The sequence below is a fragment of the Ixodes scapularis genome, unplaced genomic scaffold (assembly GCF_016920785.2).
Source record: "Ixodes scapularis isolate PalLabHiFi unplaced genomic scaffold, ASM1692078v2 PGA_scaffold5__190_contigs__length_132052651, whole genome shotgun sequence".
Taxonomy (NCBI): domain Eukaryota; kingdom Metazoa; phylum Arthropoda; class Arachnida; order Ixodida; family Ixodidae; genus Ixodes; species Ixodes scapularis.
In genome coordinates, this window is record NW_024609880.1 from 54,816,679 (window position 1) to 54,960,857 (window position 144,179).

The 144,179-nt window shown below is 46.2% G+C and overlaps 5 protein-coding genes across 6 annotated transcripts; 4 read left to right on the forward strand and 1 right to left on the reverse strand.

Moving 5' to 3' along the window:
* Positions 1-14,675: 14,675 nt before the first annotated feature.
* Positions 14,676-38,075, forward strand: LOC8026600 (polypeptide N-acetylgalactosaminyltransferase 1). Its single transcript, XM_029987517.3, has 11 exons — positions 14,676-15,033; positions 16,543-16,723; positions 23,216-23,385; positions 25,755-25,962; positions 27,211-27,381; positions 29,591-29,708; positions 32,116-32,302; positions 34,827-34,969; positions 35,368-35,481; positions 36,773-36,913; positions 37,836-38,075. Exons 1-11 carry the CDS (start codon positions 14,778-14,780, stop codon positions 37,980-37,982), a joined length of 1,836 nt encoding a protein of 611 aa, XP_029843377.2. The 5' UTR covers positions 14,676-14,777; the 3' UTR covers positions 37,983-38,075.
* A 2,700-nt stretch (positions 38,076-40,775) lies between these two features.
* Positions 40,776-77,863, reverse strand: LOC121832898 (activating signal cointegrator 1 complex subunit 2-like). 2 transcript variants are annotated; one of them, XM_042293852.1, is made up of 19 exons: positions 77,725-77,863; positions 77,318-77,398; positions 76,478-76,680; positions 74,193-74,264; positions 72,766-72,880; positions 72,043-72,240; positions 71,018-71,250; positions 68,217-68,297; positions 68,042-68,149; positions 65,956-66,036; positions 61,900-61,974; positions 61,064-61,157; positions 60,449-60,646; positions 54,546-54,649; positions 52,891-52,989; positions 50,559-50,747; positions 49,539-49,629; positions 44,820-44,949; positions 40,776-41,089 (listed from the first exon to the last, which is right to left on the reverse strand). In XM_042293852.1, exons 1-19 carry the CDS (start codon positions 77,764-77,766, stop codon positions 40,959-40,961), a joined length of 2,325 nt encoding a protein of 774 aa, XP_042149786.1. In that variant the 5' UTR covers positions 77,767-77,863; the 3' UTR covers positions 40,776-40,958. The 2 variants fall into 2 exon arrangements, with proteins under 2 accessions (XP_042149786.1, XP_042149787.1); XM_042293853.1 differs by lacking the exon at positions 77,725-77,863 and adding an exon at positions 77,593-77,647.
* On the forward strand, positions 77,784-82,276 carry LOC8026599. The gene is made up of 2 exons (XM_042294208.1): positions 77,784-77,944; positions 79,143-82,276. Exons 1-2 carry the CDS (start codon positions 77,784-77,786, stop codon positions 79,888-79,890), a joined length of 909 nt encoding a protein of 302 aa, XP_042150142.1. The 3' UTR covers positions 79,891-82,276.
* Positions 82,277-84,446: 2,170 nt separating this feature from the next.
* LOC121837990 (tudor domain-containing protein 1-like) lies at positions 84,447-89,287 on the forward strand. Its single transcript, XM_042293939.1, has one exon. It carries the CDS (start codon positions 84,761-84,763, stop codon positions 87,092-87,094), a length of 2,334 nt encoding a protein of 777 aa, XP_042149873.1. The 5' UTR covers positions 84,447-84,760; the 3' UTR covers positions 87,095-89,287.
* Positions 89,288-140,923: 51,636 nt separating this feature from the next.
* Positions 140,924-141,457, forward strand: LOC121838134 (histone-lysine N-methyltransferase SETMAR-like; the record flags this gene model as incomplete). The annotated part of the gene is made up of 1 exon (XM_042294209.1): positions 140,924-141,457. A coding segment is annotated over exon 1 (534 nt), but the record flags the coding sequence as incomplete, so codon positions are not given.
* Positions 141,458-144,179: the final 2,722 nt, after the last annotated feature.

Below are 144,179 nucleotides of genomic sequence, written 5' to 3' on the forward strand. Positions count from 1 at the left end.
TGCCGAGAGGTGCAGCTAGCACCCAACTGGTTTTTAGAAAAGAATACTGCGGCCCTTTTCTTGGCACTGTTCAGCTGGCCGATTCTGGTGAATTTCAGCAAAAAGTGGCGCATATGTCGCTCTTTGTAGCGGGATCTAGACTAACATAAATATTGAGTGGGCTACAAGACCTATAAGGTCCCATAATTCAGTTCCCCGGCGTGAATATCGATGGAGGGGATACGATTCTGACCCCCTTCCCCAGTTCCGCGGAGGGGCTGTGCCGTTTTCCGCGACCCCAGAGACGTATAGACTCGTCGAGACGACAAAGTGACCCTTAATGGCTCAAGGACGATTGCTCTGCCGCCAGTTCATCGCTCACCTAATGGCCGCCGATGGGAGGAGGAGTGCGGGGGCAGCCAGCGTAGCGTAACGACGACGTCGCCATTGTCTTCGCCGATTACGAAAGTGAAAGCCTTTCAGCGGGGAGATGGCCGCGCGGGCGTCGAGGCGTTTCTTCACTGCCGCAGCAGGGGCAACTCTCATCATCTGTTCGCACAATGAAGCACCGAGGTTCACAATTGGGGCGCCACTCATCGAGGAGGTCCTGCACCCGCTGAAGATGTGCGTATACCACTCCAATAATGGCCTTTTGCGCGCCGTCATCTTTGTCTAGTGGACGGCATAACGAGGTACGACTTACGAGCATGCGCGTCAGCTCTATAGTCTGCGGAATAGACTCAGTCGCCGCGCATGCGCCCACCTCCCAGTGACTTACGCCTCGGTGATGATGACGATGATCCGTCTGCAATGAGACTGACAGGAAGAGAATATGAACCACTGAGAATCGACCGAGGGGAAGTGAATTGCTCCTTGAGGCGCCAAGTACACGAGAGTTCTGTCCCCAATGTCGCTCCAGATCGCGCGAATGCAACTTGAAGTTAGCAACTTGAAGTTGGCTCTCAAGTCTTAAACTCACGAGAAAACATCGAGAGCTTTAGCTCCCTTTATAGTGTTACAGTAAAATCTCACTGCGCCGGCATTACTTTGCTCTCTACGCCATAAGAGGCAATTCCTCACAAAGAAAAAAATCTCCGTTTTACATATGTTTGCAGAACAATCACGGGCGCGTTCATTGGAGGCGCTTTCAAAAAGCACGGGGTCATGCCCCTGCCTTTGTCAGCACTACAGCTATTTGTGAGGTAGTGTATAGATATAGAGAGGTCGGTCTACCTTTTGAGGAATGGCGACATTGGTTCACAGTGTAGATGAGTGATTTAACGTAAGCAAAGAGGGTTAGACGTGAGTATTATTTAGACAGCCGAAGGTTGGTGTGTCTTTGACATGGCGACACTGGTTCACGCTGTAGGTGAGAAAGCTATAGTTAGCAAAGCACAACGGATATACCCTTGGTCTTTAATATGTATCTCACAGTGGTGAGTACACGACCACACGCCGGTACGACACTCGCCCAGACTGAAATGGTAAGCAAAGAGAATTCGAATCCGGGACTGCTCCCTGGATTCTGCGCACAGCGAATATTATAAATTCCCCGCGCCACATCGCACGGACGTTACATCAGCTGCCATTGTGGTGGTCTTGCTGCGCCGAGCACATAGACCTTCTGCATGCAGCATATTTCGCACGACCGAACGTACGTTCTTGGTAGGAACAAGTATAGGAATGACCATAAACGCGGGTATATACAAGGACACCACATGCAAGCCATATTTTGTGGCGTCACAAAGAGGCACCGGATCTGCGCCCTCTGTCAGCTCGTCTCACCATCAATCATCAGCGATGAGGGCACTGACGTTCGGTTCCCGTACGCATGCAGTACGCCTATATGAATACAAGGGAATGAAGCGCGATAGTGCACGTGTGGATGCGTGAGCGACGCCGGCGTCCGCCCGCTGCGTAAAGGCCACGTGGCTGAATCGGAGGCTTCCTTTGTGATTCTGGTGGAGCGTGTGCATATGACGGAAGAATCTGCGACGGCTTCAGTTGACGGCACACACCGCGCGGTGTGGCGTTTCACGGGTTTCAAAAGTACGTCAAGCACCACTCCTGCTTTTCGTATACAGCGAGGCGTACTGAAGCGTGCACAAATGGAAATGCATGGATCTCTTTTTGATGCCCATGCCTCAAGCACGCGCACGCGTTGCCTTTCGTTATGCTTGGAGTGCGCGTGCACGTTAGAGGCTTACGAAACACTGAAGTGTTATCGGAGGTATCGGACAGGAGATCAAACTAAAGGGGGCGCTTTATCGGGCTTATTGTACACACAGCCCGGTGTTTACTAACATAGCAAAACAAAGAACTTGAACCCCGCCTAGTGCGATCTTGGCACGAGCGCTTCGCTTTGACCAATGCTTTTGACGCACGAGGACCGGCCTTCGTATCGTCATCATAGATTTCTCTGATCAACAACAAACAACAAAATTCAGTTTGTTCGCCACACAGTTGAAGCACGCCGCTAGAGGCGTGACTGTTCGATCTCCTCCCCGATATACTCCATCTCACAAATGTCTGCAGTACATAGAAAGGCACGGGCGCTTGAGAATGGCTCAGCAGAATGCTTTTGTTTGTATACGAAAACTCGTGCATAGGAGGCACTTTCCAAAGCCACGCGCACGTGCTTGTGCCTTTGTCTGCACGGCAGATGTTTGTGCGATGGAGAATAGCAAGCTCGTCCCGGAGGCGGGACAACTAACGCTACTTCCGGTTCGAAAATCTCGTCGGAACTCATTATGCTATATTTCGTGTGCTTTGGGACGGTGTTCGCGCAGTAGTTTGTCCGCTCACTCGAGGTTTAAAATGGTCAGTTGAGCCGTTATTCATGATTGGGAAAACAGCTCAGAAAACACGAAGGGGAACAAACACGAGCCGTTATTAATCGTTCCAGGCGTAAATGTCGGCGGCAAGATAAACTTACAATTAACAATTATTTTTTTTTTTAATTCCGGCAATTATTAGGAACCAGGACAAGGCGACAGTCGAGCAGTCGGTTCGCCGGCGTCATTAATGAAGACGACGGCTACGCCGGCACAATCTCGACAGAAAAGCCTCGTACCTACTAAGTCATGTGAACTGCACTTGTCAGGACTTGTGTAACACCTCCAGTCTTCATCTGCATAGCCAGTCAAAAAGTTGGAGGACCTGCTACAGTGCTGACAAGTTCTGCACAACATCCCCCAATGATTCCACGTATCGGTGGCGGCGCTAATTTTCTTGTCAGTCACCGCAAATGATTAACTAATGACGCGTTTTTTTTGCCGTCCGACGGGACTCTTGCGAGGCGTTCAAGTGCCGAGCGACGGCACTCCAGGCGCGCATTCGAGTGCTCGCGTGGAGTGCTGTTCTGTGTGTTCCATCGGCTGCTCGCCCCCAATCTGTTTTATCATCGAACGCGAGCGAGGCAAACGCCAGGGCACGCGCCACTACTGCTGCCGCAATATCCCTATTGCTATATTACCCAAGCATCAAGGAGAATGCAGGGATTGGTGTTCCACGCGCCGCACGTGCTGGCCTCAGCAGTTGTAACTTTTCTAAAGCAAATACCTAAAGCAAATAGCATCATGCACGCGCGTTCGTCAACGCCTCATTTTGGTTATTTGCATCTTTTATACGGGAAAGGCGCAAGTGGTCTATAAGACGCCGGAAGCCTACAACATGGCGCCAAGGCACCGATGGAAGACGACAGTGTTGGTTTCGATCTCGAGGCTAATCGGAAGTGACGTCAGGTGCGAGAAACCTATCCGCGACGATATGTTTCGGTGGCGCCCTCTAAAGGTTCGTATCCCTAACGTCACGACAAATATTATTAGTAGTGAGCGACAAGTTTGATGGTGCATAAAAAGCGTGGTGGAAGCCTCATCACGTTCCTAAATGAACACCTCCAGAGTTGAAAGTTTGACTTTGCTCATATTTCCATCAATGAGAGAAGAAATAATCCTACCCAAGACGTCGTGGTGAGTGCTTCACCAATTCTGAAAAGTCAATCACATGTGACTCTCTTTAGACTGCTTCAAGTTCCTAATACGGTGACAAATTTTGTTATGGCGCATATCGTGCTCTCTCTTTTTTTTTTTTTTTTTTTTTTTGTTTCCATTTTTTTTAAAGCGCAATTTTTCAGGCGCTTGTTTCCGGCTTGAGCGGCGTTGGCGTCGGCGTAACCGCGCGGTGCGTTATGGGACGTTTCCCATGATGACGTCACACGTTACGTCACGTAGGACGTCACGGGGGTCACCAGGGACGTCACTCGTGATGTCCCCGCACGTTACATTATGGGTGAATTTCCCCGCTGAATTTAGCGGAAAAAAATCCCCGCAAAATTTAGCGAAAAAATTTCCCCGCTATATTTAGCAGAAAAAATTCCACGCTAAATTTAGCAGAAAAAGTACTCCGCTAAATTTAGGGGGAAAATTTCACCGCTAAAAAATTTCCCGCTAAATGGGACGCGAGCGGGTGAGGAGGGGGGATGGGAACGGATGAGGAGGAGGGGCATGCCCTCCTCTCCGTACCTTCCCCTCCTCCTCCTCAAGAGCTGCACTCTAATTCGGCGATACAGGAGATTGTAAACATCTTTCATTTTTTTGATCAACTTTTGCGGTTTTTCTTTTTTTTTACATAGGATGTACGATGTTACACTGCTTATAGTATAACTGATTAAGGCTAGCTGTTACTGGACGCTGATGTAAAGATCCTGCTTCGACCCCGGAATGCGAGTATGCAAATCCTTGGTCGTCCTTTCCTCGGGGTATCTCTGCTTGCCGTAATAAGCAATTGTGCGTTTACCACCATTCCACCCCCCCCCCCCCCCCACACACACGCACACCTTCAACCCCCAAGTTTTCTGTTGTTGTTTCTTTGTATTATCTTGTTTGGTGCTTACACATGCAATTCAATTTATCAAATACTAACATAGTCAATTACCCGCGTATGTACTGCAGAGAGCAATTTGCCTCACACGAGTCGAATGCATCGTTTATATGATAGAAGTCGTCGAAATAGGCATCATTACATACCACAGAATATTAAACCAACGAAGGATCCTGCTTCGACCCCGGAATGCGAGTATGCAAATCCTTGGTCGTCCTTTCCTCGGGGTATCTCTGCTTGCCGTAATAAGCAATTGTGCGTTTACCACCATTCCACCCCCCCCCCCCCCCCACACACACACACGCACACCTTCAACCCCCAAGTTTTCTGTTGTTGTTTCTTTGTATTATCTTGTTTGGTGCTTACACATGCAATTCAATTTATCAAATACTAACATAGTCAATTACCCGCGTATGTACTGCAGAGAGCAATTTGCCTCACACGAGTCGAATGCATCGTTTATATGATAGAAGTCGTCGAAATAGGCATCATTACATACCACAGAATATTAAACCAACGAAGGGCGGTGCCTATATTCATTACGTTTGTCGATTGTTGATTGAATCCCGGTTATTCATATTTCGACAATTTAAAACACGACTCGGTGCTTCTATGGCGTTCAGAGGCAGGATATAGAGCTAACATAAGAGTTGTGACTGCTTGGCATATTGTTCAGTATTAAACGAATCCGACTTCCTGCGGTGCTACGATAAAAACCTAAAATGCGTCTTGGTCGCGCAGTTCACGAGCACTCACTCGACACGAGCACTTCAAAGTCAGTTTAAAAAAACGCGGGGCGGGGCCTATAATGATCACGCCCCTTGCTTCCTGGTTGGCTCTTCCGAGATGCTTGGGAATCACCTTACGTCTCTTAAGCCGTCAGGTACTGTAAATACATAATTACTTGCGGCACGCGTCGAGGGCGTCTCACGTCGACAGGTCCTCAACGGGTGCATTAAATGAGCGCACATAAAAATATAATTGCTTTTTCATTAATATAGGACCGTATATTCCGAAAGGCGAAAGGGATATCATATCAGCCCGTGGTGTGCGACGCACTGCAACAGCGGTCGAGTTCCATACGTGAGGATGGCACAAAGCGCCCTGTAACGCCGCGAAAGTCCGCTGTATACGTGTATGTGGCAAGGTTACACGCACGAGCTGACCTCATTGAATCTGGTGCGCGTGCCGATGCTATCTCTTTCGTGGCGCGACGATGGAACGACCCATGCGGAGCAAGGACGCATGCAAAGCAGTCTTGAGGACTTTGTGTATACACCCGGGCAGGATTAACTATGCGGAAGGAAGCAGCGCGTTGTGGAGAGACACAGCTTCCCAAGGCGGCCATTTTATCGGAACAATGCTTCGTTAAGAGCAGCCTGACCTTGAAGGGACTCGAGATCCGCGGGCGGAGATTTCCTTAAAAGTTTTCAGCTTTAAAGATTCACGCGGATACAGCGGTCGATACCTTTCCATAATCTTTTATTCTTTTCTTAAACAGAACGTTTTAAGAAAGATGTAAAGTTTACAAACAGGGAACACCCTTCATCTTTGAAGGGTGTAAAAGGAGCGTGGAAGAGAGTGTTGCGGTTGCTGTGCGGGGACAGCTTTATCGAAGGTTTTGTAGCGACAACGTCAAACAATTGTTGCCTGTACCAATACTTTCTTCTTGAAGATACATTCCTCGAACTATGCGTGCTATTATGAAAATAGATATTGTATTTTGCGTCCGTTTCGACAGCGTGAAGTGGGCCTCTAGTGTCTCTGCTGCGGACGAGAAATTTAGCCAGTGCATGGTATACTCATCCTGGAATCTTTAAACGGGCGATGCGACAATTTTTGTGCTTTCAATAAATACCGTTCAGAATCATTCCCTGACATCCATAGCATATGAAGGAGGCGTTAGTGCTTTTCTTGTACAAGGACTATGCTTGCTGACAAATTTAATGCCCACTGTTTTCGTGCCTGGTGCTTCCAATATTAATGTCATCGGCAGTTATGATTAAGAGTCCTACGTCACATCGGGCATTGAAAGTTCAGTGTTTGTACTTCCCATAACTGAATCACAAATATACAGCATAATACACAAACTTAGGAATAACAGTGCTTGCGGTAAGCAAACTCAGTTGCCCACTTCATTAGCGGGTCACTTTCACATATATGTAATCTAATTTCGAGTACCAGCATATTTCCTGAGTAAAAATTGCAAGAGCGTCCGTGATTCACAAAGTAGGTGATCGAAATTACATAACAATTACCGACCTATTTCGGTTCTACTGATCCAATCTCCTTGGGCAAGTAATTAATGCAATGACTCTGTATTTATTTTTTTCTAGCGAAATAATGTCATAGTGCAGCAACAGTAGGGCTTTCGGAAGCAAAAGTCGTCTGAACTGACGCTTTTAAACGTCAAAAGTAAAATAATTGGCAATTTCGAGCGCAGGTAGTATACTGCATTTTGTTTTTTTAATTTTGTTTATTTATACTACTGGTTCTTATTCAGGACCATTGTAGGAATGGTTACATTCATGAGGTTACAAAATCACAATAAAAAAACAAACAAACACAAGAACTAACTGACACTAATATGTCACGAAAGGAAAAACATACAAGCAAGTAAAAACGAAATCTTCACTCAACATTGAAATGTTTTCGTACAGAATCAAGAAATGAAATTAGGGAACCAGAGCTCGTCATTTCAGCGGGTAAGTCATTCCAATCTTTGAGAGTGCGAGGAAAAAATGAATATTGGAGAACATTATTTCACGGCAATATGGCTCAATGATATAATACGGGCGTTGGCTACGTCTATTGGAACGTGCAGAAAATGATATGTGCTTGTCCCGACTGATGTTGATCATGTCATGAATTACCTGGAATAGCACTTTCAATTATTTAATAGTATTTATCATACTAGGGGTTGATAATTGTGTTTGATTAAGTAACTTACTAACTGAAGCATGCCTGTTACATACCCCGTAGATGAATCTAACCGCTTTTCTTTGTACCATTTCCAGCCTATTGATGTCTTTTTCTGTGTGTGTAAAGGTCCCATATTACACTAGCGTATTCCAAGATAGGAACAACAAAAGTTTTGTACGCCAATAGTTACGTATCCGGAGCTTCCTGCCATAATTTGCGTCTCATAGCCTATAGTTTTCTAGATGCTTTACCAATAACCGCGCTGATGTGTTTATCCCATTTTAAATTGTGTGCTATATCATGGTGTGCATTTTCCGGTTTTAACCGAAAAACATCGATAAACATCCGTCGGTGACTAAAATATTAAATCGGTTAAAACCGAAAAACACCGGTGGTTTGATATTTTCGCCCCGGTTAAAACCGAAAAACACCTGTCGTTGCTAGTTTCCGACCTAGCGAAACCCTTTCCCCGTAGAGGTTCGTCAAACGTGTTATCTCGTGGATCCTGCATTCTTCCAGTGTTTATACATGGCTTGCAGGTGGCGTCAGTCCGCCCTCCTTTCTGGGGGTCAAAAGCGTCTAGTGAACGCAGTGGAAGCTAAGCTCTCAATGCCTTTCCCCTATTGTGTCTCCCATGGCCCCCTTTTGTGGAAAAATTAACGCAGTGGAGGATAGGCTCTCACGTGCCTTTTCCTCATTGTGTCTGGCCAAGTGATGTCGGTTCAAGCCACGTATTCAGAGGTTGCTGTTGTTCCTGGAAGACACTGCCAACGTCCGTGTCGTACAGGACCGTGCGTTTTCATAATTGCGGGTTGCAAACCGCAAGGAACGTGCTGCCATGAGGGCAGCACGTTCCTTGCGTGTAGATGCAAGCATGAAAGTATGCTTGCATCGACTATAATAACCAAGTGTGAGAAATAGTTGCTTCCTAGAGAAGAAGTGTATGAACTATGTGAATAAAATTGGAACTCTCTGTCTCTGATCAATCGCCTTTTTTTCACCGATAATCACCGATTTTAGCCTCGTCGTGAGACGTTCCACCGAAATACACCGGTGTTTTAAAAATAAATAAACACCGAAAAACATCCGCCGATTTTTCTCACAAATAAACACCGGAAAGTACACACCCTAGTTATATGTAGTCCTAAATAAGTATATTCATTAACCCGGATCCGTGTTTGGTTACCTATGTGGTATGTGAAAAGTGAGGGGTGCTTTTTATGGGTGATAGACATAAATACAGCTTCCTCTTTGTTAAGTAGCATTTGCCAATCTTCGCATCATTTTGATATTTCCTGAAGGTTATTATATAGGATGTGGTGATCATCGGGACTTTTGATTTCATGATACAAGATGCAGTCATCAGCATACGATCCTATGTTTACTTTGATATTAGTAGCTATATCACTGATAAATATCAAGAAAAGCAGTGGCCCCAAAATTTATCCTTGTGGTACCCCGGATTCTACATTTGCTATAAAACATGCAGTTTGGTAAAGCGTTACATATTGTCCCCCCCCCCCCCCCCCCCCCCCCCCCCGAAAGGAAATCCTGAATCCAGCTTACGATCTGATCGTTTTCTAACATCGCACGTAATTTTAATAAAATCTTTGGGTGGGAAACCTGTCAAAGGCCTTTGAAAAGTCAAGGTAGATTACATCAACTTGGTCTCGGCGATTAATAACTGAACTAAAATTATGCACTTTTCCAACTAATTGAGATATTGTCGAGTATCCGGTTCTAAGACCGTGTTGTACATTCGATAGAAGATTATGCTTCGTGACGTAGGCAACTATATGTTTAGCAATAATTATGTTCGAGTAATTTACAACTGATACACGTCAAAGAAATGGGGTGATAGTTAACTGCTATGGGTTTAACGATTGCTAGCTTCCAATCTGCAGGAAATCTCGAAGAGGCCAGTGACGTTTTAAAAACGACAAACAAATATTTTGAAACCCAAACCGCATAGCGTTTAAGGAACATGTTGGGGATGTCATCCGGGCCGCTGCTTTTCCTACGTCATAGTTTAGTAATAATGACAAGATATCTGCCTCATTGTTAGTAATGTTCTGGAGACCGGGTATCTGCAGGATCGGACGTCGTAATTAGGAGCAATGTTGTTATCTTTTGTAAACAGAATAAAATTGACCACTAAAAATGGTAGCGATTTTAAATTCGTGATCAATTACATGTGCACAACCGTCAACAACAAGGGATGAACATTTTTTTGCCTTGAAAGTACTTATAAACTGCCAAAAATTTTGTGGTGCTGTTTTTGTGAATGACAAAAGACAGACATTTTAATACCATTGTTTTGATTCGCGTACTGCTTGATATATAAGTCTCTTGCTACAACAAAGATAGCTTTCTCTGGCGGATAGAAGGCCGGGTCACTTTCAAGATTTCTGCAGTCTGTTCACTTTCCTGTTCATATGTATCACGCTTCTCGTGACCCATGGGTTATGTTTGCTTTTTTTTTTCGGTAAAGGGGTATCCACACGAAGGAGAACTCCGCGGACGGATGTCGTGACGTCAACAACCCATTAAACTCCGTCCCCGGCTCCGCCGCGTGCACCTGCGGAGCTCTCATGCTAAAAGTACGAGGCCTCCGCGCCTCCGCCACGGAGGAGAACGACGGCGCGAGGCCGCGAGGCGTCAAAAAGAGACGACGTATGTCTCACGTGATACGCGATCCGCGGAGGAACGTGGCGGATTTCTCCTTCGTGTGGATCCCCCTTATAGCCGATTCACACGACGGACCAAATCGCGATTTTCGTCCGCGGACCGTGTACCACGTGACCGGCACGTCACCGATTCCTGCGATCCGCGCCTCCTCCGCGGAGGCGCGGACTGATAAAGTCGAGCGCCTTTTTCACTCGCGGACGTTTGGCGGCAGACTGACTTGGAAAGCATTTAGTCTGGCAACGGTACATGGTTTTCTTGGTATTTTGCTTCTGTGCGTTCCAAACGAAAATGGTGCGTCGTTGCGTTTTGTGCGTTTGTTGGTTCATTTTGTCGTACGATTCTTGGTTCCACGCGTGAGAGAAACTCCAGAAACTTTGTCCGGCTGACGCGAGGCAGGTTCCGGTGCTCCTCCGTGTCCGTGTCAAGAAGCTGCCGTCAAAACTAGCCTAGCACGCCGCGATAATTCTTGCTCGTCCAATCAGGATTTCACCGAGCAAGCCCTCTCTTGTGGATGTGGTGTGCTTGAGTGTTGTGCCCGAGCGCGGAGTGTGTGAAGGCATCTCCAAACGCCCCTCAGCGAGCCCAGAAGTTCGTCGCGTCTACGCCGAAGCTTTCTCGGGCAGGATCATGTCTGTGTCACTGTCATGCTTTGGGTTAGTAAAGTTAGTGGCGCTTCGCGCGAAGCCTGTCCCGGTGTTTTGTTCTCAATCTGTAGGTAGCAGCGGCGTACTATTCTTTATCGCGGTAGCAACCGTCGATTTCTCTCTTGGACAATTACGGTGCTACTGTGCGATGTTGGAGTTTCGCGGCACTGCGGGGTGCGTACAGGTTCGGTCCGTCCTCACTGGCGTCTGCTCGTCGTTTCCCTCGTGTGGATGCGCTTGGGAGACGGACGAACCGCGGATATGTCGTCACGTGATCAATCCGTCCGCGGATCAGTCCGTCGTGTGAATCGGCTATTAATAGCCGATTCGCACGACGGACTGATCCGCGGACGGATTGATCACGTGACGACATGTCCGCGGTTCGTCCGTCTCCCAAGCGCATCCACACGAGGGAGACGACGAGCAGACGCCAGTGAGGACGGACTGAACCTGTTCGCACCCCACAGTGCCGCGAAACTCCAACATCGCACAGTAGCACCGTTGTCCAAGAGAAAAATCGACGGTTGCTACCGCGATAAAGAATCGTACGCCGCTGCTACGTACAGATCGAGAACAAAACACCGGGACAGGCTTCGCGCGAAGCGCCACTAACTTTACTAACCCAAAGCATGACAGTGACACAGGCATGATCCTGCCCGAGAAAGCTTCGGCGTAGACGCGACGAACTTCTGGGCTCGCGGAGAGGCGTTTGGAGATGCCTTCACACACTCCGCGCTCGTGCACAACACTCAAGCACGCTGCACACCACATGCACAAGAGAGGGCTTGCTCGGTGAAATCCTGATTGGACGTGAAATAATTATCGCGGCGTGCTAGACGAGTTTCGACGGGAGCTTGTTGACACGGACCCGGAGGAGCACCGGAACCTGCGTCGCGTCAGCCGGACAAAGTTTCTGGCGTTTCTCTCAAGCGTGGAACCAAGAATCGTACGACAAAATGAACCAACAAACGCACAAAACGCAACGACGCGCCATTTTTGTTTTGAACGACCAGAAGCAAAATACCAAGAAAACCATGTACCGTTGCCAGACTGAATGCTTTCCAAGTCAGTCTGCCGCCAAACGTCCGCGAGTGAAAAAGGCGCTCGACTTTATCAGTCCGCGCCTCCGCGGAGGAGGCGCGGATCGCAGGAATCGGTGACGTGCCGGTCACGTGGTACACGGTCTGCGGACGAAAATCGCGATTTGGTCCGTCGTGTGAATCGGCTATAAAGGGGTATCCACACGAAGGAGAACTCCGCGGACGGATGTCGTGACGTCAACAACCCGGGAAACTCCGTCCCCGGCTCCGCCGCGCGCACTTGCGGAGTTCTCATGCTAAAAGTACGAAGCCTCCGCGCCTCCGCCACGGAGGAGAACGAGAGAACGGCGCCACGAGGCGTCAAAAAGGGATGACGTATGTCTCACGTGATGCGCGCTCCGTGGAGGAAAGGAGCGGATTTCTCCTTCGTGTGGATACCCCTTATGGGGTATCCACACGAAGGAGAACTCCGCGGACGGATGTCGTGACGTCAACATCCCGGGAAACTCCGTCCCCGGCTCCGCCGCGTGCACTTGCGGAGGTTTTGTGCTGTCAGCACAAAGCCTCCGCGCCTCCGCCACGGAGAACGTGCCGCGAGGCGTCAAAAAGGGATGACGTATGTCTCTCGTGATGCGCGATCCGCGGAGGAAAGTGGCGGATTTCTCCTTCGTGTGGATACCCCATTAAGGGACATATTTTGAAACGCATTGAGTAACAATAGCAAAGAAAAGGTTCTATAACTGATCCAGACATTCCGGTGTTGCTGATTAGGATACAAACTCATCGTACTCAAAAGCCAGTTCGTCCATGATAGCGTTATCGTCGGCATTACCGAAGTTCAATATGTTAATCTTCTTCCCCGGGGGGCGCAATATTATTAAATAAAGTAAGTAATACTGCCGTGTGATCCAGACAGCCCTTCAAAAACTTCACATTCATAGCCGTCAGCACTAGCACCAGCAGACAAAAAGATCAGGTCTAGGATTGACCTGCAATCTCCCACTACTCTCGTGTCACTGTCAACAATCTAATATAAATTGAAAGAAAAACCAATATCTGTTGGTTCAGCGCAGTTTTCAGCATCAGTACTTCCATGCGTTAGGCAGGCCCAATTAATATCTGGCAAATTAACCTGGACCAAGAAGGAGGCATCGCAATAAACACAAATATAACGCTAAGCTGGGGACTGCACGACGTTTGCACCCTAAGATTGAGCAGCACCTCTGTACAGCCTTTGTCGGTTCCAGAAAATGTCTGTTTGGAGCCGACGTGGTGCGGCAAAACCCCTAAAACAAAGACAAGCTAGATAGATCTATTTGAGTGAAGAATTTGTTATGGTTATTCTATTTTCGAGGTCACATGCTACTGAATCTTTTGCCATCATAAATTAGTTCAAGACACTACAGACAATCAAGGAGAGTATAAAAGAAAGAAAATAGCTTCATTATAGTTTGACGTGCAATTTTGCCATATTTAGAGAAATTGGCTCAGTTTCTACGCTAATAACACAACTGAAATAATGCCTAAGGGTATCTTTTTTACATCTTCGTAAATTGAATTTAAAGGAGCTCAATTTTATACATTTTGCGCAATTTTATATAAAGTAGTTTGTTGGTAAATAATTTGTGAATGTTTATTTGACGTCTTTCATAACTCTTTTTGCATATCATAACTATTTAAGTCTTTAATAGTCTGTGTGCATGTTGTAAACCTTACATAAAATAAGTAGGAAACATTATTACCACATGCATGCTTCGGTGTGAAATTTACGGCTGGGCAAAATACCACAATGACACCTTGACAATCCCCAGGCCTGGGGTTTGGAAATTTTATATCTCCTGTCATCTAGAGCTGAATATGACGCCCAAGAACACGGCTCGGCAACGGCTGGGATTTAACCCAGGGTCCCATGAGTTTCGCAGCGCGAGCTTTCATTCCACGTGCTCCGAGCTGCTATATGTCAACACACTCGGCCAACCATCCCCTCAATCCTGCCAGTCTCGAAATTATCCCGAGCAATCGCCCACTCAAAATTTGGAGATAATCATGTAAAACTGGGGGACGGGCACTCCTTAGGTCAACAACATATGTAAAGACACGTCCTTTGTTTATTTGGCGAATGTTATAAAATTCAGGAGTAGGCGCTTAATGGGCGGATGCTCCGTATTTTAAGGTAATCAGTAAAGCAGTTGTGAGGTCTACAGACCTCGCGAGCCATAAGGCACATATGAAGTGTCTGGTTCGTGGTGTTGCATCAGTGGATGACCTAAAAAAAGACACAAATTTACTGAGGGGCAAGGACGGTCGAAGAAATTTCGAGGCTCGGGAACCCATCAGTGTACTCCGGGGACGCCTCTCGGTACCTAAAAACCCATGATCTACAAATCTAACCCAATTCCCTCCCACCCCACCCCCCATAAAAAAATAATGCACGTTTTAGTTTTGACAGTGTAGGGCCGGTCTGTTTTTGAGGTTACTATACCGCTAGTCCGCTACCATGGGGTCTTAGATGGGTGTCGTTCTGCGCAGGATCTGTCGTCTTCGCTCAAGGCCACGAACGAAAGCAGGCTGAAGACGCCCCTCATTGCGTGGATGGTCGACGCGCGGATCGGGCCTCCTCAGCATGCGTCTTCGTCCGTGGGGGCGCCGACTCCGGAGGTGCCCTGCCCTGGTGGTGCTGGTCGTCACGTCGTCGGCGCTCCTGCTCGTGCTGGCGCTGCACACCACGGTCGAGGACGACGACGACCCAGACGTGCGCCTCTGGATCCGCAAGGACGCGCACCAGAAGGAGTACATCAACCGCCGGGGCATCCACGTCATCGTCGGGCACTACATGGGCAAGGGCCTGCCCTGGGAGGTCACCCCGAACCTCACCGATGGTACGGACGTGTGCCTTTTGTCTGGTCGGCTCTCCACGATTGGTCAAACGACTGGCATAGCAGCCTTGGCAGACCGTCAACTTCGACGGCGTTGGTTTAGGAACGCGACGGTTCTTATAGCTTTCACCGTGCTTTTTACCCTCACCATCGTACCGGTCCTCGCAACTGATGATAAGATAGCAGCCAAAATCACAACTCGTGACGTCACGGAGTGACAAATCCCTGTCGTAACGGCACATCTCGGCGCCAATAGTAAGGGACAGAATGAGACCAGCAGGGCGTGTCTTTGGAACGCCCTGCCTCCATGCACTCGTTCCACGCCTTCCGCCATGCTTTGACTGCGCGCGCGAGCACGAGACGCCGAAGCGTTGTCGAATATAGAAAACTCGCGCTGGAAGCGGTACAACTGAAGCACTTTCTTGCCGTCCTCACCTTGTCAGTGTCTTGGTGGAAGGCATTTTAAGAGGAAAGGCGAACCAAGATAGCTTGACTATACTCATCTGGCGTGAATGGGAGAGATAATGTTGGATGGGCTGGAGCGCGAGATTGGCTGTGTTGTATCAGGTTCGCTAGCGGATCTGAGATACTAGTCATTGAGCGAGTCCATGATCTGCTTTCTTGTTTTGTGGTTCTTGTTAGCGGTCAACCAGTCTTCATACCGTAGGGGTGGTAGAGCTTGTCTGTCTCGTGGTTGCCCTTTTCGAAAGTGCGCGTCATGCTGCTGCGCCAAATATCCGCATCCGCCATTGTCTGCTCATTCGTATTCTGAGCACGTATTGGACACGAGGGCTGAGTCAGCGTTCGGCGACGACTCGGATTCAAGGACAAGTTTCGTGTCCAGAAATGGCGACCGCCAATGTTGCCTCATGGCTTCTTGAAAAGGTCTCTTACCGCCTGTCGCTAATCAGGATATACTGTATTGCTTCGGGTACACATCTTCTCAAAGATAGTTGCAAATTAAATATAAAAAAAAATAGGTACTGTCACTTACAAGCTAGAACGTTTTACAGTCCCAAAGATGCTTCTCGTTTTTCTTTTTTTCAGGGCTAACACTCTAAGGGTGCTCCAGTAACACCCCTGAGATGGCAGGCTAGAGCCTAGCGATGTCACAGAAACGTAGGAACATCCTAATCAGACCATGCGATCTCGGGGAGGAGGGGGAGGGGGAGGACTATAGGTTTATATGCTCCCCAACTAATTACCCCCCTGATATCGTGGAGTGAGATTCACGCTCCCTCGTTCATGGATGGTAGGTTTCACAATGAAGGTGCTTTCTTACACACTCTCGTGACATACAACAAAATTGAAATATGCTCTAACGCCGCTCGTATTGAACAAAATTGCAATTACATGTCGCACACCCAAACTCGTACTGCTGCTCAAAGTCGACCACCCAGATGACAGTCACCTCGATGAAAGTTGAGAATTCTGCTAACAACCTGAGCGTGCCACTTATCGGACTGTGGCGGAAGGTTTCCAGCGATGCGGACTATTCTTCTTTTCCCGCAGAGATTCTCAATGCCAACGACTTCGCCCCGGTGAAGAATGCCGGGGAACGCGGGCAGCCCGTCGTGGCACTGCCGCACGAGGACGCTAGGATGAAGCTGCTCTTCCACATCAACAAATTTAATCTTCTAGTCAGCGACAAGATAGCTCTCAACCGATCTCTGCCCGATGCCAGGAAACAGGGGTAAGTACATAAGCTCAAGTCAAAGGAAAGTCTATGATACTTTCTATTATTATTATTATTATTACTTAGCTGGACCGAATTTGCGGATCGAATCCTAGAGAAAAGCTCACCGGAGAAAAGCTCACAGGAGAAAAGTTCATCGGAGAAAAGCTCACCGGAAAAAAACTCGCCGCGAAACCAGCGGATGCGGAAGAAAGCTCACCGGCCATTGAGCGTATGCGGTGAAAAACTCCCCGATTTGTTTTATTAATTTCGTATGGAGGCTGTCGGATTGTTCGTAACACACATCGACTTATTATCACTAAAATTCGTCAGTTTCGTAAAAAAGAAAATGTCCTTTTTTTTGTAATATTTGTTAAGCTTACCGGGTATGTTGCTCCCGAATTAATAATTGCGGGCGAGTCCTTTCTGTGGTTTACTCTCTAGGCAACGAAAGCCTAACTGAAAACTTTATGAACCTGAAACAAGGGAAAAGTTCGAAAACCTAATAATGTCTGCCTAAAACCTAAACGTCAATACTGTAAATACCGAAAATCCCAAAGTGCGTGCGCAACAATCCGATGCCTGAAATTCTCTTTGAAGCTTTTGTTAACCTTTGAAAACAGGTTTGAACGGTTAGTAGGATAGCGAGGTTTCTATCTTCCACGGACACGTACGTTTTCTAGCCGTTCCTGCTCGTTTTCCCACACGTCTTTGTGTGATATTGTTCTTCTCCCGCCAACCACCCATAACCTTCAGAGCTGCACACTGTCACCGTTGTTAGTTGTGACCTATATACGAACTAGTCTTTTGTAAGATAGCGAATTGGGCGGGTTGGGAAACGTTATATATGAAGAAAACCGCTCAAACGACGGAGACGGAGTGAAGACAGCAAACACGACAGGACGAAGCTGTTCTCGCGACTAAAGCTTTATTAATGAAACAAAACAGAAAGAAAACAGCGTAACCGACACTGATTACATCAACAGACACCTACTTATCTATCGGGCACCACACAATCTTCGTAGCCGAAACGCTTCACCACACCGGTATTCATATTAGCTCGCAAAAAAATAAACCTCTTCATCTGACAGAGCTACCGACAGGGCACTGTCAAGCTGTCAATATACAGGGAGTTTTAGAATAGCGCACGCCAAAGCTTTGCGTGCACAAAGAATAGCGTCGTCGCCACTGCGCATGCTCCGAACGCAAACCAAGTTTCGCGCTTTGCGTGCGAAATTTTAGCGTGCGCTATTTCTCGGAAATAGCGTGCGTACGCAAAGAGTCTTTGCACTTCTCCAAGGAGAATTCGTGATGAGAAGTTGGCTTAAGCCAAGACGAGCAGAGTTAAAAAAATGGCGGCTCCCAGGGTTATGTCGGCGGCTGCTTTGGCGGTGTCGTGAGTGCGACGTCGGCGGCATCCTCGCGACCGCGATTTTCAATACGGGACGATATTGTACTCGGTTTGGCAACGGTCACCGACAGCTTGATACTTGCGACGCGCGAACATTTCTCGGCGAAGGTACGATGTGCGAAGGTCAGTACACAAGACCTCTCTTGCCGAGGCGACGCAAGCGGACACGACCGGTCAACCGCTCGCGTCGCATTCTCATGTTTAAACAAATCTAAAATGGTACTCTGGACCAAAAAACTTTTTTTTTCTAAAGTTACAGCATTTTGTGTGTTGAATAAAAATTGTGAACTGTGCATGGTGGCGTTGCAAGCGCGAGATGCTTGGGCTTTTGCGTCGCGACGGAGAAACGCTATTCTAAAACTCTCTCGCGTCGCGTGCGCTAATACAAGCCCTAAATTTAGCGCTAGCGTTCGCTAAAATTACGTACGTTATTCTAAAACTCCCTATTATTGTTGTCTTTTTTTGCGGGTGTCCCATGTTCTGATTTTATACTTGCGGCGTCATTAATATGCATAATGGGTGATTAATAATTTCTGAGGAATTAGTAAATATGCCCAATAAACTTCAAGAATATTAAAAAAAGGACAATTATTTTTAATAATGTCACGAATGACGAGGTGACGAACAAAGAATAACTGAGCAAACTGAAATGTTTAGTGCGGCGAACTTGTGCCCAAAACAAAAAGGAAACAGAAAATAATAACGGAGCGACGCGAGCGTCGAAGTCGGCGTAACAGCAGGGTCGAACGCTGGGGCGAGACTGACTCCGGCTTGCTACGAAAAGCCCCTTTTGTACACGCGTGGGCTTCTGGAATAATCGACGTAGAAGGCTTGCGCATAGAACTTTCTAACCTAAAATCAAAAACACGGTATTCGAATTTACCAGAACATCACATTATAGAGTCAACAACAATGTGTATCCGCGGCCAAGAATCGAACCTTGCGTAGGAGGCAAGCCCGATAACCGTTAGGCCACGAGCGCGCTGACTGCTTGGTCAGCTGCTTGCGCGGCAATAATACGACGAATTCTAATTGTGTTAAATTGCCACGTGTGGCGCACAATCCGCTAATCTACGAAGAAAAAAAAAAGAAATCGGTGGGTTTTTCTCTTCATCTGCCGGTTGTCCGGTGAGCTTTTCTCCGGTGAGCTATTCTCCAGTGAGCTTTTCTCCGCCGCCCTCACGGTTCCCGTAGTTCTATTAATTTTTTTTAGAATAACCTACAATAATGTCCTCCAAAAAAAAAATCTACACTTTTTTTTTGCAGCGGTGTTGTTTAGGGCTAATTTTCCCAGTTTCGTGTCCGTGGACAAATAAATCTCGACACAACCCTCTGGACAGCTACCGACCGCCATCTATGAGCGAAGGCGGCAACCAGACGATTGGCTTGCCTGTTGTCTGGTTGCCGCCGTCGCTCATAGATGGGGGCACATAGTACAGCTCCGTTGCTCTCCCTCCTTCACCAAAGTAAAAAGGCTGAAAGTTTTTTTCTTTGTTTCATCGCAAAAATAAATTACGCATTGCCGATTTTAACACTGAACGAATGTGCAGCTTGTATTTTTTATATTGTTTACTTCGGCATAAGTAAGAGAAAAAGTGCCACCATACCCCAAAATACCTCTATTTCGCTCCGTAATCGTAAAATAAAAAAAAACGTTTTTTTTTCCCAGTCTGCGGCCACATGGTGGCCGCAAATAGAACCTGTGGTGTGACGTCATTCGGAGTGGTTTTTGTAAGTGATAGTGTTAGGCAATTGTAAGCTTGATTTAAGGTAAAGTTTAAAAAATCTTGTTGTTTAGGCATGCAGAAACGCTTCAAAAGCCTAATATTGCCGCTAAAAGGGTATGAATTATTTGTGGCGCCATCTACCGCAAGTCAACAAAACCTGCCGTCGCCGACATATCCGTCGACGCCCGAGGCGCCTACGGCGGCTACACGAGCAACCCGGACGTTTTGTCTTTCCCTCGCTCGACGGAGTGCGTTGGTCGTGGTATCGTTATTGTTCCTGGTGTCTCGACCTCGACTTCGACTTCGACTGCCCGCCGCGTCGCAAGCATCTTGCGCTCGAAGTCGCTCAGGCCGTCCGCCCATGCCGCCATGTTGGTCGGGAATCGGCGGGAGAGCGGGAGAGCGGTGAGGCCTGGCGAGCCGGCGAGCGCTGGGGAAACGGGAGCCAGAAGAACCCAACCGGAAACCAACGCCACTCCGAATGACGTCACAGGCGAAGCTGGTGCCGCTTCAATGTTGAGTTGAGGGGTGCCAGAGATACCAATTTCTTTTATTTTTTTAATGAAAACTAGGGCAGGCAGGAAAGAATAGTTTTCGGTCCTTCGTTTTATATGTGGTCGGGATCAATTCCCGCAATTAATTAGCCAAAGTCCGCAAATTGTTGCATCGCCCCTTTAACGCAAGTCGTGGGAATTTCATGCACGACCGAGAAGGCACAGTCTACGAACTGCTTTGAGCGTTTCTTTTTGCACACGTCACCCTCCCCTTTTTGTTGTTGATTTTTCGGCAAAGGCCAGACAGCTTTTCTGCAGCCGAAAACACTACTGGCACACCAAAATGCGACGCAACCTTTTTTAAGTAGTGTTAAAATTTTGTGTACATAGGGTATGACGACGGGTCTCACTTTCTTCCTGGACCTGAGTGTATGCTTCCTCATCATTATTTTTCCTCTTAATTTGAGAAACAAGTGTTTCGGCCACCCTCTGAAGAAAACGATCAGGGTAGCCCGACAATCTCAAGCGCCTGGTTGAAAAAGCTACTGTTCATGGTGTGTTGGCACGATTTGGCAAGGAATGCGTTCATTAGGGAGGAAGCGACCCGATTTTTTTTTTTATCAACCTAGAGTGGGCCGAATTGAAGGGCAATACCTAGGGTGCCTTCATGTGCGCTTTGCGTAGAGTGGAGACATCTGGCCATTTTGTCCCGCACTTTTATTATTCTGTTTTGTTCAGAAGCGCGTGAAAGAGCGCGTCCCTGCACGCGTTTGTAGCGTTGACTGTGCCATGGCGACATTTTGTTTTAGTCGATTTCTTTGTATTTCTCCCGTGAGCGCGTGCTGTCGGCATCGGGTACTTCAAAGGGTGGCATCACCCTAAACAGAAGGACATTGAGGCACCCTAGCAATACCCATTTCTTTGAACGTGATCTATACTCCCCCAGCACACGGACTCTTCTTGAAAATATAATCTTAAATCCAGAAATTGCAGTTCCCCTGACGTCAATAAAACGCTTGTGTTGTTTCTCTTACTTTCTCCATGTCCTTGTCTTTTGGCGCTTTTGTCAAAACAAACGATGTACCAACTATTTCCCACGACTAGCCCCGTTGAGCGTGCTTCTTATCGAGCACAGGTGCACTGCGGAGAAGCAATACCCACGAAAGTCAGATCCGCGGTTGTTGCTTCTCCGCGGCGCACCCATGCTCGGTAAGAAGCGCGCTCAACGGGGTAAAACGCCGCGATTAACTCTCGAAAAACTGTGATCATTGCAATGGACAATCAATACGCAAAACCGAGGTGCCCCTAGCGACTCAGGTGCATTCTGGGAAACATTTTTCGACGAAGGATTTAGTTTCGCTTTCCTCCATCGGACCGCTGCCAGCCGCGGTCCGGTGGAGAAAACCGAAACTACATCCTTCGTCGACAAATAGAGGTTGAGGTCCGATGGAGGAAACCGAAACCAAATCCTTCGTCGAAAAATGGAGGTGGAGGTGCGATGGAGGAAACCGAAACTAAATCCTTCTCCAGGGATTATTTTCATCAATTGGAAGATGGAGGTGTCCGTTTGCGGACAGCCGCAAGCGGACACGGCGAACCTACAGCACGCCTCTCAACGCAGCGTACCTCGCCCAGTCTTCGTAGGCTGATCTACGTGTGCATGTCATGCAGTAAGCATACTTCTTGTGACTTTGTCAGATGGTAACTGATTCAAGACAAATGCAAGCCACGTTGCTTCAGCGACACTAAACGCAATGTAAATCGGCGTACACTGCTCTACGCACCGACTCCTTGTGGGTGTTTGCTTTCGACTTCGATGGACTTCAAGCAGGACCAGGATCAAGATCAGCATCGGGCTTTCATAATGTCATTATGTCATGTTTCATCCTTCGTTCCTAAGCTATTTTAATTTTTCACTTTCATTAAACCGATTCATTTGACCACAAGCTTGCTCCGTCTTCTGCTTTCCGAAACTTGCCTTCGCCTTGAATTAGTTACCGCCTGATAAAGTCACGAGAAGTATGCTATACTGCATGACATGCACAGGATAGTGAACCTGCAAAGACTTGGCGAGGTATGCGCTGCGTTGAGGGGTATAGTGCAGGTTCGCGGTGTCCGATTGCGGCTGGCCACGGTCTGACGGAGGGAACCGATACTAAAATCCTCGTTGACAAAGGTTTTCCAGAATGCACCTGAGCAGGGGTGGATTCAGAGGGAGAGGGGGGGGGGGGGGGGTCCGGATTTCCTGACCCCATTCTCGAATTCTGTATGTGTAAAATTTTAGGGCGTGGAAACAGGGTGGGCGGGGCGGGGAGGGGGGGGGGGGGGTGGTTTAAACATGTGATACGCTGACCCACACCTGACTTCCCCCCCCCCCTCCCCCAGAAATACCTGCGTCATGCCCCTACACCTGAGCCGCTAGGGGCGCCTCGGTTTTGGACATTGTCCATTGCATTCTCGGGAGAAAAGCATACTTTCAAAAGAGGATGGTGCACGCGCGAGCCTGGTGCATATAAAAAAAAACGGAAAGTGTAAATGTTGATATCTACATTGCAGTAATTTCTTTTTTTTTTTTTTCAAAATAAAATTGTGGCTGTTATGCACGAGTAACTGTTAGGCAGAGACGCCTTGACAACTTGCATTCATCATTCGTGGTTCATTGTTTTCTATCAAAATCGAGGTTGAAGAAAGAATCTTTCTGTATAGCAAGATTTGTAAATCCGCTCACGAGCGCACGGCAAAGCCACGCGCACGTGCCCATGCCTTTGTCTGCACTGCAGATGTTTGTGAGATGGAGTGTAGTGAGATCGCCCTAGTGCTTTTGTCATTTATTCTAGAATCTGTCCTCATAAAAAAAACTCTCTCTTTCTGGTGATAGCTGCAAGAAGTTGAAGTACAACACGGAGGGCTATCCAGATACAAGCATAATCATTGTCTTTCACAACGAAGCTTGGTCCACTCTGCTGAGGACCGTGCACTCGGCCATCAATCGCTCGCCGCGCCACCTCCTGCGAGAAATACTGCTCGTGGATGACGCTAGCGAACGAAGTAAGTTTACAGCGCCATATTCGTACTTCTTACAGAAAACGCTACATATCTTTAGTATACAGGGAGATACTTCCAGCTATTTTTAAGTGAGCTGAAGTTTCCATTCGTGCGACAAGGCTGGAAGTGCGAACAGGCTCGTCATCGTTTTCGCGCGGCCAGCCGTGCACCTGTTGCACAAATTGCAGCTTTAGCGTACTATCGCGCTCCCCACGCATGTTCAAAGCTGCTTTTTCATTTTTATTTACAGACTTGTTTTTGTTGACGCTTAGCGAGTTTCCGATTGGGACAATGTTTCTCTTCACCAATTAAAAAGTTAATTACCAGACTGTAAGCACAATTATCCAACTTATATCGAGACGATTAGATCCTTATATTATGTCCCCGTATAACTCACCTGCATAGACCACGCTAGTGTATCTTTCACAGATCTTTTTAAAACAAATCTGTAAAGCCTAAAAAAGAAAAGAAAAACACCTTGCATATGCACACTGCTACACGGAACACTGGCCAAATCGCTCCTACGAAAAGACGCATCACATAGAAAAGAGTTGGAGTCATATATCGGTATCTGCCAAAGGGTCAATTTAGGAAGATTAATAACGTTCGATATAATATTTAACTTTTGAATCAGTAAAGTTATAGGCATGATTTTAGTTAGAAAATTTCTTGACACGCTCGAGAACCACTAAATTAGTGCACTTCACAAAAATATAAGGCCCGCCGAAAAATTTGTACTCGTTTTTAAGTTTCGGTTTCCTATCGAAAACGCATCGCAATGCCAACGGTCCTGCTCGTACGTAGCCAAAGCGCCAATGTGTGACGCCACGCACTCTTCGCAAGACAGGAGTGAGCCCTGCAATCAAAGTTTATTCCTGCAATATCATTAGAACAGCACATCGTTTTGCCGGTTCGTGCCACAGTTCCTTCTCTGCTATGAGTTTTGAAAGAATAATTGTTTTCTTTAAAAATGTTCTCAGTCATTGGTGAAGCACCCATTTCTTTCTATCATGGTGCGTTTTCATTAAAAATGTTATGTTATTTTCTTTAGAAATGCCATGTTAAATGATATAAAGAAATTATTCTTTCGGGGGTAAGGGAGCGTGCCAAAAGATGCGGGCTGGTCGCAAACCGAAACCTCGATCTTGCATCAGCCAATCGGCGATTTCGTCGAAACGTCATAAAACGCTCCACGCGCCTGAAATCTTTCTAAAATTGTACGACTGAGTGGTTTTCAGTGCTTCCCAGCAAGTCACTAAGTGAAACAATATCGTCATATTAAAAAAATAAAAGTTTAATTCTGCAGACCTAAGTAAACATTTAGTTATTCGTAACTCTGTGCACTTGATTACCATTTTTCTGCAATGCGCTACGCATTGCACACAAAAAGCTTGGCCAGTGTATGGCCATTGTAATTTGAGCATATTAAAAAAGAAAAACGGAGTTCGTTGATGTAAGCTGATAGGCACTGCGTGTTTAGATGAGGGAATAGCCATCACAACCACCCGGATAATTAACTTAAATCGGTTAATAGATAATTTAATGTGTCATGTCGGAATTGTTTTGAAAGCAATCATTAGAATTGCGAAAAAACAACAGGCTTCAAGATCTTCATAAACGGGCCAAGGCTTCGCGCTATTCGCGCGCGGAGAGATACGTGGTGGCTGTCAGAATACGCGTATCTCCTCTGCGTTCCTTCCAACAAATAGAAGGCCCTCAAAATGACTTCAATTTTGTTGCAACTGCGACGTAGAGCGGGCGCGCGCGAACAGACAAAATTGTTCAGAACTTAAAATGAATGTCGCAGCGTAGATATTGCGTTACTACACTCGTGTTTTTTTAATGCATTTTACATTGGTTTCTTACCCTGCAAGCTAAAGAAAGATTTTCGCAAGTGCAGTGTTTCATCAAAATCGTTCCCTCCTATCTGTATTTGTCAGTGGTAGAGAGGACACAGTTTCTTTATTGCAAACTTCAGATCCCAAGGCAATCCACAATGTGGGGTACCTTGTACTTCTCCCCCTTCCACCCCTTGGTCTAAAACTCCTCCCCCTTGAAGAAAAAAAAAACAAAAAAAAAAAAACAACCTCATAATATTTGGTTTATGTATGTTGGCCAATGTTTCGTGTGGTAACACATACAGACGAATTAGAGCAAAAACACGTGACTGCTGCATTTCCTTGTTTCTCTCTCCCGGTTGAAAAGCTGTAATCAGAACTGCAAATGCATATGAATGTTTATATAAAGCACTAGCATGGAATACCAAAATTTGTTGTTGGACAGTAAATAATTTGCAGATGCGCCAATGGCATATGTTCACTCTGCCAAGGAGCCTGCAATGTGACCTTTGCGACATTTACTCTTGCATGCAGCCTTCCTGAAAGCACCACTCGATGAGTATGTTTCCAAGCTGCCTGTGCCAACTAAGGTAGTGAGGGCACACAACCGGACCGGACTCATCAGGGCACGGCTGCTTGGGGCGGCACAGGCTAAGGGGAAAGTACTGACATTCCTCGATGCTCACTGCGAGTGTACCAGGGGCTGGCTAGAGCCCCTCCTAGCCAGGATAGCAGAAGACAGGTGAGAACGGCTTCGTCGCAGCAACGCTTTGTAACAACGCGTTTGCAATGTTTCTCTGAAAGATGCTTTTACAAGTATCTTTAGATAAATACAGGAAAGCACCATCAGGAGACTTAAACACTGAATAAGCACATCGGATCTTCTTACAATATTCATTATATGGTTAGAAACCAGTGGTATGGCATAAACAGAGAGGAGTCTTCCCCTTTATAGCACCTTGTAGTTGCAATAAGAGACCTTCACAGTTCAGTTGACTTTCAAAAACATTTAAACACCTTTCATGCTTCATACTTAATTCCTGGCTAGCTTTCATGTGGGTGTTTCAAAAATTACGTTTACACACTGATGATGGTATACGAGACAGAACAGAGGCTTAGTAACTAAATAATGAAAAAAATGAAAGCCGTTTACAACTCCCTGTAACGCCGAATTAGAGCGCAGCTCTTGGGGAGGAGAAGGGAAGGGTACTGGGGGTGGGTCAAGTGACCGCGGGGGGGGGGGGGGGGGTCACGTGACCTTGTGAGAGTCACGTGACTTGGGGCGTCACGTGACGTCGGGGGGTTACGTGACCTGGGGCCACATGCCGATGCCGATGACGTCATCAGTGACGTCACTGATGACGCCAGCAGTGATGATGACGATGCGGATGCCGGTGACGTCATCGGTAACGTCACTGATGACGTCATCAGTGGCGATGACGTCAACGGGGTCACGTGACCTGGGTAACCATCGTGACCCTCGTGAGGGTAACCCTAGTAACCTTTGTGAGGGCAACTCTCGTGACCCTCGTGAGGGTAACTCTCGTGACCCTCGTGAGGGTAACCCTCGTGAAGGTAACCCTTTTGAGGGTAATTAACCCTCGTAGCCCTCGTGATCCTCGTGAGGGTAACCCTCATGAGATTAACCCTCGTAACCCTTGTAACCCTCACGAGGGTTACGAGGGTTGCGGTTACGCCGACGGCGACGCCGACGCCGCTCAAGCCGGGAACGGGCGCCTAAGAGCTGCGCTCTAAAAGCTGGTCGCCAATACCACCCGACTCTTTGGTTCAAGTTTGCCAGGCCAAATATATTATTAGTGGTGGCACATACGCTTGGTTTGCATATATAAATAGTTTGTGCATAATTTTCAAAAGTTGAATTCGTATGTTACTTGTCAGAGAAGAAATGTTCTCACGTTATTGTGGCATCTTTTTGAATCAGTTGAAAGCCTATTAAGCACGAATGATATCAAGCTTTCTGCTTACTTAGGACGAGAGTTGTCTGTCCTGTCATCGACATCATCAATGATGAAACCTTTGCCTACGTCCGGAGTTTCGAGATGCACTGGGGAGCATTTAACTGGGAGCTTCACTTCCGCTGGTTCCCCGTGGGAGAGAGAGAACACAAACGAAGAAGCGGGAATGCAACTGCTCCTTTCAGGTTGGTCAACGTCTTGCAAACCCCAGCATACAAGATTATACATGCCTTGCACCTACGTCATTAAAATTGCATGCTGGGAGGGCCGTCGCCATAACGCCGTACCAAATCGTCATCGCTGCATAGGAAGTTCCCTGGAGTTGCCGTCAGTTTGCCTCGCTGAGCGAAGGTTTTGCTACGTAGAATGGTTGCGTGTGCGGTTATTAGGGAGTTGTAGTAGATCGTTTTTCTCCTCCGCTACGCTATCCCCGAAGAAAACGCCGCAGCTGCGCATGCGCGCCGCCAGCCTTGTCTGCATAGTTCAAGGTCTTGTGGCGGATTACGGAGCGCTATCCGGGTGCTTAGCGGGCTTCGGAAACGGTCTACTACAATTCCCTATTAATTGTGCAAACAGGACTAAGAGCAACAAGCGCCGTGATCGTAACACCGTCAGTGAAGCGAGATTTTTCAAACTACCGAAGGTGATCCCCGCTCAGTGTCGGCGGACACACGAACTGTCAAAGAAGCTAAGGAGCATGTGGTTTGTGAAGATTAACAGGGCCGACCTGGTCGCGAACGTGAACACACAGGTGTGCAGCGAGCACTTTGTTACAGGTAGGAAATGCTTCTTGTCGTTCTCCGTTTTCGGGACGCGTTCACCCCATTGCTGTCGCAAAATCGAATGTAAAACTCGGCGCAGCATTGTCTGCTGCGCCGAGTTTCGCGAACGTGAGCGCGTCAGCGAATGGCGTGTTTTCTTTGCTTTACTGGAGCTCCTTCTAAGTTGTTCGATGACACGAACCCTGACTGGGCGCCGAGTTTGAAGCTCGGTTACACGGACGAAGGAGATCGCTCAGCCTCGAGTCGCAGCGCTCGAGGCTGAGCGAGCTACGTTAGGGAAAAAGGCGGCGTCGAATGTTGTGTCCACGCCGACGCGAAGTTTGTAGAGATCCTCGCCGTCGCAAAGTTCCATCTTCTTCGCGTATCTCGCTCTCGTAGGCCCAACGAGCTCGTCCTAGTAATCTCCGCAGAGCGGCAACGTCCGCTCCTCCGGCGACGGCATATTTAGCCCGTAGGCGCTGGTAAAAATAGATTAAAACGATTTGTTTACAAATTGTGCGAAGAACAACAAACACACACAAAAAACAAAAGGCGCTACGCTCTCAAACTGCGTAAACGCGTCACGGTCGGACGAAACACGCCGTCGACTACGTTTTGTAGGTTCTCCGGTCCTCCGTTGGTACGGAGCAATGGCGATCGGGGGCGGGGCATCGCGGCGTGACGTCAGGCGCAAGGCATGTATAGGTAGGATTCCGTGCTTTTGGAATTTATTTTTCACTCAAAAATCTGAATTTATTTTTGTTAGATTCCCAATTCTCCGAAGTTCGGAGCCTAATTTTACTCTGTTCTTATTTTCTTTGAAAATAAAAATAATGTGTGAACAAAAACATACACTAAATTTATTTTAAAAAATCACTGGTATTGAAAAATATTTTGCAGCTGCATGTGACATTGACACCCTTTCAATCAACACTACTAAGTGTCCCGCGACAACTCTTGAAAACAAGTGTTATGCAATAAACCTTGGTAGTTTGAAAGAGCCAAACCCCTGGTTGCATAAAACCTTCAGCTTTCCTCCCCGTCCATGAAATCAACAGGCTCACATCTTTCACTGCTATAAAAACACAACCTCTCTTCCCTCTAACAAGCACAATAGTATGGTTCAAACTGGAAACTGGAACAGAAGCTTTTTTCGGGGTCCAGAAAAAGTACATCGGCCCATTGTCATGACTAAACCCTGACGATATAAATGGGAAATTCCCTTTTGTCAATAATCAGATTAAAAAAAAACTGGATAAGTTTTTTTTAGGACCAACACTGTGCAGTGACAAACTTTACTCGTAAAATATTGTCTTTTCCGGCTTTTCATTTTATCAGCATGACCTTGGAATTCGAAAGTTTTCGGATAAATCCAAAATGTCAAAAATTTAACTGGCGGGTGTCTTTCGGAGTTCATCGGATTTACCTGAAAACACGGAACCCTAGTTATAGGCAGAGTTGCTAATGGCAGCTACAATCCCCAACACGAGACAGGATCTATAGGATGTCGTGATGTCCCGTGGACTTGCACAAGACCACGCGTGAACTTCGATATGCTATCTGGAATGATACCACCTATATGTAATAAAGTGACAACAGGAGTGCAAAAGCTTTGACAAGTGCTTTGTTGCAGAACCCCGGTGATGGCTGGCGGCCTGTTCTCGATAGACAGGGGCTACTTCTATGAAATGGGGGCCTACGACGACCAGATGGATATCTGGGGAGGGGAGAACATGGAGATATCGTTTAGGGTATGTGCCACACGTACCAAGCACACTTGAGATGTGGGAACGTTATAAACCTTACTTAAAGGGACACTGACACCCCCCCATTTTTTTTTGCCAGGCGATTTATAATGGTGTCAGAAGACTACCCACTAAATATTTTGCTACAGCGTCACATATATTTTTAATAAAGTAAAAAAAAAAAATGCAAATGCTCGAAACCGAAACCGAAACTGAACTCGTGAGGAAGAAGAAATATAGAGGAGAGCGGTGGCCAAAAATCGCGTAGCTGTACAACTTTTTTCTTTTTTTAATTAACGTAATTGCAACTTTTTAGGAACCGCAACAAATGGATATCATATTTTTTTTTTCATTTTTAATATTGAGTGTGTGCCTTTTATGGCCTACGGCTTTGATTATATTTGGTGGTTGTCTTGTACCTAAACCATTGAAAATGGCACGTGACCTCGGAGAAGAGAGTGAGTGCGACTCAAACCGGCCAGTCCTCGATCGACGGTTTTCGAGCGGAAAGAAAATAAATTTCGAGCCGCAAATTATGTTCCGTGTAGTTGGGCTCTCATGTGTCATGTACAAATGAAAACCTTGCGGGCATGAATACCCTGTCAGTGTCCCTTTAAAGCATTTTTTTTACTAATCGGATGGAAGATGGACCTGGGTGATCCTCAATGACCCACATATATTTCAAACAAAAAAATACTATACGCTGTTGCAAGATCAGCCATACATCCTCCATCTCCCCCAGCAAGCTTTCCACTTTTCATACCACTGCGGCGCATGGGAAGCAAAACGGGCGAAGCAACCAGCGCATGCTGGAGGCAGAGCATCAACTGTTGATCTTATGTTGCAACAAAATATGATGTGCAACGAAGGCAATAAGATAAAGCCCCATGATGACTAGCTTCCTGCCGCCATGTTGTGAGCCAGACAAGTATCGAAATTAACTACAAAAAGTTAATGTTTTGCGACGAAACATTCACATATTTAAGCCTCCTTAAACACAACAAGGTTGATCAGTTCTTGTTAAAGAACAAATTGGTGGCTTTACCGCAGTTGTAGCATTGTGCAAATATTCGAATAATAGTTTAGAATAATAGGCTGTTCGATTTTCGCTGTGAGGTGAGCTGCAATATTTATACTTTTTCTAAGTGTTGATCATGGAAGATTAAAGCCTCTCGAGCGCACTTCTCACCGAGCACCTGCGCACTACGGGGAAGCAACACCCACGGAGCTCCCGGGCATTGCTTCCCTGCAGTGCGCAGGCGCTCGGTGAGAAGCTCACTCAATGCGGCTAACCTGCTGCGGTTATGCGAGAGTTAGGCAGCGATGTCTTGAGAAGCCCGTGTTTATCAATCATATTTTTTTAATTTTTTTTTATCAAATTCGAAATGTAAGATAAAATATTTGCATAAGCTAAGACAAACCCCCGAGACTGGAGAAACGACGAAGGAGGGCAACACAACATACAGTCTCAAACACAGCTGCGTTTGAGACTGCTTACTGTGTTGTCTTTCGTCGTTTCCCCAGTCTCGCGGGTTTGTCTTAAATCATGTCAAACCTTCACCAGCTCGTTCGCGCCCTAACGTTTTGTCCAATATTTCCATATAGCGAGCACATTAATAAATCCCCTCGATTTGGATAGCTGCGACAAACATGTTGTTTACATGCCACAGTTCATTTATAGGGTTCTTCGTTTTTGAGTAAAAAGCTGATATTACCCCATTTTTTGTCCCCCGATTCGGTTTTATAAAAATCAAGTTCAACCCAATTTTCTTCGAAAACCAGCTTTGAAATCAGCTGTATTTACGGAAAATAGAAACGATTCTGGATCTCTGAAATGTATTTCCTCGGTCACTCGTTTGAATGTCAAGATCTTCTTCGACTCACGTAACCTCGGCATAGATTCGCTTCAGAATGGGCCAGAAGGTGAAAAGATTATGCGCTCTCGAGAATCATTCCTATCATAGACTTTGTCGACGCTAGGACCAAATAAAACCCAAATTCCGGACTGGTTTGTGAGAAAAATAAACAAAACAAAAAAAAAAAACGGATTTTTTCCCGATTATGGGCCTGGAAAATAGCAAACGATTTTTTATTCCTTATTTTTGAACAGTATAAAACCCGGAAACGAAGAACCCTATTCATATAGTTACATTAAAGTTAACTGAGCTTAGAAGTGGAAGGTTGGAAACAACCTTCACAAGTTCAGCTGAATTTTCGTGCACGGTAGTGAAAAGCCTGGAAGAAGTATTCAATATCAGATTAGAAAATATCAGGTCAAAATCGCTATATTCGCTTCAAACTCGCAAAATCCACCGTTCGCACGTGTCTAAGAAGCAGTCATCACAGTGCATGCTCACCAAAGCCTTTGCGTTGGTTGTCACTCTGGCTCATGGGCCAACCGTTTCTTTGGCAGATCTGGCAGTGCGGAGGTTCCGTCGAGGTGGTGCCGTGCTCCCACGTGGGTCACCTGTTCCGCCGTACGTCGCCTTACACATTTCCGAACCCCGGAGGTGTCGGAAGCGTCCTTTTCTCAAATCTGGCACGAGTCGCCGCCGTCTGGATGGACGAGTGGGCTGCATTCTACTTCAACATGAACCGTGGTGAGAAAGTCATTGAAAAGCGTTCCGACAGGAAGACCCCTTTCAAAAAGTTTGACAACAGTGAAATAAAAAGCTCGATCCGGCTGGATACACTGGGCAGAAGACGCCATCTTGATGGATGCTCCCAGTTCGTTTATGTCGCCCCGGTACGAGCTTCGTTGTGTGGTAACGAGGTCGTGAGTTGAATGCGACTGCTGTTTCTTTATCACGCGCTAATAAATTCTTTATTTTAATGCTCTGACTAAGAACAAAAGACCGAGGGGTACCATTAATTATTAAAAGTGAGAGTGGATTAGTTCCTTGTACGTTTTTTGTGTGTTTCGGTGATGCGCTCGCAGTCACCTTGTTAAGAAAGATAAGTCTGTGTTCGTGGCCATGCGAGTTGAAAGGCTTGCGGTTGCATCATCCTGTTATTCTGGAGTTTATTCGTGATCAGTCGCAAGCTTATGTAACACGCATCGCGCAGTTATTGTTTTTTTTTTTATATATATAAAATTTAAAAGCGCTAACAAAGACGGAGACATAAAAGGAAGGCGAGCCGCGAACAGGACGAGCGCTTACTATCAACTGAACATTTATTTAAAAACAGCTGAAGCAAACAACCTCCGATTAAAATACACTGAATCGCTCGGTGGCGTCACTCATCACCACGCGTCAATAAAATCACTCTTTTGATGCAGAAAAATTGACGGCTGGCTCACGCAGCCTTCAGTGCCCTCTTTCTTTATAGCATGCGCTTCAAGCACTTCCCTCGCAGCTGTTCACGAGCCCTCCCCACGATCGTGGTATTTTGAAAGTTGGGCTGGCACAAACAGTCTCTGCAATGAAGAGGCAAGTGCACTCCAGTTGTTGAATCAACAACTGGAGGGTGGAGGGCAGTACATCCAGACCGGAAGTGAGGTAGTGAATGGAGCCTTATCTCCTCCAGACTTGTCTACATCCCCGCGCGTAGGATGTAGACACTCTTCCGAGAAATTTTTGACGTGTTTCTACAGTAAGCGAAAAGACAGTGAGTGTGCAGGCGAGCTGGTGATAGCTAATCCTGTCTTATAACACCCGAGACTGTGGTGGAAGAAATTGGAAATTTTTTAGTAGAAGGAACCTTTCCCTTTCTGTGTCTATTCCTTCTACTAAAAAGTTTCCAATTTCTTCCACCAGTCTCTTTAACGCTTTGCGTTACGCCGCCAGCAGTTCAGCTGGCTCCTTAGCAACGATGACACCGTTGCTATGGAGCCACATGACGCGTCGCAGCCAATAGGAACTTATGTGCCGTTTTCCGGCTTCACTCCATGGGACAGTAAATGCTTTCGCATTAATAGGTAACTTTTGGAGCCCACAGAAAACTCCCGGAAGAGCGCAAGCACCACGTGACTATAGCGGCCAGTCACGTGACTTTAGCGGCCACGGGCGCCAACTACAAATTCATTTCGCGCAATTTTTTTCATTGTAAATTCGTTTTATGACATTTTTTTCTCAATTAAGTCTGTTTATTTCCTTTGCCTGGGAAATAAAGTGCGATCGTTGAGAATCATTCAGGAGATATTAAATTGTTGTTTTGAGTGCAGAAAAACCTTTATTTTTATCAATTTCCCCGTTACATTAAGCAAGGAAACTGGGGTGCGTAGGTCATGTAGCGTCAATTTTCCCGCTATATTTAGCGGGGAAACTGAATTGACATATGTTACTTGACATAAGGTCACGTGAGGCCAATTTCCCCGTTTAGAGGGAAACTCAATTGGCGTTTGGGCCGCGTGACATCACGTCACGTGACGTAAATTCTTCAGCCTAATTTAGAGGGGAACTAGATTGTTGTAGTCTCGTAACGTCAGATCACGCGACATTGAATTTCCTGCTAGATTTAGCGGGGAGAGTGAGTTGGTGTATGGGTCACGTGATGTCAAGCCACGTGACATCAACTGATGTCATGGGACTTAAATACCGATTCAGTTCACCCACTAAATTTAGCAGGAAATGCACGGATGGACGGACAAACGGGCAAAATTGGGATTGGGGCCAGTTCCGTTAAGAAGCATTTCACATTACTTTGAAAGAGGAGCAGTCAAAGATATTGTGGAGTTCGAGGAACATCTGAGGGTACTTGGAGGAACCCAGTCTGAGAAACCATGCTGTAAGCTACCCTCAAGGGCTCCTCGAGCTCCCAAATGTCCTTGGTCGTTCCTTCCCCAAAAGTACAGTGGTCTTCGAGCTTAACATTAAGGCGACCAGATCAGTCATTGATGTATAGTTAGATACCCTATGTGACCAACAAGCTCTATCATGTGCGTTACTGTTAACACCCCCCAGTCTGTACTCTTTTTTGCCGCTTTATTGCATGAATGCCAATACCGCGAAAAATGCTCCTCAGCTGTCAATCGAGAGAAACAGGCGTTCCTTGTGATAAAAAAGTTTGAGAACCACTGGGCAAATAGAAGCGGAACATGATGTCACATGTTCTTTTGTTCTCATGAAGGGATTGCTGTGGGAAAAATTCAAGTTAAGAAAAATCGAAACTTTTTCCAAACAGATGTGAAGAAGAGGCACATGCTGCAAGATGTCACTGCCCGAAAGAAGCTTCGCGAAAAGCTTCAGTGCAAGAGTTTTAAGTGGTACCTCAAACACATATGGCCAGAGAATTTTCTACCCAACGATAACAGATTCTTTGGCAAGGTGAGCCGCTTCAAACATGCTGCCTTTAATCACTTAACATAGTAAACCAATCATGACACTGTGGTAATTAAACACTTAATTCAATGATAAAAAATACAGGCATAACTAGACACTCTAATATGACAACACCTTAAGCAAAGCTTAGCCTTTGGTCATAACAGAAAGAGGAAAACATATTGTGCAACATAGACAGAATCTACAGATTCTACCATTCAACAAGAGTTTACAACAAACTCCAAAATTCTGCATTAAACGAAAAATTGGTGACCATGATAAAAAAAGTACTTTGTCAACCTCTTTTAGACAAAATATACGATTTTGCTAATGAACAGCAAAATTCACAAGGTGTACATTACAACCAAAACCTTCAGACTATATGACAATTGTGATTATTGCAGGTGAGAAATAAAAAGAGTGGGAAGTGCTTTGTGAGGCCAAGTTCCAAGAATTATCACCAGCCAGTGGGGAGAGTGGTCCTGGAGGAATGTGCATTAACATACTATGCAATGCAGGTATGAAGTACAATGGTAAAAGACATCTTCTGATGTCAACTTGCCTAAATGCTTGTGTATGAACAAGGTGCTAACAATATTTCCAGCTTTCGTTATTTAGGATATCTTCCTTTGGGCAGACTGACTAATATACAGGGTGTTTTTTTTTTATTCTTACACATTTGTTTAAAAAAAAAACTGTGAAAGCTACACTAATGCTGTTTGTGCAGGTGGGTTATACGGCAAGGTGGACATTATGTGGGTGGCTAATCTTTGCGATAAGTCGGTTAATTAATTAAAATTCGTTAATTAACTTTTTAATTACTGAAAATAAACATATGGTTTCAATTAGAAACTTGCTGAGCATCATCAAAACCCCCTAAATCAACTGTTTTTAGCAGGATATACCGCCGGGGCAGCATTTTATGGCGTTCTGTAAAACGCTCCATTTGGACGCGTTTCTAGATTTCGGTTTCTTATCGGAGCGCATCTACGCGCCCGCGATCCTGCGCCCTGGTGGTCGCGGCGCGAAGCCACCTCTTCGCCTCTCTCGTAGAATGGAGGGAAGTACGGCGCACGTGTGTTGCGCGTCTCAGCCACTGGGGAGCAGGACCGCGGGCGCGGTGATGCGCTCCGATAGAAAACTGAAATCTAGAAACGCGTCCAAATCAAAGGCTTTTACAGAACGCCGTAAAATGCTTCCCCGGCGTTCTATCCTTCCAGAAACAGATGATTTAGTGGTTTTCGACGATGCTCTACAAGTTTGTAATTGAAACTATATGTCTATTTCCACTAATTAAAATTTAATTAACGAATTTTACTTAATTAGCCGATTTATCGCAAAGATTAGCCCCCACATAATGTCAGCCTGGTCGTATAACCCACCGGCACAAACCGCATTAGTGTAGCTTTCACGGACTTTTTTAAACAAATGTGTAAGAATAATAAAAAAAAAACACCCTATATATTATTGACGCATTGTCGGACCGAACATTCTTTCCACCAAGCCCTACATTGTTAGAGCTGTTTGATTATTCATAGAAGTAACTCTGAATCCCAAACTAGCTTTGAAAATGTTAACATTGGGAATGTGACTGTCAGATTCTGCAGGAGTTAATGCAAGAACAGTTCTAAATGCCAAATCTGACAAATGCTTCGTTTTCAATATCTAGAGAAGCAGAATTAAAACTTAGGTTTTACCTTCTCTGGTCAAGCGCTTGATTTTTGTGACCGACGTCAAACATGTAAATTCTGAGGTTAACACCATACCGCTATTTGTCCAGACAGCACATTGCCACCCCCCTCTTTGCAGCACTTTGTTTTTACCGAGGAGGGATTCATCAAGACAGACGAGTCAATCTGTCTAGACTCCCCAGAATCAAAGGCAGACACCAATGTTGTCATGATTGCTTGTAACGACCTCCAAAGACAAAAATGGAGATATGACCCTAAGGTAAGTAAGAATATGAGACCTCTCCTGTCACACTATCACACATCAAGAACAAAGCATAGGCAATAGGCAAAGATCACAAGCACTCATTTAACAGCTATATTCCCATTTCTTTAATCTCAGATATGAGAAATGCAATCAGAACTTTGGTTTAGCAGAGGAAATGTCATTTTTGTAGCAAGACCAAAACAATGTTTGGATGTATGCAAATATGGTCCAGTGTTGTCTTTCCAAGCAATCACACACATTGCACAATAGAGCTAGAGGTGCAAACTATGATATTAATGTCTGCATCGCTTCTTTAAGTTTAATTCTACAAGTCTGCCAATTGTGCCAGTACAAAAGTTCATACAGTGACAGTTAAGCAAAGGCACGCCCGGCCAACATAACCTACACTTGGTGCTCTGTTCTGTACAAAGAATTAAAATTCATGAACATAAATAAAGGAATATAAGGAGGATGACAAGCCTCACTTATTACCCTTTCCTTATTTTGAGGAGTTCAGTTCATCTGTATGTGATTCAGCAATCTACGAAGGTCAGTAGCCCAAGCCGATAGCTTTGCGAGATGATTCCACTTCACTTGGGAATATACAGCAAAGAACCATGGCAATGTAAGCTTGCACTCTCAAATTTTCTAAAAGCTCCAATAACTTTCGCGATAGCAGACTATTTCTACATAGTGAAAAGGAAGAGTTGTCTTGCAGTGCTAGAAGAAAATTTAACATTATGTGCAATACAAAAAAACAACTCCCAGAGCAAAACGTCTGTCAACTTTGCCTGACCTACTATTTCTCAAAAACAATTATCAGTTCACTTGAACACCACTTGTAAACCTTTTTGTGATCTTTATAAAGAAACACGACAGTGACAGTAATAGAAAAAACAAAAAAACACGAGCTCTGAAACACATATTACGAATTTAGGCGCAGATCATTGTCCACAAGACCTCAAGGATGTGCCTGGACCTTCCCAGTCGACGGGGACCTCAAGGTGTCACTCTGCAGCGCTGTCACGGTGGCAGCAGTCAAAGATGGCTCATGGAACCTGTAGACTGGAAAAAGCTTGCCTGACCTGCCACCCCTTTCTATGTTTCCACACAACACACTGCTGCTGTCCAAAAAAGACAAAACAAAAAAACTGACAATACAATTGGTGTTAATGACTGGCAAGCTTCACAAGGCTATTTCTTGCTGCCAGCACACCTCAAAACAAATGTCACGTTTCTTCGAATAGAGGTCACCACTCTTGCAAAGAACACCTGCACTACAATGCCCAAAACGTGCCTTATCTGTGCGCTTACCCAGCACTCTATTTTGTCTGCTCAATTTTCGTGGCAATATTGCACCAGAACAATTGCCGGTACTGCAACAATCTGTGTCAATGTCTAACTGGGACGGCATCTTCCTGGCACTAGTTGCAAAGGTAAAACAAACTCCAACTTCAAGTGCAGAAAAAAAAAAATGAAAGCCGTTTACAACTTTCTGTAACGCCTAATTAGAGCGCAGCTCTTGAGGAGGAGGAGGGAAGGGTACTGGGGGGTGGGTCAAGTGACCTCGGGGGGCGGGGGTCACGTGACCTTGTGGGAGTCACGTGACCTTAGGGTGTCACGTGACGTCGGGGGGGTCACGTGACAATGCCGTCATCAATGACGATCACGATGCGGATACCAATGACGTCATCAGTGATGATGACGACGACGCTGATGCCGGTGACGTCGTCAGTGACGTCACTGATGACGTCATCAGTGATGATGACGATGACAACGCGGGTGCCGGTGACATCATCAGTGACGTCACTGATGACGTCATCAGTGATGATGCCGATGACAATCCTGATGCCGGTGACGTCATCAGTGACGTCACTGATGACGTCATCAGTGGCGATGACGTCAACGGGGGGCACGTGAACTCGGGGGGGCATCCCCAGGTCACGTGACCCCGGGGGGTTACGTGACCTGGGTAACCATCGTGACCTTCGTGAGGGCAACCCTCGTGAGTGTAACTCTCGTGACCCTCGTGAGGGTAACTCTGATAACCCTTGTAACCCTCGTGAGGGTTACGAGGGTTAGTAACCTTCGCAGCCCTCGTGAGGGTAACCCTCATGAGATTAACCCTCGTAACCCTCACGAGGGTTAAGTCGGGAACGGGCGCCTAAGAGCTACGCTCTAAAATGTCCGAGGACACCCAAGCATTTCTTACGAGTTGTGAATGCGAAAGCATAAATGTCATTCTTCCGCTCGCTTAGCTCCTCTGCGGCGTAGTGGCGTGGACGGCCGAGTGCACGCTCGTGTGAAGTGGCCTCACCACGCTGAGCTTCGCTGTGCAGCCTCTCCGGAGTTTGCCCGAGCGGGCTGTGCGGCCAGGCCCGCACCGCCACACCTCTTACCGGAGGTCGAGCCGCTGCGTGCGCTGCGCCACCATGGAGAGGGCTTCTTTGGTGGCGTCCCTTGGAACTACGCCGCCCAACAGCCAATGGAAGCCTCGTTTCTGGATGACGCGTGCCAGCCAATGGAAGCCTATCCATCAGATTTGTGCTACAGACAACAGGCTTCGCTCCATTGGGACAGGGGAAGGTGTCGTTTGGCGCGGCTTCATAGCTCATAACGTCGGTTCGCTCCATAAAACAGTTAATGCTTTTGCATTGAAAAAAAAACATGCTCAAAGAGCTTACCTTTTTGATGCACTTCTTCTGAAGATAGCTGAAGTCTGTTCAAAAACCATAGTCTCAGGTAGCTTAAAAATGTAGGGCATAGCAAGTTCCGAACTATGACAGGTTCAACTGGCTCCAAAGTTTTTCGCTGGGAACTTTTCGTGGGTAATATCCTATTCCCCGCAAATATTTCTAAAGGGTGCTGTTTTTTTTTACCAATGCTTCATTACACTATTTCTATTTACAGAACACTATAAGTCAGTATTGTGGTGCAAGCAGGACTTGCTTGGGCCACAATAAAAAGGGTGAAATTGGTTTATGACTTTTGTTGAACCATTCTTTCAAAGCAAGATCTATTCAAATAGCTTTTTCAATGGCAACTCTAGCAACCAAGGCTTGAAGATTTTTTCTGAGGAACATGCAAAGAAGGCACGGACGTGACCAGTGTTGATAATGTTGGTGCTGATTTGGGTTAAAAATAGCAGACTTCAGGACTGCATTATTTTGTGCCTCAAGCAAGCACACTATACAGTGGCTCTAGACAACTCATATTTTCACAGCGAAAAGTCGGTCACAGAAATGGTTGTGGAAAAAAATAGCTTTATGATAATCCAAACAATGTACATGGTTGCACATATTCGGAAAATAATTAGCATACTCTCTCGTATGTACAACATATTTGCGAGATTTAAATATGAAAGACAATTCATTTGCAAAGAAAAAAAGAATAATTACAGTATGAGCGATAAAATAAGCCTCGTGAAACATTCTCGCTACCTCGTTATAATATCTGCAGTTCTTTTTTTCCTTAGTGCAGGACGCCGAACAACTTCAATCTTGAGTTTGTACCACCAAAACCATTCCGAGTTATCTTCCTCTCTGTCAAGACAGATAAATTAATTACCTTATAAGCAGCATAATAAAACGTTAATGCGACCCACACCTGTCAATGAATATTGGATCAAAAGTAAAACAACCAAATAGAATTAATATAAATTTTTAAACAGATCTCCACATGTTCGCAAAATGCCACTACCATATCATCGTCGCAAAACATAAATTAAATGTCACCAAGCTCTTGGAAAACCCCCTGACCAAAATATTTCGCGCTCACGTCAACCACGAACCACCCTCGGTGTTGCAGACCACGAATGCGGTGCTTGTTGCAATCTTGAGCTCTACCAAACAAATGCAATCTTGAGCTCTACCAAACAAACGCAATCTTGAGTTCTACCAAACAAAAATACCAGCTCCTCCAAAAACACACCCTGTACAGCCCGCCCCACAAAAACACGGTAGAGCTCTAACGCCGTCCGTTTGGGGATCGTCGTTGCACCACACCCGACGGTTGTCGGGCCTATGGACCTACACGGGGAGAGGGTGAAGGAGTGCGGATGCTAAGAGTACATTCCTCTGCTGCGCTTGTGGTCTGCCTGGGCCCTCTGGTTATGTCCTGCAGATCCGTGCCTTTCCTTCAGCTGTCGGTCCCGCAACACGTCCCTTGACTGGCCTCGTCCGCGGGGGCCACCTTTACGACACAAACAATGTGGCCCACGGTTTATTGCTGTTCTCCGACCACTTGAAAACACTGTGTCTCGTGCCCTACCCCAAGGGCTCTTATGCATCCATTGACGCATTGAAGCAGCGCAGAAGCCCACAAACCATGTACAGAATAATGCACACTGGGAATGTTTGACCCACGGTTATACATCAATGGATGGCTCAGATCTGCTCAGATAGTGCCTAATCTGGACACCCATTTAGGGCTAGGGACATTTCCTTGACCGTCCCTACGATTAAGAAATTGTATGAGCTCGGGGAACCCCTGAGGGTACTCTGAAGAACCCAGACTTACCCACAGCACCACTCAAAACTTTCCAGAGCTCTCAAAATTCTTCAACTGTCCTTGCCCCTAAGTAAAACTACTTTTTCCCAGTTCAAGCACCATTTTAATGGATCTGAGTCATCGATTAATGCATAACTATGAGCCGAATGCTTTTAGCACGTGCATTATTACAAGGGTTCCGTGTTTCTGTTTAAATCCGAAGAACTCCGAAAAACACAAGGCTGTAATATTTTCGTCAATTCGGATATATCCGAAAAACTGAATTTCGGAATAACAATAAAAAAATAAAAAGCAATATTAAGTATTTTACGAATCAATCAATTAAAAGCACAGGGACAGTGGCCCTGAGGAGAGGCCACTTCAGTTTCCTTTGAAATATTGGACTATTCACAAAAGAGAGTTCATTGTTTATCTCATCAAGGTTCGTTCAAAGCAACAGTTCATTGTACTTTTGGATCACGACAAAAGCCACCGTTCAGGTTTCCAGCTCGAAGCCATACTACTACCGTAATACCCCGAGATACCCCCCATAAAACTGAAAGCAAATCGAGTGAAAAGAAGGAGTGGGCTAAATTTCGGTGTGCAGTAAAAGAAAGCTAAAAGAATGCTAGTTTTAGATTCCGTGACCTGCGAAACTTGTGATTGCAGCAAGGAGTGATGAACTAAAAATGACTGTAGTCTTCAGTCAACAATGTCTGCTAATCTCCCGCCGCAGCTAAGTAACACCATTTCCGCTGAGTTCACCTATGGCCAGGGTCCTGCAATTACTAGAAGTGGGCTCTCTTTTGGTGTTACTGAAAGAATAGCAAATCATGCCAAAAATAGGGATGAGTTAGAATCTTTTCGGGGGGGCATCTTTTGGAATATCACGATATTGGTGCTTTGAGGTAGAAGTACTAGTCGTATTTTTGTAACAGTGAGAACTATGATTTTCTGCTATGAACCTGTAGATTTTATATGAGGGGCAGAGCAGTTGGAGCTTCCTGCTTCCCAGCGACTACGTCCAGGTGTTTAGTTAATTTCAAAGTGTCGACATTATCTGAAACAACACTTCTTTGCGAGAGTTGTCGTGGGGCGGTTAGTGGTGTTGACGATGGTAAGGGACTTGCTAAATGCAGCTTCAAAGGTACCATTCAATACAGGTGAGTTCTTATGAATTTAGTGTATGTATGTGTCCAGGCATTATTTACTCTTCTTTTAAATACCAAAATATTGGAAACAGTAAAATTTATTTTGGAGCATTGGAAATATAAAAGTATAAACTCCAATAAACTTTAAATCTTCAGTGAAAAATGAACTCAGAAAACCCCCGTTTGAATTTAAAGAAAAATGAACTCCGAAAACATGGAATCCTAGTCATTACTTACAAGGTGTGTGTAGGTTTCTGTGCTGCTTTATTACATCGATGCCAATACCAGGAGTGGTTCTTTGGGTGTCATTCATGGCGGACAGGGGTCATCGAGATTGAAAAGTTTCAGAACCTTTGCCACAGGGCTTTCTGTTTCAATTATACAAGAACTGATATGCTTTGAAATATTTACGGGGATTCGGTTACAAGCTTTAATTGGAAAGAGTCTGCGGATTAGTTTTCTGTAAATCTTTGGACACAATCCGGCGGGCTCGGATTGGGGGGATGAGAAACTTTGCCTTTACTCTCTTCCAAACAAATTTACAGAGAAGTCAACCAGACTCCAGCCCACCAGGATAGACAGAATTTGACACTGTCAGGAACGGCGTTTTGCAATGAGACTTGACCCTTTAAGAGCCTTGGACGAGCTTAGCTTGTCGGCCGCTTTTTGGTTGAAAATGCCATGGACGAGCTCGGCTCGTCCAGTGGTTTTCCGGTAGCCCTTGATACCTCGGACGAACTAGGCTCGTCTGAGTAGCTAGCGGTGCTGCCCATAGATAGCAGCACTCATTTTGAATTGGCGCCTTTTTTCTTTTTGCCGCCGCTGATTTTGGCAAAATAAACTTTTAAAATTTTATCTGTTATACTAGAGGACTAAAACTTAAAAAAATATATATGGCCTTTTTAGGTTGCTTTCTAAAAAAAAAAAAAAAAAGTGGCACTTAAAGGGTTAAACATCTAACAGCCTTTCTGTTAAGAGAAACTGTTTTTTTTTTTTTTTTTTTTTTTTTTTACTATAGGCACAAGAAGTGAAGTAGAGCATGCTGCATAACCCCGCTGCTATGTTGCAGACATTTTTACTTGGTTGAATTGTCGAGCCTACCTCTAGTTTGAAGACTAGGAAGGCTTAACACAACAGGCCTGATCTGACATGAGACCGCAGCTGTCTGCTCTACAGTGGGTGCAAAGAGGCAGAATATAGTTTGTGATAACCTTTGTAAGGCAAGACAGACGTGCCAAATCATCACACGAAGATCAGATGTCAAGCACTCCTGCTACAGCCTTAAGGGATTTAAGGGGCAACTTCACGTAATCTTTGTTATTGAGAAAACAGTGTGATCGGCAGTGGATCGTGGCACACACACAGCGTTGTGAACATGCCAGAACAGTTGTCTGCTGTAAGTTCATCCTGACATAGTGCACGTCTGATCTGTCCCGATAACATCTTGCTTACAAACTTGGCTGCGTTTCTGAACGACACATGTGCGGGCCAGAGTAATGCAGATGTCGGGGGATGCAGCGTGTGCAGTAAGGCAGACAACACATCAACTGCGTTCTATCGCATGACTGTCCATAGCACGCGGCTGTGCCCTGGCATTGACAACATGTAGCCAATGTTGCCTGCAGCACCTAAAGCTTAATTTTGTTTTGTGATCATGCCTAAAGCGAGACTGCACCAAAAATATTGAACTTTTCCGAAAATAAATGAAGTAAGTCTGTTCATTAGCACTTCTCAATGTGAAATCACCCACTACCCCGAAGCTAGTTTTGTAACGCTGCCGCCGCCAGCATGAGTCACGAAAACTGCAGTCCTGCATGCATGTCAACCCCACTGCGATCTAAGCGAGCAGAGTGTGAGACAGTGCACTGCAGCCGGTCCCTTGCAGATTAAAGTTATGGCGGCCTCACTCATGCACAAGTGGGACGGCTAGTGAGACTGGCCCATTGCCCAAGGGACCTTCCATAGTTGGGACAGAGTAGAAGCCAAAGGCGAGGTTCAGGGGGTCCGGTACTGGTCCCCGTGCGTGTGACAGCGAGATCTCGGCGAAGAGCCCCCAAATCTGTTGGTTTGCTACAGTTCGCTTCACTCGAAGCGCGAGCAAAGCCAAAGCTACAAGCACGTTCCCCCAAAAGACGCTTGCACCGCACGAGCGTGTGTGATTGGCAGGGACGTCGGAAGCCTGGAGCTCGGGTTTGCAGCTTCCGTTACGCTCGCACCCGTAAAGAAACCGAGTACGGTCTCAATTAAAACGACGGGAAAGCGAATAACAGCAGGCAGCCCACCTTTAACATTTCGTTGCCTGGGAGGTCCCCCCCTCCTCTCCATCATTTCCCGATGCCTCTGCTCGCGTCGCTCGCGGATCTCCGCCGGGTTGGCCACAAACTGGTCCCTCGGAGGCTGCCACTGTTCTTCCTGCAATCCACAAGAGAAAGCCGTAAGCAACCTGAGGAAGGAACCTAGCAAATGACGAGGTAAAGACGACATACTCGCGCAAATGTGTTCTCTCTTCACTTCGACACTAAGCGTGGCATTTCGCGTGCCCAAAATTGAGCAGGACGAATTCTAGAATCGATGCCACCTACAGAGTTTCTTGCATGAAAGTGGACATCATTCGTAGTGGACGTCAAAAATACCCGAGAAGACGCGATACAAGATTGGTACTGGGCATTTCTGTACAATTGCCGCTTGAAACTATTCACAAGCCCAAAAAACTGGAGTTTGAGCACGTTTTCGTATCTACGCACTCACTTCCCAGCACAGTAAAACATTGATGATATCACCGAGGTTGATCAATGTTCGGGATGATACAAATTTTTTAAAACCCCGGCCGAAAAGCTTTTTTTTCAATGTGTCACATTTTGGGATAGTGCCGCCCCCTTAGGACACAGTGAACGATATGAACTAGAGCGCCAACCTTGAGAAGGTAAAGTCCTTTGATTAAGCGTAACACTCGTTTAAGGGGGGACACAACCCAGAAAAAAAAGAATGCAAAAAAAATCCATTTTGAAAAATGCCACATTTACATCCACCAACATCTAGAGAGTATTCATGAAAAGTTTCATTTGTTTACACAGTATACTTATTTTTTTTTTTTTATTATTTTCGGACCCTCGATACTAAGGAAAAGGTAGAGAGGTTCAAGCACTTTGAACACGTTTTTCTCAGTTCAGCTTTTTGGCAGCGAATCCCACCTTAGTAAAAATACTGTTTCAGTATGAAACTATTGAGATTCAATATTTGCGGCTTATATGCCAAAATGTTTGTGGAGCCGGTTACCATGAACTTAGATTTTGCATTCTCATGTTCCTTTATTATGAAATATTGTAATTTGCAAAACTTAATAAATGTGGAAACAAAATTCATAATTTTTTACCTGAAAAATGCATAGTTTCTTAATCTTTTCTTTTTTTGTCATAGTAACCGGCAACAGGTATTCTATTCTGCATTCCACCAGAGAAATATGGGGTTACGGTGTCAACACCATTTCTCAACTATTCCTTCATTCAGCAGATTTCACGTTCCGGGGGTCTAGTACCTCATAAAATTGGTTCACAGGGCTGAAACTTTGCATGCCCTCCTTCTATAAGCTACAAACACCACCTGCAAATATCGCACAGATTGAGTGAGCGGATTAAAAGCTGACATTCCCAGGTAGTGTCCCCCCTTAAAAAAACCTGTGAAAGCTACACTAATGCGGTTTGTGCAGGAGAGTTATACGGCCAAAGGTGCATACCCCCTTTTCTCGCATAATGAACACACCCCTACATTGGGCCTCAGTATTTTGACTTTTTTTTTTCTTTTCTCGCATAATGAACACACCTTCAAATTTCGGCTCCGCAAGTGTTGAGTTGTGTCCAACTCAGCTAGCCACTAAGCCTACCCAGCCAATTTTATTTTGCCGCCAAGAGGCCACGCCAAGTCAAGTCAAGCATAGCAATACATGCTCTCGTCATGACTGCAAGTGCGTAGTCGCGGAAGTGATCAACAGTGAAACCGAGCAGTGTGCACACCTAACAACGCTGGAGTCATGGAATTGCCAAGCCCCGGACGTGCTTCGTTCATCAGATGCATTGATGTCCACAAACACGCCGTCGTCTGTGGTCCGTGCAGCAGGAGCAAGGCCACCAGTGCGACAACACGCCCGCGCGGTCTTTTAGTCTCTTAACATAGCCCAGCCTTGTGCCTGTCGCACTAGTGGTAATTTTAGCACATTGCTGCGCTTCCCACGTGCTCAAAGTCTTTCTAAAAATGACCGATTTAGTGGTTTTCGATGATGCCCAGTAAGTTTCTAATTGAAACCACATGTCCATCTTCACTAATTAAAAAGTTAATTAACAAATATAAGTGAATTATTCGACTCATTGTGACGATTAGCCCTCTATATATGTCCCCCTGGCCATATGACCACCTGCACAAACCGTAGTAGTGTAGCTTTCATAACTTTTTTTAAAACAAATCTGTTAAGCTTAAAAAGAAACACCCCGTACAGAGGGACATTGAGGTAAACATTGCAGGCGACTCTAAATTCGTCTTGGCGCACATACATAAATGGAATAACCATGGCCGTGCCCCAAATTCGACACAATCCCACTCTGGAGTGCACTTTGGCATTTCAAAATGCAGAAAGCTAGGTGCATCAGAAGTGTAGAAAAGTGGGCCACTCGGTATCGCATCAATAAAAAAATAGAGCGCACAAAATATAGATAAAAAGAAGAGGACACGTGCAAAGAATGAGCACTTGCTTGAACCCCCAAAACTGATCCAGCATTGCTCTACCGTCGTCACGCGATACGACCCACTGGAGCGTGTGACTTGGAGTCGCTTCAGCGAGATTTGGAACACAGCACATGGCAGTGCGAAGTGGCCACAGTCGTGGCAGTGGCCAACCAACACAACCAGCACCTTACTACACAGCCTAGATTTCAGAGAAGCGACAACTGAAGCCACTGAGGGCGTTCGCAATCAAATGACGAACACCTGCCAAGCCTCCTGCACAAACCAGTTGCTTGTGTGCATGCCCTAGTTGAGGAGAAAAGCAGAAAGAGAGGCCAAGCAAAGGGTGGAGATGCTCGAAAACGATCAAGGCTCTCTGCTCCTCCTCGTTTTCTCTCTCTTGTTGGCGCGGCGTGGCAGCGAGAGGTCGAAAGGGTACGCAGGGTTCCTGCCAAGTTGACACCAAAAGCAAAAAGTTGAAAATGCGCAGAGGCTACCCAACGCAGCAAACCGAATCAGTTCCAATCGAGGACTGCCGATGATGTCTCCCAGGCGTAAGGCGCTTTCATTCAAGCAGAAGCTAGAAGTTTTGAGGAAGGTTGACCAAGACCCGAAAAGGAAACGTGTTGATCAAGCGAAGTAGTTGGGCCCCGCATCGTCGACGCTTCAGATGAGCCTCTTGGAAGCCCTTCACATTGCTGCTGTGGAACCGCGCCACTCAAAGCACTATCGCGAGCTGCTTCCACAAGCGTGGATTTCTGAATCCCACGCTGGTTGCATCTCCAGTACTAGGAGTGGACGATTTGGACATAGAAAACTGGGAGCAACTTGGCATTGAAGGATCTGCACGCGACTTCATCGCGGCAGACAGTGATTTTACGACTTACAGTCGAGGAAGCCGTTGACGACGTGACAGCGTCGCAACTGGGAAGCTTCAATAGTGATGATGACGGCGGCAATGAAGGAAACGGCAAGCAACTGCCCACAACGACCAAAATACTGCGCGCTCTCGATGTTCTGCGGCCCATCGCGAGCTCGACCAACGTCGGCGACAACACATGCACACGACTTTACGCATTTCAAAAGTGTCCACCACACAGGGTTACCTCGTGGAAAATAAGACCCCTGAGAAAAACATAACGTCATTTTTCCCCTGAGCAGGGAGCAAATAAACAGCAAGTGTGCATTCCTTTTACTTTGGTGTATTGACTACATTCATTGTTCGATCACCGAGAGATTAGTATCATCGAGATTCTACCGTAAATGAGATGTGGTATTAATTCTGGTTTGTCCAACAAAAAACTTGGTTCTGCCAGCTGGTACAGGCCCACTTCCAGACTGCCTGCTTTATGCTAATGTTTGCTACTCTTTGCATGAAATTTTTGGGTCAGGTCCAGAATTGATTTTCTTTCCAAGAAAGCTGACAAGTTGGAGATAGCGTATTTACTCGCATAATGAACGCAACCCCCGCAACGGATATTAATATTTAAACTTTTTGTTTCCCTAGCGTAATGAACGGACCTCCGATTTCCGGCTCCCAGAGTTTCGAATTGCATCCAATTTAGCTAGCCACTACGCCAATTTTCTTTTGCCGCCAAGCAGTCAGGCCAAATCAAGCCAAGCCAAGCAGCTCTCGAAATGACTGCAAGCAGCCGCAAGTGCGTAGTTGCGAAAGTGATCAACAGTGAAACCAAGCGGCGCGCACGCCTATCGAAGCTGGGGTCAAGGAATTGCCCAGCCCCGGACGTGCTTCGTCCATCAGATGCATTGATGTCAACAAACACGCCGTCATCTTTGGTCCGCTTTCGGACGGTGAAATCGTGAAAGTGGTGCTCCGTGCTCAGTGAGCTTCGTAGGGCGCTTTTCCTTCGGCAAAAGGCACGCCAAAGCACACTAAAAAGGTTCTCAATTTATAAAGTATGATTACTGTGGTGCGCCCCCGACCAGCCGAGGGTGCGTCTCCATCAGTGGAGATGTGCCATGGTACCTTGCCGTGTCATACTGGCACCTAATATAACATTTGCACGAAGTGTGTAAATGCAAAAACTTTACCTTGCGTAATAACGCCCCCCCCCCCCCCCCCCCCACCCCTCCCCCGAAATATGTGTCAATTGTTTGGGAAAAGAAAGTGTGTTCATTATGTGAGTAAATACGGTATTCTAATGAAACTCGCCCCAAAAAACTGATGAAGGGAATGAGAGATCCTCTGATTTTAATTCATAAAATGGTGAGACCTTGTATTTTTTAACGGGAAGGCAAGGAAACATCTTTTTATAACTCTAACATACCTCCTCGAAGGCTCCTCCGCCATCGTCATAGCGGCTGTCTCCATTCCTCCGCCCCTGCTTTGGTTCCAGGACACGAGGTACGGTGAAGGGCCTGGGAAGGGTTCAGTTGAACAGAAGAAAACGTTTGAGAGATGTGGCACATGCAATTGCATTAAACACGAGACAAACCACGGACACGCCTAAATTTCTGAACAGCAGCTTGGGGCAATGCCCACATTCACCTAGTCACTGCGCTATACGGCAGATGTAGCAGCCACAGTAACTTTCCTTGCAATGGGACAGCTTGTTAGGACGGAGATGGTTCAAGTTGGCTCAGTTTCCACGACAACAGACTACACCGAGAAATGCAGGATGCACTCGGACGAGAGTTGGCAGTTGTCTGGTCCTCCTGGCCCTTCGTGATACTTCCAAAGGGAAACCTCTTGGATGGACAAGGCTTGCGCTAGGCATCACTCTTGAACTACTTTTCTGGACACGCTCCGTAATACACGCCTACATACACATCCCAAAACTATGACCCACCCATGAATCATAATACTCAAACCAATGGAGCAATAAAACTGGTAAAACAGCCGCCAGTCTGTTTCACTTCAAACGCGAGCGAAGCCGAAACTACACGGACAAGCTGGTTGCCCCGAACGGTGCTTGCATCGAGGGCTCCGAATGCCCGGAGCCCGCTCCGGTAGCTTCTGCTATAACAGAGTATATGTAGATGCAGTTGGTTATCCCGTCACCATAGTGATCCTTCAGGAACGAATTTCTGCCGCTGTGTACCTCTAGTATCATTACTTAGCCCCGTTAGAGCGACGGCTAAACCCATAATATATATGGTGTCTTGAAATTCACGTACGCCCATCAAAACTTTTTCCCCCAAAGGCTACGGGTGATCACGGCTCTTTCGCACGACGCTCGACTTGTGCCGACAGACGACAAACAGAGGTAGTACCGTAAAATAAGGGGGAACGCCCACCCCACTTTCAGTGACAACTGGGTTCGTAATTGCATGTCGAAGGAGCCTACCTTCGCATCGTCAATTCGTCCCCACGGGCCGGCTCCTCGAGACCGACGTCGTTGGAATCGTACGTGTCGTCATACTCGTCCTCGTACGTGTCTTCTGCAACGTCCTCGTGAATCATGCTGTACTTCTCGTAGACCTCCTTCAGCACTCTGTCGTGGCCTTTTTCGTCCAGGGACTTTGGCGTCTTGCTCCTGGAAAAAAACAAGCAACGCACTTTAAGGTCTGTCGTCTTCTTAGGCCCGCAATTTTGAGGGATGTTCGTTTAAGATTAGTAGATACCAAACAGCTGCTACCTGCCTAATGTCAGCATAAGTTTATCCGCTTCTTCTGCAGGGGCTGTGATGACATCAGAAGGCCGAGCTCTGATTGGCTCCGATTGAAGGACAGGGGGTATAACTCATTGCAAGCTGCCTTGAGGTCTACCCACCATCCTTCAATCAGAGCCAATCAGAGTTTGGCATTTTGACGTCACCGCCACGACTCAAAAGAAGCAGCCGAAGTGGCGCACTGCATACTTTAGGCCCAGATTCACAGGATACATTTTGGGGAAGGGATACTCAGTATTACTATTATGTGGCCATAGTGAAACACAGGTATTGATATTTTTATGTTACTACTGTCGAGACCAGTTATAACAATAAGTAAATGGGAATCGGAAATCGCTTCGCTATATCCGCTTCTTCGTTATACTTGGACTCATACAAATAACATTAAAAAAAAAAAAAAGAAGATAACACGGGTTGTCACGGGCCCATGTTTACTGAGCCTGCAGAAAGCGGCCAAGGCTTCCCTGCATGCGTTTGCTGCTAGATCGGAGCCGCTTCTTGCCAACTGCGAGAAGCCCACCGAAAAAAGATCCTGCTATGTACAGATTGTGTCGACAGTTGCGATGGCCCCACGGAGGACGCCGGCAGTGGATGGCATTTTTTACGTTTATGAGCACTCCGTCGTGGATGGCACACTTTTGATGCAAGGAGCTTGCCTTCCTCTTCCCCGTCGAGGTGCCAAGGGTGCCGGGACTCTACATCGTTGAGTGGCAATGATTCACCGAATCGGTGCTTGAGCGACGCCGACACGGATCACGAAGCAAATAAAGAAGCGCACACGGCACCGAGTTTGTGCTCAAGCTTGTCTGTCATCAGTATAAAAAGCCTAGATTTAAGAGATGGGGCAACTGCTCGATCAGGGTCACGTGGTTTGTCGACCGCGTTTGCAAAACGAGCTGCAGCATGCAAGGGGTCAAAACTCAAAAGCGTTCACCTCCTGCTAACGTGTCCACCTCTCCACCCAGTTTCCTCGCCACACTGGCCACGCTCCTTCTCTTAAATCTAAGCTCTCTCCGTCATCTCCGCCGGAACGTTGTTGCTAGTGCTCCGAATGCCCCTATTGACATGCCAAGACGGCTCCTTCGCGTGCGGTGCGGTAAAGCCACTTCCCAGATAAGGAGCAGGGAGCAGACGACGTTGCAGACACTGCCGCCGGCGGTCTTTCCAGCATCTTCTGCAGCCTGTTCCGAGTGGCTTCTTGGCCGCGGCAGCAAAGTGTGGCGGTCCGAGACTCAATGAACTTTCCGAATTTTTTTTTTTTTAAATTATCACAAAATTTTTTTTTTACTATATCCACAGGAGCCGCTCGATTTCCTTCGCTAGAAACAGACACAGATGCATTGAAAAAGTGCAAACGGGAACGGGAAATTGTGGTCACTTCGCTGTAGCCGCTATTTCATTATAACCAACTTCGCTATAACCGGTCTCAACGGTATATATACTTTGTTTTACCTTACAATAGATCACGGCGAACGCCACGAGCCATCGGAGCCAGTTTAATGCCGTGGGAGCATCACGTGACTTTCCGGAAGGGAGCAGTGACATATGGGGCGGAGAGTCACGTGATAAGCTCACAGCACTGGATTGAGAATAGGATGGCTCGTAGCATCTGTTGCAGTCTATCGTAAGGCGAAACGGAGCATAGAAGCGGCCCCCGGGCCTTTACTTTTGTGAAGTATCCATAGAAACACAAGTAACACACTTTAAGGCTCTTTTTTTTTTCTTTCTTGGCTCTGCAAGATCAAATGTTGATTTAAATCTGAAACCAAGCAACCAATATTTCCGCACCCAGATTTACGGAACACAATTTGGAAAGGGGAAGTTTGCTACGATTTCGAACCCGTGGGGTATTTGATGTATCAATATTTGTATAAATAGTAGGTAATAGCTGTCTCCTAGCTCTTGCTTTTACAAAGTATTTATGGTCGCTATTTACAGTCAGTCGGTCCTCCAGATGAACAAGATCTAACGCAAGACTGTAAACTCAAAAGGGTCGAAGGAACCATACTTCTTTCCAATGTGTATTCTGGACAAATCCACGTCGTCCCTCCGTAGGATGTCAAACTCATCATTGTCGTAGATGCTCCTTGCTTCAAGCGTGGCAAGCCTGGAAATGTTTTTAAAAATGGAGAAAGAGAGAAAAATGTTTTTAGGGCTTCGAGCATTGAGAAAGGTTTAAAAGGACGTTAACAGAGATCATGAAGATAATCACTGACTTTCTTATTTGGGAGAATGTTTCGATAACGACTGACACAGATATATTAGTACTTAGTCATGCCTGTTGAATGAAACCTCTGTGATACTTTTGATTTCTAACATCTACCTAGTAAGACTGCAGTTCATAAAATGTAATACAAAGTGAAACAAGGAGACTTCAGGCTCTTTAAATCGACCGGAAAATTCGGTTTCTTAACCTATCACGCTACGACTTTGTGCAGCGTTGCCCACAGACGGTGAATTTTGTTTTGTAAAATTTGCAAAGAGCGAACTTACTTGAGGAGAAAGTAAAGAAAGAAAAAGGCTTAGCTCCTATGGAAGCGCAGCGACGCCACCGGTCTTCAAAGAGCACGGCGCCGTTTCGCACGGGACACAAGAGATGGCGCAACGAACGCCGCCAACGAACGAGCATACGGCGCCGAGAGCCAGCGTCTTTAGCGGACAATCTTTTCGACTCAAAAGCGGCGCGCGTTCCGCAGGCGGCGACAGTCGCAGAGACAAAAACAGGCGCGGTAACAACAAGGAACTGTAGTTCCTTGTCTGCTAAATATGCCGGCTCTCGGCGTCGTGTGCTCGTTCGTTGGCGCCAGTTGGCGTCGCAACCGCTTGCGCCGTCTCTTGTCTCCTGTTCGAAACGGTGCCGTGTTGTTTGAAGACCGGTGGCGTCGCTGCGTTTCCATAGGAGCTAAGCCTTTTTCTTTCTTTCCTTTTTCCTCAGGTAAGTTCGCTCTTTGAAAATTTTACAAAAAAAATGCACCATCTGTGGGCAACGCTGCACAAAGTCGTAGCCCGATACATTAAGAAATCGAATTTTCCGGACGATTTAAAGAGCCTGGCGTCTCTTTGTTTCACTCTGTAGAACCTGATTCAATTAGGATTGTTCTCAAATCAGAAATGCAATACAGAAAAAAAAAAGAAAACAAATTAATGTAAAATTTTATAAGGGTGCCCAAACAAAATGAAGACATATAAATGGTAAAAAAGATGAGGTGGGCTATCTTTGGGGATGAGACAGCAAAGCTTTATAAAAATTAATAAACACAGGGATACCGGACACAGGAACTGGCACTGCAGATCGCTGACACAGCAAATTCATGTTTCATAATGCAATAAACACGCGAGAATTCGCTACGAACTCCTTCGTAACGGGAAAGGATACAGCAGATTGTGCACGCAGCAGATTCGTGTTTCATGGTGTGATAAGCACATGGAAACTGGCTACAAACTTGCATGCCACTGGAACCAATACCGTGGGCGCAAATCGCGGAAAAAAACGCAGGATTTTGCTACGAACTCGCATGTCACTGGAACTAGTAATTTTGCGCGTGCAGATTTAGACAAAAACACGAGAACCCTCCGCAAAACCACAATCTACTAGTGCTTCGCATAGAAAACAAAATAAAAAAAACATAAAAAACGCAGAGTAACATTTATCACTTGACTTACCGTGAGCTTGAAGGTTCTGGCTGACTGAGGCTTGGAGGGAGGTTGTTGTCTAGGAGTGCCATAACCACTTCCTCATAGTTGTCATTGTAGTACTCGAGGCATTGCTGCAGAGAGGAACACCCCTTTAAATACGTGAAAAAACAATGCCGAGCAAACTAAGTTCAATCCTAAACATACGATTTAATCAAATGTGGTCAGTGCTCTACACAAGCCTGGTTCATCCATGGTTGTACGCTCTCATTGCACTTCAACCAAGGTTGTCGGCGTGAGCTCATATCTTTGTAAAGATGTCCTACTGATCAAGGGCATGCACAATAACACCTTTCGTTTTCAGAGATTCTCACTCAAACTTAGTTTTTGTAGACTGGCAGATATTATAGTCGCCGACCAATTTTTTAAAGCCGATAATTCTAACTTGTTTGATATTTAGGCCCAAAATGAGGAACCGTGACCTACCCGATACAAATACCGTATTTACTCGAGTAATAGTCGCACTATTCACGAACAAGGCCCTTGCATCTACTTTCCCGCAGAACACGTATACAGCCAATCATCGCGTTGCGCATAAATAACGTAGCGAATAATCAAATGAGAACACAATTCTCCATACAAATGCATTCTTTACAGATGGTATCTTCGCGCGAAGACGTTATCTCTATCCTGTAAACCAAAATTGGCTTGGTTTGGGAGTGCCACTTGAGTACTGCTAAGGCCTAACGCTAGGTGACGCTATGTTATGGCTTTTTTTTTTTAATCCCTAGCTGCTAATCATTATTATCACTGTAACCATTTTGCTTTGTTCATTCACCATTCTGCAGCTGTGGACTTGCGGCTCTCATCTAGTCTCAGTGAATCATATTTTTCAACTATGCTGGCTCGGATGTCGAGGCCCTATCTGTTCTACAGGTGCCACAAGGTGCTACTAAAAAGCGCGGAAGGTACTCGCCCACAATGCTAGAGAAGGCAGTGATTCTCGAGCTAAGAAAGTGGACGAATGCAAGCGGAGGCATAACCTGAAGCAACACAATATTGACGGCTTTCTTAGGCCCGCTCAGACGTAATAAAGGCAATTCTTTTAATTAATCCGCTTATTTTTCGGACCGCTCTATTATTTGGATGTTTCTTCGGTCCCTGTGAAGTCCCAAAATTGGTAGGCGACTGCAATTACCCTTTGCAGTAAAGCGGGTTAAGAGGTATGGGCAAATTGCAAAAGAACACTTTCAGCAGAATCATGGGCCAGGTGGAGTAGAGCTCTGCCACGGGCCCAGGTCAGGCCGGGCCAGGTAGTACGCATTGTTCTCGGGCCCTGCCCCAGACGAGCGTTATCTCCCACTATCGAGGAACCTCCAGCCGTGTCGGGCCCGGGTTGGGCGAGACTCAGGGCCAACGGGCCCGGGCCAAGCCGTAAAAAGTAGGCCTATACAGTGCTCTAACGTATGCTACTAAGCTGCAGGTGGAACTATTCGCAACTCCAGCGCGCCGCTCGCCCTCCCGCGGACGAACGGAGAACCAGAGGAGCGGGGACGGCAGCGGCGACGGCGGCGACGGCGGCGCGGAAACAGTGGCAGGGACTGCCGGCCTTGATGCGTGAAGCCGTTTTAATGAAAAACGTGAGTGCGTTAAAAAAGGAATTCTTGTGCTGCGCCTTGCAACAGCCTTGCACAATGGACCGAAAGGAAATTATACCGAAAGGTATAATTTCATTAGGGACTTTTCGTGTATCGCATACGCTGCGGATTTCTGGTCTTGTGCATGGCCGCCAGCTCAATCAGTGCTCAACATGACGGAAAACGCTCCCGCTAATAATGAAGAACTCTATAGTACGGTCTACGTAAAGTCTATTTTTTGCCATAAGCAGGAGCAAACTCGTCGCGCAACGGTATGTCGAGCAATACAAATCGGGAAGGGGTTCGCGTTTTAAGGCCGTTACGAGGAACGTGACCTTTTATTCCAAGCACTTTAAAAAGATAGAATACCCGTACTTGCTTTCAGGTAATTACAAAGCAAATAAAGAAATGCTCGAAGCATTTTAAGCGCGTCTGTGTTAGCCAGCCGCTTGTGACGAGAGCTTACAACGCGCAGTTTTGGCCAGAGGGATCGCAATGTTGCAAATAACACGGTACAACAAATGTACGGTATACAAAATTTTTTTTTGATAGAGCAATAAACAAAATTCTTAAACACGCCGATTATGTTAACAGGAAGTTTTTTACATAGCGTACGACACCCCTAAACTTCAGTTGGACGTACAGCGCACTGGCGTTCAACGGGAGCTACCAACTTTCAAGAGCAGCTTGATAGCCGAGTTGTGCAACTTATTAAAATAGCTTAAGTAAGTGTAAATGACTGTAAAGAAGAAAAAAAAGAAAGTAATCGGGGTTTTCTTGGCCCTACTGCAAAACCTCGGTGTTTTTTGTTATGTTTTTCGGTACTCTTTGATGCATACTTTAGCTGTTTCATACCTTATATTGCGCCGTCATCAAGCCTCTCGTAAAAGTTGGGGCCGTCAGTTTGATGTCAGTGGGCTGCACGGCGAACTGAAGTTTTGGAGTGTCGTATATGTGACAAGAAATGTAAGGACTAAAACTTTTTTTTTTTTTTTTATAGTGATAAGCACGGCAACACCTCTGGCGCGCACTGAAAATTGTGCTTCAAAGGCGCAGCGCGAGCTTGCGGTTGTAATGCTACACCGCACGGTAGCGTGCGGTAATAAAAATTTTATTAATAACCATAGAGCAGTTTGATTACGTGTTGCAATACGCTAAAACCGAGACGGTGAGCAGCGATTTGAGAGGCTGTGACGCTAAGACACCAATACTGTGTATTGCTGATCTTCCGAAGCTTGACGGTCACCGTTCGCGGCTCTCTTTTTAGAGCACTAATGGCCAGGCAAAGCGCAAACATATCTTCATCACTCTTAGAAATATTCTGCCACAAACAGTAACGTGGCCGGTGCCTAAAACGCGTTCGCTCACCACAAAGCTTCGCAATTTGAGGTTTCTGCAACTTTAAAATATCAGCATGCTCGTGTTCATAACGTGCATCGGCATCTCCGTCACCTGTTATATGATCCCTCCCTAACCGCCTCGCATTTGTAGATAAATAAATTATTTTTAGCGCGCTGAACAGCGTCAGCGAGCAGGCGCACGGGATATCCTGGAGAATCTATCCCCGTCTCTTCCGCCATCTTGGAACTACCGCCCCGCCACCTATAGGGCGTTGGAGTTGCGAATACTCTCTCACTATAGATGGTGACAGGTCAAGAATGAAATGGAAGCCCCTCCCACTTCTTTCCACATTCGCAGAGCGAACGGTGGAGAGGAGATTGCCTCCTTTTCGGCGATCGCTCTGCTAAAGTGGAAAGAGGTGGGAGGAGCTTCCACTTCATTCTTGAACTGTCACCGACTCTAGTTGCATGAAGTGCTTTGGAAGCTACGAATGGGAGAAAGAGGAAAGCCACCTTCGTATGAATTTTGAGCAACGTCCTAATCTCTGAAGGGGAGAAAAGCAGCACGGGGGTACACAACAGAGGGTCAGGTTAAGAGGGGAGTTCCTTTATTCCCTCTTCTCCTAACTACAGTTTAACCTCGATTTAACGAATCCCGATTTTACGAATTTCCCAATTTAACGAACAAATTCGGATTCCCCGTGCAGCCTATGCATGAAAAATGTCTTTTTCGATTTTACGAAGTTCCCGATTTAACGAAATAATTAGCGGGCCCCGGCAACTTCGCTAAATTGAGGTTCAACTGTACTAGCATTCTCGTCCCTGTTCCTAAGGTAGCATGGTGTGCAACATGTAGGTTAACAACAAGTAACAACTACGATCCATACGTTAGTATGACAGAGGTTAAAACCATGCTGGGACGGGAGCCCTTGAGCATTCGAAGGCAAAAATTAAGATTGAAGTTTTTCCATCGCATTTATTATAATAATACTGGTATTAATAAGAATGAGTATCTTTTGGGGCCAACGTATGTTTCAGCTAGGTGTGATAACTCTAGAAAATTTTTTAATATTCCTATAAAACAAACAGCTTCTGTCATTCTTTTTTTGTAAAGTCAATTAGAGAGTGGAACTTGCTGCCTGATGATGTGGTGAGCACCTTGGACAACAGTGTATTTTTTTCTCGGCTGTATATCTAATCTGTGCGGACAAGTGATCACTTTGTGTTTTTATGTATGTGTGTTATTTCCCGCCCCTCCTACAATAATGCCCTCGAGGCGATGTAGGTACTCTGTAAATAAAAATAAATAAATAAACTAGCGAGATAGAGTGTAGGAAGACTACTATACCCAAAATGTCCAGCCAATAGTAAAATTCACACCATTTGAATGCCAATGTTAAAGTTGAGTGGATGATTTTTTAAATTCGAATCTCTTAAAGGAGCTGTGCAACGATTTTAACGTTGAAAGAATTGGCATTTTCTGCTTTTGATATTGTTCACTGTGTCACAAATGGCAGAAAACACACCTCCTTTCATCGCAATGTTGCGATTCCGCCGCGTAATAGCGAGGCAAAACTTGGAATATTTCCCGACCTGCAGCCACGAGCGGCGGCCATGAGAAACAAGCGGCGTGACGTCACTTGGGTCGTTGTAAGAAAGATAGCAAGTTGTGCGAATACCTGCTCGATAAAAGGTAACTTTTTTATAAATCTTGTCGTTCCAACATATATATAAATGCGTCAACACCCTGGTATCATCCACAAAACTTTTATTATATGGAGTTTTAGTGGCGCCATCTATCCTAGGTCCACAAAACCGCGAACAGCCGCCAGAAGCCGGAGGGGGAGGGGGACAGCGCCGGACGGGCAAGGACGGGTGGTCACGCGGTCGGCAGCGGATGAGTTCTCGCTGCTCGCTGATGGTCTAAAGAGAGAACTTTTCCGGAACTCCGCGCCTACTCTAGTGACGTCACTGTGCACGTGACCCGGAAGACGATGCACGAGTTGAGAGGCGGCGAAAACCTGGATCTTTTTCATTTTTTTAAGTAAAAACTAGGGTATCCAGGCAAAATCTGTTTTCTGTAGTTCACTGCAGAAGTGTCAGGCATCAACTTCCACAATTATTTAAGCAAAGCCCTGAAATTGTTGCACAGCTCCTTTAAAGGCGCCTAAGTTAAACTACAGTCGGCTTGCGATAATTCAAACTCAGGTTTTTCGCACTTCTGGTTAATTCAAACAAATTTCCAAATTTTGGTTGTCCTTCTATGTTTTTAATGTATTCATGAGCTGCTTAATTCAAACGGCGTTTTTGTGTAATTCATACTTTTTGTCTTTGTGGCCCTGTTGAGTGCGCTTCTTTCCGAGCACCTGTGCACTGCAGAGAAGCAACATCCGCGGAACTTGTTTCACGGGTGCTGCTTCTCCACAGGGCACAGTTGCTCGGTGAGAAACGCACTCAACAGAGCACAAGCAGAACACACACGAGCTATGAAAACTGGCACTACGCGCTAGTTGTTATAAAAACTGCCGTGTGATTCCCGTTTTCTTTACTCATGTAGACAACTTCTTGGCCTGAGGAGCTAGCTTAATTTTGTTCTGTGATGTCATGTGCTGTCTAAACAGTCCACAATAAACATTTTTTAGAGATAAATAAATTTATGCCATACATTTCATAAATGTTTCATGTGTGGCACATCTGCTTATGAACAGTACCCCTATGTAAAGGAAATCATCAAATATCTGCTTTGTAAAAGTAGCCGTTCATATGGCAAATCATAACTTTATCTAGCATCATATTGAGATGAATTTGATCATTCAAACTTCTGATAATTCAAACAAAATTTGTGGCTTCCTGGAGTTTGAATTAACGAGTCTACTGTAAATTGCTTTCTAGCTACCCAGAAACTTGACATAAAATGATTCTAAAAACTGAACGGCAAAGAATCCAAAAATTGTACCTGAAGGAACTCCGAAGGCATATCTGGGAAAAGCTCCCCGAGGCTCTGCACTTGGGAACTCTGGTCCGCAGCCGCCGATGAAGTTGACGGTCCGCCTCCGCAAGCTCCTTCCTCTCTGCCACCGCTGCCAGCGTTGTTGTTGCTCGCATTGTGGAAGGAAGGTATCGTTTTTTCTGCCTTCGGTTTCGTGGCCAGGTCCTGCAGAAGCACAGCGCGCTGACACGTCTATCGAAAGATTGACGAGCGAGGTTTCGTGGACCACAAAAAGACCGCTTGGCCTAGGCATTCCATCAGATGCAACGAAGGTGCAACGGCGCTTCGTCGAGTATTAACGAGCGACCATGTCATGCAACACCGTGCGACACCACAATGATTTCCCCACTAAATATATAAAGGGGAAATTGATGTCACATCAAGCGGTCAATCAACCACGAACAAGGGGGTTCCCAACTAAAGCTATTGCTTTAAAATGCTTTCGTGGATGTCTGCAGGCCTTTCGTCTGAGAGCCAATGCCTCGTGCAAGCAACCACCTAACTGCGACATGTTACGTTCAGGACCTGCAGTAATGCCCGTGAGCCCTGCCAACCAGAAGTCGCGGTCCCAGGTATGCCCACCTGTGCAGTGGAGAGGTTCGTCGGAGGCGTGCAGCCCAGTCCCACGTACACCATGCATATGCTTTGGAGGACATACAACACTCTCGTGTTGTCCCTGGAATGAATTCGGTCAAGGAATCGGCATGCTCACATTTGAAAAGTGACCAGCACGAGGTGTTCAAAACATAATCTGTCACAAGGTACCAGGCGTGCGACCAGCGGAGGTCACTAACGGCAAGCAACAAAAGTGGATCGGCATTTTCTGTTGTAAATGCAGGCGAGTTTTTCCCCAGCATTTCTTATAATCTCCCAAAAATCACAGAAAAAAAAAGGCCGGATAAAGAGACAGGGATAGTAGTTTATACTATGGCTCCTTCTGATTTGTCTATCGCTGGTGCACACTTCATTACCAGGCAGATTCTAAGAACATCATCAAAAGTCTTGCTCTTTGCCCTTTCAAGCATGCTCGTTAGGATTGGCAAATAAGAACATAGAACATTGCTTAATGCTACCAAAAAAAACCCTAACATCAAGTGAGGTGAGTACAATGATGTAGTTAACCTCGCCACATTTGCACTAATGAGAGAGACCAGAGAAGCTGTTTTTTTGTCATAGTGTGGTGAGACTGCAGTTTTGAACACTATAAGCACTATGAGTAAATTAGTCTACTTCTGACCAGATTCCTTCGAAAACATTTGTAGTGATCTAACAGATAAAAGCAGAATAAAAGAAAATATACTAATCCCTAAAATACCCGTTTATTCTTTTCGCTAATGCCATGCACACTTTCCGAGATCTTTACCAACATAAAACGAGCAAATAAAGCTTTGGTGGGCCAAACAAGAACAAAAGGATACACAAAGAAATTGAACTGTTCAAACATTCCAATGTCTTCTTCCACCGGGTAGAGCTGCTGGTATGCAAAGATGAAGCTGCAAGGCAAGAAAAATATATCCCTTTATGAACAATTCTTGCAGAATAGGAGCAGTTTATTAGACCCGAAAAAGTTCTGCCGAAAAAGGTAATTTTGAAAAATGCAATATTTACACCCACCACCATCTCGACTCTAGAGCATTCCCAGAAATTTTGATTTGTTTAAACTGCATTGTTATTGTTTTATAACTTATTTTCGATCCACCGATGCTAGAGAAAACGTAGAAGCTAGAGCACTTCGAAAGCATTTTTCTCCATTTCACTTTTTGGCATAAATTTTACTTTAGGAAAACTACTGTTTGGTAAAGGGACAAAAAGGAAAGCTTCCTAATTGTCTTTGCTAACTGGAATTTTGTAAGCAATGCAACTGTGGCATTTTTTTTTTTTTTTAGTTTCAGAGAGTATTTTACAATAGATATTAAATTTTGTCAACATAAAAGGTAAAAAATTTATTTGGTCTTTCAGCACAATGTTAGCAAAAAAGAAATTACTTCCTTGAAATTTTGTTTTCATAGTTGCACTCTCCCGGCATTCTGCTGCATATCTAGCGAAGAAAAATGTTAAGTATTACGTTAGTTTTTTTACGATAGTTTTGCTAAACAATGTCAGTGTGCTCCAAATAAAAACAACTATGATATAATTAATTTCACAAATCATGTATACACAGATTAAACCTTGCACTGCATTTTCTCTCACAACTACCAATATATGCAGTAAATTTAATCCATATTAAGGTAAAGGTTCAAAAGTTGACCCTTATTTAAGCGCCTTTAAGCGTCTTTTTTGCGGCTTCCACGTCTCTTGTGGTTCGGGCAAGCCAGCGGGCACGGAGAGAGTAACTAAATATCAGAGCGTCATATTTTTTAACCGGACGACATGGAAACCTCCTTTACCTACGGGGGCGACACGCGGTGCCGATAGCGTGCGATATGTGAAGTCTTTGGTCCTGGCCTTACTACTGGTCAGAGCTGCTAAAAGCTTCTTTTTAGTCGAAATACAAAATATAAGTGGCGTGACCCATTTCAATTACTTATGAAAGCAGTTTTTGTTAAGTATTTTTTATCAGAAAACAAACAAATGCAGTTTATAAAGTACAGAAACAAGAAATGACCTGTCTACATACCCGCCACCAAGTGGTGGAAAAGGCGGCGCATACTAGAAAGGGGTAGTGGGATCAGCCACCGACGAGCAGCGAGCATAGAAAGGTCCTGGATGTATGCGGAGGCGCTGTGGTCATATACGGGCTTGAGGATCCGACCGGCTCTGAGCATTCCAAAGGCCTTCGGCGAGCAGGTTTGGATTGTGGTTTGGCCGTTTGGCGGTATGGCAGCGCGAAGTGGCTCCCGTTCTGAACTGACCTTTACCCCGTGTTTGCTGTCGTTTGTGGCCAATTAAGTGCCATGCCGAATTAGTGTTTAATCGCGCAACAAATGCAATGTGAGCCGCCCTGAACACCCGTTTCATACAGCCTATTTAGCATATGCTTTACGGTATTCTCGAGCCGTCGACACGGAGTGCGGCAGCCGTGAGCGCTCGCTGAGCTCACTAACCCTCCTCTAGTTCACGGTCACTCAAGCCACGACCAAGGACGTCATGAAACAAGTTATTTTTTGCTTGTTTTTGTAAATTTTAATTTGCCTATAACTTTTAAAATAAAGCAGGGCGTCGAACCGGAACCGAACCGAACCGAAAACCGGAACCGAACCGGTATTTTTCCGGAACTGAACCCGAACCAGAACCGTTATATTGTTATCGCGATGAACCCGAATTGGAACTGAACCGGAAAAAAAATAACGGTTACCGGCTCATGGCAAAACGGTTCGGCCAAGCGCTGTTGACAATGAATGTGCTATCAATGCCATTTGTTTTTTAAGTGCCGTCAACTGACACACACCTCGCTTACATATTTTTCTTCTCCACTCAGTCTTAGGAATATAAACGCTGCATCCATGAATCTTGACATAGGAACCAGTATTGCGCTGGTCGCGGCTTGCACGGAAGAAACAAAATAGGAAAGCTGTGCAAAAAAAACGCGTCGCGGGATTTTATTTTTTTACAATCTCGTAAATCCTAAATGCTGCTGTGTGCTCATTTCATAACACGTTTCTAGAACGCGCGAGTTCTTGAAGCTTGCTTCCATCGGAATGAGAAAAGAAAAGGCTGCGGAGTTTGATAATAATGCATCCGGTTTCGTATAGGCACTTAGAAGCTAACATATTTGTGAGACAGCGAACTCTTCTATTTTAATATTTATCCAATTACGTCCTTCTGGCGTTGCGTTCGGTGAAGTGTTGTTCATATTCCGTGTCTTGTTTAATGAAAACTTCTTTAAGGGTCTAATTTGAGTTACCGAAGGCTAGTTCAAATAAAGAAAGCTGTATTTTCTCCCCACTGTTCCTTCAATTGCTTACACGCCGAGGTGGCGAGATAGTTAGCGAGTTCTACTTGTAAGTGGGTTTGTAAGGAGGTCGCGGATTTTACAGCTACTGCGTCGGACCCAATTCGATGAAGTCCGAATGCGTAAACGTCGGTGAGGTAACCTTTGAGTGCACATAAAGAAACCATTCCTGGTAGAAATTCCTGAGCCTTACACTACGATGTATCCCGTTTCGTATGTGCTGATATCAGATGTTTTATTTGTAATTTATTTTGATGTTGCAATTTGTCATTTATAATTTCTGAACCGGTTCGCGGATTGAATTAATCGAACCGGAACTGAACCGGAACAAAATAAATTTACCTGAACGCGAACCGTAACCAAACCCGTATTTTTTTCGGTTCGACACACTGAAATAAAGCAAAATTTGAGAAAAGAAAAGTTTCATTAAGTCATTACACTCAGTGCGCTCAGGTTCGGTGCAAATTAAAAAACAGTCAAAAAGTGAAAGCCGTTTACAACTCCCTGTAACACCGAATTAGAGCGCAGCTCTTGAGGAGGAGGAGAGAAGGGTACTGGGGGGTGAAGTGACCTGGGGGGGGGGGTCACGTGACCTTGGGGGTCACGTGACCTTGGAGGGTCACGTGACGATGCCAGTGATGTCATAACGTCACTGATGACGTCACCGACATCCACATCGTCATCGTCATCATCGCTGATGACGTCTCGGAGTCCGCATCGTCATCGTCACTGATGACGTCATCAGTGACGTCACTGATGACCTCACCGGCATCACCATCGTCATCGTCATCATCACTGATGACGTCATCAGTGACGTCACTGATGACATCACCGGCATCCGCATTGTCATCGTCATCATCACGGATGACGTCATCAGTGACGTCACTGATGACGTCATCTGTGATGATGACGATGCGGATGCCGGTGACGTCATCAGTGATGATGACGATGACGATGCGGATGCCGGTGAGGTCATCAGTGACGTCACTGATGACGTCATCAGTGATGATGACGATGATGATGCGGATGCCGGTGACGTCATCAGTGACGATGACGTCATCGGGGAGGTCACGTGACCCTGGGGGGTGGTCACGTGACCTTGGAGGGGTCACGTGACCCTGGGGGAGGGGTCACGTGATCTTGGGATGACCTTGAGGGTCGCGTGACCTTGGGGTGACCTTGGTTACGCCGACGGCGACGGCGACGCCGACGCCGCTCAAGCCGGGAACAGGCCCCTAAGAGCTGCGCTCTAAAAGTCGTTGCAGGGGTTACTAGTTCATTCGAGGCTTAAAAAACGTTTACAAATTTGTATTCCACGACACCCATATAAAAAATAAACCTATCTGAGTTATTAATAAAGATGCAATTCTTTTACTAAAGAAATGCATGAGAGCACAACTCAGCCACGACCAAAGTTCAGATAAGCTGGAGAAGTACACAACTCAAGGGCTGGGCAAGCAAAAACCTTTTGAAGGCTCGAGTAACCCGTGCTACCCAGCAACCCTTGGGTGGCTTCCCAAGTAAGTTTGGGAAGCCACAATAATACAGGACAATACAAATTCAAGGAAACAGAACAACTTACTGTTTCTCTGTCAGGCAGTTACAGATGACTTCGAAGAAAGATTCCAGGTAGGGAAGTTCCTGGCCTGTTGGTTTCTCTTGACTGGTGTTGAAATAGAAGACATAAAGTGATCAAATTAGAACCAAATGCTGCTACACATAGCTAGCCTAGAAACAATTTAAGCTATGTAAATCTGTTAGTTATTCTGCTTTTAGGAGTGTCTTTAGAGTAAGAATAGCATAAGTAACGTTCTAGTAAATATATTATATCTATGTCAGAAATGCAAGTCCTATGGTGTGTTAAGTAGCAAGATGGCAGTAAATGTGACTGTAAAAAACTGTTTTGTTGAACAAGTACTTGTGAAAAGAAAGAAATTTTGCAGGGTTATTCTTTCATGGGTCTTGTGAGGAAGAGTACAGCAAATATGTTTTAAGTCTGGTTCACTCATATGCGTTGAGTGTGCTCATGTGCGTAGCATTCCCTTGTAACTAAAATTGTGCGAATATTCAAATTTCTAAACAGCAGTTTACAATAATACCCCATTCGATATTCATTTCGGGGTAAACCGCAATATTAATATTTTTTTTAAATATTGATCGCGGCGGGTTAGCCCTGTCGGGCGCACTTCTTAGTGAGCACCAATGCACCACAAAGAAGCAACACCCGTGGAGCTCACTGCCGTTGGTGTGTCATCTCCGCACTGCACCAGTGCTCACTAAGAATTGCACCCAACAAAACTAGAACCCTGCGATCAGCACTTCTAAAAGTACAAGATAATGCAGCCCCATGCTAAAAAAAAAAACCACTGGTGTATATATAAAAAAAAAAAAAGCTTTGTGAATGTTAATGTCTTCATTGGATAAAATTGTCAAGGTTAAATTCGCTATTATGCATAAGTATATGTTCAGTAGAGATGCCCTAACAACCTGCGTTTATCATCCACAACTGAAGAAACAATATTTGCATTTAGCAATAATATTTATAAATTTCCTCGATGAGGTAGACTTGGGCATCCCTATACGCCAACGTGCGGCTCTGACGTCGCGTCTCTGCGGTGGCACTGTTGTTGCCACGGCGCATGCGCAGAGGCTTCACCTCATGCGAGTCTGGCTTCTGCGCTTGCGCAGTGCTTACACCCAATGTGGTCAAATGTGGGCTTGTCCGTAAACAATCTGTCTGTCTATAGGTTTAATTTTATGTCAAGTGCACCATTTACTTGCCATTCCAATGTAGGCATTGGACTTACTGAGGCCATAGTCAATAAAGACAGATTAAAATTAGCTTCGAAATGGACAATTGGAAGCTTGGGAACAACCTTTACAAATTCAGCTGGGTTTTCATTTAGAGCATGGTGCAGTAGTAAGAGGTTAGAAAAATATTCAATATGCGATTAAAAAATATTCGGCAAAACCACTCATCGCTTTGAACTTAAAATCCACTGTTCGCACATTTCTACTTCTAACCACTTACAAGGATAGAACCCTCTGGCACACTGGTGCCGTCTAATAGGTGCCTTAAAGCACACTCGACCTGCAAATGTATTTCTACAATTTGGTATGCGTAACTTTTTTATTATGGGATTGGAATAATTCTGACAATGTGTCATACATGGTACACATGTTTGATCTCATCGTGCGGTCGTGTATCACTACTGCGTGGTGCACGTTAAAGACCCCACGCTAGCGGTTGTACTGCACTGGCTAAATTGCTCATCTACAGCGTGTGGCTCGTCGCGACTTTAAATGGCTGACCAACTACACACTGTATAAATATCCCCATAACCCAATTTTGATCTCACACATACTCAAAACCTCCAGACTCGTTATACGCAATTCAAAAGTTACCTCACGCAACACACCTGAGCACACTCCACAGCAAATATGGGAACAAGCCTTGAAAAGTTAAACGTGTTGCTTTTGTTAAAAACACAACACCGCTGACAGACTTCTTTTTTGTTCCGAGACAAAGCAATGCTAAGTAGTTCGATAACCTACAAATGGTTGCAACATGTGACAATCTTAGAGAGATTTAGACATGTTTGTCTATGTCGATATAATATATATCTAATACAAATTAAATGGAAGGTGTGTGTCCCACGGAAACAGACCCCAGCTCGGTGAGCGGCTGCAGGCAGGACTGCTGGAGCATGGACCGGAACACCTTCAGGATACAGGTCTTGGCGTAGGAGAGTCGCCTCTTCACCATGGTGAACACTCTGGCATGCACACAGACACGGTGAACACACTCTGCTCAGGTCACATCAACGAGAGCTTCGCACTCACGGCTCAAAGCTCTTGAGCTTGTTGCGACGGGTGAGCTCCTCCTTCAGGACGGGAAAGGTCGAGTCAAAGAATTCCGCTAACCTGAAATGTGACGATATGAGTAAAAAAACAAAGAAAAAAAACACCATCGATGGCTTTATACTTGGCTTAATACCAGCACACAGTGTGGCTTTTCACTGTGGGAAGACTTAAGATAAACAGTTTTCTACAAAATATTTACGCAATAAAACCATGCAAAAAAAACGTTCAGCCTTTCCACTCTCGTGAAGAAGGAAGACCAGCGGAGCTGTACTCAATACACTGCGTGCTTCTTCTTCGTCGTCGTCTGTTTGTCGCACTGTTTCCTACGATGAATTCCCACCAATGCGCCCGACTATCCATTCTTCTATTATAACTGAAAAGGTCGCCGCCATCTATGAGCGATGGCGGAAACCATACTGGTTGTGTGCATGCCGCCGTCGCTTATAGATGGCGGTAGCTGTCCAGGTTGGTTTGTGTCGACATACAGGGACACAATCCTGGGGAACCTAGCCCTTAACAGCCCCATTGCAAAAATCTTTAAACGAATGTAGTTCCCCTTTTGCGATACTACACTCTTCAGCTCAAAAGTATTAATCCTACCACAGCTTGGTAAGGGGAAAAACCCTGACTGCCAGCACAACTCGGTAGTATGTATCGCCTTTCCAAGGACGCTGCTCTCTTTTTCTTCACACGAACAGAGCCATGCCTTCAAACATCAGGTGCTAAAACTTACCCCTAAAAGCATGTTGGAGAAAACATTCATCCAAGTTTGTCATGTTGGAGGAAATATTCCTCCAAGTTTGCTATGTGCAGGCGCTAATTTCTCCTACTCACATTACAGGTGGCCCTCAGAGCGACGCAACTTTATATATTTTACCTAAGGCACTTTAATATTTTATCTAAAGTAAAAGCAAAACATAAAAGTGGCCACAGATGGCAGGATGAACTCGAAAAGGAACCTGCCGAAAACCTCGAAGCAGTAGCCACATTTTCTATAAAAAGCTAAAAGGGGCGCTGAAGTAGATCTCGAGACTGTCTTTTTTTATGACACAAACTCAACCTACATGCTTTAAGCGTTTCAGAAAACCAAAAATTACAATCATCTGCTGATTATTTTTTCATTGAAAATGTGACCGAACATTGCGATAAGCCCTTTTTCTGAGACACACCTCAGAAGGAGGGGGTGTGTCGCAATGTTTGGTCGCATTCTTAAAAAAAAGAAAGGCCCACCACGATTCTAAAATTTAAATTTTCTGAGATGCTTGGGCCAAAGGGGCGTGACACAATGCTTGGTCACGTTTTTATTAGAGGGAAAGGTCACTCATGATTGTAATTTTTATCTTTCTAGGGTGCTTAGAGCAGGTAGGTTGAGTTCGCATCATAAAAAAGGCAATCTCTAAATCCACTTTCGCATACCCTTAATTTAGATAAGTCTCGTAGCAGAACGTCGCTACAAGACGCTCAGAATTCCGGCAGCTTGCGCTTCCCTCCAGCACTGATGTTTATGTACTAATATTGTAGTACAGTAAAAGCTCGTTAATTTGAACTGCAAGGTGAAGCCGCTCCAGTTTGAATTAACGAAAGTTTGAACAAACGAAAGTGAAGTAACGGCCTTTCCTTCTCCCGACACAGCACGGAAAACAAAGTCGTAACGCTCGCGGAATCGGTGCAGCCACCCATCTGAAGCAGCAAAGTCGTCGTAACCCAGCTGCTAGGCAAAGTCCGCTGCCTCTCCAGTATGACAGGGCCGCTCAGTGGAATATCCTGTGAACACATGTCCTTAATCCAAAGCAGAAGCACTTTCTCAAGGTCGGGATACTTTGCGGGCCACATCCTCTTCCTTTCGTTGGCAACTTCTGCCGCCAATAGCCCCCTTATTCTTTATGTAAGTAGATAGCATGCTTTTCGGTATTGCACGCTTCTTCGCAATTTCTTGCTTAGACAAGAGTCCGGCGTCCACTTCCAGCAGGATGTCACTCTTGCAGTGTTTTGGCACGGTATTTGCCGCAAAACACGCCATCTTCAAGTCGCAGCTCTGGGTCCGGCGCCACACCACCGATGTCCGCCGAAACAAACTTTAGCAGAGGCTTAACAACACCACAAGGAATCGCGACGGCCGGTACCCCCAAAGCTGAATACGAACGAGCACACCCGACGGAGACAGTTGAGACAGATGTATGTGTGTGTGTGTGTGTAGGCGTTGTAAAAGGGGGGGAGAGGGGGGAGAGGAGCAAAAACCCACCAAGGATTTTTTTTTTTTTTTTTTTTTTTTTGCGGGTCAGCGCAGGCAAGGAGTCTTGGAGGTCACGTGCACGCAGATTGGAGAGGAGGCAGCCGCCGCTGCCTTCTGGCGCTTCTGACCGCCTCCGCGCCGGTTAGATTTTTCCCGATTTTGCCTTCTCTCGCCGTTCTCTCCGTTTCGGAGGCGACGCAGCCCCGTGTGTAGGCAACGGGTGCGTTTCTCTGGCCGTGTGCCAGGCGTGAAGCCGCCGGTGCGGTGGCGCGTAATTCGAATTATTTGTGGCGGAACCTACTAGCGTTCAAATTAACGGCTTTTTTATACATAGATTTCTATGGAAGCTTGGCTGGACCAAGTCATACAGTTCGAAATATTCATAAATTCGTATTATTGAAGTTTGAATTAACGAGCTTTCACTGTAGTAGTATAACATTGTAGTAGCAATGCCAACCTCTCAGCAGAGTGAATACCTTTTACGTGCCCAACCATGCCAAGTTATAAGAGCACAATGAACAAAATCCAGAGAAAATACTTGACCAACCGAGGTCCGACAGTCCCAAGAGTAAAGATCTTTGCGACGGCTGGATAGACCTCGAAGAAGGCCAGCAGGCTGGCTGCAATGTCCACGGTGTACGTGACCCTCTCCAGCAGCTTCCAGAAGGGCATGGAGCTCAGCTCCGATCCTTTCGCCAGGTCGTCTAGCCGTCTCGGCAGCGTCTCGAATTCGTCATCGTCGATGTCCGACTGAATGGAGTGCACCGCTCTCTCAAATGCCTGCAGGAAGTCGTTCGTATTCCCGATCAGATAAAGGCACCTAAGAACAGGATAGCTATGCACTGAAATGTCAAAACACTATATTGGAAAAAAAAAACAAAAAAACTCCCTCATAAAAAAAAGGGGCAGATTGTCGCTGAAGCACGACAGCGTTTCGCAGCATTGTACTGCACAGACGTTTATTAAAGTGCCTAGGAACTGCCGCGTAAATTCTAGAAATGTTTTTCGTCGACGTCCGTGAGGTCTTCTGTCAGATTTAAAACCAATTCACATAATTTTCTGACCTAACTGCCCCTTCCCATGGACGGGCTTCCCGCAACCAACCCACAACTTTTGTTGTAGCATTACTGCAATTCAAATGTTTCCCTCTTGCTATATCAATATAAACATAATACGTAAATAAACATAAAAGGACTTCTGGTAACTGTAATTGCCATCAAGATGCTAATATATCGCATCGCATTCATTGGACGCATTACTCCCGTATGCATAATTGAAGTAGGTATGCAAGAGGTGCATGCCACCAGCTTTGTTGGTTACAAACCGAAGGACAAACACAAAAGTGCAGAGTTGGCTCAAAAATGATAATGCATTTAACAAGTTCTTGTGAGTTTCTTAATGCTGATCTTTATTTTACTTGTGTGTTCTATTAGGTACATTGATGTACTTTTGTCCCCGTGCATACATGTTGTTTGCCGAGAAAATGGGGGACCAGACCCGGACAAGAAACGACCCCCAGTGTCTGTACTATTTCGTACGAACACAAAATACTGATTGATTGAATGAAATCACCATGAGCATGGTGTCTTCGATGTCTTTCAGGTCCGAGGTGTACTTCTGTTGACAACCCATGATGTTCTCGACCATGCGGCAGACGAGGTCGTGATTGCCTCGCTGGAAGAGGATGCACAAGTCAAAGATCTTCGGGATGTCGAAGATGAAGTTGTCGTAGAGGAGGTTGGCAAATTTCTCCTTGTCAATGTGATTCACCTGCGTGGTATAAAGGCATTTGTGATGAAGCAAGACCAAATTGAGAACATAAAAAATCTCGACATGGAGACCACTTCATAGTATTGCCACAATAATAGTTAGGAAGTCAGTTAGTAAAATGGAGAAGTGGATTCATTAAACACGCACTATTGCCCCGCATGCACTGGGAATGTCACTTTAGAAGATCATTAGCACTGGGCTCACATTTACATGGTATAGAACAAAAGGCATTAAAACAAAATGGCAAAAAAGAAGCGAGAATTTTGCAGAAGTACTCTGGTCACACCTGGCAAAATTGACAGATGTGAAACATGTTTACGGGTCAATGAACCTCGGTACAATCGTTTAAATGTGTCGAGATTCATTCCACAACCTCCGAGGAGAATTTCAAAGCGGAGGCACCCCCATGTTACTACGGCAGTATAAGTTAATTTAGCTCCGCTAGACTACATCAGTCAATCGGCGTCCCAGAAACAGGAAAGCACGAATAGCGAGGAAAACTCTGGAGGGTTTTTCCCGGGTCACCTTGGACTCCTTGTAAGTGGACAGCCGCAGGAAGGTGCGGAACACCAGCTTGTACACCCTGTCTTCAACATCCTCCATCTCCTTGGTAATAAGGTAGCGGTGAAGTTCCGTGTACCTGCACACCGAACGATGCACATCATCTGCTCAAAGGACTACACTCAATGACAGCTTAGGAAACGAAGAGTCCCGAGCACCCCATTGTCACTCCACAGCCAATGAAATTGCGACATCGGCTGATAAGAGCACCGAAGAACGTATCACGAAGCAAGAAGCGTGAAGATAATAACTGACGTCTTGCGTTTCTTCAGTTGTCGGTAACTACGGAGTGATGTACGGCACAAATGCCTCCAGTTTGTGAAAGGGAAAGGGAGGGGACAGTTGCAGAGAGGTTAGAATGGGCACAGGACCCCGACAAGCTACTTTGGACTGGAGAAGGTCGTTGGATAAGGGATAAATGAGTTCCTATCTAGAGGGAAAATGACTAGAGTCAATGTCACACATCATATTTTGGAAGAAAATACAGCTAATCCGACAGACCGATCTCGCCAGCCAGTCCAGATGCGGCACCGCTGCCACGATGCGTTGAGGGAACTTTAGATCGTCACATGCACCAATCTCGCCACTGCTCTGCATGTGCAAGTCGTCTCACGCACTGCCACCTGTGGGCTAGTTATGGCGGCGTCATGCATGCACCAAATGCTTGGCAAAAACGGTCTATGGGACTCTCTCTGTCTTTGTACTCTTTACATCCTTCTAGCTTTAGCTCATGTGAATTGAATAAATGTATCCGTAACAATGACCACTCAATGGCACAACAAAGCTATGGGCCAAATTTATTCCAACCTGAAGACGGAATCAGGCATTCCTTTTCCGAACAATTTACTAAATGAACAGGATCCCTCATAACAGTAGCTTGCAAGCCCTGTCCTTGCAGACATGGTAGCAAGCTTTGCTAAAATCAACAGAGGTCACAACTACAAAAGTACCGTAAAATCCTGAAAGATAGCCCAGCTAACATCAGGAGCGAACCGGCTGAAAATATGAAGTAGGCTAACTTTCGGAGTACAATCGAGAAAAGTTTTAAAAATTGCTATTTTTAGGTTGTGCCCCTTCCAAGCTTGTTATGGTGGTGAGGGGCAACGAAGCAAAGATGACTGCTCTTCCCAGTCAGCAACGTTCGCTACTATCGCGCCATAGCGAACTAGCCGCATCTACGCCGGGGCCATCATTGATCCCAACACCACTATTACTAAAGGTGGGCTACCTTTCGGTGTTTAAAAAAAAATACCAAATCGAGCCAAAAATTGGGGGCGGGCTATCTTGCGGGTGTGAGGCATCTCTCGTAATTTTACGGTAGTCTAACCAGTGCTTGTTGCTCGTCGAAGAGAACCCCTGTCCTTCAAAGACTGCAACGAAAGTGTGCTTACCTCGGGGCCAGGCGGAGGTAAGACTCCAGCAGCTGGTGGAATCCATCATCATACATTGCATGCGACCAGAACCTGAACAAGGAATTCCTCAGAGTTAAACCCACTTCAGGGTTTTGCAGTACCCGAAACAACAATAAGTTGGAGCTGCATGGTTTCAGATTTTTGTTTTTGAAGAACTCGGGACACAATTTTGGATTTTATCTGAACCGATTTTTATCTCTTCAGGTGAATGAGATTATGACCTTTTTTCAAAGGCTGCTCCTCGATTTATTTCCAAGAACCAAATCAATGAAAGCACCTCTTGTACAGAGAACATGGTAAAGGCACTTTTCTTGAATTTTTGGAACTGTAGTACTTTTTTGCATCAACAGAAGCCCACTTTGGCACTTATGCAAGGAAATGGAGCCGCTAGTTCATCAACATACCATGTCCAGTTGCCGCATTCTTTGAATTCGGGAGAAAAGGAATTGAGCCCTAATTTTACATACCATATCATATGTAAAATTAGGTATGTAAAATAAATACCTTTGTGGTGTATTTATTGGATTAATTGAGCTTTACAATGAGAGGAAAAGGTCTTCGTAACATCAACAGAATATGCTTTACTGCCTCAGTAGAGCTAAAACCCAGATACTATGCTTGTTCTTTAATGAAAATTCTCAAGCCAGGCCCAAACCTTTCATGGTAACAGCCAGGCCTGTTACCATGAAAGGTTTGGAATCTTTTCTCCCCTCCTGCCACCAGGCACGTAGCCAGGATTTTGTTTCGGGAAGAGGGGGGGGGGGGCGGGCGGGCACCCATGACAAAATGCTGTATGAGGGGAAGGGGAAGGAAGAGGACCCAGCAAAATAGAAGATTTCAGGGGGGGGGGGGGGGGGGGGGAGCCCGGGCGTCATGCCCCCCCCGGCTACGTGCCTGCACGTCACACAAAACACATAATTCACCCTTCTTGAGTGGAGCACTCAAAGAAAAAGAGCACAAGAAAATAGCTCTGCAATATGCCGTGTTTGCACAAGCCCCTGGAAAGGAAGTCACTTGATAGTCCCATGCTTATGTCCACGCTGCACACGACCCTTTGAGGTTGAATATAATAATAATATTTATGATTTAATTTCAGGTTTCTTCACTCTGCCACACGTAAGCACTTGCGTGTGAGAATAGGCAAAGAAAAAGGCTCCCACTCCACAATCATGAACGATATGACAATAAACCTGTTGTTAGGACCTTGCACCACACCAGCAGAATGCCAGAGTATGCTCCAGCAGACTGCTAAATTCTACATATTCCATTTCCACAGGGCTGCAACCAACTTTCAACTTGTGATAATGACATAACCTGTGAGCCACTGAAGTGGACCCATGTGTCTGGGTAATGAGACTAAAATCTGTTTACCTCGAAGTAATTTAGAAGAAAACGAAATTTGTTGTTCCACTAATCAATGCTGACTTTAATTTGTTCAATACCCAGCTTGTGTAAATTTCTCATCCTTACGGAAAAAAGAGGACACTCCCCTGATATGTGCGATAAAGCAATACTTGCTGTATTTCTTTGACATTGTTATTAGAGGGCAAAAAGAAGTTGGATAGTCACTCTCGCAACATACACGGGCAGGCAAACCTCAGGAAATAAGCATGCCCGCAATACATGCACTAAAAGCAATGATTAAAAGCTTAAAAGGCGCAAACAAACAGGACGAAAAAAGACAAGCGTATGGCAAGGACAGGCGACAGGTGTCGTACGTGTGCCTGAATAGGAGGTAAAAGCGCTAAAAAACGACGGACAAGTTGAAGAATGACGAACACCACAGAGCGCTATGTGGTGTTCGTCATTCTTCAACTTGTCCGTCGTTTTTTAGCGCTTTTACCTCCTATTCATGAATAACCAACTAGCCCAAGTACACACCCTTCTACGTACGTGTGCCTTTTTTCGTCCCGTTTGTTTGCGCCCTTTTAACCTTTTAATCGATATGAACCAACTAGCCCCAACCAAAGTTTTATTAAGAATAATGAGTCTACTTGGTCGGTTGCAGCGAGTTGCATATAGCAGGCAGATATAAAGTGAGAAAAGAGCACAAAAAAGAAGAAAATGTCTGCCTTTTTTAAAAGCACTGAACAAACAATTTAAATACCAAGATAAGTCTTTTAAAACTTAATGGCCTTGCGAGCTTGGACCAAGTTTCATTTTTGTGGAGGCATATATGAGTGAATTACGGATACAGATTTGCATTTCAGACACCAAGCATCATAAAGGGCAACCGGGACCACTTCAAGGAATTTAAAGCGTACCTGTTATGTGGAATCCTAAGGGCCTTCGTCAGATCCTGCTCAATATGGGTCATGCGAGCCAGCCACTCGTCGATGGGAGCCCTGTACTGCTCTGCGAGATTGTCGAGCTGATTGGCACATATCTGCATTTGGTCCTCGAAGCTGAAGATGCATCTCGCTGGTCGGTATTTCAGCCAGTACACAAGCTCTACGAATCCTCTGCTCTGTAACAAAAGAAAAGAGAAAAGCAGTGAGTGTACAATCATAATAAATATGGGCAACAGTATGCAGGTAACCTAGGCCCGTAGGGCAGACTAGCGAAAATTGGTGGTACTGTTCCGGTATGACAACAGCGATATCTACCACCAAGGATTTCTTTTTGTCCGGTGACGCCATGCATGCTATGTGCCAACGTCGCAGTCATGCTAACCGTTCCGCGCAGTGTACAGTGCTGCCCAAACTCCATGTTGCCACGAGATAGTCTGTCTTTGGCACATGTTGTCCTCTTTTCAGTCGAACTATGTAATAAACTTTCTGCTCCTCAATTGAAACCCAACCTGAGGAAGACATTCCAGCTGCTGCGGTAATCAACTTAGCTTTGAGTAGCCGGCTATAGGTCAATATTTGAATAACCGAGTGGCGGTGATATGTTTGATAAGCAATGCACATCTGTGCCTGTCTGTTTGTCTTCTCTCTGCTTCCTTGGTCTCACGTTTCAGTTGTCTTTCTGTAGTACATCACGGCTGCTTTTGAGGCTGTGTCCATATCACATATCATGTCTTCTCGCCTAAATCTCGAGGTTGAAATTCATGCTCTGGTACGCAAAGTTAATGCTGGATCTTTAGAAAGAGGAAAGCTTACCAATGCCTGAACTTGTATCAGTTCGCCATGTTTATCAACTACTTGCATCATCCTGTCATGCAACGGCAGCGTTGTGGTCTCCTGAGAATGAAAAAATAATAGAAACTTCCAATGTCATATCTACGTCAAAGGTGCTTGCAGCGGAGTGGTTCACCATCTACAGCTTCCAGATAAATTTCAGATGTTAGAAATTGACACATGAAAAACAGTTTGATTTCATGGCACCCCAGAAGCACAATTAACAATTCGCAAATTGAACTAGATCTTATCCACACCTCGCGTTTTGCGGTAGAAACTGAACGCAAACTCGGCAAAAATTCCACAGACCGACCGGACGATTACTGCCCGCATTTCCTAAATGTCTAACACTGCCATCGCCGTGATAAGCAGCATGCTACCTACTATACCTGTTTTTTATCTTCCCTACGAGTTCCCGTGGATGAAGCCATCGCGGAAATACGGTGGCATGAAAAACCGAAGAGCGAAGCAGCCACCACCAACGTTCACCGCGTTCACTACCACAACATTTGGAAATCCGATTGCAAGGGTCCCTAGCGGCGTGAGACGGAAACGAAAAGGTCCACGAAAACCGCCGAAACTGGAACGCTTGAAATGCTTAAACAAACTGTAATTAATAAGTTACAGGCTTCCTTTATTTTCAACACTTCTCTCTCTCTCTGAAACAAACGTTGGCTAAAACTGCGTCCGTACATTCTCTTAATTCAGCTGAAAAAAAAAAAAAGTTTGGTGGTTGGCGGCTGGCTTGGTTGACTGGCTGTTCAAGGCACTCAAGGCAAGGCCAGCAAGGCCGGCAAGGCTGGCAAGGCCGCTCAAGAGTCAAGACGTCAAGACTTTACGCCTGTTCACGCAACGTTGGGATATTGTTCCACGCGGTAGGTGTGGTTTGTTAGCTTGCTCAGTTCACTAAATTCAGCTTAGCTGGCTCAGCTCAGCTAGGGTACCTTCACGTGCGCTTTGCTTAGGGTGGAGACATCTGGCCATTTTGTCCCACGGGTTTATTTTTATTTTTTGTTCAGAAGCGCGTGAAAGAGCTTGTCCCTGCACGCGTCTGCGGCGCTGTCTGTGCTATGGCGACATTTTGTTTTCGTCGATTTCTTTGTATTTTCCCCGTGAGCGCGTGCTGTCCGGATCGGGTGCTACAAAGGGTAGAAAGGTACAAAGGTACAGTCAGGGACAAAAGTCTCCAGGACACGCGAGCTGCGACTGAAACGCATTGTTCTGCCATCTGCCGGCGGGTCGCCTGGTTTCGAGATCACAGAAAAGCGCATGCGCGTCCTACTGTGCCTGCCAACATGTGCGCTTTCCCGCTCTTCTGCGGCGCAGCGCCTAACTCGGAATCGGGCGCGGGGTACCGCCTTGGAGATAGCGCTTACTGACATGGCACCTATAAAGCAAGAAGTCACGGCAGCTCAACTGAGCGATAAAATCAACTGGTTATAAAGCAAGGTGCGCTGACACGGCGAAATGCGGCGCAATGCCCCAGGCGGTATCTCGAGTTTCGGAATGTGTAGCAGACGCTCGTAAGCCGCCAGCGCTATCTCCGAGGCGGTACCACGCGCCCGATTCCGAGTTAGGCGCTGTGCCGCAGAAGAGCGGGAAAACACACATGTTGGCAGGCACAGTAGGACGCGCATGCGCTTTTCTGTGATCTCGAAACCAGGCGACCCGCCGGCAGATGGCAGAGCAATGCGTTTCAGCCGCAGCTCGCGTGTCCTGGAGACTTTTGTCCCCGACTGTACAAAGGTCTACAAAGAAGGACATTGAGGCACCAGCTCAGCTAGCCCACTGTAGCTTGACGGTTCAGCCGTTCAGCTACCCTTGGCTGTTTGTGGGTTCAGCCGCTGAAAGCTTTGGCTTCAGCGCAGCTGATATTCGAGTTCCAAGCAGTGCAAGGTCCACTCATCCCCGAGCTCACAGGCATTCCGATGAAGGTCCCTCTGCCCGTCTGGGTCAGCAACTTCATCAGCCCTACGAAGTTCTGGCTCAGGCTGAAGGACAACAAACATCGCGATCCGTACATCCGAGACTTTGTCCGCGGACAGACGAAGCACCTCTACACGCTGAACGTGGGAGCCTACTGCGTAGCGGACACCGGCAGGAACTTCGACCTCGCCAGGGCCTTCGTGCTAGACATCCAGAAGGACGGCTTCGGCATGCCCATATCCGCCGAGGTCTCCTGTGTGGACTGCAGTCTTACCCTAGTGCTGGGCATGACCAAGCTGTTTCCCCTGCCTGAAATTGACGCCAAGATTCCGTGCCTGGCTGTTCCCTGTTCCCTTCGCTGCCTGACGTCGTCCAGCAGCACGCGTCTTCGAGACATGGTGAACTGGTGCGTCACGCCAGGTGCGGAGCTGGAGGCAGTGTTTTATGGAACTTCTGAGGCGGGCGTGTATCAGGTAGACATGTTTGTAATGACTGGAGAGAACAGCCAAGAGAGGATGAGCGTCACCAAAGACCTCATCGATAGGGAGATTGCTACGAGGATATGGTACCCTCACCCGCCGCAGAGAGGGAAAATCACCGCCTTCTTATCAAAGGCACTTCACCACTGAAATTTGTGCAGTTGGTCTGTTGTGGGCCATGCTAAGATGCTTCATGTCTAACTGCCTTTTTGCGAATACCAACTCTTTATGTGTAGCTATTTAGCATAGTGAGTGTCTATGGCATACGGTGGCATAGCCAGGGTGAGAGCTTATAGGGCTTCAGACACCCTCCCCCACACACACGCATACCCTAAGTCATATACGTCCTAGCACCTTTAGCCCCGCCCCGTCCCAAAATAAAAAATAATAATAATAATCCTGGCTATGCCATTCATGGCATAGGCTATATGTGCCTTGCATGTGACGTCATTGGGACCGTACCAGAGCCGCCTTTGCTCTTCTGTATTATGCTCCTGTGTCCATACCTTCCGCAGCTTACATTTCGTACCATCGAATTTTTTCTCGTCAAACCTTGCCGAGAAGAACAGAATGGAGGGTGCCAAATGCATGCTGCAGAAGGTGCGGGCACAGGAGCACGGTACGGAACAATGGCAGCTGATGTAACATCAATGCAAGCCACGTATAAAAAGTGCAAGCACACTTTTCTGCGAGAGCTCGGTTCCATGTATCTCTAAAGCATGTACCGCTATATTCCTTTCGAGCCTTTGAGCTTTATTATGCCGTCACTAATTATGTATTGTTTGCTCGATAGAGAATATACATTATAATTTCGATGAAAAGTTGGTCTTGCCTACTACAGTTGAACCTCAGTTTAACGAAGTCACCGAGACCTGCTAATTATTTCGTTAAATTGGGAACTTTGTAAAGTCAAGGAAGGGAGACATCGTGCATAGGCTGCACGGGGGAATCCGAATTTGTTCATTACATCAGGAAATTCGTAAAATTGGGTTTTCTTAAATCAAGGTTCAACTGTATAATGCTTGAGGCATGTCTCATCTACATTCTGTTGCTGCGGGTATATTATTTCCTAGCAGCCATACTCGGATAAGGACACTTGCTTGGAATATGATAACATCGCAATATTTTCCTTATAGTATATTGTATCTGTATCAACTTGCCTCAATGGCCTTATGATTTCATCTTGAAGTGTATGCTTTGCCCTCTGTTACAACTCTCGGCTCATGGTGGACAGTACCAGAATCCAGTGCGTCAAATCGCATGTGCTTGTAAAGGATACAAAGAACCTTCTGGGAGTTTGAGAGTGGCAGGCAATATTTTGCTTAAAGATCTAGTTTCTTCAAAGCCTAAAGTGAAGCCGCAAACACTGTCTTTTATTAACGAAATGTCGGCTGCTACTGATGACTCTTCCTGAAGTTTGTCTGACCAGTTTTGACTACCTTTGTGCTTTGTGTGCAAATCACAAGTGTGATATTTGAGGAAACATTAACCATCTTGTTTCTCCTCAAGCAGTGCTGATGCAATATGTGGATTTTATATTTATTTCCTGAAAAGAAGGCAGCATTGGTGAAGTCGGGCGGATGCAGGAATTTCCTGAGGGGGGGGGGAAGGGGGGGGGGGAGGGGGTCAGGTGTTGGTCAACATACCACATCTGTAGGAACCCCCTCGCCCTCTCCTTCGTTTTATGCCCTAATATTTACACAAGAAGAAATCAAGAGGGGGGTCAGGACATCCGGACCCCCCCCTTCTCTAAATCTGCCCCTGGGTGAAGTAACAATTAGTTGTCATGTTTGTAGACCAGAATACACTGTTTACATTAATTTTAACAAAATCTAGTCAAATGTAAATTGTTTGGGCGCTTGATTATTACTATAACCATAAGAGTCATTGGCATTTTTCGTGGTTTTTGGTGTTACATTCCTCAAGGGCTTGTTTAAGTACTGTTTATTACACGTGCTAGAATGATGTCGTGATATATCTTAGTGCTATTTGATATTTGTAGTATTTGTATATAGTCCATAATGCCGACACTGAAAAAGAAGCCGATGCCGCGCGTAAAATAAACAGGGCCGGGCACCCGCGCTCGGGGTGCTCGAGACTCAGAGACCATGACCAGCAGCCGGCGGTTGTCATTCCTTCTTTGAGCTTCAACGACGGGCCCCTGGCCGCCGCTTGATCAGAAATACTACATTTTGGCGACGAGGATGGGATTTTGTTAACGAACTCCGCGCCGTGGATGGGTGGTGGCCGACACTGGCAAGTACGCTAATTCATTTATCGCCAAGTTTACTTCGTGCTCAACGTTCGAGCCTGTCCCAACATGGCGGCTGTTTCCTTCCCAGCTCCCCCGCCATTTTTGCTAACGCCAGGCACCCCCATACAGCCTTGGAAGACATGGAAATCGAGTTTTATGAATTACCTCGATGTTATTGAAGCGGATCAGTATTCGGCCAGGGGTTTGCTCATCTTCTTTATTTACATATGCTCAGTGAACCTGAGAAACAAATATAAAAATGTTGAATAAAGCTGCATCAACTCGACAGTTGTCATCTTGTTACTACTTGAACATAGGGTAGTTTCATTAGCAGTTGCATCATGAGTTTTCTTTTATGCTGCATGATGTGAATGACTAAATTACCTCTATGTGCATGCATAGCAACTGAGCACACTCAGAGGTAAAATTGCACTCTCTGCTGGAGCACTTTTTATGTTAATTCTTACTGTTGCTATTTCTGTGTGTCGACAAATATGTTAGAGAAGTGTATATTGTTTTATTAAGTCTCTTGAATTGGTCTGAATTACTGGTGTTTGTAGAGGAACACCATTAATGAAGGTCCTTCATGACGGACGGGGTATAATAAGATGTTTGTCAACGGCACAGGATCTATCTCGCACACATATTGTGCAGCACAAACATGGCCCACAATATTTATTTTTCTCGAACCTTGGCATCTACCATACTGTGCTTCCGCCCACCCCCAATATTTGAAACACCTGAAAAAATATGCACAGTACATATATATGTATAAATGATGCCCTCACATGCGCTTATTCCCTGTATTTTCACGATTATCTCCAAATTTCGGTACCTACTGGGCAATGCAGACAGTGTCGGAGGGGATAGGTGGCTTAGTGTATCAATGCTCCACTGCTCGGAGTACATAGGGCACAAGCTCCGTGATCTGCAGAATGTATGGTTCCTGAAATCAATCCCAACACCTTTCCATGTTGATAAACAGACACCACAGAGTTTTAGCACTCCGTGGTGTCTTCTTTCTTTTTTTCTTGTCTTAAAGGGATACTATAACTAAATTTCAGCACTTATTTTTTGGTCTATATGTATTCAGAGGAGCAGTTTCACATCGGACACACCAATATCTTGTTAAAAGAAGCACAAAAAGGAATTTTAAAACAAATTAAACGATTAGCAAAGAGCACCTGGTGGATGTCGCTAACGCCTTGTTTGTAATGCCCGTCTAGGAACCTTGAAAGGTAGTGACCACTGATCTTCACTAAAGGGGGCTGGATGGCGCATTGAGCAAACAGGTATGAAGCCACCGGAAGTGAGCGGCTTGTCCCGGAAGTGAGCGCTTGGCAGGCTTTGTAACCCTTCCAAGGGCTGGTTCGAAAATGTCCAGGGCGCTGGATTTTCGCTTGTTCCCTCAAGAGAGCCTGCTTGTTGCGCAGCAAGAGCGCATGCGGACCCGAGAAGTATCGTGGAAAGCCATTCAATGTAAACATTTTGAGATTCTAGTTAATCAAGTTGTGAATATGTCCCAAGTTCAAATGCCTCATTCTCGGGATTCAATCCAGAACGGGAGTATTAAAACCCAATCAAAGACACAAAAAAGCATGGTCCAAAATATCGACTGAATGCACTAGGAAGCCCAGCGCACGCCCGACTTCCGGGACAAGCATCAAACTTCCGGTGGCTTCACTTGCGCCTGGCTCGGAGAGCAGCTAAGCGCCATCCAGCCCCCTATAGTAGAGATCAGTGGTAGTGACTGTAACTGTCTCGCCCACTGATCTACAATAGAGATCAGTGGTCTCGCCTCTGGCCACCACGAGAGAAGAGGAAAGGGGAAAGAGGAACTCCCCTCTCCCCGAGAATCTCTTTTGTATGTCCCAGAAGCAACGAGGTAGCCCAGAAGTCGCTATTGTCCCTCTACAAGATTACAGAAGATTGTAAACCGTCACTCAAAATTCGTACAAAAGCAGCCGCTTCGGTGGCTGGAAGGACTATCTCGACGCCAGCCTCGCCGCAGCTTTGTTCGTCCTGAGACGAACTACGTCACGGTTCCGTCGGATGTCAGGTGGTCTCCACTGGCTGCCAACGTTAACTGGCTGCTCTCCGAGCGCTTGCCAGGTTGGGCCGTTTATACCGAAAAATAGAGCAACCAGGCTCAAAATACCAACGTGCGATTATCATTTACGGATATTGTGGGTCATGTTCAACCTATTTTTGAACATGACTGGTATCTTTCAAATTTCGTTGAAGTATCTCTTTAAAGTGCAATCATGGTTTTCTCGCGTTCATATTCGAATCGTGGCGGGTGAGAAACAAAAAAAAAAAAAAAAAAGAAATAGTTTTGACTTATGAGCTAGGTGGCGCAAGCTACCGCCCGTTACAAAGGGTACAGTTTAGAGCGTTTAGAGCCGATTATACAGCCATTAGCATAATAACCTGATTATTATCCATTCATTCGTCTTCGTCTTTTATCGTGTTATCGTTTTATCAACGCAACGAGGAAGTCTTTGTTCTTCCCTTTTTTTTATAGAAGAAGACGTTGCACACTGGAACAGTTCGTGTCACGCGATTAATTTCACGCGTCTGTGTTCTTGTCCGTGTGAACGAGTGTTTGCCTTGTTGGTGGTTGCGACGACTGATTCCGCGACTTGACTTGCGATGCACTTTCCATCCTGTCCCTCGCACTGAAGCAGCTCCCTCGCGTTCCAGGCGGGATGGGCAACTGACCTCGGTATCCACCCCGAGGTTTGGGTGACTGCAGCCGACTCCAAAATGCCCGTCGCACGGCGACATGTCATACCAGAACCCACTGACGTTCCGATACGTGTCCGTGTGTCGGTTCAGGTAACGCATTACGCGAGACCCACGAAACTGTTCCTCCGCTACAACTTCGACGACCCCGACGATGACGGCGTCCCGAGTCCTGCGCCAGGGGTGTCTCACGTGTACGAAGTTCACATCGGAATGTTCTGCCTGGTTTTCGAGGAGAAGAGCCAGCGGTTCCTCAGGGCTCAGGTCACCGACGTCCATAAGAACCTCAGCGGCATCCAGGTATCGGCCGAGATTTTGTACGTTGACCGGGGAAACACGGACATGATAGGGCTCGACTGCGTTTTTCCCATCACCAGAGAAGTTTCCTCGAAGCCCAACATGACAGCCCCGTGCTGCCTTCGCAAGGTTCGGCCAACGAGCCAGAGTTCTCGCCTTGACCTGCAGCGGGTCTCTCCGCACAGCCAAGTTCTCTTCGACGCCATTTTTTATGGGATATCGGACGCCGGAGTGTACGACGTGGACTTGTTCGTGAGAGATCCAAAGGCGCAACCGACCAATCGCCTGAACGTAGCTGAGCTTCTCGTGCAGCACGGGTTTGCGGAGTTTCTTCGGTACCTCAACGTGACGGCGCCGACCGACGTGAAGACAACGAAGCCGCTCATGAACGGCAAAAGCGTTTCCAATCACACGGGCGCTGGCGCTTCGATACAGGCCTACCCAGAAGCGGTCTCGAAGATCGAGTACACGCCTTGTGTCCCATCGAGTCTTCCGCCCACGGCTGTGCCCGAAGAGAGCTGCTTTGAAGTTGAAGTTACGTTCACGTGCTCGCCCGACCTCTGGTACGGCCAGCTTGTTGGGCTGAGAGGACGCTTAACCGATGTTCAAAGAAATATTGCAGGATGTGACCTGGAGCCCTGCGCTGCCTCCGAAGTTCGCAAAGGGAGCTACTACATCTACAGAGACCTCACAGTGCAGTCTGCGGTCAGGGTGAGAGTCGAGGATCTGGAGAAGGTGGGATCACACTTCCAGACACGAGTTTTCTTCGTCGACTATGGCAACCGGAAGACAGTCAGCTCTTTGTGCCTTTACAAGATGGATGCCAAGCTGGCACAGCAGGGCCCCTTGGCTTTGAGGTTTCAGCTAGCCGGTGTCGAACCTTGGAATGCTTGGACAGATGTCGACGTGAACCGGTTTGCGCAGCTGACCCATAGTGAGTCGCCGCTGGTAGCCGTGGTGACCAGCAAGGAGAAGAGCAGCGATGATTACGGAGACTACATCTTTGTAGTGAATCTCAAGAGTAGAACTGAAGGTGACATTGCAGAACGCTTGATCAGAGATGGACATGCACGAGCACCGAGTCGGAGGGAGTCCCTCATCAAAAGAATTGACAGATCTGCCATCGAAGACTTCAGTCCCATGGACGAAGATTACCACAACTCTTTCAACAGTTACAAGGTCGACACAGACGATCCTGGAGTGGCCACTGCAGACTTTGCTGTGAAGGACGAAAGTAGGATATGCAAGTTCTTCAGCACCCAAGGCTACTGCAGGCAAGGCGAGTACTGCATTTACAAGCACGTCTTGGGTGAAACGAATTCCATGATCCTGCATGTCAAGGAGGAAGTTCCCACATGCATGGCGACCCTCAAGCTCCCCAAGGAAGGCTGCACAGTATTGGCACAGGTCTCGTATGCAGTGAGCCCTAGCAACTTCTATCTCATATTTCCCTATGGCCATAAATCCATCCAGAAGCTCATTGAGAAGGGATCGTCAGCTTCCAAAGAGAGATTTGAGAGTCTCATGAAGACCTTGCAACTGGCCTGCAGCTGTAGCTCCTTTAATGAAGACAGGCTGGTATACAAATCTGAAGGTGAGCTGGTAGCCGCCAGAAGCAGGGACGATGAGCGGTGGTATCGTGCAAAAGTGGTTGGCCTTAGCACCGAGAGGAATGCTGTGAGAGTGGCATTCCCAGACTTCGGAGATGAGGAATGGGTGTCTGCGAGCTGGGTCAAGACGCTGGAAACGCAGTTCCTACGCCTGCCCTTCCAGGCGGTGCAGGCGTGTTTGGCTGACGTGGAGCCTAAAGGTAGTGGCCGTGAACGTACCTGGAGCGCTGAAGCATGTGCGGCTTTTGTGGAGTCTACTGCTGGAAAAGACCTTCTCGCTGAGGTTGTCGGCTATAGCGAGAACCTTATGCGGGTCAAGCTGCACTTCTGCGAGTCTGGGAAGCTGCATTCTGTGAGCAGTTGCCTGGTAAGCAGCTGGCAGGCACAGTTCATGCAACATCAACATCAAAGTAGTGGCTCCGGTAGGAACATGCCATGTCCGGCTTGATTGACAATGCATGTTATGTTTTATAGAAATAACACATCCTTCGTACGGTGCAAAAAAAAAAAAGCCAAATAGAATATTTGTTTAATTTGTGTTTCACAGTGTTATGGTAAAACCTTTTTACTTCATAGCTGCCTGCCTTCTCTACTTGATACTTTTTCTAATATTCCTTCAGGGTTGTTTTAAGTTTTGCATTCCTTCTTTTGTGTTACATTCTGTGTGCTCAGCCTATCTCATGGTTACTATTGACAGCAGATATGTGCTTTGGTGCGCATTCTAGGAAGTGATGTTGATGGGCATGGGCATACTAACCGGGGGGCAAGGCATGTGTTTTGCCCCCCCGAAACAGCCACCACTGGGCAGGGCAAACACTGGCCGGCGGCGCGCAAGGGATACCGAGGGCACTGCTCCCCGTCCCTGGGGAGGGGGTCATCTGGTTTGCCCCCACCACCTCCGGTGGCATCGTGCAAAAGTGGTTGGCCTTAGCACCAAGAGGAATGCTGTGAGAGGCATTCCCAGACTTCGGAGATGAGGAATGGGTGTCTGCGAGTTGGGTATGTTATCATACAGGTCCATTTCGTGATCCAGGTACTGGCTGTGATTAAATAATATTCAATGAAAGACTGATTTATAACATAATATTGTGCATGCTGTTTTTCGTGCCTTGAAACAGTATCCATTACTCTTTTCCTGTATTTCAACATCCCCAACCCCTATACACCAACTCAGTCTGTAAACAAGCAGGTTATTGTACAGAAGCTGTGAGCACTGCATGCATGTGCAGGAGCTTGCTTTTCGAAAAGTAAAGCATCTATCTGCACACACTGTGTTCCACAGGCAGTGCCACTTCCTTTGTCATTATGTAAAAAGGTGAGCTGGTGTGAGCTGCCTTACCTGTGCCTTGGTTATCATTTAATTGCCAGTTTTTCTTGCATCTACCTTCCTGTCGCACACTTTTATTGGAACAGAGTTCTTATTCCCCACGTAATACTGAAGTTGGAATTATTATGAAAAACTTAATTGCCCTGTTGTGCTCATCGTGAACATTGAGTAGCAGAGCCCTGTGCACCATTGTGAAAGGAGTGCTGAGCTCTGGAATGTCTACCTGGTGAAAACATGCTTCTCTCCATATGCGACATTGCTTAAAGCACTTGTGCTCTAAGCCAGGCAATGCCTGCCCGTGCCAGGCTAACCGCTCCCTTACTACTGCCACTGTCACTCCATAGCTCAACTTCTAGCACTTTTGCATGAGTCATGTCGAAAACATTGCTGGAAAAATCTGCAGTTTGAACATTCCTGTTTGAGTATGCACTAACCTCACTAACGTTCTTAAAACTTGTCACCAAAGCATACAATGGATAATGGTACTTGGGAAGAGCACCATGAAAGCCTTAGAATTGCAGCTGAAGTTTTGCTTAGAGGTTGGACTACCTTAGAGCACCAGCCCTTTCATGAACAATGTGCTTGCATTCTAGCACTTCTGAAATAAGGCGTATTTGTAGTGTTCCTAAAAAGATGTGAACATTTCAGCATTCTTTTGTATGTATGCATTGATCTCACAAACCTTAAAAAAAATGTCACGAAAGCATGCGGAAAACAATGCTTGGGAAGAGGCTCCATCTCCATAAAAGCCTCAGAATTGGAGCCAAAGTTTTGCTACGAGGTTTGGCTATCTAAGAGCACAAATCCCTTCATGAGCGATGTGCTTGCATCCTAGCTCTTGTCAAATTGAGTGTTGCTGGAGATATCAAACATTTTGAATATTTCCTGTGCATATGCATTAATCTCAACAATCTTCTAAAACTTGTCCCCAAAGCATAGAATGGGAAATGTTGCTTGGGAAGAAGCACCATGAAACCCTGAATGGCAGCCAAATTTTGCCAGTAGGGTTGGTTACCTTCGAGCTCTGGCAAAGAGTTCTCATGTCGAGACATCAAGCTTGTTCAACCAAGACAATATAGCCATGTCGCGTTCCATGTGGCCATTTAGACTGGAAAGCTTAACTGATAGATTATTCCAGAGCTGCTGCAAAGCCCAGTCTCAAGACAAGGCACCAACACTGTTGTTATATCGGAAATGGGACATCTACTGTGACGTTTGAGTAGTCATCGGGTTTGTGGCATTGTTTCCTTACAACACTTTGTATTGTCGTCAAAGTTAATTTTGTTTTTGAATAAAAAATATTTATATTTTTGCACTTATCATTTGTGCATGTGCCTCTCAACTTTACAACAGCAAACCAGATGTGGCCCAGGGACTTGTAATAAAATGAAGGATGGAAAGCCTTGTAATGGAGAGCTCCCGTGAGGCAGAAAGGGGAGAAATTGTACTAGTAGTCGAGGCAACCTGCAATGCAGTTTGGCGCTACACGTTGCGCCATCTAGCGGCTGCAAAATAAAGAAACTGGGTAGGCCAGGACTACGCGGGGGCTGCGGGCGAGCGCATCCAGAAACCACGTGTGAACGTTGCATTTCGGATCGGCGTGAGCTTTTTTTGAACTGTTTTTCGTAAAAGTAAGTCCCAACTTCACGTCTCTATAATCTCACCGGGTTCCTGTGACATCTCGCTTACCCCCTCCTAGAGTTCCCACAAAAAATAAACGTTGCTACTGCTGCATGAAATACGGCCACAGTCGCGAAGGTGATTCGAGCGTCAAACTTCACCGCTTCCCTTCGAGATCTTGGGAAGCGACACGGCGACAAAAGTCGATTACTGCAGTGCGACGCAACAAGTAAGTGAATTTTACAAAAACTGTTGGGGCGGAAGTGAACGAAAATATATGTGCAGGCATGGAAAGTGGTTGGACGAACTCATTTTGCAGACTACTCGGTCGGCAAAATAACATATTTATACAAGTTGTATTTCGAGTCGCTTTGACAGCCACATTAGGGAATTACGATAGGAGGAATCGGGCCGATTGTTGCCTCGCTGTGACGTCCAGAATCGGGCGATCAGGTCTTCAAGCTAAAGGCCCGTCGGCTCGTTCCGGCACTCCTAATGCCGTTTGGCACGCGTGGTCGCAACCAAAACCTTCCAAACCTGCAATTTTTCAAATAGTGAATTTTCGTAGCTCAAAGTTTTGTTTGTTTCAGCAACCAAATTTAATGCTGAGTCTGGTAACAAATGTGACGGCGTGCAGAAAGCAGGATGCTAAAGTTTTTCTTTAGAAAAATCTCGTGCGAAGCGTAAATATCCTTCATACCCGTACACATAAGCGCATGCAGAGTTTGGTTCTAATTACCTAAGTTTTATTCTAGTGTGTGTGGGCGTCGGGAGGAGAGGACGGCCGAGCGAGGCGCGAGCGGGGGCCAGCCGGCGAGGAAAGAGGAAGAGCGTGCTGCACGAGGCCGGGGCCGGGCAGGAACGACAGAGCCGTTCTGGCGGGTCTGGCCCATGGCGATTCCCGGGAGCATTCCACTAGCGAAGTTCGGATCAGGACCGGCGGAAGCGGCGAACCCTGACCATACTGGCCTAGGCCATGACGATCCAGGAGTGGTCCCGCGGCGAGACTCTGGCTGTGATAGCCCGGAACGGCTAGCCTACGCAGCACTGGCGTGGGAAGGGCGATCCGCAGGCCTGGACACGGGCGACAACTAGGGTTGGCGGGTCCGGACTGCGGGCTCTCGAAGACGGGCAACCGGGATGTACAATAAACCCATTCGCTGCCTTCTCGTTGTGTTGTGTCACTTCCTGGGAGACGAGCGAAGCACAGACCGATCGGGCGGCCACAAGTAGTGAAGACAACTCATACTAGGGTGACCACCTTTCTGCTAGCGACATGCGGGACACGCAGAGCAGGGGGGAAGGGGGGGGGGGGGGGGGGGGGGGTAGAGGAAATTTATTAACACGCACACTACGAACCGAGGCTCTGTTAACACATTTAATATCCTGTGTTGTTTATACATCTACAAATTGGATAGCATCAATTAAGTTCAAATAATTTTCACTCCCTGTGACATCTTTTAATGCCAAATATGTTATTAAATGTGTCGAAGCTGAAAACATAAAAATCGATTGCAGCAAAACTCAATGCATCAAATGAAAATAAGAAACCGTAAATCTTTTTCGAGTTACTGCTTTCTGTCAACGCTTACTTTTATCAACATGGCCCTACACACATTTTTAAGATTATGTTCTTTTCGACCTTTGTGAGTTGCATACTTTTTGACTTGTGTGACCGTCTTCACTGAAAAAGAAAACAATCCACAGCAACCCTTTCGAATTGAAGCAGCGAATTGAAAATAATTACAATAACTTGTATTTAAACTTTTGGCTAACAATTTTCTTTCACAATATCTTGCCACCAAGGGAGAGGCACAACGGCGCATGCGCGTCGGAGCTCCTACAAGAACCATGGTCGCTTCCCGCGATGCTTGTGTAGAAAATGGAGTACCATTGCGGTTCACACGATTACCAACAACTTTCACGCTTCCCGTGCCCCGTTGTTTGGCAGCTACATGAGCTGCAGAGTGAATTTTACGACAGCGTGAAATGCGGGACATTTTGAAGAATCGGGAATTTCTAGGCGGGACGCGGGACACGAGCCCTCGGTGCGGGACAGTCCCGCGAGCCGCGGGACGGGTGGTCACCCTAACTCAAACTGGTGTCCAAATGACGACTCTAGCATATTCTCTCAACACCTGGACCTATCAAGGCTCCCGATGGTCTTAAAAAACCGCATAAAAGAACCAGGGACATGGCACACAGGGACGCAGGTGCACACGGGAACTGCTGAAATCGGGGTCGCCGCCGCTCGCAACGGCCCGACGGGCAAACTGGCCGCCCCATTAAAGGTAGGGTGACCACCCGTCCCGCGACTCGCGGGACTGTCCCGCATTGAGGGCTCGTGTCCCGCGTCCCGCAAGAAATTTCCAAATCTTCAAAATGTCCCGCATTTCACATTGTCGTAAAACTCACAACGCAGCTTATGGCGCTGCCGAACAACGGGGCACAGAGAATTAAGCGCGGAGATCGCTGGTGAATGTGTGAATCGCGATGATACACCATTTTGTATCCACGCATCGTGGGAAGCGACCGTCGTTCCCGCAGGAGATCTGTCGCGCATGCGCTTTCGTGCCTCTCTTCCCTTGGTGGCAAAATATTGAAAGGGACAATGGCTCACCAAAAGTTGAAAATACATTATTTTAATTCTTTTCAAATCGTGCTGCGTCAATGCAAAAAGGTAGCTGCGGAAAGCTTTTTTTTTTTTTTCTTCTTTTTAGGTAAAGACGATCATACAAGGCAAGAAGACTGCAACTCACAACGATCAAAAACAACAACGTAAAATTCGAACTTTGTGTAGGAGCATGTTGGTAAAAGTACGAATCGAAAGAAAACGAGAAGCCATAAAAGATTCACTGCTTCTTCTATCCTTTTGATGCATTGAGTTATGTTGCAGTCGATTTTATGTTTTCAACTCAGATAATGTCACCTGTAGTGAAAATTATTTGAGCTTAATTGCCGCAATACAATTTGCAGCTGTATAATATGCTTTCAGACAAGACAGGGCAGAGCCGCATTTCGTGGCATGTGTTGATAAATTTCCTCGAATAATTATTTTTTCCTTTTTTTTTTAACCTGAGACAGGGGCAGAAGGCAGGTAAACAATTTTCCTCCACCTGCGCCATTCTCGGGTTAAAAGGCAGCATGGTAAACTTCCATCAGCCCGACTGCGCACTAAGTTCTTTTTTGCAGTTGGCACAGTCGAAATATATAGTCGTTCTTCTCTTCCGGGCGCGGCCACCCGCGCCCGGAAATACGAAACTAAATCAGATAACCAAAGCCGGTTATCTGGTTTAGTTTTTAGTGTTGACGGAGGGCCGTACATCTGCTTGCTATGCAAAAAGAAAGCTTCAAAAGGAACGCGAATATCTTTCCACCGGTAAGTTCGTGGATTGCTGAAGTTCATGAAACTGCTCTGATGATATATTTGTGAAATCGAAGGCAGTTAGTAACCATGTGGGCAGGGCCGGCCTTAGACCAGCAAGCGCCCTGGGCAAACTGCAGCCGTGGCGCCCCCCCCCCCCCCCCCCCCCCCCCCCCCCCCCACTATTTTCGCACCCAACATCACGTTGCAAACATGCCACAGTGACCCAGCGCGAATGGTCGCGATTTTGTCGTTGTCTGTCGAAAACCACATCCTAAAAACGAACGACGTTCGCGAGCATTGAGAGTTTTGTCGGCAACGTGTTCAAAGGTTCAAGAATAATTTATTTCTTAGATTAACCGAACTTCAGCTGTGGGTTTGCAATAGCAAGCTAACGTCTGATGGACGCAGAAAACAAAAGCACAAGTTAACCATGTAAATACCCTAGAAGGCAACCTTCCGAGCCTTCAACATCGCAAACTGGGCTACGTCTTGTTACATATCCAGGCTAGACGGTATCCTGTTTTCAATGGACAAAATTGACAATGACGATATCCTGTCATCTGCCATGGTTGATTTGCGGTATGTCTTAGTAAGCTTTAATTTCGAGAAACTCCTCTCAGCGGTGGTCACTGACACTGGCAAAGTGGGGAGGATCCTCAATGACACCCACGTATAAGGGAATGTGTCACATAGATGGTTGACCATAATGAACTGGAGGACGTCCTGGCTAGTACTGTGGGCAGAAGGCTGCATAGTTATATCAGCTCCCCGCAGAGATCTGTACCGTCCATGTCTGCACTTTCTAGGTGTCGCAGACTCTCAGTGCATGGTTTAAGTTTAAGTTCTGCTTTGTGGGAAAGCCGGCTGAGGCCGTAAAGGAACCGCCACAAGCTCACGTGCTGCTGCATTTGCGTGAAGCGTTCTTCAATCGACATCTTACGGTGTCAATCATCTCGTAGAAGAACTCTTGCTTGAATTTTGTCTCGACATCATCAACCTCGTCTTGGCACTCATAACAGAATCAGCGCTTTTTCCGCCGACGTGGTGGGGCCCGGTTTCATCGCACTGTCAACACCCATGCTCTCGGGAAGACCGTTCGCAGTTGCCAGTTGCAGTTTCGTGCCCGACATCGCGATAATTGTCGATGTAATCGCTGAATGCTTTCATCGGCTGGGTGGTTGCTACGATTTCCTTCGTTTTGCATTGCATGTCCTTGCTGACAAAATTAACTTGAAAAAAGAATGTCGTACCACACAACAATGTAAACGAGAAACTTAATTTCCGTGAGCTGCCCAGCAGTATAGTTCGAGGTTCATGTCGGACGCTATAGGGTCTGCCTGCTGTGATTCGGCCATTCTTGCGCAACATTATGAATTTAGTTTTTTTTAGCGGTTTTCGGGATTCTTGCGGCAGGTTTCTGAATATCGAATTGGCAACATTGATCGGCATTGCGAGTCCGGAATTGTAGCTGGTCGCTCACACACACACACAAAAAAAAAACAAAAAAAAAAAAAACGAAAGAGCTGCGGATTTACATTATATTTTCAGTCGGGTTGAAGCCTCTGTGCACAGAGACTCACCGGATGCTGAGGGGGCATTGGCTCGTTTAGCTAACTGCTAGAGACTCCACAGCGATCGTTGCCCAAAGTGCAGCTGGAATATCGGGAGGAATCGGGTTAAATTTACCCCCGGTCAGACCTCCTGAGCGGAGGCATTCTGCGGCTCAAAATAACTTGGCAAAGGGCGAAGCCTATATTTCCTGCGAGCCAATCAGAGACTCTGAGCGAAGCACGTTATAACTAAGAGCAAAATTCCGTTCCAATAGTCCCGTGACTTGCTCCGACACACTGATTTGCTCGCCGATGAGTTTGGCGCCACCGTTTGTTAAGTTGCACTAAGAGTGCGGCATGCTGGCTCCATCGCTTTTCGCGAGTCAGGTTTTACTCCGCTCGTAATTTGAGAGCTGTGCGGAAGTGATCGCTTGCCTAGTCTTTCATGATTCATTCCATGGCGCTTTGAATCTCACGGAGGAGGGGTTCTCTGTAGTAAAACATCTGCAGGTGGCTACGAGGTGATGGACGCCAGTTCTAACAAGAACTTATACCCCTGTCAGACGGGCTAGTTTAGTGTCACTACAAGCGAGTGCACTTCAACCCGTCGAAACACACTCCAAGTGTGTTGGTGCTACACGGGAAAACTTAGTGTCACTCCAAAATGATGGCAATAACGATGGGTAAGTAATGGGCACGCAACATATTACAGTGCATACGCATTTTTTCATAAATAACTTCGTCGTCTTATCAGAAACACGTTACCACACATTGTTGCGCTAAGTCACGAGTTTTGATCCAAATTTAAATTCAATTTGATCATTACGATCAGCCATTACAAGCCAGTGATACACGTCCGCACGCCGGTACGATACTCTGTTTCACCTTATGATGTACCGCAGAAAAGGCTACAAGCGCGAGCTCCTTGCTCTAGGGCATATCAAGGCGGCACGAGCTCTCGTGCGTTAAGAGTAGCTCCCAACGCTTTGAGCTTGCGCATCTAGCCTTGTCTGCGGTACAACATAAGGTGATACGGAGTACAGATCGAAACGAGCAGAAGTAGGGATTGAACCCAGGATTCCTGGGTTCTGCAGCGCGAGCTTTCGCTCCGCGTGCTCCGAGCTGGTGTGCGCGAGCCCACTCGGCCACTCGCCACAATGAAACATCATGGAGTGTGTGGAGGACGAGCTGGAGGGCGATGTCCGCGATGTCGGACAGTGGAAGCGCATGTTAGGGGCACTTTTCTCCGTGAGAGCCCAATGCCTTTCAGATAAGAGGCAGCTGGACCTGGATGCCGACGCACAGACAAGAATTTCAAGTGACATCGATCAGCAGCTGCAGGCAATGCCTTCACCATAGCCACTCTCATGACCGACAATCTACCCGTGATCAATCGACAACGGTGAACTTTCCACAGGAACGAACGGTGGTTCGAAGACACCTTGCCCCATTTGGGCGAGTTCTACTTCAAGCAAGCCTTTCGCGTCTCTCCTGCCACCTTCAAATTCCTGGTTTAGTCGTGCAGGTGCCTCCTGGCCTTCGTCGGCCGTCGCGCAGGGGCCAAGGCTGGGAACTAGATAAGCCGCTTGTTTTTCTACAATGCACTACTTTCCTGCCAACAGAAAACGAGTGCGCATCTAATATTAGTCCTATCAAAATAATACTAATTTTACGCAGCGTTAATTTCTTCTATTATTTTAACTCATTGAACATTGCTATCGAGATTACACACTTGGTCTACCGGAGCGAGCGTAGTGTGCTCCCCGAACTCACTTCATTGGAAGTGTGTCCTTCGGGCAGGGCTGGGGATTGAGCTCAGGATCACTAGGTTCTCCTTCTTCAGCGCGAGCTTCGTCTCCACGTACTCCGATCAGGTGGGCGCTAGCCCACTCGGCTTCAATACCCCTTAATAAAGACACGTTAAAAGAATTAGACGTTTACAATTCTTTGTAATGCCGAATTGGAGCGCAACTCTTGAGGAGGAGGGGGGAAGGGTACGAAGGGGAGGGAATGCCAGCTGCTCCGCCTCCTTACCCTCCCATCCTCCTCTCCTGTTCCCATTCCACTTAGCGTAAAAATTTCGCTATATTTCCCGCTAAATTTAGTCGCGAAATTTTCCCGCTGAATTGACGTGTGACGTCACATGACACGTCATCTGAAATTTTAAGTGTGACGTCACGTGACGTCACACATGTAAAATGTTTCCTCTAAATTTAGCGGAAAAATTTTCCGCCAAACTTAGCAAAAACTTTTACCGCAAAATTTAGCGGAAAAATTTTAGATGACAGGTCATCTAAAATTTTAAGTGTCACGTCATGTGACGTCACACGGGTAAAATTTTCCCTCTAAATTTAGCTGAAAAAATTTCCGCCAAACTTAGCAAAAACTTTTACCGTAAATTTTAGCGGGAAAATTTTACCCTCGTGACGTCACACATGACGACACATGTGATGACACACGTGACGTCACGTGTGACGTCATTTTGGGAAACAGCTCGTAATGCAACGCGCGGTTACGCCGACGCCGCTCAACCCAGAAATGGGTGCCTAGGAGCTGTGCACTGAAACAACGTTACATTAATGAACGATTTTTATTCAAATGGGATGATTCTTATCGATCATCGCAAGCCAAGATAAAGAACGAAGCATATCCAACTTTGGCGTTCCGCTTAGTTCCACGGAAGTCTACGAGGAGGCCCTGACACTGCCTAATCAGATCATAATTATCGTGTTGTCTCGAATAGTTGCATGCTGAAACAAAAGTAGGCTCTATCATTCGCTGCGAACCAAGATAGCCATGAATGACTGACTTTGTCGTCGTCTTTTATCAATTCAGCGCTCCGCTAATCTTGATTCAGATCAGCCTAAACTCCAAGTCCACCCCACTATTTTTTTTTTTTTTTTTTGCAATGCCACTTTTCTACATGTCGTCGCTTTCACGAATTTCTTTTTCTTTATAAAATAAAACTTACGCCACGCTTTTGGTTTCTGTGTTGTTATGTTTTACTGTTGAAACACTCCTACTGAGTACACGTGCTCGATCGAGCGAAGTGAGTTCGTCAATCTCATTCCAAGCGAAGTGTGTTCCTCAGGAAGGAGCCGTGTGGCACATTACAGAAATGACACTAAGGGCGAAGTGCACTTGCTTGTAGTGACACTAAACTAGCCCGTCTGACAGGGGTATTAGTCGTTGGGTTTGCGGCCGAAATGCCAAACGGCCAGCGCCACCACCTTTTTCAACATAGGGGGGGGGGGGGGGGGGCGCGGCGCCTTTCGCGATGCGGTCGTTTTTTGTTTTTGATTTTATCCCCTCGAGGTGTGAGCGCTGCATGACCTGGCGACCCTTTCGGCGCCCCCCTATGAATGGCGCCCCCCCAAAGGCCGGCCCTGCATGTGGGACCCCGAGGGTCTGCCTGCATACTCCGCCGCTTGCGGCAGCCAAAGTGCATGGGAAAATGGCGGACCTTTTCCTCTAGAAATGTACGATCTCTATGTTTCCGAGCCTGGCGCAAGTAAAGCCACCGGAAGTTCGACGCTTGTCCCGGAAGTTCGGCATGTGCTGGGCTTCCTAGTGCATTCAGTCGATATTTTGGACCATGCTTTTTTGTGTGTTTGATTGGGTTTTAATACTCCCGTTCTAAATTAAATACCGAGAATGAGGCATTTGAACTTGGGACATATTCACACTTGATAAACTAAAATTACAAAATGTTTACATTGAATGGCTTCCCATGATACTTCTCGGGTCTGCATGGGCTTTTACTGCTCAACAAGCAGGCTCTCTTGAGGGAACAAGCGAAAATTCAGCGCCCTCAACGCTTTTCGAACCAGCACTCGGAAGGGTTACAAATAGGGGTGTCACGAACTTTTGTCGAACCGGATTTTTCGGTCGAACTTTTGGGGTTTGACTGGGTCGAACCGGTTCGACGAACTTTCGAAACTTTTCACCAGATTCCAGAATCGACCGGTTCGACTTTGTGGACAGTGAGGACAAGCATGTCTAGGTTTGGAGAATCTTTTTTTATGCAAAGGGTTATTTTATTTTATGAATAGTTGCAATTAAAAGAAACCAATCGTAATCACTGAAGAAGTTAATAACTGAATTTTTTTTGTACTGTATTAAGTGAAATAACCAATCAGCGGTGCCCTTAATTCATCCCTTAGCCATCTCCATCCAATCCGAAGCCAACTGGCCAGCCTGTCGCGCATGCGCAGACGAGTCGAACCTCAATACAAGGTTCGTCGAAATGTTTATTAAAAGTTCGAAAAAGTCGAACCTGGTCGAACTCGAACTTCGGCCGGTTCGCGACACCCCTAGTTACAAAGCCTGCCGAGCGCTCACTTCCGGGACAAGCTGCTTACTTCCGGTGGCTTCATACCTGTTTGCTCCATAGAGTTATTAGGGTGATTTCAGATAAGATCGACCAAAGGGTGGCTGGTCGACATTTTTAAATCAACTGATGTTTTTATATGACATTGTCTAGTGTCTGGTATGAACGAATCCACACTTAGTTTTGACCAGAAAAAAAATTTGGAGACAAGAAAAATCGTAAGGCAGGGAGAGGTGGACAGTTGCAATAACACGCACTGATGGAGGGGGCAAGTTTGAAAGTGAATAATTAAAACAATCAAATTAGGAGAATTTTAAAACTTTTTTACAAACAAACTATGGGTACAACTTTATTGTAATATAAAGTAATAATATTTATTAAAAATTTATTTAGTTTTCTAAAAATTGCCAAACATGCCTGCTCGAACGACAAATGGCAAACTTTGGAAATCTGTATCTCATGAAATAATTTAATCATTATTACATAACTTGCGGACATTATTTTACTAATATATGGCTATTATTGAAAAAATAAATAAGGTATCTGAGTGACACAATAGTTACAATATATTTAGGCAAACATGGGAAAAAAATCAAACAAAGAAAAATTCCAATGCGAATAAAAAAAAAACACCACCTTCCATTTTTTTTAAATTTGGGTACCCTGTTATACTCTATTTCGGCATTCATTTCTATTAAAAACATGTTGCATCATTGCACTGTGAAAGAAGAAACAACTCCCCAAAGTAGGGTCCTTTTTCAAAGCCTACACTTAGCAGTGTCCTATACAAGAAGTGACTCTGAGTTCCAGTTTCATGAAACTTGCACAACTCTTTTATATACATTTATTTAGATGAGGTCATTGATAAAAAGAGCGATCGGTCACACAGTAAAAGGGAGGAGAAACTATATACAGCATTTTACATAAGCGTACAAAGTGGTATCATATTAGAGACTAATGATTTGAGAAAAGATGATGCAGTGTGAAGTTGTACCTTCCGGTATATTTTACATCTAGAGTAAAATAAATAACTTTACTTCCACACACAAAAACAAAGATATAATAGTAAGATATTTAGGTTGGCTGTGTATTTACGATTACAAACAATTTCAGGTGACGGATGCCATAGTGCCTAACTGAGCAGCTTCGATGCTCTCGGTGTATGAATGAATCGTGGCAAGCCGATATATTTTATCCTGCTCGAGGATAACATTTTGGGATTTTTTTTATAGTGATCAGATAAAACTTATTAGTAACCACCAACAAAAACAGTAGGTTAAATGCCCCGTGAAGAAAAATGTGATAAATAAGATGTCCCTGCATTCAAAATGAGCAGTCCTTGGGAAATCAAATTCGGCACTTTACGCTAAGGTTTTCCTCGCTGTACCCATTTAATAAAGTTGCTTCCAAGCAGATCCGACTGTCCGTGCTACATATACGTCACAGGTCCCTTCTGTTGATGACTTGCTGAGCCGCCACGCGTGCCAAGACTGAATGCCAGGGAAGGCGCGCACCGTCAGCCACTCTTCTTTTTTTTTGTTCACGATACCGAACAACCTCATTTTCGTCCAAATATGCAAGATGCACGCCTTTCAGTTTCTTTGATAGAACGCTCACCATTGTCCTGGCAGTCTGAATTGCGCTTACTGAACGTTCTCTCAGGTTGTTCAGCGTGGCCTGGTGCTTCACGAGTCCGCCAACTCCGTCACATGCATTTTTCCCATGTCCAGATGCAGAAAATAACCACTGGGCTTGTGGGCAATCGTCCTTTGCAAATTGGTGAAGCTGGTAGCGATTCTTGAAATGACTGGCGGCGCCGTCACTTACGTACGTCACGTACGAGTATACCGCAACGTTGTCTTCAACCCACTCCTTCACTTTTTCTAGAGCCAAGCAAGCGTGAGCGGCGTCGTGACAGTGGTCCTCACTGATGATGGCAAAGCTGTTTGTAGATTTTCTTGTCGTCACTACACATGTAAATATCGAAACTTGTTTTTTTTTTTCCAGTGATATGCTTGCACTTCGTCAGGAAGCACGATGGTCCCCTTTTCAGCAAAGTCAAAATGAAAGACAATGCTCCCGCGTTGCATGCACTGTTTTTCATCGTAGATCGCTTTACCTTGCGTTTGCCGGATATGGTTGTGAAGTAACCAACTTCCAACCGTCACTTGGATGACTTTTAGGAAAGTCTCAGGTTCCAAAGTTTTTTTTCACAAGGTCGCCGGACTCCCATGTTGCAAGCACAATCTCTTCATCCTCCGGGATATCAAGTTCCTGGAGTGTAAGAAACTGGCCTTTTGGGCAGTGATCACAGTCTCCTTGAAGGCACAGTTCTGTTGCTGGGTCGCACAGAAATGCCGAGTTCATTTCACCAGTGTTGAATGTTGAACCTGTAACGTTCTCTAGAGCGGCAATACAAAGATAATAATTGGCGCAGCGCACACAAACGCACACTTCCTGGTGTGGAATACATTGGACCCATCTAGGGCGCAACGAATAAAATTTCGTTAGCCCAACGCCGGAATCGGGATGCTTGTCTTTGTATATACGGAAGGCCTCTCGTATTGAGCGTGTCATGAAGCGCTTTGGCACGAACGTTTTCTCTCCGTTGAGCATGACAGAGATGACGTCCTTCTGGTTGGGACTTTGGCGCGAACATTGTAGCTCGTCTTTCGTGAAGTACTCTAGGGCAGCAGACAGGTTCTCAGGGCCCACCTTGCACCTCGTGTAAGGATCCGGCTCATACCACACGCCATGCTTTTCCTTGAGTTTTCGGGATTCACTGATGAGGTACATTGAGGCCTGTGGAATCATCTTTTGAACCTCATTCTTCGTCAGTGTTGACGGCAGGAGTGTAAGCAGTTGACAACGTTCCCGGAGAGAGGTGGCGGTTTCAAAGGCCTGCCGAAAGTTGTCCACCCACTCAGTGCATGTGGAGCATGTTGGTTCGGACGACCCCGATGGTGCGTCCCTGTCGTACGCAATACGTAGCCTTGAGCGTATATTCTTGACAGCAACCTGCTCCAGTTCTGTCTGCTTTCTCTTGACATAGGCAGGCCTGTCCCGACTTCTTACGACTCTTGGTTGTCTCAGCGGCGACACATCTGTAGGTAGTATGCTGCGATTTAGATCTTCAATTGCTTCTTCAGCTGGCACAAATATGTCAGGGCACTGCTCTGAGCTTCGCATCGAGATCTCCTTAGTGATGTGCATGAAGCAATGGTAGCACAGGTAGTCCGTCGCACTCACTTTGGTGGAACAGTCAGGCGGAAGAATTTGCTTCAACGAGTTTAGGTCCAACTCGCCAACACTTCGAAAATTCCGCTGCTTTGGTATAGTCTTTTTGTGTTTGCAAAAGTAATCTGCACAAAACACTCGTTCGGAGCTCCAGGACGTCTTCATAATGTATACATAAATAATAGAAATTAAACCCCAACTGATGGCATATAATTTCCAAGTGAAAGAACTACTGGGTGCACAAGTGACAAGTCCGAGGCTGAGGAGCTCACTCACTGCAAACGTACATTTGAAAAGAGAGGTCACAACTGAGGCTGTCGGCAAAGCTTGATCCACGTCAAAGGAAGAAAGAGGGAAAGTCTCCAGACAAAAAATTGTGGTCAGCGGCCTTCGAAAAAGACTTTCCGGAATCGCACTGTCGTCCCTCCACGCGCTGATATGAAAGCACCCGAGCTTCTACCACGTGGTTCATGACACAGCCTGAGCCATGTCGGCGACCGGTTCGCGAGGGGTTGGCGGTAGGGTTACGTTGCTGGTCACTCGGATTAGCCCTTGCTGTACTGAGCTACCGCCTGCAGTGCCTTATCGCCGGCTGGTGTCAACAACGAGAACACACACACCCTGTCTACACCAAAACTACAAGCGTTCACCGCACACGCGTCGCCGCCGCTTTTAAGCTTTTGTGAAATTGCTTTCTTTTGCCGCGGAGAACCGCCTTATCTTAACTACGCGCCTGAAATCCTTCCAGGCGGGCGTACACAATATCAAGCGTTTCGAGAAATGCCCGTGGAGTAGAACTATGGGAAAATTCGGAGCCCGCGATGTCGATATCGTCGCCGTTGTGTTAGTACGCCGTCGCGTACTGCAGTCCCCCGTTGGGGGAGGGGGGGGGGGCGGTCTTACTACGGTAACATGGCGACAGCGTTTACACTCTATGTATTTACGCGAGGCTCGAGTATTTGGGGATAATGCTGCCGGTTGGTGTGCCCCTTTGTGCCTGATATTATCGCCCGTGACGCCAGCGAGTGAGATGGCGACAGGCATGACTGCTCAGTAAACAGGCGTCGGCGGCCATGTTTTGCTGGTTGAAGCGAACCCCCTTGTCCTTGACAGCGAGCGGGGAAATGCGAAAAAAAGATTGTATCGGCCGTTTTGCCAGAACTAGCGACGAGTGTCGTCTGCGGTTTCCGGCAACTATTTTGCCATAATCGTGAGCTTAGCGAGGAAATAATTTTTGCTAGCCACAGAACACTACCATGCAGAAAGGGAATGCTTGAACATGTTTTTGTTCTGGATATATATCAGGGATATATATGAGAGAGAGAGAGAGAGAGAGAGAGAGATGAAGGTAGAGCGGAAGAGGGAATAGCATATAGTGTCGCAGGAGAATAAAGTAAACAAAGTTCCTAGTGGCCGATGGCTGCATGATCTTTTCTCGGATCACTAGTCCGTAATATACCTCTTTGTACACAGTAGTTTCTCCTTAATTTAAGTGTGTGAACGATTTCTTTAGTTATCATTGGCCTCATCTGAATAAAAATATATAAAAGATGTGTGTTGGTTTCATGAAACTGGAACTCAGAGTCAGTTCTTGTATAAAACACTGCTAAGTGTAGGCTTTGAAAAAGGGCCCTACTTTGGGGAGTTGTATCTTCTTTCTCAATAAAATGATGCAACATGTTTTTAATGGAAATGAATGCCGAAATAGAGTATAACAGGTTGCCTAAATTTAAAAAAAAAATCGAGGGTGGTGTTTTTTGTTTATTCGCATCGGAATTTTTCTTTGTTTGATTTTTTTTCCATGTTTGACTAAATATATCCTAACTATTGTATCACACAGATACCTTAGTTATTTTTTAAATAGTAGCTATATATTAGTAGAATAATATCTGCAAATTATATCATAATGATTAAATTATTTCATGAGATACAGACCTCCAAAGTTTGCCATTTGTCATTCGAGCAGGCATGTTTGTCAATTTTTAGAAAAAATAAATAAATTTTAAATAAATATGATTACTTTATATTACAAGCAAGCTATACCCATAGTTTGCGCCTAAAACGTATTAGAGTTCTCCTAATGTTATCGCTTTAGTTATTCACTCTCAAACGGGCCCCCTCCATCAGTGCGCGTTAATGCAACTGTCCACCACCTCATGCCTTACGATTTTTCCTGTCCCCAAGTATTTTTTCTAGTCAAAACTAAGTTTGGATTCGTTCATACTAGACACTAGACAATAACATATAAAAACATCAGTTGATTTGAAAATGTCGACTAGCCATCCTTTGGTCGATCTTATCTGAAATCACCCATTATAATGTACGCTAGAGGTTCAATTGGCGCTAGTGAGCAGACAGCAACCAGTCTGAAATTGCATTTCTGTGCATTTCTGCATTTTTGTTGGAAAAAGCGAGTGCCCTTTCTCTCTGCGCTTGATTATAAGAGCGAATATCACGAATAGTTTGTTTGTACGTAACATTGGAACATTTCTCAGTCACGCAGACGAAATAATTGGTCAGTTACAGTGTTTTTATTTGAAATTCGTGGCATGAAAAACGGAGCTAAAACTGCTTCGCACATGTATTTATGTGCACTGTCGGACACTGTTAGCGCGAACACGGCGTCGGCGCTTTCTAGCATGGGGGATATACTGCCAAACGAACGAAGGACATGTGGAAAACTAAGAGAGACTGGAAGAACTACGCTGGAACACTGGATAAGTAACTCCTTGTGCATGCGGATGATCAAATAAATTGAAGGCCACGTAATATAGTCCGATTTCCAGTAAATAAGTACTATTTTATTCTTTCTGCTCGTGAATATGTGCGAAGATGCTTGTTCTGGGTTCAAATCATCACTCGCAGGCTCCAAATCTTTAAAAATAGGGAGAAGCCAGAGAACAGGTGCCCGATAAAAACTGCCCGACATAGGAAATAATAAAAAGACACACCTTTTGTATCCCACGTACTTTATTTTTTACGTCCGAATTTTTTTTAACCGATCGTAAAGATGAGCACGACGGGGTCAATTTCATATAATGGCAGGCTTATATATTAGCAATATATAAGCGCCGCCGGAATGCTAGCTAACCTTGAACACACTCTACATTCGTTTCGATCGTTATTTTGCTTAGAATGGTCGCTCGTTCTTACATACCTGCCATGGTATATTTGGGCCTGAAATACAGCGACGTTTAACGTCGTTTAGTGGTTAAGAAAAATGCTGTTACTAAAACAATTACGCTTTCCCAATATTAATAAAGGTATATACTATCCGGTACAACCGAAATAAGAGAAGTTATGCATATTATTTTCCGGCGAAGAGACAAAATGCACGCGCGTTTTCCCATAGGGATGCACAGGAGCACCGCCTCCCGGAAGTCGCGTAGACACTAGCGCCAGTTGAACCTCTAGCGTACATTATAATAACTCTATGGTTTGCTCAATGGCTCAATGCGCCATCCAGCCCCCTCTAGTGGAGATCAGTGAGTGCTGCAGCCGGTATGGGATTGTACCGTACTGGAGAGTTTTAGTATTGCGCATAGAAGCATACGCAAGCGGTGTGCGTTTGCGTCAAGACCGCAATTTTTGGCTCCGCACACGCGCAGTGTGGAACACGCAAAGCTAACGCAAACACACAAAATATAACGCATGCAATTTTAGCGCACGCTAGTGCTAAATTTAGCGCTTGTATTAGCGCACGTACGCGACGCAGGAAAGATTTAGAATAGCGTTTCTCCGTCGCGACGCAAAAGCCCAAGCATCTCGCGCTTGCGACGCCACCAAGATACAGTCACACTTTTTATTTCACTCACGAAATGCTGTAACTTAAGAAAAAACAAGTTTTTTGGCCCAGAGTATTATTTCAGATTTGTTTAAACGTGAGAATGCGACGCGAGCGGTCGACCGGTCGTGTCCGCTTGCATCGTCTCGGCAAGAGAGGTCTCGTGGACTGACCTTCGCACATCGTACCTTCGCCGAGAAATGATCCCGCGTCGCAAGCATCAAGTTGCCGGTAATAGTTGCCAAAGCAAGTACAACGTCGCCCCGTATTGAAAACTCACGAAGCCGCCAAAGCAGCCGCCAACATAATCCTGGAAGCCGCCATTTTGCTTAACTCTGCTCGTCTTGCTTTAGCCAACTTCTAATCTCGAATCCTTGGAGAAGCGCAAAGACTCTGCGCACGTACGCTATTTCCCCGAAATAGCGCGCGCTAAAATTGCGCACGCAAAGCGCAAAACCTGGTTTGCGTTCGGGGCATACGCAATGGCGACGACGCTATGCGGAGGGCAAGTTCGTCTGCTTCTTGCGCAGGGAGTAGCGGTGACGTCAGAACGCCGAGCCCTGATTGGCTGATTGCGACCCTCAATCTGAGCGGCGTCTGCTCGCAACGTCGTCTGCGTCTGTCTTACCTTTCCTGCAACTTCCGGAAGTGCGTCTTTACGAGCGAGCTAGACCTCGCCTTTCAGAGAGAGCAGACGAAATAACTCGAGCGGTACGTTGTTTTTGTCTAACAACTAGCAGACGTGCATCAAGGAGAGAAGTCAAAGGACTCACTGGCGTGGTGTCCCGAGGCGCCGAGGGTTGTTCGCTAAGAACCGAAAGTGAGGGTGTCCATTGTCCGCAAGTTCCCTCCATGATATTTTTCCCCTCCTTTCGAGGCGGCCCACACTTTCGAAAAAAGTCTATTGAAGAGATTAAAAGGGATGGTAGTCAAGTTTTTCAACTTTCTCAGGAGCTTCCTCGCTAAAGGTTGCTGCGATTATGCAGTTGCCTAGGGCTGAAACAAATTTCCCTGGGCCCTATGGCGACGCATACATTTCGCGTCGATTCTCAGACATTCCAACGTTCAAACAAAGCTAACAGAATGCGAAAATTGCATGCTAAAAGCCATCAAAGTTCTATCGATCCTCGAACACATCCGGGAATCCGAGCACCGGTACGGCGATACGGCTGATGCTGTCTCATAGGTGTTAATATCCAGATGATCCAGAGCGATCTTGCGCAAAAAAGGTATAGAGACTCATTCCTTCATATTTTCCCATTATACCTGCGTCAGCGAGCACGAAGAAGCCCGAAGTCGTCGGAAAGCAGCTGCACATCACGGCTAACCACGCACCGAACAACCGAACAAACGCGCATCCGCCAGCTCTGCGTGCTCCCATCTTACCGGTGACGTCACGGCTCTTGGAAGGTCACGTGACGAGTAGTCACATTTGCGTACAACATGGCGGCAACCAGGGGGGGGGGGGGGTGCCACTTCGGAACTTCCGGTTTATTACTCTAAGCCCCTCTACCACGTTGACAGGTAACACAGGTAAGTACACTGATCTCAATGACAATTGCTTGAACGCTCTTCCCGCTCCCGCGAGTGAAGCCAACGGACTGCCATCTTGCTCGTAGAGGATTTGTGGTTTTGCTAGCGCTAGAGAGGCTGGCGGCAGGGTGTTGAAAGCACGTTTTCTAGTCGTTCGTCGTCATTCGTCGAAGAAGATTTTCCTGTATAGGGTTGAGACTTGCCGTTGAGAACACGTGCAAATGTTTACGAAAGCGCAGTGCAGCAGGAGGAAGCCACATAATAAATAAAGTTGTTGTATTACTGATTTGATTGCCATAAGCGTCTAGTAAAAAAACAAACAAACAAAAAAAAACAAAAAAAAAAACGCGCCGCTGATGCCGTTTTTTTGCTACCCTCTTCCGTCGCCACTGGACACTGGATCAAGCTCATTTCTGGATCGCGTGTGCCGCAAGTTACAAATACAGTCAGAGTAAGAGTTAAATGCTGCCCAGAGGTACAAATGGCTTCACGCACGTTGCACTCGCAAAACACAGCCACACGGCGCCGAAACGAATCTTGATCGGTATCCAAGCGTGCGAAGGCACAGAGACGCAGCACTTCGGCGTGCCAAGGAAGCTTTGATTAGGCCGCGAGACCGATGACACTTGCTTTCGACGAGTTGTGCCTTTACATACGGCTTCACGCACATTGCACTCGCAAAAGATATCCACATGGCGTCTATTCTTGATCGGCATCCAAACGTGCCAAGACACAGAGACGCAGCATTTCGGCGTGCCAAGGAAGCTTTGACCCCGCCGCGAGACCGGCGAAACTTGCTTTCGACGAGTTGTGCCTTTTCCAGCGGCACTGTTTTCGTAAAATGTTTCGTGTTCACAACGGCAAGTCTCAACGGTTACACAGGGTTGTAAAAAAACTTCTTCGGTGAATGTCGACGAACGGGTAGAAAGCGTGTCTAAAGCAAGCTCGAAAACCACAGCAAAACGCTAGCAAAACCGCAAATTGTCTACGAGAAAGAAGGCCGTCCGGTGGCTTCACTCGCGCTGCAGCGAACAAGCGGGGAAGCGCGATCCAGCAATTGTCATGGAGATCAGTGGGTAACAACGAGGTAGAGGGGCTTAGAGTGATAAACCGGAAGTTCGGAAGTGGCACCCCCCCCCCCGGTTGCCGCCATGTTTTACGCAAATGTGACCACTCGTCACGTGACCACCCAAGAGCAGTGACGTCACAGGTAAGATGGCAGCGCCCAGAGCTGGTGGATGCGAGTTTGTTCGGTGCGCGGCAGCCGTGATGTGCAGCTGCTTTCCGATGATTTCGGGCTTTTTCGTGCTCGCTGACGCAGGTATAATGTGAAAATATGAAGGAATGAGACGTTATACCCTTTTTGCGCAAGATCGCTCTGGATCATCTGGATATTAACACCTGTGAGACAGCATCAGCCGTGTCGCTGTACCGGTGCTCGGATTCGGGATCTGTTCGAGGATCGGTAGAACTTTGAGTGCTTTTAGCATGAAATTTTCGCATTCTCTTAGCTTTGCTTGAACGTGGGAATGACTGAGAATCGACGCGAAATGTGTGCGTCGGATGTAGGGGCTAGGGGAATTTGTTTCAACCCTAGGTAACTGCATAATCACACCAACTTTTAGCGAGGAAGCTCCTGCGATCTTTAACCCTTTGTGCTAATCGACGATTCTACATTCGATCGCTTTTCTTCCTTTTTTGGTGAGTGCGAAGTGCACACTTATTTTCAGTTACGAGCATGACGTCTTATTGAGTGTGGGGATGAATAAATCGTTGCAGGCACCTGCTTCAAAGTTGTTTGACTTGCAATAAGAACAACTGTTTTGGTCATGTTGAATTAACCTGAGACTGGGGTAGAAAAGAAACATCAAAGCGTAGAAGGGACAGAAAATAGACAGGACGACGTCTGAGCCTGAGACGTCGTCCTGTCTATTTTCTGTCCCTTCTACGTTTTGCTGTTTATTTTCTACCCCACTCTGAAGTTAATTCAACATGGTTAATATTCACCAGCTCGCCTGCGCCCTTGCAATTTTTTTTAATGTTTTACTGTTTTGGTGTATGCATAGATTAACTGCACCTTTTTCTCTTTCGTAGGATTTATTGCAGCAATACTTTTTTTCATCAAGAGTGCATTGTATTAGTCGTTCAATTATTTACTTGCTCTAATTACCTGGATAAGATGATTCATATTTGTGTTCATCTCTTGCCTGAAGAGCAGTCTTGTTGAAAAATGTTGACCATTCCTTTCGGTTTCTTCAATAGACTTTTTTGAAAAGTGTGGGTTGCTTATACTTTGTATCATTGTAACCTGGAAAAGGGTAACCGCCACAACCCTCTCGAGCCAATCAGAGAGACAGAGCGAAGGTGTGTGACAAATCTGTGCAGACGAGCACTTTGAATGACACACTGTCATGTGCCTCTCTCCAACGTGCATATTGGCTCACCGAGACTGTAGCCTTTGCCGTTTGCCAAAATTTGATGAAACAAATTACAGTAGCTACTACTCTAATTACCCCAGGCTTTCATACTTTGGTCATTTGTTCAACAAGAATGTTATGTCCGCCATCACTGTGAACTCGGCTCAGCACCTATTGGACTCGAATGCTGCATTAGCATTCGACGTGAACTGGGGCCCATTTGTGTGCTTTACACGAAAAAAAATGGTAACAGTGTGTTGCTTGATGGGGTTCTGCAAAGGGTCTATTGCAGGGGTGGTCAGGCTGACCCGGCCAAAGAGCCGCAAACGAAATCACGAAATTTCTAAGAGCCGCGGAAGGGGGGTGGGGAGGGGGGGGGGGCAAACTTAAACTTTGTTTAAGTTTGCCTTGTCCCCCATACGTACGAGGGTACGTATGGGGGACAAGGCCGTCAAACCGCGAGCCATGCTTTATTCTGAAATCCTTTCTTTTTTTCCTGGGGAAACGCAGAGAGGGGCGGGGGGGGGGGGGGGGGGGTGTTCCTTACGAGGGATCCGCGAGCCGCACTTGGATCAGCAAAGAGCCGCATGCGGCTCGCGAGCCGCGGTTTGGCCACCCCTGGTCTATTGTGTCATACGTATAGGAAGTGTCCTGCTATATAACAATGCATCAACACATATTTTTAAAGTATATGCTCAGAGGTGTGTTTCTTTTTGCAATTAACAAGTTACAGCTGTGCGCTTTAATGTTATTATCATGTGTGTAGTTTTAAGTATCCTCTCTGCAATGCCTACGAAGGCCCCTGAAGGGATAAATTAATAAATAACATTTTCACATCACTGGAGTTGGTTTTTGGATGTGCCACATGTTCAGGAAAAGTGGAATGGGTGCAGCCCAATGCAACAAGGCTGCCAGTCTGGTATGTCCCATTAATTAATATTGAAGGGTCAGAGATGCGAGTGTCCTCAAAAGGACCTGCGCGTGCGGTGAACACAATTCTTGGTGTATAAACTCTCGAGGTGTAAAGGCAAGCGGAAATATGTTTATCTGGTCAGTGTATCAAATATGTTTATTTCCACTGGATTACATAATTATTGATTCTTAGTTAATGGTTCCAGAACGAGTTCTTTCTGCGACAGTCTCCTGTCAGGCGTTGAGTCGTAATACCTGGGGACCTTGTTGTGGGATGACGCTCCTGGGACGTCGGTGTTCAGTTTGGTCGAGTAGCAACTTTGACCGACTCATGTCGTCTTGTAATCATACGTCATGTGCGGCCACTGACATTTGATGCACCGAAGCTGCAGGGCTGGCTTCTAATCCGCAAAATTTTCCTGGTAGTTTTCTGCATCAATGTAGCAAGCTCGGGCATGTATTGGTTATGTGGCTGTGCCTTTTGCTGTAACGTTGACTTGATAGCTGGCCACAATGTTTGTTTGCTATCCAAGCCATTTCACTTCCATTTCGTAATGGAGATTCATCCTGGATCCCACGACCACTGCCACTTGTGTAAGTCTTGTGTGTCAAAGTGAAGTCTCGTGATGCTTGCAGTCCACTTTTGAGAGCAACCAACCATTCTATTTGTTTAAGTCACTGAGCGGCATTCTCCGTCAAAGTTGGAAATTGTGTGCTTTGTGGCGTGGACACAGATAATTAGTGTCAGAAAATTATTAGGTATTGTCCTTGAACGATAACAGACACCAGATCAACTCTCCTTCATTGCCGCTCACCTGCTTTGTCGTGCTTATCTCCCGTCCAGATGAAGTAGATCACGAGCTTCGGGGTAATGTCGGCACCAGGGACAAAGACCGCCAAAGATAATCCTCAATCTTCCGCGGACGCTCGTCGAGACGTGGTCGAGGGTCGTTCGGCATGAACCCTTGCAAGCCAATTCATTGGTACGGGCACCTCCAGTAGACATGGCCGGCCTCATGCAGTGGTAGCAGAGAGGTTTTCGGTCGATCATTCGCAGTACCTCCGTATTCTTCGGTGTACTTTGTTCAGCGCGGACCTACACTGATTCTTTCCGATGTCGGGAATGCTTCAGCGTTGGGGTATCTCGTTGAATTGGCATTGAATAGTAACAGGTAGCCGGTGGTGGTCGTTGTAACTTAGTGGCATAAGTCGCCCTCGGTTCGTCAGATGCCGCTTCGCTCGAAGAAGTCTCCAGTTAAAATGCCTGTCGAACTTCTGAAACAATCTCGGCGATCAAAATAAAAGCCGGGCAACTGATGGCAGGAACTAGCTTCCTTATCTTTTCCCGGATACCGTTGTGGATGATGTCACGTATGCCTGGGGGGCTGGCATCGAAGTTGCAGCTGGATGACTCGAGAGTCGAGACGCTGGGGAGTTGTTGATAGTGACAGGCTCGGGCCTGCAATGTATACATTCAACGTTGGAAGCCTCATTGATATGAACCCTTCGGCTGTTGTCGTGAGGTTGCAGACAAGGCTGCCGAAGATGTTGTCCCTCGCATGAGGGACATGGTATTCTTAGCTTCTTGTCTTCTGTAGCATCAGGGTTGGCGTGGGTGCTCGATCAGAGGCAAAACATCCTCCACGAAGGTGGTGACGCTCTTGTTGGGGCCGTGTCCTGGACAGAATCAGGAATTCGACTCTCTCTCGTCAACGTTGGCCGATGAACGTGCACTTCAGCTCGATCTTGCAAACTTCCCACGACATTAAGGAGGATTCGTGGTTCTCAAACCAGTGCCTCGCAGTTTCTTCCACGAGAAATATAGTTTCTGCAGGAGCTGGTTGTCCATCTACCCACTGTGGCGGGCGACACGGTCATATTGTTCAATCCAGCCCTCAACATCTTATGCACCTTGCGTGAAAGGGCATCAGAGTATGATGTTCGACGGGCATGCAAACGATGGTGGGAGCGGACGTGGTTTGCTGCTACAGGTTTGTCATTGTTGGCTTAGTCAGCTTCGGTTTTTCTGGCAAAAGACATAAATCCCGTGGTTCTTGCTGGTAGCAGCGACTGGCTTGGATTTCAAGTTTTTCGTAGTGTATTTCCGAGTTTCGTCCTTGTGGTACTCGCTCGTCTTGCGGTTTTTCTGCCGGGCTGGGGATCGGACTTGGTTCACGGCTCGCCGGGGGTTTAAGACTCGGGATAATGTGCCACCCGTGTCTTGTTATCGGGCAACTCGGCTAAGGAGCCGCCAGGGTCCACGCAGAGTGAAGGGCTATCGGTAAAGTGCGCAGCACCTCCACCAAAACATACAATGACAGCTGAGCATGGCCCTGGAACATTCCAGAATAGTAAATATTGATAGAAAATAGGACTGGAGCAAGCATCCGTGACAATATAACAAAACAGACAGAAAAGAGTCTATCCTGATCACTAAAGAAGCTGCATTGCTTTAGTGGCATTCTGTCCGAATAAATCCTCTCCTTCGGGGTCTGGCGACTGCCGTGGACGAGCTGAACTGAAATCGATGCGGGACCACTTTTCTGGTAATGAGCCGCTGCAGACTGCCGTCGCAAAGCGGCGTGAACGGGAGGACTGGGTAGGTAACACGCGCGATGAAACGCCGCTACAGCTTGCAATTCGTGTAACGAGTGTTGATGAAACTTTGGTGTCGACGAAACGTGCGACAGACCAGCGGAATCAATACGAACTGCAACACCTGTGCTCCGTGAAAGTGCACGTCTACGCCAGAACAATTAAGTAGGCAGCACAGCATCACCGAAAACACGGCACAGGAACTACCAGCTTGAAGGCAGCTCTTCGGCGCGCCGCACACCTGTGCTCCGTGAAAGTGCACGTCTACGCCGGAACAATTTGAGAAGACAGCATCATTTAGCACGGCACAGGAACTAAAAGCGGCAAGGCAGCTCTCCGGTGCACCGCACAACCAAAGTGAGCCTTCGGTCATTTGAACGAAGCGGCACCACGATTGCACACACCCAAGCACGACTCACGCAATTTCCGTCGCTAAACTGTGTATCCAAATATATTGCACATGCTTTACTGCAGATCTCGAAGGTTCCGATGGTCAACGAGAGCACAGAAACGTCGCCTTAAAATTTATCCTCGCGGTGTCCGAATCAATCCGAGGTCCGTGCAACGTAGGGCCGATTGTCTCCTTCGTGGCAATATCCCCGTCGGTCACTAGCAAAATGCACACGGTTCCTCCGTATTTTCACGTTATACTTACGTCAGACGCCACGAACTCTGAAGTCGCTTTCAACCGGCCTCATACAACCTCATATGACGGCTTCCGCGTCTAAAATCAACTCGCCGAAACGAACGACAACGAACAAAGCATCCGACAAGCTCCGGCCAATGCTCCGGCCCAGCTGGGGCTGTTTTATGTAATTCCTCTTATTTACATCAGCATAACTGGTCCCTGCTTCGATCGAGTCCAGACCCTGTTCTCGTGCGAGTCCAGCTCTCAGTCTCGTGCCCCGTGCAAGCGGGAGCACATCATCTTCACACGCACCTGGTTCGCTCTGGCCACACCCATGGCCAGTCGCTACCACACATCCCCCTCCCCTTGGGAATGATCAGTCATCTAAGTATCGAGAAGGACGTCTAATGTAGCGTCCCGTCCCTGTGTGAGGATGTGATGCGTCCTCGCACCCCTCCTGTGGTACTTCTTGCCCATCACTATCGGCAGGAGCCGCAAAATTCGTGAAGGTCTGAGTGGTCTCATTGGTGTATGGTACGAGATGTGTACGATTTCTTCGCACGACGCTTTGGCCGGTGTCAACGAGATATGAGCGTGGCTCTGATGTTGGGCACTGCACCGTTCCCTTCCTTTGGAGATCGACAACCCATACGTCTGTTCCATCGACTATGTCGGGCAGATGGCGGACACCATGGTGTTTGTCGTAAGCCGACCGTTGCTTGAGCCGGTAGCTTGTTTCAAACTTCGCGAGCTGCTCTAGGTTTGGAGCTGTTGGCCTCAGCAGTCTGTTCGGGATGGGAAGCTTTGACCGCAGTCGGCGTCCCATAAGTAGCTCGGCTGGGCTGTACCCGTTTTTCAGGGGTGTTGTTCGATAAGACAGCAGGGTCTCATACGGGTCTCTTGTCTTATTCATGGAGCTCTTTATTATTTTCACTGCAGCTTCCGCAAGTCCATTGCTTTGTGGATAGTGAGGGCTCGAGGTTATATGTTGGAAGCCGTATTCTCTAGCGAAAGCGGCGAATTCTGAGGTTGGCACTCGTGAAAATTGTGGGCCATTGTCCGAGACAACAACTTCTTGAATACCGTGTCGTGCAAAGATACTCTTGCAATGGTTCACTACGACTTGTGCGGTCGTATTCTCCAGGCGGGCGATCTCTGGATATCTTGAGAAATAGTCGGTCACGATCAACCACCACTGCCCCTTCTGGTAGAATAAATCCATTGCGATCCGTTGCCAAGGTCTCTCGGGGAGTTCGGTGGGTTTAAGCGGCATCTTTCTATTTGTTGATCCTTCGATGCAAAGATGACAGCTCTTAACTTTTTCTTCAATTTCTTTCATCATTCCTGGCCACCACAACGTCTCTTTAGCTCGCGCCTGGGTCTTTTCGATGCCAAAGTGTCCCTCGTGAAGAAGACGCAAAATTTCCGATCTGCAAGATGTTGGCACAAGGATACTTGCTGTGAACATAAGCAAGTCGTCTTCAAAGGTGAACTGATGGCGAAATGGGTAGAAAGGCTTAACTTCGTTGTTGAGGTCACGCCGGCAGGGCCATGTATTCTTGCAATAGTATCTTATTTGCTGAAAAACCGGATCCTTTTCCTGGCTGTCGATGAGCCACTGGAGGCTGGAACTGACAGCCGGAACGGTTGACCTTACAAATTGGACGAATGCTTCAACCTCTTCTTCCAGTTCAGACGACTCTTTTAGGGGAAGAGGTGCTCTTGAGAGCGTGTCTGCGGCCATGAGCTGCTTTCCTGGAACGTATGTTATCTCGTACGTGTATCTCATCATACGCATGCGCATTCGCTGAAGTCGTGGAGTGAGATCGTTTAAAGACTTGGAAGAAAATAGACTCACGAGAGGCTTGTGGTCAGTCTCTAATTTGAATGTTTTCCCGACGAGGTAGTCGCTGAACTTTTCGCACGCCCACACTGACGCGAGGCCCTCTTTCTCTATTTGCGCGTAGCGTTTTTCTGTATCTGTCAGCAGTCTCGAGGCATAGGCGATGACTTGGAACCTCCCGTCGTCTTGTCGTTGACGGAGAATGGCGCCAAGTCCATACGATGAGGCATCTGCGGTCACTACCGTTTCTTTGTTGGCATCGTAGATGCCCAGTACTGGTTCAGATGATAAGACGGCTTTCCATCTGTCAAATGCGTTTTGCTGGACTGGTCCCCAGACGAACTCTTGCTTCTTTAAGAGCATCGCAGTTAGTGGCTGCAGGATTTCGGCGAAGTTGGCTACGAACCGAGCCAGATAGGTCGCCATTCCGAGGACCCTCTGTAGCTCTGTTCTTGATGTAGGCGGTGGCATATCCATAACAGCCTTGAGTTTTGAAATGTCGGGTCGAATTCCTAGGCTGTCTATTCGGTGACCAAGAAACGTGAGTTCCTGTACACCAAACAAGCATTTGTCCTTGTTGAGAGTAATTCCTGCATGCACTGCAGATCTTTTCAATGACGTTACGGAGTCTTTCGTCGTGTTCTTCTTTGCAGGATCCCCAAATCAGAACATCGTCCATGAGGCATACGACACCGATGAGTCCTTCAAGGATGCTTGACAGTTGTTTTTGGAAATGTTCTGGAGCAGATGAGATCCCGAATGGGAGTCGGTTGAAACAAAATCTGCCGAAAGGTGTGATAAACGTGGTGAATTTCTTGCTTTCGTCGCTCAGGGGAATCTGCCAAAACCCGGAGTTAGCGTCGAGTTTCGAGAAGATTTTCGCGCCCTGAAGAAGGCCAAGAGTATGTCCGACGGACGGAATGGGATGCCACTCTCTCAAGACATGGCGATTTAATTCTGTGAAGTCAACGCATATGCGCACTGCTCCAGCCCGCTTTGGTACTATCACCATGGGTGCGCACCATTCGGTTGGGTCACTGACAGGGGAGATGACGCCGGTGTCCTCCATACGTTGAAGTTCTTGCTTCGTCTTTTCGTATAGTGGGATCGGGACACGACGTGGCGAGCTTAGAGCAAACGGTTTCGCGTTCTCCTGGAGCTGCAGGTGATATTCCCCAGGGAATGTTCCCAACCCTGTGAACAGTGATGGAAAGTCGACTTTCGGGTTTACCGTCGTTTCGATCCTGTTGATTGGTGAAAGTAATTGGAGCCCTTCGATAGCCGGCTTTCCTAAAAGGGGTATGGTAACGTCTTGGAGAACATAAATGTTCTGCTCGGACACTCGGTCCTTGTAGGACATTGCGTACCACACCTTGTATTGCTAGCGCCTTTCCGTCTGGTCCACGAAGTTGGCGAGGTGGATTCTGCAGTAGCGGCTGTGGTTCAAGCTTGTTGAACACCGCTGGTGGGATTACCGTTTCGTCGGCGCCTGTGTCGATCTTAAATCTCACTGGCTCGGACTGGATTAACACGTCAACCTCCCAACTATTAACTTGCGGAGATGTCACTATTCCAAGGAAACCGACGTTGGGACCTGGAGCTTCTACGAAGTCCACTCTTTTTGACAGGCATACCTCGGAGAAGTGTCCTTTCTTGTGGCAATTTGTGCATACTTTGGACCGCGCTGGACACGAAGTGCGTGGATGCGTGTCTCTCCCACACCACCTGCATCGTGTTCGGTTGTCTGATGGCATGGTCAGCGGACGTTGCTGGTATGGAGTGTTTTCCCTCTGTCTTCTATCGTCGGGACCCTCGCGCTTGTTTGTACTGAGGGCCGAAGAAGCAGTTTTTTCTTTGTCCGATGACGAAATCTTGTGGACGTTCGAATTTCGATCCTGGTTTAGTTCCTCCTGTTGTTTGCGCACGCTTTCTACTTGTCGGGCTGTTTCCAGCGCTGTCTGAAGCGTTAGTTCGGCGTTAAGCTGTAGCTTTGCAGAGAGTTTTGAGTCTTGAATGCCGACAACGAAGCGATCCCTCACTAGTTGCTCTCGCAGATTGCCGTAGTCGCAGTCCTTCGACAGGGTATGAAGTGTCGTTGCGAACTCTTCAATGGACTCTCCGTCTTGTTGGGATCTCATGTTGAAGCGTGCCCGCTCGAAAATTATGTTCCGCTTTGGGATGAAGTAGCTGTCAAACCTTTGCAGTACGACGTCGAAATTTTTGGTATCCTCCGCGGACAACTGGAAAGTGCTGAGAACGTCCTCTGACTGATCTCCCATTATTTAAAGGAAGGCGTCAATTTGGTGCTCCTCAGGCTTTGTGCAAAGTCCTGATGCGGTTCGGAACCGTTCGAAGCGTTTCTTCCACTTGGGCCACTCATTGGTTGACGTAAAGCAGAAAGGTTCAGGTGGCTGAATCATAAACGATGCCATCGAAGCAGAAGGTTTGAGGCTGGCTTCAGCCATTGCTAACCTTTCTGTGCAGCAGGTGAAGACTGTTCGTTGTTCCTCTATTCTGACACCATGTTTTATGTAATTCCTCTTATTTACATCAGCATAACTGGTCCCTGCTTCGATCGAGTCCAGACCCTGTTCTCGTGCGAGTCCAGCTCTCAGTCTCGTGCCCCGTGCAAGCGGGAGCACATCATCTTCACACGCACCTGGTTCGCTCTGGCCACACCCATGGCCAGTCGCTACCACACAGGGGCCAGCCGCTGCATGGGCGCTGCCATCTTTCCTGTGACGTCACGTCTTTGGTTTGGTCATGTGACGAGTGGTCAAATTTGCGTACAATGGCAGCCGCTTTAGGGGGGTCACTTTCGAGTGCAGACCGGAACCCCGGTTTATCGCTCTAAGCCCCTCTACCTCGTTGGTGGGTAAGTACCTTCAGCTAGAGAGCTGGTCCCCAATATTGTTGTGGGAGCCTCCATTTCGGTTCTTGTGCAGAGCAGACGCCACTGCCGATCGTCATGATTCAAAAGTGCGACTTCCTTAGCTTTAAATTAAATTCGGTGTTAGGAAGCTCGTGTACCATTGCTTTGCTTTGTCGCAAACTGTTTAAACATTTGTGGAGGGCGGAAAAGCGTTTCCTGTGATTTCAGATAAAGCTTCACATAACTGGCAACCATGATTTTAAGCCATCGTTATATGAAGCGTAGCTTATTTAGCTAAGGGACCTAAGCTAAAAGTAGCTTCACGGTGCTGTGTGAATAGGGTAGAAATTAATCACGCACAGTGAATGCGCTGCGATCCTGCGCTTTTTTAATTTTATTTTTGGGTTTTAACGAAGTGCTGAGTGATAAATTATGTGCGCTTCGCTGAAACGTTCCTCCCAAGATGTTGGTGCGGAACGCATCGGGGCCGAGAACTCGTCGAGTCGTTTATACTTCGTCTCGCCTTAGTATAAACTATTGTTAGCCGCGCGTGGTAAAACCGCGAGCTTCGAATGTTGCTTCGAATGAAGCTTCGGCGCCTGCACGAGCGCTCGTGCAGCGAGTGCTCCAGTCATGGCAGACAAGGCTAGCCGCTTGGGCTAGCACAGCATTCACGGTTCGTCTATGCTAAGGTGAGACGAAGTATAGTGGACTTTAAAGTGGTAACATTATGGGGCTAACTAACCTCAGGAGTTAAACATACTGCGATAGAGCAGCGCAAAGAGGTACAAAAGGAAGCGACAAAGGGAAATTCAGGACAGAGGGCTGACTCGCCACTATGTATTTTTACTGAGACAAGGGGGATCGGTGGCCGAGTGGTCTAGCGCACACCAGCTCGGAGCACGTGGAACGAAAGCTCGCGCTGCAGAACCCAGGGATCCTGGGTTCGAGCCCCACCCCTGCCCGTTTCGATCTGGATGAGCATCGTACCGGCGTGCAGTCGTGTATCACTACTGCGTGATGCACGTTAAAGACCCCAGGCTAGCGGTTGTACCGCACTGGCTAAATTGCTCATCTACAGCTGGGAGACTCGTCGCCCCTGTGAGGCAGACCAAGTTCTAGGCTGTATAAACATACACACAACCCAATTTGTTTTGTTTTACTGAGAGATCAAAAACAACAACAACAAAAAACGTACATAGTACCATGCGTCCACACGCACAACTTCTGACCATGATATCGATTCTTTGCGGCACGCGCTGGACCTTCACTGTCAGTTACAGGAATTGCATCTCCTTACAACGCCACTTAAGTTGCGCTAATGCAGTTTCTTACATCATTGTGGATGTAAAATGCCTCGAGCAGAGCCGTATATAGGGAGAGCTTTGTCAATGGGAGGAGCGGACAGAGCCAGGGTGTGCACCAGATGCAGATAGAGGGCTTGACATGCTCTCTTGGCCAACCAGATGCCGAAAAGAATCTCCTAGCTTTGGTAGCGAGAAACAGTTTTAATAAGCGGTAAGAGTTAAATATGTAGTAACTCTTCATGGTTGAAAATATTGTGCGCGTGATGTTTCGATTGTGATCACGCAAAAAGATGTAAAAATCGAATGTGCCGCTCGAACTCTGTTTTGCTCAGACCCAGTCTGACCGCTTGGACGGCAGATTCCCGGCCCTCGGCGCCTGGCGTACGGATTACGTCGATCGTCGTGCTAAATTCGTATTTTGCATGACCGTGATTGAAAAATTGCGTGCACCATATTTTCAGTCACCGAGAGTCCCCCTGAAGCACTTATTAATTTTCTTTCTCGTGACTGCCGCCAGGGTATTATTCACAGCTTCTGGCATGGCCGCATTCGAATTTGTGAAGACGCTCATGGAACACGCCCAGCCCGCTTTAGACTAATGGCACCTCTTCATTTGCCTCATATACTTGCCAATGTATGCGCAAACTCTGCCTATATACGGCTCTGGCCTCGAGCACCTCGCGTGTCACTTTTTCTCTCCGCTTTCCCAAAATTGTGGTGGTATTAAAAGGCGGTTCGTACAGGCACTCTTGGCAGTGAAATGAAAGGCTCACTGCCAAGGTGCAAAGGTCATCCTGGTGATACTCCACACCGCCTGGTGATAGTTACGAAATTGCAGAGGGGAAGCAAATTGGCTTAGAAGGGCGAAGGGAGGAATCATAATTTTGGTTTTTAATTCCTAGGCTAGGTGGCGCAAGCTACCGCCCTTTATAAAGAGTACAACCGTTAGCATCCACCCATGACTGAAGCGTCCTTACATTGAAGCGTCGCTTATTTGGTGACTTTAGCTGCGGCGTACGTAATAGTGAGACGCGGTATGGCGAAACACGGGTATTCGCTATCTACTGCTCGCTGCCTTCCCCTAATGTCGTAGAGCTTATCTGCAAGGCTTCTGGTGTGGTTTTCAACAGGAGTTCATACCTACGCTGCAAACTAGCTGCCCTTGTCTCTACTCACCCTTCGAACGCGTTCGAAGAGTGAGTAGAGGTAAGGGCAGGTAGCTTTGCATTTACCCACTACTAATCATTCCAACCACAGTTCGATGCTCCACGTCCCCGCCCGCTCTCGTCTCCTACGTTCCCTCACTTTCTATCCGTGTAGGTTCTTTTTGCGCACACGTTTGCAGGTGAAGTTATCATACGCTGGTGGTCATTCCTACTCGTCCTTGACGAGGACAAAATCGGTGGCGTGAAGTGTATGCTGCAGAGAGGTGCGCTATCAGCTGCATGACCCCCACAATGACCTTCGTAGAGACGTCCTTGCAAGCTGTGCATAAAGTCATAAAGGGCTCGATTACATGGTGTGTCTACAGGAAACTTACAACTGAGGCTTTCGAGACCTGGGGCCCTAAACTCGTCAAGCACAAAGGTGGAGCCAAAAGTTCGCGAAGCGCGCCATTTGGATGCCGGCGACAAAAGCGCCAAGTCATCGTCGTGATAGTCCAATCGGTGCACTTTGCGAACTTCGGCCTCAACTTTGTGTTTGAAGAGTTTAGAGCCCCTGGGAAGTCAAACCCCACGTGAACCACCTCGCACACCGACGGCGTAAGATCAGCCGTCAAATGCAGATCCTTCATGTACGATTCCAGGGCATCATCACCTTGCAGGTCGTGAGTCTGGGGAATGAGGTCGTGGCAAACCTGAAAGAACAGCTTACGTGAATGGGCGGTTTCGGCATCGGGTAGGAACAAACTCGGACGCAAATGTGAACGGCTGTCGTTTTGAGTTCACATTATACTTTCTCGAGTTTCGTTCGGATGTTTCAATACACAGGCACGGTTTTAGGACAGACACGGATCTATAGGAATCACGCTGCTTGGAAAACACACATCCTGAGAAGGAGGCAGTGAAGAATGTCCTTCTCGAGCGTCTGTTTTTGTCTTCTTTGGAGGTGTGAACTATAACATAACATGAGTAGAACGTGTTCAACACGTTTGTATACCAAATAAAGGCTCATTAATACACTGATAAAGAAGTTACCGTTTCGATTCCATTTGATAGAACATGTTCTAAAAAAGATCCCCGGCATATTTGGGACATTTAAGTTTCCTAAAAGAGCTGTGGTACAACTTTCAGACATTGATAACTTCGACGTGCTATGTCGATGGCAAGAAGTTCCAATATTTGTTGGATATTTACAGATAAGTTTAAATAAAATACGTTTCTGACTATGATTTGTACGAGTCCAAAAGACCTTCGCACAGTTGACTAGCCTCTAAGTATTTAATTTCTCATTCACTCAGTTTCATCAATAACTTGTTGAGTTTTGTTGGGAGCTCATCCAGTAAGTTTATTTTTTACTTTCGGCGTCGAGTTGTATTCTACGCAATGCGATACGTAAGATGACACGCAGTCGGCACGCTGTTCACGCGGGCGCTTTTCAAAAGTCCATCGAACAACCTTGGTGGTCGCCATTTTTTAGGCCCGAGAGCATGTGATTGAATCCGCGTCCTCGCCGAACGGTGACGCAGCCCTCGTGTCAAATACATGCTCAGAGCCAGCCTCAGAGTACGTGCCCACACAATGGCCGACTCGGATAATATGCGCAGCAGCTATTAGATGGTGCGCACTTTTGAAAAGGGTCTACCTCATATTGGTCTCGGATTATTTTCTCTAATAATTTCGAAAGCTCATATATCAAGGTTTTAACATTTTTAGTGATTTTCTGATATTAGGTCGCTTCCTTTCGACATCTATTTTGTTAGCCAAGTGTAGCCTTTGTGGGTGGGTAGTTCTTGTAGAGAAACATGATTTCCCGATTTTGACGTCTGTTAACTTTTACAATGCTATGATGTTCGCGCCCCAGAAGGGAGTCTTCGAAACCAGATTTATAAGGCATTCTGCGATGATCGTTTCAAGACGCCAGTACCAAGGTCTAAAGTACGCGCAACACAGTGTCAGGGCAAAAGAACGCCGCGCGCCGAAGAGGAGCAGACAGTTGCCGCCAGGTTTCATCAGCAGCGCGATGTTCTTGAGCTCATTGCTTGGTCCTTTACCCGGTTCAGACAGAACAAAGAGAAGACGTGATCGAAGTGACTGTAGCGCCCCACGAAGCCGGACACGTCGTCTTCGACAGCGTTGAGGACGTCGCAAACAATCTTGGGATGGGCGAAATGGCTCCTCGCGTACTCGACCGTGTCCATGGAGACGGCAACGGTGACGATCCTTCGGCACGGAAGGCAGTGGGGAAGCATGCCCTCACGCGTAAAGACGCCCATGCCGCACCCCAGATCGAGAGACTGTTCTTCTCCTTTGGCGTCCCGTTTGAATGACTTCTGGAGGCGTTCCAGCGCCATGAGATTGTGACGCCATTGCCAGCTGTTCGATGCCACGTATACAGTTCCGGGTCGAGTATGGTCAGTGCGGCCTCGCTGTTCACCTGCATCGTGCTCGGATTCCAAAAGTGCTGAGTTAGAACGTTTTCCTGCTTGATTGTGGAACTAGTGAGATTTGTTAATTTTGCGTAAACAGCAGCTGTTGGACCTCGGGAACATCGAATTGCGAGCAGGTGCGGCTTATGTCGGAATTGCACAGCGCGAAATAACCTAAAAAAAGTTTGTCTTCGTAAAAAAAAAAAAACGAACAAACAAACAAACAAACAAACAGAGGAAGTATAGTCGGTATTGCAGAGGTGGAACCAGTAGAACGTTTACATACACTCTATACTGCACAGAAAGCGAAAACTTCAGTCTACCACTATAGTATACGCGTGCTTTGTCCCTCGTTTGCTGCGTGAACGTTTTGCCTTCCTTTCGCCATCGAGCAACAGCAAGACAGAAGATACTGTTAAAGGGCATAAACTTCCAGTTTTTGGTAGGTCAGGCTTCGCGTAAACCAACATACACTACTGTAGGGGGTATGAAATCTGTGGGTGGTTTCATATGAATTCAACCAAACCTGTCCGGGGGGGGGGGGGGGGGGTACTTAGATTTTTAAAAATAAAGGTACGCGATAGCGGAAGCCCTGGGATAAACAAAACTGCACTTAAAAAAATATGAACTAAAAGGTTTTGTAAAAAAAAAAACTTTTAAAACTTGATTTTATTTTTTTCACAAATCTGGCCGTTTACGAACTGCGAAGCTTTTTTTCTGATTGCTCATATTTTTTTAACTTCTAAACATAATTACGGACAGCTTTAAAATAAAAAAAAAGTATTCTTAGCTTTGATGATTATTTTTGCAAAAAATCACAATCTTGATACTCCGAGCAATTTTACCTCGATTTCAGATTGTCGTAGAAGTTGAGCCGGTTTAGAACTATGACATGAGACAACCATCAGCGTTTAGCTAGATAGGCTATCTGAAGATATATTGTTCCTGTAGGTCAATTTTATGAAATTATTCATATTTCGCTCCAAACTTGATAAAAATATAAAATTTTGAGATTTTTGAAATAAATAAAAAAAGACAATTAAAAAAAAACTTTTGTATCGGTTGCTTATGACGTTAACATTCACAGGATATAAATATTTTTCTACTTTTTTTGTTGTTTTAGTGAGACAACAAGTTAAATAGGCCCCTGTTTTGCTCTAAATTTGTGAAGAAGGTAAACATTTGAGAGCTTTGATTTTGGTGCTATTAAAACGTCCAATCTTATAATTCTTATTAGATTTTTTTGTGGTTTGTCCATTAGAGAATCACTCGATACAAATATTGATTGACCTTGATTTGCAGTGTTTTCGGCTACTTGACAAGCAACCTTTCATTTACAGCTACGCAACAACGCGTTTGACGACGTGGTGCTATGTGTGTAGTTTTTTTTTTTTTTGTCATTCAAACTTGATGCTAATTTTGTTCTGATAGCAATCAAGTTCGTCCAATGAAACTAAGGAGAATGTTTTCTTTCTAACATCTTGGTAAATAATATATATATTTGATGTCATTTATCTCGCCAAGCGGGTTATCATACGTATTCACGCAAGTTCATACTCAATTTCTTTCCGATCCTACAGCTTTCCGAGTGGCGAGTCACTTTTCGACTCTACAACATTCCGAGTGGCTGTTATGGAATTTTTTAAGTACTGTTTAGTTTTCGTTTATACTGATGTTCTTGCCCACATAATGAAGCGTTATATGTGCTTGGACCCTAAAATTTGTATAATACATAATTTTGTTAACGTGGTTTTTCAGTTGTATTATTTGGTACTGTTCTTTTTTTCTCTTTTAAGTGTTGACAATACTGTATTTTGACCAAATCACCCCTTGTGTAATGTCCAGAAATGAACCTTCAAGGTATTATGAATAAAATAAATAAAATGCTCAACTCGACACGTGCAGATGGCACACGGCCATGACACACGTGCTAACTTTTTGAAGCGGTGATTGGTTAGTGTTTACTTCATGTTATGCATTTCTTGTTGTCACGGGGCACTTCAGCGATTACTTTAATACAAATTGTCAGGAACCTTTATCTTAAACGTCCTAAATTGGAAAGCATTAAACAGTCGTTCCGGGAGTGAAGAACATATATTTTTAATAAATTTATCTTCAAATTCATTGTGACTTCCTTAATCTCGATAGTTCTAAATATATAAAGCCGCAAAGCCATCGTTCTCAGCGTTTGCATCACCCAAAAGGGCTTACTCCAATTCATGCCCGCATAATCACATTTGAACAATAATTTTTTATTTTTTTTTTGTACAGGCTATTGATCTATGGAATAAGACTCCCGGGGATGTTGTTGTTCTTGAGACAGTTTCAGAATTATAGAGTGCTTTGAGTGTATTGTAAGTGTTGCGTGCATGCAGTGAAATTGTTCCTCTGTATCGTCCACTCCTACCTTGGCCCGTAATAGGGCTGGCAGTATTGTGAAGTAAATAAATAAATAAATACATATAGGGGAAACTGTCACTGACCAGGGAAAGAGAGCGAGGGGGAGCGAGGGGAGGACACCCAAGGAAAGATGGAGAGACAAGGGGAGGGAAGAGGAAAGAGTAGGACGGTCACGTGCTATCGATTTCCCCCGCTATACTTAGTAAAATACTGGATTGGTGTTTAGTCGCGTAACGTCAATTTTCTCACTAAACTTAGCGCGGCACAAGGCCTGAATTTTGTCGCTGAATTTAGCGGGAAAACTGATTTGATGTATACATCATGCTTCGTCAGTTTCCCGCTTGCTGTGTACATCATGTGACGTCAATTTTCCCGCTAGATTTAGCGGAAAAATGCACGAACGGACGAATGGACGGACACAATTTGGGGATTGGGGGGTTCCTTCAAAGGGCATTTGATGACCTAAAAAAACATTTTATGCTTTAAAAAAGTACTCTCCTGCCGAAGTTAGAAGCTCGAAGTCTGGCTCACCATGGTCTGTGATTAGAGCCGACGTAATAGACACTTTCTTAAATTCCCCTAATGCATCGCTCAGACCCCACGTGACACCGCGCGGCGCAGGGAATTGTGGGGGCATTCTGATGTCTGAACGGCGCGGCAGCACGGACGTGTGTTATGCACGAGTCGATTAGTACCTTCGCGTGTCCACAAGACCACGGCGCTCGCCATTGACCTTTGGAGATCCGAAGGTAAGTCGGCATTTCTCATATATGCGTGGAGTATTGTGAGTGGCCAATGCTTGGTCCGTATCGTTTCATAGACGACTTTCCATCGACGCACGTTTTATAGAAAACATTTCACCGTCGATAACTACGACAACCTCATTGTCATCATCAGGGCACCTTTGAGTTCTAATTTTATGCATTTTTATTTAATTAATTTTATTTATATCAACAAATTAATAATACTAAATTAAGATAAACTATAGATTATAAATCTTAATAATGTATACAAAAAAAAGCGCAGTTTCGTTTACCCTAGGACTTCAGCTATCACATATTTATTTCAAAAATTTTCGAAGACAGGTTTGGTCCAACGCAAATGAAACTGCTCCTGGAGTACAAATAAGGTTTTATGAAGGTTTAGTATTTACAATGTTTCCCAAAACTCCAGACGTAACCTATTTTTTTTGTGTGTTTTGCAGGCTAGGCCGCAATTTGTTATGTCTAACAATACCTGGTATATCAGAACAAACGTTACTATTCAAAAGCAAACGTTTCCTCATTGACACCACGCGGCGTTTTCACCTAAAAAGCTTCTTTCTTTTTTTTTCTTTTTCTTCCCTGACTTTCGTCAAGTGTAGAGATTACTTTTGACTTTTTAAAATTTTTGCCTTCTCTGCAAACAAGCAGCGCGTCTCAAGAATCGCAGCATTGTAGGGTTAGCTGCTAGCAAAAAATTAACACATGCTGACCCTGTAAACGGCGTAAAGAATCAATCGAACAAAGGATTCAAGGTTTTTTTTTATTATTGCAGGGGTTAGTAACATTATGGAAAGGTACTGCCGCAATATCGTGCATTTTTACGTTGGGAGGGGTTAGAAAAGCCCTAATGCAGAATTAACTAACATTTTAAACTTCTCTGGTCATTCTAATAAACCATAAAGAATGCGTCCTGCGTGCATGACGCGTACGTTATGATATGTTCGTCGTCCGTCGTTCCGAGTTTGTTTTATTTTTTTATGTTGCCAGTCATGTTACCAACAAGCTTTTCAGTTAACGGGGAGCTCTGGATGGTTTCATTTTTTATGCATCGCAGGCACGACACACACACACACACACACACACACACACACACACACACACACACACACACACACACACACACACACACACACACACACACACACACACACACACACACACACACACACACACACACACACAGACACACACACACGCACACACGCGCGCACACACACACACACACACACACACACACACACACACACACACACTGTACGATGATGCAATGCCTGCTATGGGCTAAGGATCCTTTATTCAGCCTTGGCCAACGGGTAAGGCCTTTTTGTTACGCTCGAGCGCCAGCACTGGTCGAATGAAATCCAGCACTTCGACACATGTTAAAACTGAAGCGGTCAGATTAGGGAATTGCGCAGTCTAAACGGGAACGCCCAATTCGGTCTTTGGTTTTCTAAAAAATCAGGACAATCCTACAGACGTTATGCATTGTTGTTGGATATAGAACAAGTGCAGTCGGAGCTAGTTCGACCTGCACTCCTGGAAAACTACTGTGATGTAAAGTCGTTAAAAAGCGCCATGGTGCTTTGTTCAAGTAACCCTTTCTTTTTCACCAATTTTATGGGATTAAAAGATAGCCATAAATAACTTCCGATGGTTTAACCCAGTCGGCACGTAAGCCCTACAAGGCTAAGATTTTCAAAGTGAAACCAGTTTTATTAAGAAAAGGTAATTTAATGTTCAATTGTTAGACTAGTTTACATCGTTGCAGTGTCGTTGTCCATGTCTTATTTCCAACTTACATGAGATATAACCTATGGCTAGGCTGCAACATTTCCAATTTTAGCGAAACAAAAATAAATCACCGTTACATCAGTAGGTATCAAACATACAACATCGCTTAAAAGGATGCTGAAGCCAAATTTGAATTTCACAGAATAAGGTAGCAGGAATGTTCAACGGGGCGCGACAAACCTTAAACCACCATCATAAAGCGATATCTCGAACGGACGGCCGTATTCTTTAAAATAAGGTAGCGATTGAGTGAGAATCGTGACGTCGCGTCTCCGGCAGAATACTTGAGGAGGAGGTGAAACGGCCTTGCTTTCTTCCCTTTCCGCGTCCTCGCGGAGTCAAAGCGAGAAGAGGAGGAAACGAGAATCGCGACGTCACGGGCTTTTTCGGCCTTGTTCAAGCGCGCTCTTCTTTCACGAAAATACGACCATCCGTTGTAGGATATCGCTTTATGATGAGTGATGCTTTCGGGTTTGTAGCGCCCCGCATAGCGCTTCCGCGTTGTTTTCGGAAATCAAAATTTCGGTTCAGCATCCCTTTAAGATCGCAAAACACAAATTTCTGGAAATAAGTTTTGCTCCTACTAGGACAGTTTTGGCGAAAAGTCTCCCCTCTTAGACTTACACTCTTAGTTTTTCGCAATATTGTTTATGCCGATAATTACCGTTTTAGCGTCAGTAAGAAACAAATAACCAAAATATACCGATATTAAAAAAAAAAAAAAAATGAACACCCAAAACATACATCGATTTCCCTTGTAAATAAACACCGGAACATATACGGCCTAGTTTTATAACTTAGTGATGCGTTACTTTTGTAACTTTGAATGTCAACGTGTCTCTCAGATGCAGGATGACACGATACAGGCGTAGAAGAAAGCTACTCTTCCGCTTTTGTATACATGTATAAATGTGTTTCTACTTCTAGTGTAGCCAGTTTCGGCCATGGTTGTATGGTGTCTTGGTATGCCTTGTTCCTATTTTCCTTCCTGCTTGTTTACGTCCGGGGATTAATGGGAGGCATGACCCTCGATCTTGTTGAAGGGTCCTCGGTTATAAATGCACTGAATTGGCTTTGACTGGACCGGGTCAAGGAGAAATCGATGCGCGTCTGGTTACGGAACCTTCAAGAATCGAGAAGCGTATCCCGGTTTTAATTATTTTTTTTTTGAAGTGTCTGCCATTTTTTAAAATTACTTTCGACTTCCTGTGCGTGCGTATATACTCATGTCTGCGTTGGTTCAACTGTCTGTCTGGGTCAGCGCTGCCCATCGCCAAAACGCCTTAAAATATCCGCCAGATTCAGCTAAATTCTACAAAAATAATCCTATTAAAGGTTTTCGCTCAGGCTACAATTTTTTGATGAACAACGGTCACAGCTTGGGAGACGAAGCACGATACCTCTTTTCTCAGTTTCAGGAACTTAATTTCACCGTTATTTAAGGGATGTTTGTGCGAGTGACTGGAAGTTTTAAAGTGGTTAACTTTTACGGACATTTTCTTTCGGCTGTGGTAAGCCCTATCTAACAGTATAACCATAAAACCGTAATTTTTTTATTCAGTTCCGCTGAACGTCCTATGTCGACTACATCATTGGAGCTGAGCGCCATGCTAAATACAATATAACTCCCATTACTGACATTTCCCTTCCGTCTGACAAGTACCAGCCGAATACAAGTAACCAGCTGGCAAAGTTCTCTTCATATAAATAAAACAGCTAAGCTGACTGCTGTTTGATCGGTGCGCATATGAGCGAAAAGTATGAGAAAGAGCATGAACAAATGTTACAAATATTTTGATGAAAACACTATGCACAGGTTAAATAATCTGAATTCCAAGCTCGGCCATAAGAACTATGTCACAATTAAATACGGTGTGAGTCAATCCCGCCAAAACCGTCACGCTAGAAGAGAGTTTATTATATAAACATGAGATAAAAATCACTGAGCGAATTTACAACGCGAGAACGGTTCTTCAGAGCGGCGGCTGTCCGTCGATATCTGTCTTCAGAGTCGATTCGTTTGCGCTTTTGAATTGAGTTCTATATGAAGTCGTTCGCGTCCGAAGCTCAGGCGGAAGCCGTGATGCGATCTATATACAAATGTGTCGGGGGGGGGGGGGGGGGGGGGGGTGTATTATGAGGGATTTCGCTTTATATAGACTATAAAAGCAGGATTCACAGTTTCGCAGTTTGCACATAACGCGTAAAGAAGTACACAGATGAAGGGTATACAAAGCACAAACGCGTAAAGAAGTACACAGATGAAGGGTAGCACAGACGCGTTTACATACAATGTATAAATTGCATTGTAAGGCGTCCAGTGAACGCCGCGGTGCTCGTGGAGAACGCAATGAAGACAGCTTTGTTCGTAAGCGTCAATGAAAAGAAAGAAAAGAACCCGGAAAAAAATTGTGTCCATTTGCAGCCGCGAAGCAGCCACACCAACAACGAATTCAGATGCGGAAGAAAGCTTTTGTGCTCGAGAGCTTTCTGATTAAACCTCGGCACTGAACTTGCTATTATTATTATTTTTTCTTTTTAAAAGATCGTGGGGTCATTTCGGTTGTTGCGATGAGAAAGCTTACTATTCGTACAACGACCCTTTAAGAAAGATATATTGCCGTCTGGCGCGCAAGCAAAACTCTCGGCGTCCTTTCGTGTTGACTATACTTGTAATGTTTCGCTTTATAGTACGGGGGTGTGGCGAATATTCGACTTTCAAATTCGACTCAAATGTTGGTTACGACGAGTGATTCGATCCTTCGAATAATTCGATACATTGAATATCAGCACTGCTGTCAAAAGTTTTTATATATTCAGGAACACTGTTCATATGGTGAAATATTCCTGACGGGCTTGTGTTGGGTCTAAATCAAGCGTGCACTCGGGAGCCTTGATGAACCATTTTTATAGAAAATAGTTCATTTCTTCTTTTCCTCGAATAAAGTTTTTTTGAAGATGTCTGTGCTGAAGCTCGTCTGCACGCTCACAAATTTCAAGCCAACCTCACAGTTCCTCCGGAACACAAAAAGCCAGCATATTGGTGCTCTTTGAAGTTGATGCCCGGAACCTGGCCGCCGGTAGCTTCTGATTTCGTGAACCATGGTGATCAGTGCATTGAGAGAAAGAGAGAGAATAAACGTCTTTATTATGAGACAGTGATGGGGAGGAGCTCTTAGTCCAAGACATCTTGAGCGTTCCCTGCTTCCACAGCCCTCGACACGAGCATGAGCTAGTCTTAGAGGTTGGAGCTGGTCAGTGCTAACTCCCAAAGCTCGTTTGAAGAATGGAAGGGATTAGACGATTGAGTAGGGTTTTGGCCGCATTCTCCTTCACATAAAAGAGGGCCCTCGGGGGCCCCACAAAAGCGGCATAACGGGGAGTAGAGGGCGGGGAAAAAGATATGGTATTTAGTGGGACAGGGAAGAGTGTTAGTCAGTAGGTCATGGTGATGTTCCTGCTCTTTCGATGGTTGTTTATGCGCGGGTGCACGTAGGTATACGTCGTTCCAACCTGTAGTGCTGCGTGATCTCTTGATATGTTACCGATGGAACCGGCCGCTCCTGCTCGTCTCCCAGGACCCGGGGGGATAACTCTCGGGCCAAGAGGTGGGCGGTTGCATTGCCTGGTACAGCGGAGAGGGCGGGTGTCCATTTTAGAGCACTTGATGAGTCTATCCGGCGGGTGTTGGGGGATGATCCGTTCTGTTGTACGGTGGATTCTTTCTCTCGAGAAATTACGGCACGCGTGCTGAAAGTCAGTAATGATGACTTCGGCTGTAGTTTGCGTGAGGGAAAGAGCGATGGCCGCCTCTTCCGCTTGTAAGGGTTCGTATCTTGGTATTGTGATGCTGCTGACATGATGATTTTGTCGGAGAACGATGGCTGTCATGGATCCTATGCCGGGATAAGGAGCCGCGTCCGTGTATGCGGTGGTTAATTTCTGGCCATAGCGTTTGTATATGGGTTGTGCTCTCGCCTTGCTTCGTCCAGCGTGATGCTCGCGGTACGGGTGAGCGGTGAGATGGAGAGGTGTCTCCGAACCTCGTGAGAGAGACTCGTGGTGTCAGAAAGAGGATGCTGGAGTCACCGTCAAGAGAGAAGTCTTCCTGCGCCCGTGGCTCCCAGCCTCATTCTTTGGCTGGAAAGGTGGGCTTGAGCTCGTCAGCTGTATTGTGTAGGCCGAATATTAACAGTTTGTCGGTGGCCGTGCAGGCGCGAAGTCCGAGGGCCTGTTTGTAAGCTTTCCTGATCACTAAATCCATTTTCGAGGGTTCTGTTTTGGTTAGGAGTGCATAAGTTATGGCATGCGTAGTGCGAGAGACGATGAATGCCTGGACTAGGCGAAGCGTGTCGGCCTCTGGCATTCCCGTTGTTTTTGTGGTTATGCGTTGGATCATGTGGGTGACTTGGTCTGTGGTGTGTTTGAGCTTATTTTCAGGATGGTTTTCGCGCGGTCGGCCTGAAAGGTCATACCGAGGATCTTGATATGCAGAGATGGAACGATGGGACATCACCATCTGTGGGTCCCAACGTTCCACACGATGGGACCCACTGACAATGACAGTGTAGGGGGGGGGGGCAAACCCAGATTGGGGGGTCTGGACCCACCCACTGTCACCATCTCCATGGAGATGGTGACAGTGGGTGGGCCCAAATAACCTTTTTTTTCTTGGGAAAACGAGGAATAGTTCTGATTTCTGTGGAGCCCATTGGAGACCGCATGACTTGGCATAGTCACTGACCACGTCGGCTGCCGTTTGCAGTCGTTCGTCTATTTGCCCTAAAGGAACCTGTGCCGGACCAGATCGTAATGTCATCGGCATATATTCCATGATGTACGCCGGGAATGGAGTCCAAGAGGGCAGGGAGACCGATGAGCGCAATGGTGAATATCAAAGGTGAGAGTACGGCCCCTTGATAGTACCTCGGCTGCCAAGCAGGACTGAATCTGTGGCGAGGTCTCCTACCTTCAGTATCGCCCTGCGCCCGGAGAGGAAATCCTAACGTACTGGCAGGTTTTATGGCCGCTGTCGGGGGGGGGGGGGGGGGGTATTAAGTTGTGAGAGGATCCATGGCATGCAGTGTGTTTAACATTGTCGAATACCCTCTTGAGGTCTAGAGCGAGGATGGCTGTGGGTGAGTAGCGCGTAACATGCAGCATTACCCTTCCTTAAGCTGGAGTAGAACATCTTGCGTCGACAAATGCGAGCGGAAGTCAGACATTGTCGCTGGGAGCTTATCTTGATCTTGAAGGTGTGTTTACAGTCTGTTTAAGACGATATGTTCCAACAGTTTCCCAGCACACGACGTAAGGGATGTCAGTGCTGGGGGGTTTGTTCGGCTTAGGTATGAGTTTAACTTCCGCAGTTTTTCATTCCGCAGGGAGGATTGCCGTCTGCCAGATGTCATTTAGATGGGCAGTCAGTTCCAGAAGAGAAGGATTGTCCAGGTTGGCCAAGGTCTTGTCAGTAACTTGGTCTATCCCGGGCGCCGTGTTGCGGCGAATCCTGGCAAGAGCATCCGTAACTTCATGCAGAAGGATGTCCTCGTCTAGGAGCGGATTCGGGCTTAACGAGTAGGGGGAAAGGGATTCCGTGGGATGAGTGGGGAGGTAACGGGTCTTAAAAGTCGCGAGGAGGCGGCGAGTCTGCTGGGTGTTGATGGGTGACTTTGTTAATAATGTGTTGGGATGTCGTCTTGCTCTTGGCCGGGTCAATAAGATAGCGGAGCAGCTTCCACGTTTTGGAGGTACTAAGGGTGTCACAGATACCATCACAGAGAGCGAGCCAGTTTTCCTTGCACAATGCGGAAGCGTACTGTGTCGCGTGTTCTGTGAGCCGAGCAATGCGTTTTTTTAGCTTGCGGTCGAGCTTCTGTTTCCTCCAGCGTTTAATTCGACTGCGGCGAGCCTCCCATAGGTGGAGACGCCGCGTGTCCACACATGTGGTGGTGGTGGACGTTTGGATATATTTAGTGTGGATTTGGACATCTCGGACAAGACGAGATACTCAATCTCGCAGAGTAATTGGGGGGTGACCTGTCGTTTTCTGTCTCTTTTCTCGTTCATCTCGGAGTTTGGCACAGTCGGTGAGGCGTACCTTACCGAGTTTGACTTGGTACTCTGCGCCGTATATAGTAGTGGTTAGAATCTCATGGTCGCTTCCCAAATATTCTTCGAGGTGCGCCCAGTCCGCGTGAGGGACGTGGCTAGTGATTGTTAAGTCTGGCGAGGAGTCATTGGTGACGCTACTGTCTCAGCTGTTCTGTTTGTTGATGAGCCTGCTAGGTAGCAGTGATTTACTTGCTAACCAGAGTATGAAGGTTTTTTTTTTTTTTTTCCAGTGTCTTCTCCGTACGTCACGTAACCGGGAAGCCGAACGGGAGAATTGGTCCCCTGGAGTGATAAGACATCCGGAGGAAAGGTAGATGCTGCGATGAATTGAGGGAGTGAACCGAACTTGTTTTGGAATTCGCGGCAATTCCATTGCTATATAGTGGTTTTGTGATGAAGGGCTTGATTATTATTTCGTTGTGCTGCCATCGTGGCAGGTGAGCTCCTCTTGATGGGGAGTGGCTTCAAGTCACGCCGTGGGAGACGACCGGGGAGAGATGGGTTCTGAGCTTCGAGGTTGTCGATATGCAAGCTAGTTTGTTACATAAATCAGGGCTCTGATGCCGGTACACATCGTATGGGCGCAAAAAAAAAAAAAAAAGCACTGCATATTGGCGAATTTTGAAAATCAACACCGAAAATGAAATGCGCCGGTAAGGCCAAAACTTAGGAAAATATGGAACGTTTTGTAAACATTGGTGCTCGTCACCTCATGCACTGAATGGCCACAATGACGGTCAGAAAAGCATTCAAGTCCAGAACGCACTTACGCGCCTTGATGGCTTGAAGCTCTGGGATGCCGATGTGGCCATCGGCCAGAGTACGATGCCCATTTCAGGCTCAGTGAATAGTTAGGGACATGGCGAAGATTCAAATTGTCTCTTCTGGAGCTCAGGCATGACGATCTGTGACTTCAGGTGATCCAGCCGCGATTCTATGGCTTCATGACACGCCGGCACTGACTACGTTGCAGAGGATATTCTTGCCTGCAGGAGGCTTTTCAGGTAGCTTGAGGTGCCATGCCAGAAATCTTGTTTGTGACACCAATGCTACGGAGTTTCATTTACTATGCATGGCCAGTTTACAACGGATTGTGAGTCGGCCCCGTACCATTTGCGCGCGCATCGTCGTCGTCCTCAGTGAGTGCCGGCCACGTACCTATAGCAGTACCGGTACAATATTTTCGTTTTTAGAGCGCAGCTCTTAGGCGCCCGTTTCCGGCTTGAGCGGCGTCGGCGTCGGCGTCGCCGTCGGTGTAAGCGCGCGGTGCATTATGGGAAATGTCCCATAATGCACCGCGGGAGCCCCCCTTGGGGTCACGTGACCCCCCGAGGTCACGTGACTCCCCCCGCCGAGGTCACGTGACCCCCACTGATGACGTCACCGGCATTCGCATCGTCATCGTCCCTGATGACGTCATCAGTGACGTCACTGATGTCGTCACCGACATCCGCATCGTCATCATCACTGATGACGTCATCAGTGACGTCACAGATGACGTCACCGACATCCGAATCGTCATCATCACTGGTGACGTCATCAGTGACGTCACTAATGACGTCATCGGTATCGTCATCGTCACTGATGACATCATCGGCATTGTCATCTTCACGTGACCTCCCCAGTACCCTTCCCTCCTCCTCCTCAAGAGCTGCGCTCTAATTCGGCGTTACAGGGAGTTGTAAACGGCTTTCACTTTTTTTGCGTCCACAATATGAAAAGTTATTATCAAAATACAAATAACAACGATAAGTGAATCGGCCACTTCCTATAAACCGTCGCCATTGTTCTGAACTTTAAAATGAAATACCGGCAATCGGAATAGGGAAAACCCGCTAAAACCAGCTACATTTCAGAATGACTGCAATGATATAACAATACAATTTACTGTCATAGTTAATGTATAAATTATAATAAAAAGAAAAACAAAAAAACCTTAGTCCTTTTTTTACTCAGACAGCTTTTATGCACAGAACGATATCCACTGCATCATCTTGCTCTTACCAGGTGTGTTTCCATACCTGTCAACGCATACCGTCGTCGTTTGGATATACTGTGCAGCGTTTGATGGCAGTTCAAAGGTTCAGCGACCATATTCACACGCTCTACAGAAAGTTGTTTTCCAGTAGAGGGTTCTGACTCGTTTGACGTTACTTGGAACTTACAGTATCCAATACAAGGGAGTTCAAGTAGATCGTTCCGATGACTCCGATGACGGTACCCGATAGTGCCGATGCCTTTGCGCATGCATCGTATCATTATCCGGTATAGTTATCGGAGGTATCGGAATGATGTCCTAAACTTCTCTACAGTCTCGAAATTGATAAACCTATAGCCCTTATTTTTTTAATTTTTGTGCGTATGCTTTCTGGGCCCGTTTATGACACTTAGAAAGCGCATTCACAGATTTACAAACAAATATGTTCAAAGCATGTTCTGTGTTTCCGTGCGTAATTTCTTAATGGCGTATCAAGCGTTATTTTGACTCAATGTCCTTAACAATTACCACATGACCTTAAACCATGCGTCAGTTTAGACCAGGGGTGTCCAAAATTTTTGGCTAAGGGGCCGGATGGAGGCTCTGTCTTTGTCTCGAGGGCCGGAAATAGCTGCTTATGACATCACACAATAATTTGAGCCCAGAAAACATAGCAGCATAAACCAGAGCGCATAGGAACTTTGGCACGTTCACACAGTGCAGAAGACTAGGGAGAACGATAGAAGTTATGCTGACAATATTTATTAGCTACGACACAGTGCACCAAGCACAATATACATAGGGACGTAAATTACTTTTAACGTACTTAGTTACCCAGATATGGAACAGGGGACTAGGCGTGTGGATTCTGCTAATGACAATGTCCAATTACTAACATGACCAGACGCAGGCACGTAGCCAGGGGGGGAAGGCCCATGGGGCCCGGCCCCCCCCCCCCCCCCTCCCCCCGAAATCTTCCGTTTGCTGGGACCTCCTCTCCCCCCTCTCCCTCATATAGCATTTTGTCATGGGCGGGCCTCCCCCCCCCCCCCCCCATTCCTTTCCTCCCTACCTCCTTCCCCCCCCTCCCCCCCCCCCCCCCCGAAACAAAATCCTGGCTACGCGCCTGACCAGAGGACACGGCTTACGGTAGGCAGTTTTCTCTCGTTTTTTTCTGGTAACTTCGTTTACGCGGTTGGTGCCCACCGCGGCGCCGTTTTACACGCGCTTATGTTTTCGCCAGTAGCAGCGGGCGTGCTGGAAGCGGGCCGTGGGCCGGGCTCCATTGGGAAGACTGCAGCCAGCCACGGGCTGGTCGGAAGACCTCCGCAGGCCGGATTTGGCCCGCCGGCCGGGGTTTGAGAACCCTGGTTTAGACCTTCAGAAAGAACGCTAACATGACCTGAAAATCGCTAAAAGTTCAGCCACCCGCAAAACGGTAATTTCTCAAGCCGAAGACCGCAAAATTTAGCGGGAAAAGCATTAAATTGGCTACGCTGCCCGGCACCTCCCGAGACGTCGAGCGAGGTGTCAGGACCAGGAGGTTGATTCAAACGCCGGTTCAGCCATATCCATGCATTCAACTAGCAAGCTGCGTATCCGCTGGAGGATGGATGGGCACATTCGACAGCTATTAAGGCTATTAACACTTTTCTTGCTAATGCTAGCCTCTTCGTTCTGCATACCCTGCGGGGAAATAAACGATATGGCTTGTTTCTCATCTTTGCGGTGTTTTTATGACCTTGTAAACATTCCAAAAACAAGTTGATATTTTTATTTTATTTGATACTCGAATTTTTGGGCCAATATTCGGCACAATTCGATTTAATTTCGATTCGAGTTGAAATTTCACTATTCGCACACCTCTACTTTATACATACATGGTATCACTAGCCCATCGAATAAGGAGGCACAGCTTCCATAGAAGCCCCTTCAGCTCAAACGCGCATACCATAGGCACACAGACTCTTTATTCACATTTTGAAGAGCTCCGCTGAAATATATAGCTCTATCATATGCCGGCAATTTTGTTGCGTGTTTATTTAGGTGGCAGGTAGTTATTTAGTCAGCCCCAATAGGTGTCTAGTGTATACCTGCTGCAGACGAGAAATTTCGTGTCGCCTCGCGACCGGTAATAACGGAAACCATGTTTTCAAGAGCGCCGGCGACTAAAAACTAAATTCTTTTAAGGTTACGTGTTCACGCCCGAGCCTCATAACCCTGCTCAGTACCTGACACATTTAGTTCTAGTATACTGCATATCAGAGTCGTATTCAGGTTGCACTCCCAACGGTTATTTAAACGACAGCGGCGTCTTTAAGATAGGGTCACTCTCCATGAAAATGTTTACCCAAGTTCGAGGAAACATAAAAATGAAGTAACAAAAAGGCAACACGTTCTGGGTTTGAAACGCGAGCTCTCTTCAATGACGTCTTCAGCATTGGCTCTCGCGTCTGACATTCGGTCTGGCAACCTTTAACGCTATCACTTATCAGTAGTAGTGTGTGCCCTACGCGACGCAGGGTTCAGTTTCAAAGGATGTCGACGGAGCAGATGTCAGAAGGAGGCGCAATTCTGACAAGTCAGCGAAGGCAAGCAACTGATATTGACAGTGTACGGCTGCTAAGTTGGTTTGCTCCAGATATTGTTTCCCTTCTTCGACCTTCAACACAGGAAAGTGCTAAATGCAGCACTTTGATTGAGGGAGGAAAGTGCGTGCTCCGTGGCGAATAAATTTCGAGCACGTTGTGCTACACCGCAACGATGAAGCGTTTCATGCTCAATTTCGATAGATATACACTGCTCGAACGTACCGCAACATCCCGAGAGATAACCCACCTAAAGTCGAAAGCAAATCGGGTAAAAATAAGGGGTAAGCTAACTTTAACTGCGCATTAAAAGTAAATTGAAACAAAAAATGCTAGTTTTAGATTTTGTGACCTGCGAAACCTGTAATTGCAATGAGCGGCGATGAACCAAATACTACTGTCCTTTCCAGTCAGATATGTCCGCTTATCTCCCGACGTGGCTAAGTAACACCGTTTCTGCCGAGGTCATCATTGGCCAGGGCCCTGCAATGACTAGAAGTTGGCTATCTTTTGGGTGTTTTTTAAAAATAAAATTAGCGAATCGCGCCGAAAATTCTGGGCGGGTTATCTTTCGGGGGTGGGGCATCTGTCGGTATATTTCGGTAATCACTCGGGCCACCTTCACGCGCTTAAATGGGTAGTGTGGTACTGGTGCTGGTGGTCGTCTTGCGGCAAACACGGAGCCTGGGTACCGTAGTTGGGCGATACCTCTGGTAAGGCGTTCAACACCGATGAGCTTGCGTAGGAAGGCTGCGGGGGAGTCGTCGCTATGAACTTCCACCGAAAGAGCGTCAGCGCGTCTACCGCCCTTGATCCCAAGGTACGCAGCAATCAACCGGATGACGGCTCTCCAGGCGTAGCGTTCTTGTCGTCTGGCGTCAAACGCTGCCATGCTTGCTAGGAGAGAGAAGCTGTCGGGTCAATGAGACTGAGGTTCACTCCCCTAGAGACTGTTGGTATACGATACCAAGCCGTGGTTGCTGGAGCTGTCCTATGTACGTCAGTGCCAGAATAGGCTGCAATTTCAGCTGTCGTTAACGTCGAACAGTAGTTTAGGCGGGATGCCGCTTAGAATCTTTTGTCTCTTGGTAAGTTCTCGCGGTGTGCTCTTCGGTCTGGCTTCGCGGTGTGTTCTTTGGACGTTCCCGCGCGACCGTTTTGCGGGCTGGTTTCGACCGCCCTTAATCGGCGACAAACGTGCGGGGTAGAGGATTCTCACGTTGAAGGACGCGACCACGTGGCGTGGTTGATATTAAAATCAAATGCGTAAGGGTGTTGATCAGCTATAGTCACTGATGCGATAAGAGCGGCTGGGCGCACGCGCACATGAACAAACGCTTTCACCTTCCTTTCCCTCGCCCTACCTTCTTAACGTGCACCATACTATAATATTTGCAAAAAACTGTCAGTTTACATTTTTTTTGTCTTCTCACTGCGTGATATACTCTCCCCGGTATATACGGGGGTAATTCAATAAATAAGGTGCATTTTTTTGTATAAGGACTTCCAATACAGATAGAAGCTTACTTTTTGTAATTTTTTATTGTTTTACTACTTTTCCACATAAACTTAATTTCTTACGCAGATTAAAAAAAAACAAAAAAAAAAACAACAGAATTTTATCGAGTAACAAAGATGGCCGACCAAGAAGCATGCTCCAGGATTGAACAGCGGTCAGTTATCAAGTTTTTGGTTGCTGAAGGGTGCAAACCCGTTGAAATTCATTGAAGAATGTCAACTGTGTATGGTGCCAGATGTTTCAGCCAAAAAAATGTCTGCAAGTGGGCTAAATTGTTTAAAGAAGGACGGAGCAGTGTTGAGGATGAAGACAGGCATGGGAGGCCAACAGAAGTGAGATCTCCTGAGGTGATCGAATCAGTCAATGACCTCATTCAGTCTGACAGAAGGGTGACAGAGGATGGCATAGCAAGGACTTTGAGCTTATCTGTGGGGACAGCACACAAAATTGTCCATGATGACCTTGGCTACTCGAAGGTCAGCAGCAGGTGGGTGCCAAAGATGCTTACTGCGGAGCACAAACAGAGGAGGGTCAAGTTGTCCCAGCAGTGTCTTTCCCGCTATGAGAAGGATGGTGTTGAGTTTCTGAAAAAGATAGCCACATCTGACGAGACATGGGTTTGGCACTTTGAGCCTGAGTCTAAACGACAGTCCATGGAGTGGAAGCACGCAGGCTCTCCAGTGAAGAAGTTCAAGTCCCAGCGGTCCACTAGGAAGGTGATGTTCAACGTTTTTTGGGATATGCAAGGCCCATTCACCATTTCATTCCTTGAAAACGGAAGCACTGTGAACAGTGCCAACTACTGTGAACTGCTGAGGCAGGTCAAGAAAGACATGAAGAACAAACGCAGAGGTCATCAGTCAAAAGGAGTCATCTTGCATCATGACAACGCAAGGCCTCACACAACAGCCCTAGCGGTGCAGACCATTAACGAGCTGGGCTGGGAACTGCTCCCTCATCCCCCTTATAGCCCAGAACTTGCCCCTTCGGACTTTCACCTGTTTGGTCCCTTGAAAGCGTTCACAAGAGGCACGAAGTTTGAAAGTGACGATGAAGTCAAAAGTGTTCTGAGCGACTGGCTGAGACATCAGTCTAAAGATTTTTGCGCTGAGGGAATACGGAAGCTTGTGCACAGATGGGAAATGTGTGTGACAGTGCTGGGAGAATACGTAGAAGGATAAAAAAAAAGTAAGCTTCTATGTGTATTAGAAGTTGTTATTAAAAAAATCACATTATTTATTGAATCACCCTCGTACATCATCTTCACGGCGCACCAATGTATGAACTTCCAATATAAATATTTACCTTGTAATTTTTTCTGTCGCTAATTCTTATGTTTGTGTGTTTCTGCCTAGTAATAGTTCTCATGTTTTGTCTCGTAATGTGAGGGTGCTCCTTGTTTTTAAGTGTTTGAGTTATGTCCGGTGTGCCAGCACCAAGAACGAATGGTTGTTCCTGGACACCCAATGAAATTGATTGATTGATTGGTTATTAAATAGGTACACGGCAGCATTGATGCTCTTGAGATTTTATCATCTATGTCGTTGCATGTGCAACGCTACAGCACTGTCTAGGAGCGCGTTTTACCTCCCTGCGGCAAATATGTTGAGACGTGTCACCGGCATGCATGCAACTGATACACAATGACCTTGCCGAAAAATTAGACATATTCAACGACATCATTTCAAGTCTTCGCGCGTCATTAAGGTTATTGCGGCGCAGGTAATGGTGTTCTTGATTCTCTCTCTTTTTTTTTTGCTATCTTGTTTGTTACGGTTGCCCCTGGAGTGAGTCAATGGCTGCATGTACTTCTGTGTACTGATTGGATGTGTATTTATCTGCATTCATGTTTGTCTTCACTTTTGTGTTGTCTTCGTGTCACTTTTTATGCCTTTTTACGCCTTGATTTTACTCTCTTGTTTATGGTCTTTGTTTGTGTGTTTTCCTCGTGTTTCAACAAAAAGGCTGGCTGTTCTTGAAGAACACACAATAAACATTTTTTTTAAATATTCTTTTAAAAGTTTACTGGCAACCAATTTTGCGGTTCCACAATGTCAATGACCAGCTCGTCGAATTCACTAACATAATTTAGGTTGGTATGACACCTCCATTCCGGTGGAGACAAATCGCAGGCCCAAATTTAGTTATTGGTTCTCTCCTAGTTCAGAATACTTTTAAAGAAAAAACATTTTTTCTGCATCGTGAGTTCAAGAAAAGCGGCCTCCCAAAGTGGGAGTTTGAATTCAAAGGCTGGGGGAAACGATACAAGCACATTTTAAATCGGGGTCGCCAGGTATATTCGGAAACGGTAGAAGTGGATTTAACCCGTAATTTTGAAAACAAACAAACAAACAAACAATTATGCAGTGTATAAATTCACTTTCCGCAGAAGTAAACAGACCAAAAATTATTACTTTAGATAAATGTAAAAAGAAAAAAAAAATACGTCTGAGATTTTTGCCGTTTATTTCAAGTCCGTCTACAGCGATAGCGTAGATGCCTTCTGCAATGTTACTCCTCTCACGGGGCCTGGCAATACGCTGAACTCGATCCCGATTGTTGAGGACGCTATTCTGGAGTGTATCGAAAAAATTAAGAACTGGACATGGCGAAATACCATCAGCCACGATCAAAACCTACCATGAAATATTTATCCAATGCTACGTGAAATATTTAATAGTCAGTTAAGACGGGTATTTTTTTTTTCTTTTTTTCAGTAACGTGGAAACTTGTAATAGTTCTATTTCCTAGGTCAGGAAGAAGCGGGGATGCAACAAATTATAGACCCATTCCTCCCGTGCCCGCTTTCAAAGCTTCTTGAAATGGTCGTTCGCAGCTCTTTATCATTTTCATCGAAACCAACAGGGCTTTGTTTCTAGCAGGTCGACGAACATAAACCTGGTCACTTTTACTTCAACGACCTCTCGTATTTTATGTAATCAAGATCAAGTCGATGTTCTTTATTTCGGGTTAAGCAAGGCATTTGACCTTCTAGAGCTTGGCTCGGATATTAATATCCAAGCTTTCTCATATGGTGTATGTGGACAGAGAAGGTTTCACTCGAGTTAACCAAATAAATTCCACGACGTACAAAATGATCTTGGTCGTGCCTCGGGGCTCTGTTTTAGGTCCCCTCCTATTTTCTATTCTTGCTAATGATGTCTCCCCTTGTCATCTCACATTAAACGCAAAAAAATACCACAACGCAAAAAAAAAAAAAATTTCTTACGGGTGCGCGCCTGTTTTTATTTTTGGCGTTTTTTTTCTTCCCCTTCTTACCTCCTCGCTTATCTTTATTTGTGACGTAAACTATTATGAAATTTGGAAGCTTTGTAAGCGACATGCCTATAATATTTAATAATGGCATTTGTAAAACATGTTTTTTTAACGCAATTGCGAACGCACTACGGCCCTTCTTTTATAGCGGAGCTGTTAAGGGCTGGTTTCCCCTTAGTTTCCCCAGGATCG

What these genes read in the sequence shown, in the direction of transcription:
- LOC121832898 (XM_042293852.1), bottom strand. Translation starts at nt 77,766, where the DNA reads ATGGCTTCATCCACGGGAACTCGTAGGGAAGATAAAAAACAG. An exon ending in TACCTCCGCCTGGCCCCGAG is followed by an intron (nt 72,881 to 74,192) that starts GTAAGCACACTT and finishes TTCGGTGTGCAG; the next exon opens with GTACACGGAACTTCACCGCT. An exon ending in CTTGGGACTGTCGGACCTCG is followed by an intron (nt 68,298 to 71,017) that starts GTTGGTCAAGTA and finishes GTCACATTTCAG; the next exon opens with GTTAGCGGAATTCTTTGACT.
- LOC8026599 (XM_042294208.1), top strand. Translation starts at nt 77,784, where the DNA reads ATGAAAAACCGAAGAGCGAAGCAGCCACCACCAACGTTCACCGCGTTC. An exon ending in TTGAAATGCTTAAACAAACT is followed by an intron (nt 77,945 to 79,142) that starts GTAATTAATAAG and finishes TTGACGGTTCAG; the next exon opens with CCGTTCAGCTACCCTTGGCT.
- LOC8026600 (XM_029987517.3), top strand. Translation starts at nt 14,778, where the DNA reads ATGCGTCTTCGTCCGTGGGGGCGCCGACTCCGGAGGTGCCCTGCCCTG. An exon ending in GGATGACGCTAGCGAACGAA is followed by an intron (nt 23,386 to 25,754) that starts GTAAGTTTACAG and finishes TCTTGCATGCAG; the next exon opens with CCTTCCTGAAAGCACCACTC. An exon ending in GCCAGGATAGCAGAAGACAG is followed by an intron (nt 25,963 to 27,210) that starts GTGAGAACGGCT and finishes CTGCTTACTTAG; the next exon opens with GACGAGAGTTGTCTGTCCTG.
- LOC121837990 (XM_042293939.1), top strand. Translation starts at nt 84,761, where the DNA reads ATGCCCGTCGCACGGCGACATGTCATACCAGAACCCACTGACGTTCCG.